The following is a 136,204-nucleotide window of genomic DNA, read 5'->3' as shown; positions in this document are numbered from 1 at the left end:
GTATATTTATATTTATATTATATAAAATCATAATTTTAATTATGATATGGTGATCACACATCATAACATGTCATAATTTTTTTATTACAATGAGAAAATATTGCAAATCAATTCTTTTTATCTCGACCAATTATGTAGTCAAGATATCACTTCAACGTAAATTAATTAAGATTGGATTTATCTCATTGTGACAGATTGTTGACTTTGAAGCCATGAAATTTCATGCAAGGTAAAGAGGGTTAGAGAGGAGTATTCTCCATCTTTGCTATTCAAGAGAGAGAGAGAGAGAGAGAGAATTGTTTATCTCCTACAAATTCTAGACAACCTGACAATTGGAGGGAAAGGAGAAATCAAGGGGACTAATTATACTATTCATAGTTTCCTTTACTAATTTAGCTTCTAATCCTCAACCCCAAATTCTTAATCTCTTTCTTAATTTGTCTAACATTTTTTTATGTCCTTTTATGGTATCCTCATCTGATCATATAAACTATTCTTTACTTTGAATAATTTAGAGAATTAATAATACTGCTAAATTGAGGAAAATAATTAAAAGAAAAGCATGCAGTAAAGGGTCATTTTCAAGTAATAAAATAGTAGCAATTTTTTATACTATTTCTTTTGTTTGAAAGTTCTAAATATTTTAATTAAAACCTTGATAGAGTAATCAATATATTGTAATTTCTTTGTACCTAGCTTATTTTGTTTGGTAAAATTGGCATTGGAAATTAATTTCATTTAATAAAATTCACTACCAAAAATAGGTTCTGATCGTCTATTTTCTGTCACAGAAACCTTCAATGACAGATATTTTATGGATTTTATCCTCATCGGTAATTTTTACGATGCAATTTTTTCCGCTGTCGCTATTTACACTTGCATTCTAATTTTCTATGAAGATTTTAAGCCTTTTGAAGAGAATGTTATAATATATACACAATCAATTGAATTTTATTAGAGTGAATTTAGGTAATTCTTTTAAATGAATTTAAGTATAGTTTGATTTAAAAAAATAAATTCGTCACGAATTCGGATAAGATTGGAGTTTGTTTTCTAGATATCCACTTTTTAATCCATTTAGCTAATAGAATTTGAGTATTAAATACTCGATTTATTAGTGTGGAAATAAAATTGTGAAGAGAATATGATCAGCTTATAGGTTTTGGAAATTGCGGAGAGAATATGATTGACTGTATTGCAAATTTTACGTTAAAGTATTAAAATAAAAATATCTTGTCGCATATTATTAATATTTTTTAGTATTATTTAAATTGTGATAAATTAAAACAAGTAAAATTTATAAATAACTTCTGTAAATTTATGTTAAGTGTATAGATTAACAAGTACAATATCATATAAACTAAGTTATTTTTAACATAATGAAAAGTTTATATATACTATATGTTATAGTAAGCTCAAGTTATATATAAAAATTCAACACTATAACATATAAAACTTATTATTAGTCACCAAATTTTGCAAAACTTTTATTAGTTAGGTTTATGCAAATCTCATATAACATTTCTTATCAGTCTATTTAATATTATATGTATTTTTTTAGCAGGAAAAAAGCCATTAGATGCTTTGTCATTTCTATAAATGGTGTATACTTGTTCAATTGCATTTCTAACAAAAAAAAATACAAAATTAATTAGGTTACCTTAGATGCATGGTTGGTCCAAGTTGTTATTACGATCCAATCTCATGTAGATTATTACTAGGACTCGAGCTAATATAAGGACCCAAAATTCGTAGTAGGTCTGACCATTCCAAACCTATATAATTAAGCCCAATAGAAAATCCAATATCAAAAAATTAAACAAATAGAATCCATGAATATACCTATAAGAAGATTCCCATACCACGCCTATATTAATAACTTGAAAGTTTTGAAAGCTCATTAAGAATGTTCTAGGTCTAAGAGATTTTTCAATGATAAAAACTGTTCTAGTTGGTTTCTATCAAAGCTCTTGCTACAAGGATTGTTGCGATGACCTTGGATATTAGTAGGAATAGCCGTTTCACCCTTAATCAAGCCAAATGATTCATAGAGCAAAATCTTCAAAAGATCGATTAACCCAATAACTCAAAATGATTTCTAACACGTTTCAATCCACTAAAAACTCAAATGATTCAGAAAATTAATAATTAACCTGTAATACCCCTCACCCGTCTACAGTGTAGTCGAGCAAGGTGTGCTACATTCGGTGTCGGAGCACCCTATCATGTCTTGTCATGTATAATATTAATTTAATTGTCTATTTAACATATTATCTTACATATAAATTTTTTTCTTTATCACATCTTATTTTTGTGGAGACCCAGACAGAGTCTCCTCTGTTTTATTAATGCATGGCGGGTTTACTTATTTTACCTGTTAAAAATACACATCCATATCATTTTCCATAAATCGTGTCATGTCATCATAATGCTTATACTCATTTCAAGTAAATAAAATATTACATTTCATTCATTTAAAGTTAAGTACAATATTTACAATTTATATAAAATCCAAAAATTTAATTACATTCAATACCGAAATGCCAAATCTACTTATACATGAGCCCTACCAAAATGACGACAATCTACGCTGTAGCAGATCTGCGCAAGTACTGTCTAGGCTATACTGCTGCTGCTCTCCAGTACCTACGTGTGGTAAGAACCAACGCGCTAAGTATAACGCTTAATGATGTATAAATAAAGAAAAATAACTAAACAATTTAAAATAATTATTTTAAGTATAACCTTATAAAGTAACATACAATTATATGAATTTACAATCCTTTTTTTTTTCATGCTTATCAAACTTTGGAAGCAATTAAATTAATCGGGATCTTTTTATTCATGTAATTTATATTCGGTTTTATATAATTTATATTAATGGTTCTCTCATGTACTTGTTTAAATTTAAAATTTTATTTCTCATAACTGTGCCCAAGTAACCTATGACAGACTATAAAGACTAGATACACAGGAGTATACTAGTTAGACATCCGTATGTCTACCCAGTATACAACAGTCATATCAGACACAAGGCCAGCGGGCAGGCATAAGCCAGTAATAATGAAAATTGGCACTATAATCATCGGGCAGACATAAAGCCAATAGAACAATCATCTTAGACATATGTTATCTATTAATGATTATCCCTGGGGGCAGTACTATAATATATAGTCCCTAATTGGTATACCAATCGACACATGCTATATAAGTAAGTCTAGGTACACTTTAGGCTAATTAATATTATTAAGTATTTATTAACATTTTCATGTTACTATGATGGGAAACATATGTCCCACATGCATATTCATGTCACTTTATATTTAACAATTCATTTTGATTAACTTCATATCATATAACAAGTAATTTTTATGAACCTTTCATTTGATGTCTCAACTTTACCTAACAATTTAGTCAAGATGTGGCCACTGTTTGGTCATACATCCTCCATGGGAGTTGTTCCTCTATGTATTATCTTTTTTTTCCTTTTTGAATCATGCCATTTGGAGTTTTAGAACTCAAGTTATGGTCAAATAACCATAACTGATTCACTGTCTCTTTCTAGGTCCAGAATTAGGCAAATTCTGAAGTCTATTTTGATCTAATTAATTGGACCTGTTACAGTCATTTTTGGGCTTAAGGTTCTTCATAGAAATTGTTACCCTATGTCTTATAGTCACTCAAAAATTTTAATTACAATTTTTCAAGGTTTGTAGAATTAATTATAGCCAAATCACTGGCCTAGACTCATGTGTCATGTGTCTTCAGGGTCCATGTTCAAGTCAATAGCTTTGACCTCCATTTTAGGGTTCTTATGTTCATAGTTTGAAGACCATGTCTAAAATAAAGTTGGAGCCCTGTTTCTTAGGATTCTGAATCAGTATGGCTCACCCCAATTAGAGTTTCCTAGTGGAAGCTATACTATATACACTATTCTAGGGTCAAGAGTAATTTGGTCAAACTCCATATTTTGATGCGTTAACTTCTTCTAACCATTTGACCTAGTTCCTTTAGGTTCTGGGTTCTTGTCAAAAAACCAATATGGTAGATCTATGTCTTATAAAAATTTTAGCATTGGTTTCATTGCATTTGCAATTTTGTAGACCAAGTTATGGCATTTTTGCCAAAACTGGTCGGGCAGGCCTATGTCCAACAAATTCTGGGCTGATTGGTTCTAGACAGTTTTATTGATCTAATTTGTGCTAACAATTTGACTTAGTTAGAGGCAGATTTGAGTTCTTTGTTCTTCATAAAAAATGTGCTCCTATGTTTACCCTTTCCAATGGTTTAAGAATCAGGTCATTCTAACCTTCCTAGTGTGAGTTATGGCCATTTGAATATTTACTGTTCATTTGGTCATTTTTCCAGGTCCAGATTAGGATTACCCAGATTCAAGCCAATTTTAGGCCAGGTTAGGGACAGTTTTTAGGCATGGTTCCTTCATGAAAAATGTGGCAAATTGTCATAGGTTTCATCTCTAATTAGCCTCACACCAATTAGACTAACACAATATAACTTATGGCTTAAAAATCACACTGGACTCATAGGTTTGAAAATCCTGCATGAAAATCAACACTTCCAAATTCAATTCCTCCTTACTCCCAAACTACAATTTGTCATTCATAGCACTTCAATTAGTCAAAAATCAATCTCAACAAGTCAATCTCTAACAATTACACAAAAACCCTAAATTTATGATCAAACCCTAATTCAATATTTCCAAATCAAGCATACACCCATGCAAGTCAATTCCCAACACATTAAACTTCATTAATCAACTTCCCTAAGCAATTTAAAACTATCAAAACCATCAATTTCATTCTTATTCTAGGGCTACTGAAATTTAGTAACTTTATATCCTTATGAATCTCTTTTGATTTCATGTCAATTTAACTTAATTTAGCATGTTTTTCATGCTTATGAAAGGAAGAAGAATGGTTTAGTGCACTAACCTCTTGTTGATCTCTCCTTGACTTGTGAAAACTCTAAGATTTTTCAATTTCTTGGCAGCCAAAGTCTTCCTAATGGTATGGGGAAAATTTTTAGTGAAGGTGTATTAGGGTTTTATGGTAGAACAAAGGGAGAATCAAGCTTGAGAAAAGAAAAAAAAAATGGAAGAAGAGAGGTTATGAGGTTCGGTCATGACTCCCAAAAAAGAAGAAGAAGACTCTTTTTTAATTAATTTTATCTCTTCCTTATCTCTTATAAATGGGATGTTGAATTCCCATTGGTTGCCACTTTTTTATGATGTCATTATGACATCATATATATATATATATATATATATATATATATATATATATATATATATATATATATTAAGCTTATTTCTTTTCTTTTCTTTTCTTTTCTTTTACTTTTTCTACCATCATTCATCATTTTAATTTATTTTATATATTTTTAATTTCTCTCATTTTAATTGACATTTAGGTCAAAATTCAACTCTTGGGTTGAAATGATCAAAATGCCCTTCATTAGGCTTACTGGGTTATTTTTGGTCTGTACCGATAAATAAATTTTCCTGAATTTTCTTTGGCATTTTTAATGTCATTTAGACCTCAATTACTATTCATTGGAGTCCCAAAAATTATTTTCCTAGGGTTCCTCGTGGGTCTGGGATCATCAACTGTCTTCACAGTCGTTTCCCCGTATGGTCACCCATCGCTATGATCCTGGCTCGTTTAACTCATTTGCAATTCATTTCTTTTATTTTTTTTCTTAATTTTTCTTTGTCTTTATTCAATCAATTTATGCCTCCTCACTCTAGTTTGAGTGTAGTTCCAGCGACTCTGACTATCCGGACAGACGTTAGTTACCGAAACAGTAGAATATATGGACTACCTAAAGTGAAGACGTTACATAACCCAATAATTTATATGACTCGGTTCTAAATTAACTATTTGACTTAACTCAATTAATTTGAAATTTGACCTAAAAATTACTTTCTAAATAAAATTAATATTTTAACTTGAAACAATATGTAACCAGCAAACAGATTTGAATTTGATATGATTTTTTTTTTAAATGGTAAATTAATGGATAATCTAGATTCATAAAGCCAACTGATCTCATCCAAACCTATCCAAAAAAATGAAAGCCAAAAAAACTTACAATTTCATATGATAATGGGCCAAATATTTTTCAAGTACTCAATCTGACCGAACCTATTAGCATAGATTTTGATAATATATAATCGAATTTAAGAAATAATATCCATACCGCATTTGGGTTGGGTTAATTTAGATTTTATGTGCTAGGCACACATTACTCCAATCCATTTATAAAATTAATTAATTAATTAATATTAATTTTATGTTTTTATAATAATATTATATAAATTTTTTATATTTTATATTTTAGAAAAATAGAATTTAAATGTTTTATAAAATTATTAAACTTTGAAAACATAAATTATTAATAAAAATATTTTTTTATATAAATTATTAATTAAAATATATAAAGTTAAATAAGTTCGAGTATCATTTAAGTAATAATAATTAGATTTGACACATATTCGAATAGTTTATGATGAATTTTAATTAGGTTTAGATATTGAAAATATTAATTGAATTTAAATTCAAATAAGATAATTTTTGTAGATACCCTCTTTGTTACCATCTCCGCATCTCTATCAACAATATAATATAAACCTAAACCTAACAGACAACATCTGGACACGTTTAACAAGGAGTTACTTTGTAATTCATTTTTAATTTTTCTGTAACTCTTTTAAATGGTTCTTTTTCTAAGTTGTTGGATGATGTCTTACGAGAATTCTCATAAAATTTTGTTAATGCTTATGCATGTTTACAACTTTTTACATATTTTACGTTGTTGTTGCCTCTGTGCAGAAACATAAGAAAGTTCATCCAATTTATTTTTGTGGTGTAATTTTTATTGGTTTTGATTGAATGCTAGCATTCTTAACTTATCTTATCTTTTTTATGATTGTGAGATGCTTTAGACATGGATTAGGCCTTTTGCATGAGGTATTGGACCTATTGGTGAATCATGGCATCACTACTGAAAAAACAAAGCTTTAGTGATGAAATTTTTGATGGATTTAGATCCATCAGAAATTATTTCAATTAGTGACAAAACTTTTAATGGGTTAGCAACGAAAAATTAATTAACATAAATAGCGACGGGTGAGTTTGTATCAGTGATCGAAAAGTTACAGATTTTCCAACGGCTTAATTCTATCAGTAATCGGTCAAACAATAGGTATTAAAAGTTAAAATCCCAAAGAGCACAGCCACATTTAACCCAAATTCCTCCTAAATTCCTCCAGTTCTCTTTCTCTCTCTCTCTCTCCCAGCACTCTCCTATCCTTGCTCCTTGATCTGTTCCTTTTACCGTTTGTGACACCACAGCCACCGCCGCTAACCCTATTCCTCTTTAGACTACAGCATCTTTCCCAACCTTCCTCCCTGCTCGCTAGTCCTTTTTGCTTTGTGCTTTTCTAAGCTCAGGTAAATTTTTTTTCTAGGTTTAAGGTAAAGGCAATATTTTAATCTTAGACTTGTTTTCCATTTTCTCCTATTCTATTTCCTACCCATATATTTGTATTTTGTTTGGAGAATTCAAATTTCAAAAGCAACATAATGCCTACTACTTCTTCTCGAACTTAGATACATCTATTTGCATTTTCATTCTGCAGGTTCAATGAATTTAGGGCTTTTGCTTGGATCTAATGAAACAAAATTCTCTAGCAACTAATTTATGGCTTTTTCTTGAATTCACAAGAAGCTAGAAAACCTAGTTTGATAGCCTCCTCCTTAGCAACCTTTTTGCATAAGATTTGAGCAACCCACTAGTGTTTGTTCTGTGGTATGTGCCTAGAAACCCAATACTGGTTCAAATTTAATTCCTTGCTTAATTAGTTGATGCCTAATGATTATGAATTTGATTTCTTATATATATATATATATATATATATCTTGCATATTAGATGTAAAGCCATAAGTGGAGGCCAAGCTCTGTAATTCACTATCACAGAAGCAATGAAGTTAGGAAGAGAGGCCGTTGAATATATCAGCGGAAATTTCAGAAAGTAGGTTTATTTATTTTCATACTCTTTGATTTAGAATTAATTGTTTGATAAAGTCTATGGAAATTCATGTTTACTTAAATCAGGCCAACATAGATAATGCAAAATATTTGAAATATAACAACTATAATAAGCTTTGAATGGTGAGAGAATGGAATTGTTTCTAAGCATTGATTTTGAAAGAATGGATCAAAAATTTTTAACATAGACTACTCTATAAATTGGATGGGATTTCAATGTTTTAACAAAAGACCAATAGCTATAATTATCAAAAGAAATCTTGCATTTATCAATGACGGTAACTAATTCAATGTGGGCATCCTCTCAATTGAATTGTCGATTACTTCTTTTTTTATTTTTTTTCCTATTATTTCTTTCAGAGGTATAAATTCTAATTTTCCTTCACTCAAGTAAATATCATTTATGGTAGTTTGCTTGATCCATGTAGTCAATTTAATAATATGAGAGTTTTGTTCTAAAGATATATTGATTTATCAGTCCACCCACTCAGAATGAAATGCTTTAAGAAGTTTAGAGTAAAAGCTTTTTAAAGCTTCATCTTGTTATTCTTGTTGTGATATGTTATTTACATAATTGTTTATTTTTTCCAAGAAAATTTTGTTTGCGATCTATTAATGATACTATCTCTTTGCCTGGTGATGTAGGATTGGATAAAAAGGATGCAACACAAATTGATGGTGCTCAGTTTACAAAATTAGTTCCATTTTCTTAATAGAAATCCAGTTCATAACGAGATCTTGACATATTAGGCACTAAGAGATGTTATGATGTGTAGAATAATAGTACTTTTTATGGATGTGATCTTGATTTAATTTAGTTATAAATATATGGTACTTTGTAAAGAATATTTAATTTTAATAAAATATACATTTTAATTATGTTGAACAAAGATTATTGTGATTGATCTATTGCATTTAATTATGGATTTTTGTGATAAATTTATAGGAATAATAGAGGAAATTTTAAAAAAATAAATTTAGTGACAAAAATGCCAAATTAGCAACGAATTACCGAAGGATTTGTAATGGAAATTTAGTTGATGGTTATTGAGATTTAGTGAAGGTATTACTGACGGCATATAGCCGTCAAAAATATTAGCGACAGCAGTAAGGCATTAGTAATTTCGTTTCTAAATTTACTGAAGGTATCAAATTTCGATCACAAAAATTAGTGACAAGGATATCAAAGACGAATTGTTGTCTATCAGAAATCCATCGGTAAAACCTTTAGCAATGGGAAAAAGGAGCATTAGTGATGGATTTTTCTGTTGTTGATACCCTATTTTTTTTCTAATGCATAAATGGAAACTCTAAGGCCTCTTGTATAAGGTATTGGGCCTAATGGGGCCTGTAATAAGGTTAGATGTGTTATTTTAAATTTTTACCATTTCAATTATGGGACTTGTAATTCTTTCTCCTCCCCTCATTCTTTACTTGTAGGATTAAAGGGTTGTACTTCTTTTCTTCGCCCTCCTTTCTATGGATGTTTGCCTTATTATTTAGTTTAGTTATCACCTAAAGGCATGTAAATTAACCTAGTAACTAATTTAGGAATATTTGATAAAAAAAAAAAAAAGCATGTTAGAAACATGGTATGCAATACTGAGGGGATGCAATTGATCTTGATTGTTTTCCTTATGTGCAAGTGAACTCAAGGCATGCAAATGGACGTAGATACATGCTAATTAAGGCAATAAGGTAATCATGGTAATAGCTTATAAATAGTAATGAAGCATGATTTAGGGCTACAAGATGCACATTTCATGGTTGATTAAACTTGAGTGATCAAGGTGCGTGTCTCTGTGCGTGTATGTGTGTGTGTGTCTATGTGTGTGTAATTCAGAATTGCTTATTGTATGACCAAGGATCTCAATAAGGACATAATATGACAAGTTTTAGGAAACACAAGTGGAGGTTGGCCTTTGTTCTAAGGTAAGCCCAAGCAGAGAGAGTGCCTGACACCTTCCCTCTTCCATACCCATTATCTCGAACCTAAGCTATTGGGCTTATAGAAAAAAAAAGGGTAGTGGACCTTTATGAGGGGTAAAGTTATTGCCTATGTTCCTTTTGATTTTGTCCCGATTCTCATCCAAGTGGTAACTCCAGTCAATCCTACACCATTTAAGCATTTATACAAGCTCTATAGAAGTGTTATGGGAAAATAGAGCTAAATTAGTCCAAGGAGCAAAACCATTGCCCATAATGGTGACTCCACTAGCGATTGAGTATAGTTACTCTGTCCAGATCCTTTAGCCTATTATTTTCTTTTTATTAGTGTTCTTTTCATTACATGACACATATACACAAAATAAAATCGTAACCAACCATAACGTGATGCAACCTTGCCGAGCTAAGCTAAGGAAGCTCTACTTCCATTTGAGCTAGAGCAAATTGGCTTCTCTTTGCACCCCACAGTACATTCCCTTGGGTATAAAAGGGCATGAACATAGTTGCTTACACCTTTGGCTTTCTTAAGGTTAATGGGAGACATAATGTTTAAATTTTGTGGGAGCCTATTGACCCTAAATGGAGGTATATGGATGGATTCAAGTCATGCTAGCCCTAAAAACAAGCAGCCCTAGGTACCCCTTTTGCATGTGATGTGCTGAATTTGTAAACCTATGTGTTAGAAATATAAGGGTTAGTGGAGTGGATTTGGGCCAAGAACGAGTCCCTTGATTGCCTATTTGGAAAATTAGGCCCAAAATCATTCCATTCTCCCATGGAGGCAAGTGGATGCCCATTTATATGTTGGACTTAAAATTTCATGAATTTTAAACTTGTAGTTTATGAGATATGAATTTATTTCCACAAGTTGTCTGGTTAAGAACAAATTATGGATAATTTAGAAATCTGAAGGCCTTTGAAAGATCTTTAGATATATCATTATGTAGACATAATTAGATGCTTAAATTTTTGTTGACAGCACATATGGACATTTAGAATATGTGATTAAAATTTGGGAATGATCTAGCGACTATAATATTAGATGAAAATTTGGATGTATTGTCTGCCATGTTAAGAATTTATGAAGAGATGCTTGTTAATCCCCGAAAATATTTTTTTTTTTGGGTGTCTGTAATTTTTATTTTGACATAGAAATCGTTATACATGATATTTGATATGTATTAAAAAGGAAAAACGGGATTAATTTGAGTGTTTAGAAATTTTTAATAAAAGTTTGTACATATGATGCCAAAATTGATATTAAGGGTTTAGAGTAGTTTTGTTTATGAAATTGACCAAATTTATTAGAGCTTGAGATTAGGTGAGAATGATTGTGGTTTGATTTAAGGATTGAAATGAAAACATTGAGTGGTCTCTATTATGAATGTGAAATAATGGTCTTAAATTATATGAGTAATGTGGAGGAAATGTAAAGGATGAACCAAATGTTATATTGATGGGATTACACAAATTCTTTAAGGTATAAGGTATGGGAGAGAGGATTTTTAAACTCATGGGAACCCCAATTGATACTGGTTTTTTAACCATTTAGGTCATCTGTAAGTAATGAAATTTTAAAGCATGAATTAGTGAGTTATAAAATTTGAAATATTAAACTCGAAATCTCTTACCAAAGTTTTTGTTGTTAACTGAAAATTAATTAACCCATTGTTATTTGGTAGACTAAACTAGATTTTAGTTTGCTATCAAATTATGGGATATTGGAATTTAGTTGCATACAATAAGTGATATTGAACTTAGTATTAACACATTGTGTATATGAAACAAGAGATGACTTGAATCATGAACCTTAACCATAAAATATAAATTGTTGGTATGACCACGTGAATATCTTTTGAATATAAATATTATGAACGGATTTAAGTCGTAAGAGTATTAACCACCAAATAAAGTTGAGAAAAAGATTTTTATTGCATTGTTTAGAGTTGAGGGGAAAATTTTCTGAATTAAGTGACCTAGCCACTTCTCTTATCTGATTCTGATAGCTTTGCCACTATTATTTTGATTTTGGTGGCTTTGCCACAATTTTTCTATTTCTGGTGGCTTCAATGCAATTATTCTGATTATGATAGCTTTGCCACAATTATTCTGTTTCGGCTGGGCCTGCAACAATTGATCTGATTCTGATGGTCTATCCACAACTGCTTTGTTTCTGATAGCTTTGCCACAAGTGAATTTTCCCCTCAACTCTAAATTTATGTATCTAGTTATTTTACTGTAAATAATTAGTAAGATTAATAATATTAATTAATAATTCAAACTGAGTTTGGAAAAATAATTATAGCTCATGGAATGTCCGTTGAATGTGACTTATCATTGCAAATACAATGAAAGGGTATATATGTGCATAACTATATGGCATGGTTGGACCGAAGATGAAAATGAAAGTATGTAACCTTCTGGAATAAGAAAAAAGAAAAACGAGAGTATTCAAGAAGTCAGTTACCATTTTTTTATTTCACTAAACTATAAAATTAACTGGGTTCAGGTTTTCTGTAGGTTTTGATAAGTAAAGTGTAGCATCAAAGTGGTTTGGGATCTTGGCATCATCAAAGACAAGAATGGTAAATCTACAAAACACAAAGACAACTGAAAGGATCAGAGTTTGGGTCATGTGTTGAATCATTTGCACCCATTATTAAGTTCACGTCCCTAAATATGTTAAATGAATTTTCTAATGTATTAAGATAGAAGTTTTAAATCACTTAAAATATTTTGATGTGGATTGTCAGTAAACTATTTGTTATAATACCATATAAAAGGATCTGACAAGATTTCTATAATTCGCTCGATATATGTATAAATTGTGAATTTTTTTTCTTTGGTGGATTAGATTAGAATTATGGAGGAACTCCACTGGATTTTTAATAGAATTTAACATTTTTGCTAAAACAGTGAATTAATAGTATTAAATGCAAAATTTGTAGTTTAAATAGATTTTATTGAATTGTTGAATGTTTAATCTGAACAGTAATTATTCCGAATGGTAGATTATGGGATATGAGCATTATAGATAGAGAGAGAAATGGAGGAAGAAGAAGAAAATTGGAGGGACTTTTGCAAGGGACAGTTGGTTAATGATTTTGTCGCTTTGGTCATGGGCGCTAAGGTAAGAAGAAGAAATGGGATTTGAAATAAATATTATTATTATCATTATTATTGTTATTATTATTATTATTATTAACTTTAAAATAATCTGTGTGTATTTAAGAGATCTAAAATTTTTCTATCCCCTTTGACTCATTGACCTAACAAAATCATGACATATATTTTGAGTTGGACCAATTAAAAACTTAGGAATGAAAGTGCTGACTTTTAAAAATAAAAAGACATATATATTAATTATGACATAACTCAAGAACTAAAAATTAAATTTAACCAATATTCTATCTTTTTTTTATACTAATCTTATTTAAAAATAAAAGAAAAATATTAGACTGAATTACTAAATAAATATTCATACTTAATATTATTTAACAAATTTTAAAAACTATTCCAATTTAAATTTAGTAAGTATTGTCTAATTTTATGTTTTCTTTTGGTATTTGATTTTAATCCTATTTTAATTTGAATTTAATCAAGTCAGTAATAAATGACCCTCTAATGTTTCGATACTAATTTTATCATTAAATATCAAAGAATGCAAAACAAATAGTTTACTGACAATCCATATATATATATATATATAAGTTTTTTAAATAAAATTATTACTATTATTTTTAAGTACTATCTTTAAAAAATTAAAGAAAAAAAAATAGAGGTTTATTATATTATAAAATGATTTTTGGATGATGGATGCCAATTCCTTCTTAGACGATGATGCCGTTTTTCATTCTTTTATCAAAAAGTAATGTTATCAGAGTTTCTATTATTATTAAGATTTGGGCTCTTTTATTCAATAGATATAAAAATTCATTAAAATTCACTAAAAATTAAACTCTTAGTATCATTTAAATATTAACAGATTTAATAATAAAAGAGATAAATGTAAAAAAAAAAAATTGTGATGATTCATTTTCTTATCTACATATTCGGCCTTATTGACATATAAATAATTTTAGAAGTATAATTAAAATAGGAATAAATTAAAATTTAAAGAAAAAAATTACAATATTAACTAAAATAATATAATGAGTAAATTCACTAATAAAATTCACACAAGCTCCATATGCATTGCATATGCACCTATCATTTATTATTAATTTATAAATATTTAATACCTATTAAAAATATAAATAGCTAATCGTTATCATAATTTTTTATACTTTAAAATATATTAAACTATAATTATTTTTTTTCTCATTCATTATTTTTCATTCATCAATGCATCTTTGTTTTTTTAAAATATTTATGTAGAAAATATCTTTCATATTTTTTAATATTTGAAGCAGTCAAAAATTTATCAATGAAAAAGAGAAAGTAATTTTATAGATTTTTATAATCTTTTTAAAATATAAAAAATATTTATATAAGCATAATATAAACACTTGTTTAATATTGTATCAAAAATAAAAATAATATTTTTCTAAAAAATATCTATATAAAATATATATATATATATATATATATATATATATATATATATATATATATATATATATAAAGGTGGATTGTATTGCGTTGGACTAATATTTTCGAGGAGAGATTTGCGATGTTTAATTAAAGAAAATGAATATAAAAATGAAAAGAAAACATTTTAAAAATGATTTAAAAAACTAAAGGTAGATTCAATGAAGAAACTAAAAAAAAATCGCCTCCAAGTTAGGTAAGGTTCCATTATATGGGATAATTTACTTGAAAAATCAATTTCCTTTTCTTTAACTTTCACATTTATTTTATTTTAAATTATACATTTTCAATTCATACGAAATTTTACATAAAATAAATGCCCATTTGATTTAATTACTGGAAGCTAATTTTCAGTTGGCTAGATGATTTGAATCTTGTACTTGCGAAAAATTCAATGGATGGACAATAATTTTCCACGAACTTATCTTAAATAGTAATCAAGCATTTCCGCTATTGTCATTTTTTCCTCTAAACAATAAAATAAATCTTTGCATTAAAGCCTTTTGGTAATATTAACTATTTTAATAATTATTAATTATTTTAATAGCAGTAAACTATTAGAGATTATATATTTATTAAAAAAGAAATATTCAATAAAATAATCATTAGATTAGCTGTTAAATATAAAAATAATGATATAATCTTGTTAACTCTAGTAAAAGTACTCTCCCAATCTCTAAAAATAAAGAGGGATAATTTTTCATAAATCACTCTTCTCAATCTCTAAATATAAATTTAAATACTATGTCAGTAAATAGTATAAATAAGAGAAGTGATGTTTTGACTCTAGTTAAAAAATTTAACGTTACCTTAAAAATTGTTAACAAACAGAACATAAAGATTAACAATTTAATCTCTCTTTTTAATTTTATTTTTAATAATAATTTAATCTTTATAATTTTAATATTTATAATTATTTAGTATTTCTAAATTTAAACTAACTGCTTCAATTTATGATTGATTAAAAGTAAATTATAATAAAATGACTATTCCATTAAAATAAATATACCTTGAAGGCTAACTTATTTTTTTCTTGAAAATAAATACTTAGGTAGTAAGGTTTGTCATATTTTAAAAATTAAATTATAAATTATTTAAATAAATGTATGCCTATAAATACCCGCATGCATTTTTCTTCTATTCAATAACAACCTCAAGATTATTTTTCCTTTGCCCCTATAGACCAACAAAAATGTTGATTAGAAAACTTTCCCAAGCAATAACCATTTGCCTCATAGGCTTAGCGATGGTGCATATTTCCCATGCTCAAAATTCCCCACAAGACTACCTCAATGCTCATAATGCTGCTCGTGCAAGGGTGGGTGTTGGACCTATTAGATGGGACAACAAAGTTGCTGCTTATGCACAAAACTATGCCAATAAACGCAAGGGAGATTGCCGGCTTGTGCACTCCGTTGGACCTTACGGTGAGAATCTCGCATGGAGCAGTGGCGACCTCACCGGCTCGGCTGCGGTGAAAATGTGGGTAGATGAGAGGCCACACTATGACTATAACTCTAATTCTTGTGTTGGTGGAGAATGCCGGCACTATACTCAGGTAGTTTGGCAAAACTCGGTTCGCTTAGGCTGTGCTAAAGTGAGTTGCAACAGTGGAGGCACAATCATCTCTTGTAACTATGATCCTCCGGGGAACTATGTTACTCAACGTCCTTATGATCTTGTATCCATCTTTTAGATTTTTTCCCCCTTGATTAAGCTATCATTAAAGCATAATTATTGATGTTGTATAATTAAGGCTTAATTGTTGTTGTTGTATAATTAATCAATGATGTGTGGAAAATATCATGAATAAGTTTATTAATTCATCATGGAGATTACGTAATTTTTGTTAAACTCCTTTTCTCGTAATTAGAAATTAATAATTTTGCTTTATGAATACTTCTTAAATTGGAGTGTTTTAATTTTTAATTACTATGGGGAATAATCCATATTTTGGAGAATATTTAACATTAAATGGAGAAAACCATATATCATTATATCCTCCAATAAAAATAATAAAAGCAGAGATAAAAATTTCCTTTCCTTATCATGATTTTACTCTAATTCGTTTAATCCTGCTGGAAATTAAACTTGGTTTAATTAAAAAAAAAATGGGGAATGTTTTTGAAAACAATAATAAATGTTTAATTTGTATTGAATAGCCAAGGGAAAATTTTATATATTAAAAAAAACAAAGAATTTACCAATAAATTTTAGTTGGTGATATTGTAATATTTTTAAGGTTATGAAATTTCAAATTAGTATATTAGTTCAAATTAACTATATAAAAAAAATTAATTCATAAAATGGAAAAAATTCTAAAAATTGAATTTTTTTTTTTACAATTGGTTTTAATTAAAACTTAAACTCAAGATTTCACAATTGGAGATCATTTTAGTACCATTAAATTAAAGCTCATTTGTGATTAATATCGAGTTTATCATCTAAAATTATGAAATTTTAAGTTTAATTTTAATTTTAATTTTAATTTTAATTTTAATTATAATTTAATTAAAAATATGGGATTAAATAAATTTTTTAATAATTACTTAAATGCAATGAAATAGAATTGATTTTCTAAAACAAGAAATAGAACTGATAAATTCAGTTATCTAAAATAGAATGAAAACAACTCATTGAAAAAAAAAATTGAATAAATTCAATTTTTCTAAAAATGTTTCAAGCATTTTGTAAAGCTTTTGTTTTATTGCCCAACCTAATTAAATATACTGTTTGTCCTCTGATTTCAAAGAGAAAGAAAATAATAAAACTAATACTAATATATACAAAAATATTTTCCATTTTAATTTGTATTCAATCTGTTTATTGAATTATATTTTCTGAAGAATTTTTTTTGAATGGTCTCAATTTTTTTAATAATATTAACTTCTTCATGTAACGTTGGTGGCGGCAACCCACAGTGATCGCACACATATGACCATTTCTTCGTTCATCCACCAGCAACCCATTAGAAATGTCAAAATTTATAGCTGTGTCTCGCATCTTTATCTTATTAATTGATAAAATCCAAAATTAGTGAATTGAATGGCTCCATTTTTTGATTGGGTCTTAATTAATTGTTTGTGGTTGTTGTTTTTCTAGTAATTTGCTGCTTAAAGCCATGGTTTATCATCAATCTGTTTTTAATTTTAATTATAATCTGTATCACTATGCATTGTATATAAAATTTCATGATAAATATGTTGTAAAACGTGAGATATTTCGAGGGCTATACCATTGAAAAACTACCTAACCCGCATTCTTCTCAACAAGCCATTTTCTCACTTTATATTGAGAGAGATGTTCATAAATTGTAAAAAACTAAAAAAAAAAAAAGTGGATTAAAAAAAAGTGAAAATTAATGAGTACTACAAATTCCTTGGGGCAGAGAAAATTTTGGTGCAAGATAAAGGTAACAATAGCATTATGTTTGGAGGAGATTTTTTAGGGTAAAGTTTTTTAAATTAATAAACTTGTTTACGAAGAAGGTAACATTTTTTGTAGATTTAAAAACCTCACTTTTTTAATGGTCAAAGGTTAATTTCATCCTTGTACTTTTTAGGCAAGTCCAATTTAGCCTAAAATTAAGATTTTGTCCAAACATATCTATAGGTTTCATTTTTTACTCAAAAAATTCCCACCTTTTGACAAATCTAAAATGCGTGAGTACCACAAGTGATTGAAGTGCGTGAGTTAATTTTAATTGAATAAAAATTTTTTGAAGCAATTAAAAAAAGAAAAGCATCTTCTAGACACTAATTAAAGATGATCTACTCAGGACCTCACATAAACCCAATACCCTCTATTCAACCTTCCACAAATAGAGACCTCCATCATGATGCTATCTCCTTAACCAATCTAACTACTCTCCATTTAACCCAGCAAGCTGTTGGTTTAATCAGAATGTGGGAAATTGCTTTTACGAAGTGATAATCTCAACAAGTTGCTTCTCACCCAAATACACCTACAATCAGATGAGCCTTCCTTTTGGAGATAATTATGGCAACCAAGTTTGCTTTTAATTACCTTCCATTTCATATTTTTGCTTCGATTAATTGAATACTTTTATTTAAAAATTAAATAATTATTTTAGAGAAACATACAATAGAAATAAAATTGCATGTTTGATAGCAATAGAGAGATTAACACAGGGTTTAGGGTTCAATGGTTGTTTTGACTTGTGGTTTGATTTGAATAGGGTTTAAAAAGAGAAAAAAAAATGCAATCCGATGGTATTGTTGGTTTAGTTTTGGTGCTTTTCATTAGGTTTAATCTTTAGTCAAAACCAGAAACTAAACTAAGTATGTCAAATCAAGTGTTACCGAATGTCTTAACTTAAAGAAAATTTAGCAAGCAATATCAATATAACACTTGTCAACTGAGCTAAATTAAAATGGAAGTTATTGTCCTGTGAAATCTAACATCTTCAACCTCCTATGGGCTTACTATAGCTAGGACTTGGGATTAGTAATTGTATCCCATCTTTTAAGTGAAACTACACAAATATACCAATCACAAGAGCATAATAGGGTAATTTGATTGGGGTTTTTTTTGGCGAACCAGATTCCAAGTTAGAAAAGTACATAGTTCTAGTTTTTCTTTTAAAGTATCACAGTTAATGCCTTTTTTTTCTACTTTCAACAAACATTTATATTTTAAAGCAACAGGTATTATACGTGACTACTGAGAGAAATTCAAAATTGTAATAGATGGATCCAACTTTGTGGTATGTGATTGGGAAAAGTAAAGTGTTCAATGTGAATGATATAGATAGGTTGCATTACCTGTAGCTTAGGAAAATGATTGAAAAGTTGATTTACCATAATAGACCTATAGTTTATTATGCGAAACCTGACTAAGCTTTAAATAAAGGACTAAAAGTTGTTTATAATGACAAGGTGATGTTTGAAATATTATCTTTGGTTGATGATAATGACTATGTTAATTTTTATCTTGAGCATGCCATAGATGATGTTGAGGTACTAGGGGATGGTTACTCTAATAAAGTTCTTTTACTTGAAAATTCTTCGCATAATCCTACTTTGGAGTAAAAAAAAAATGATAATTTGAATGTGGGTGGGAGTGATGATGTTTTTGGTGGAGTAAATGTGTAAAGAAGTGACGCTATAGACTTTAAGGGTAATAATGATTATTATGTAATTTAATCAAAATTTGATACTAATTTAGAAGATGAAGAATTCATGAATGGATGAAGAATTGATGAATGCTAGAGAAAAAAAGAAAAGAACTAAATGCAAGACAACATGCATGAAGTAATGCAGATTTTGATAAACATGTAGTAGGTCATGAGAATGTTAGAGAAATTAATGACAAAGAAGTAAGAAATGATGAACCTCATGTAGAGACTGAGGTCATAGGCAGTAAGGATGAGGTTTCCAGTGATACAGAATATTATGACTCACCAAATAAAGTTAGCTTAAAGGAGAGTGAAAATGAGGATGGTGAGATTGAAATTAGGAGGAGGAAATCATGTAGAATGGCTTATGACCCTAATTGTGAGAGGCCTTCCTTTGTACTAGGCATGGTTTTTTCAAATGCAAGAGAATTTAAGGAAGCATGCAGAAAGTATGGAATAATGAGGGTTGTAGAGATTCATTTTGAGAAGAATGAGCTACAGACACCATATTTTGGCCGATCAATAACTTCATCATTTGGTAAAAATGACAATTCTAGTTTAATTAATATGCGATTGGTTTTCATTTGTTAAAGTTTTAATGTTCATCAATTACATGTAGTCAGTTTCTGAATGGGGGTTCGATCCCAACATTATCTAATCTCAATAAAGGTTACAATTCTGCTGTAGTCCAACCTTGGGATTGCCCGAACTCAATAATAATGATTTTAAGTTTCATTAAGCTCAATCCTATATATTTGATCAAGTTTCAATTTATCGGAAGTTTGAGTGCTGATTATCTGATCTCCAAGCTCATTCTTGTTTTAGTTTTAATTGAAGTTTGATTTCCTGGTTTAGGTCCAATTTTCATCTACAAGTAACCTGATCTCAATAATTGTTTTTATTTTATTCTATAGTCTCGTCCTCAGACCAACTGATCTCAATAAAGTTCAATTTTATATACTTGCTTAAATTTCAATTTTATTCTCGATTGAAGTTCAGTTTTATGTTTTATTTCCAATTTCTATGATGTTAGTTCTATCTCTAAAGCTCATTGCATATAATTAAGCTTGTAATTTAATGCTAGTCAAGTGATTATCCGATCTCAATAAAAAATTGAGAAAGATCGATCTTAAAGAAATCTTTAATTAAACATATTTGATATTACATCACTCCGTGGGCCGATCCTCCTCAGCCCGCTCATCAGTTAAATTAGTTACATCCTCTCCCTCTGACTCGTTCTCGCTCTCAGCTTCAACAGCCGGAGCGAGCTTCTAGAGCCAGGTGAAGTCCTTTTCAGGATAGCGATTGATGAGCTCAACTAAGAGATCATCATGGGCCTGCACATAGGCGCCAGCTTCCCTCTCTAAGGCTTCTTTCTCCTTTGCATTTATCTCCTCAGCAAACTTAGCCAGGTCGGTAGCTCGACTAGCCTAGGTAGCTTCTAGTTTCTTTCATAACCGATATGTTAGCTCTTTAGAAGACTTTGCCTATTGCTTTAATTCTATAATCTAGGCATTTGCAATTGAGAGCTGGCTCTTAGAAGCCATGGCCAGCTGAACTGCCTTAGAGATCTCTCCCCTCAGAAAGTTGACCTTCTAATTGACCATGTGCTAGGTAGCGACGGCCTCCAAGCTCAGCCTCATTGAATGGTTGAGGAGTTCATCGATGCTCTCGAAGGCCATTTAAGCTCGATCTTCAGGAAAGCAAATTGAAGCACCAATGACTCAAGCTAGGTCTGTGTTACCTCACATGGTGTAATTTCTCTCTAATGAGCTAATTAGTATTTGAGCACCTCAGGAGAGTGGTCACCCGGACAGGACTACTTGCCCTGAGGATTCACCTTCTGAAGCAGTAAAGACCGAAGGTTGAGTAGTGGGTTATTCCAGGGTAGAGACTGACCCCTCAGTAGCAGGTTTCACTTGAGATTAGGCTAAGGAGCTCATCCCTTCCACTCAAGCTTGTTTTTAGGCCTCGAGCTCAGCCCTTGTGGCAGTAGCAGTAGCCTCCTTTTTCTTTAGAACCTTTCTAGCAAGCTCTCTTTTTCTCTTCCGAGCTGCCTTATCACCATCACCTCCTGCCATATCTGCATATAAAAAGAAGTCAATTAGTTCATAATAATCATAGGACTTAACACGAGAAGCTTTACCCTTCCTGGGCCTGAGATTAGAGAACTGGAGCGGGACGTCTTCTTGGGCGATCATGTTCATCATCCACCATTTAAGCTCAGCCCCAATAAAGTCCGAGCATAGGTATCTGCGAGTGTTTACCTGAATCTTGAGCCCCTTCACCATAGCCTTCTCAACCTCATTGAGATCGATCTTGTTTTTTGGCCTCTCAGCGAAGTAATTCTAGCTCCGTGGAATGCCTTTGAAGCCACGAGGATCTCGGCTCCACAGAATAAAAAATCGATCTTTTTAGTTCTTCAGCGAGGAGGGGAGATTAGCTAAGAGCCCATAGTTGGACTTTGCCTAGAAGAACCAATATTCATCATTCTTTCATCGGACAAGTCGATATAATTCGGCAAAGACTTTCACCATGGTTCCAAGCCTTTAGCTCTACATAAACCATAGAAGGCCACTAGAGTTTGCCATGATTTCAGATGCAGTTGAGCCACGGAGATTCGATGGTATCTTAAGACATCCTTATAAAACTAATCCAAGGGAAATCACAGGCCGGCTTTGAACTGCTCTTCATAAACCATAATCTGATCTTGCTCCTCAAAAAAGTAATATGCTCGGAGATCTCCATGACATTTAATAAGCTCAAAAGCATCGATCGAGAGATTATATTCCTTATTGATCTATGCCAGCTTGGATCATTTAAGAAGTGATGCTACCTTATTCACCAGGAGATCTTCTTTCCTCAGATCGAAGCTTATTCCTGGCTTGGCCTGGTAGATTGGTTAGAGATTGGATGAACTACTACTTCAATCTCAGGTCGCCCACTTGGTTCAACCTCTTCACCCTCATCGAAGGTCCATGAAACGTGTACTGATGGTAGGCTCGCTACTTTCTGACCATCAGTGCTACTCATTTTCTAGTGAAGAAAGAGAATGTGCGATGAAAAAATATCAAATACTATACCTTAGATGAAAAATGTTGCTAAAGATCAAGAACTAAGGAGAGAACTCGCCAGAGATTTGAAAAAAGAGAGAGAAATCAAAAATGCAAAATGTAAGAGTGATAGCCTCCCCCCCCCCCCTCCCCCTCCCCCTACATATATAGCCTTAGGCATTTAATGCTTGTGTGACCCAAAGTGATATCTCAGTTAAGAAAAATATTTAATGTTTTCTCGATATTCAATGCACACTAGAAAAGACCAGATAAGGATAGATCGGATAAAGGGGTTTTGAGCGACCACAGAGATTGGATCAAAAGAATTCGAATAAAGGGTGATGTGGAGAGACTACAAGTTCTTAAAAGATCGAAGAAAGTGACTTCATAAAGGGAGACATAGGACAAATCAAGAGGGATCAGATGAGGATGTTTCAGATGACTAAAAATCAGTTCAGATGGAGGGACCTGATAAAGAGATTGGAAACCTCTAGATCAGAAGGATGTCAAACTAAGATCGGGATAGAAAGGTTATGTGAGGATTTCAGAGACATCACTTTGAATCCTAGCCCTTGATTTGTAAGATCAATTTTTCAGCATCAGATTTGAGTTAGTTAAAGCGATTGGGGTATGATTCAATATTCACCATTAATCCTACTTATAAGGATGAATCCGAGCTATTTATTCAAAGCAGTTAAAGCATTTTAGTACGCTTCAATCTCCACCGTTGATTTTATTTGTAAGGACAAATCTCAAGCCCTCGAATTAAAGCGATAAATGCAAATTTGGTACCTTCAATCCTAACCCTTAATTTGATTTGTAAGGCATAACTCCCAACTATTGGATCAAAGAAGAAAAGGATGGAGGAGTGCTAGATTGATCGATGCCTTTTAATCCTTAGTCAATTTTAATTCTTGACCCTCGAATCTTGCCCTTTTAAATCCAGACCCTTCCTTTTTTTCCATCTTGAATCCTAGCTTTCCATTTAAGGCCTCCATTCCCTATAAATACACAAAATTTCCACTGTTGAAGGGGTCCTTTTTTGCAAAAAAGAGCTTAGAGAATATAGGAGAGAGGCTTTAGAAACGTTAGTTTTCTAAAGAATCTCCCTCATAGCGTTAAAAAGCTCACATTACTCTTCTCAAATTACCCTAGCTTGCTGTCTCAAAAGATTGATTTGATAATCCTAGGGATCCATTTCAAAGCATCAAGCATCAAAACCTACTCCTCCCATTACCATTAGAGCCTATTACAGGTAAAATTTTTGTGGATGTCTACGTCATGTTTCTTTTAATGTGAGTATAGTTGGGTTATATCCAAATGCTATATAAGCTAGAATCCAGATTTAGTGGATATTTAGTCATGCCGAACCTTTAGGGAAATAAGGCTTAAATTGACCCACACGTGTCTTGCAAATATTTTTATTTTAACTTTATTGTGGTGCTGTAGAAAAATAATTATTTTTGTCTTCGTTTTATATTGAAAAGCATCATATTTCTAGCTCTGAAGCAGTGATTAGATTTTGGATAAATTAATAGGAATAAAGAGTTCAGGAATAGTGATGGGAGTATGGAGAGAGTTCGGACACAATAATAGGAGATCAGAAATAATAACAGGGGACCAGGTATAATGAGATGAGTTCAAAAATTGTGTGGTGTTAGCAAACCCAGTAGTGATGTACCTTGTGAAGGAGAGAATGAAATTGATTAGTTATGAAAGATAAGAAATTCTATTGGAATGAATCAAGGGATAAGAATAAGTCAAAATTAATCAATGTAACACCCAAATCAACTTTAACAGAAAAAAAGAAAGGATTTCTTTTTGGTATTTTATGATTTAAGATGCAATAGTGATAAAAGACAAAATTAAGATGATAACTAAGGAATGTAAACTTTGATAAGAATAATCTCGCCATAAAGAATACAATCCTAATGAAGATGTCACACAAGGAACTCTTGTGATAAGTCAAAACTTTGCCACAAACAAATAATGTTTGATAAGAAAGAAAAAGCAACACTTACTATTATGATTAAAATTCAGAATGCTTTGAGCTTACAAGAGTTACCTTTATATAGGCTGATTACAAGTACTATAAAGGAGAATAGCAAGGTTACTAAATAGGAAGTTTGAATAGTCTTCTAAATAAGAAATAATATTGAATTTTTTAGGAAAAACACTTCAAAAATTTGCCCATAGAGTGATGCACGAATTTAAGGAGATTTTATGACTTTTCAACCTTATTTCCTTCCTTATTTGAAAAATATTTCAATCTCCTTCTCATTTCTTTGACTTGGTCAATTCCAAATAGCAAATAAGAGCCTTTTACACACATATGGGCTTATTTTCTTCATAATCAACCCATTATCTTTATTTTAACTTAAACTCAAACATTTTAGTATGCAACCATCTCACATGCCTCATGGACTTGCCAAGTAAAGCCCAACTTCTTTAATTCTGAATATAAGCAAGCAAAGTGATAAGCTTGCTTTTGGACCTGGTCAATGGGCCCTCGTATGTCATGTCATTATGTGGCACATCATCTCCCCCTTGTTGATTAGGATTTGCCCTTAAATCTAATTCTTCCCCATCCTCAAAATCATCTTCCAAGTAAGGAGAAAGATCCCTCATATTGAAAGTAGAAGAAACATTATACTCACCAGGCAAATCCACCTTATAGGCATTGTCATTGATCCTTACTACCACACGGAATGGACCATTAGCTCTTAATAACAGCTTGGACTTCCTCTGATTTGGAAATCTCTCTTTCCTCAAGTAAAGCCACACTAGATCACTGGGTTCAAATAGCATTTGTTTCCTCTTCTTATTAACAGTTTTCCTGTATTGTTCATTTTTTGCCTCAATGAGCTTTTTAACTTGATCATGCATAGACTTCACCATCTTTGCCTTCTTCTTCCCATCAACATTGGATCTTTCTTGAATAGGAATTGGCATCAAAACCATTGGTGTCATTGGATTGAAGCCATATACTACTTCAAAAGGAGAGTGCTTAGTTTAACTGTGCACACTTCAATTATAGGCAAATTCAACATAGGCCAAGCATTCATCCCAACCTTCAAATTCTTCTTGATGATAATTCTTAGTAAGGTAGAGAGAGTCATATTCACCACTTTCATTTGCCCATCTATTTGAGGATGACAAGCTATGCTAAAGAGGAGGTGAGTTCCAAGCATCTTCCACAAAGTCTTCCAAAAATAGCTTAGGAACTTGGCATCATGATCTGAAACAATGCTCCTTGGAATGCCATGCAACCTAACAATTTCCTTAAAGAAAAGGTTAGCAATAAGAGAAGCATCATCAGTTTTATGGCAATGAACAAAATGAGCCATTTTAGAAAACTGATCAATAATAACTAATATGGAATCTTTGCCCCTTTGAGTTCTAGGCAAGCTAAACACAAAATCCATGCTCACATATTCCCATGGGTGATTAGGAATTGGAAGAGGCAAATACAGCCCTTGCGCCATCTCCTTGCTTTTAGTCTTCTTCATGCCACACATTTCTCCAATACCTTATGCACATCTTTCATTATACTTGGCCAATAGAAATGCTCCTTTAAAACTTCCTAAGTCTTCTTTTCATCGAAATGGCCAGTAAGACCCCCTCCATATGCCTCCCTTATCAATAATTCTCTGATAAAATAGTTAGAAATACACAACTTTCCCATTTTAAAGAGGTAGCCATCATGTTGGTAGAATCCCTGAAAGGCTTTCTTTTTGCCAGAATCATAGATAGAAGAAAAGTCTCTATCTGACTTATATTGCTCAATCATCAATTTAAATCCTAACAACTTAGTATTTAGCAAGAGATTAAGGCATACCTCTTGGATAATGCATCAGCCACAATGTTGGAGTGTCCCTTCTTATACTTGATCACATATGGGAATGATTCAAGAAACTGCACCCATTTGGCATGTCACTTGTTCAGTTTACTTTGTCCTTTTAAGTGCTTCAAGGACTCATGGTCTGTGTGGATAACAAACTCTCTTAGCAAGAGGTAGTATTGCCAAGTCTCCAAGGCACGAACAAGAGCATAAAACTCTTTATCATAGGTTGAGTAGTTCAAACTAGCTTCATTCAACTTTTCACTGAAATAAGCATTGGGACGTCCTTTTTATATTAGAACAGCCTCGATTCCCACTCCAAAAGCATTGCATTCTACCTCAAAGGTCTTTAAAAAATCCGATAATGCAAGTATTAGAGTAGAGGTCAGTTTTGCTTTAATGAGTTCAAAGCTCTTTTAGGCAGCTTCACTCTAATTAAATTTCCCTTCCTTCTTTAAACATTTAGTGGGGGCCATGATGGTGCTGAAATTATTTACAAACCTCCTGTAGAAAGGCCATGAAAGCTTCTCACCTCTGAGACTATAGTTAGTACTAGCCATTCTTGTATTACTTGCACCTTCTCTTTATCCACCTCCACACCATGTTTGGATACCACAAAGCCAAGGAATGTGACTTGATCATGGCAAAAAGTACACTTCTTGATGTTCACATACAACTTTTCTTGGCATAGAACTTCAAAAATAGCCCTTAGATGCTTGAGATGATCTTCAAAACTCCTGTTATAAATCAAAATATCATCAAAATAAATAACCACAAATTTGCTAATGAAGTGGCAAAGTACATGATTCATGAGTCTCATAAAAGTGCTAGGAGTATTAGAAAGGCCAAAAGGCATGACCATCCACTCATACAACCCAAACTTTGTTTTAAAGGTTGTTTTCCATTCATCCTCCTCCTTCATTCAAACTAATGGTAACCACTTTTCAAATCAACTTCTGAAAAGACAATAGCACCATGTAATTCATCAAGCATATCATTAAGTCTAAGAATGGCATAGCGATACTTTATAGTAATTTTGTTGATGGGCCTGCTGTCAACACACATGAGCATGGAACCATCCTTTTTGGGCACCAATAAAGCTGGAACAGAACATGGGCTCATGGATTCACGAACATAGCCCTTTTTTAATAGCTCCATAACTTACTTATGCAACTCCTTAGCCTCTTCGAGATTGCTTCTATAGGCTGGTCTATTTGGTAATGCTGCTCCAAGAATGAAATCAATCTGATGCTCAATGCCACGGAGGGCAGCTAGTCCCTTTAGCATCTCTTTAGGAAAAACATCTCCAAATTCTTCTAATAGTTTGGCCACCGTGGGAGGAACTACAATGTGGTTAGATTCTAGCAATTCTTTAACAATAACCACAAAAACAAAATTGTGGTTAGTGATAGCCTTCAAAACGTCCCCCTTGTTGAGGAACAGACTCTCCTTCTTTTATTTGTTACTAATCAACTACTCTTGATGTATTTGTTAGAGATTAAGAAGGGCTAATACAATTCTTTTCCCATCCTTGATAAAAGAATAAGTATTTTTAAAACCATCATGCACAGCCCTTCTATCAAATTGTCATGGCCTCCCTAACAACAAATGGCTAGCATTCATGGGCACAATGTCACACACAACTTCATCTTTATACTTGCCTATGGAAAAAGGAATAACTACTTGCTTATTCACCTTAACATCACCATCATCATTCAGCCATTGCAATTTATAAGGATGAGGATGCAATGAGGTGGGCAGATTAAGTTTCTCAACTAAGGTAGTAGAAGCAACATTAGTACAGCTACCACTATCAATAATGACATTACATACCTTGTTGAGAATAGTGCATCTGATATGGAAGATGTTCTCTCTTTGCTCTTCCTCTTTTGTTGCATGTGCACTTAAGGTTATTCTGACCACTAACATCTCCCCAATATCAGCATACTCTACTTCTTTATCACCATATGCTTCATGATTCTCTTCCTCACAAGTCTCATATTCACTCTTTAACTCACATTGGGCTTCCCTTAACTCCATTACTCTCTTGTTAGAACATTTTGAAGTAATGTTTCCATGGCCAAAGCACTAGAAGCATTTTATGTCTTTACTTCTTTTGGGAGGGGCTAGATTTACTTCTTTCTCCTTGCCCTTGCTCACACTAACTAGTGCTTTGATAGAGCTCTCCCCTTTGTCACGCCTCTTCATGCCACCTTTATCACTAATAAGTGGAGTGCTAGTGTTAGAAGGTTTTATGAATGTTTTGGTAGTAGTGCCCTTGTATCCACCTTTCATTCTTTGCCTTTCAACCTTAATGGCAAGTTTGATCACATCCTGTCAAAACACATAAGGTTGCAATTTAACAGTATTGGCAATTTCATAATTCAAACCACCAAGAAAATGGGCAATGGTTTGTTCTTGTGGTTCCCTCACATCACATCTCAACATCAGCATCTCAAATTCTTTAACATAGTTTTCCATACACATTCCACCTTGGCACAAATTTTGGAGTTTGATATACAACTCCTGTTTGTAATATTTAGGTACAAATCGCTTCTCCGTGATTCTTTTCATCTCATGCTAAGTTTGTACATTATCAAGCCCATCCCTATGTCTTTGAGCCTTTACGTCCTCCCACCATAAGTTTGCATAATCAATAAACTCAATGGTAGCAAATTTGCACTTTTTTGCTTCTATGTACTCCTGATACTCAAAGATTTTACCAACTTTTTGTACCCATTCTAGGTACTCTTCAGGTGAGCTGGTACCTCAAAAGGTTGGAATCTTCATCTTGATGTTGTTTCTTTAGACATGTGGAGCCTAGGCAGGTGTTGATCATAAGTACCTTCTTCAACTCTAGGTTTTTCATCATCATCATCACCACGCATTTGTTGCCTTAGACCATTGCACTCTTTTGTGGCTGGAGTGCAACTAGTCTTCCTAAAGCTTGTGTGATTTGAGCAATTTGCTCTTGCATTGCTTTTTGCTGTCTTTTAAGTCTCAACAAATGTGCTTGATCCAATGTGAGACCTCTTAAAACTAGTGGAGGCACCTCTCCTTCATCAGACATGTTGTTACCATAATTAATCTCACTAAATGTTTCACTTGATTAAAGGACAGGTTGGTTCACTCCCTCACATGTTTGCACTCCAAAGGCTTCAAAGTGCTGCTTAACCAAGGCTCTGATACCAAACTGATGTGCCTTGTAAAGGAGAGAATGAAATTAATTAGTTATAAAAAATTCTGCTGGAATGAATCAAGGAATAAGAATAAGCCAAAATTAAGCAATATAACACCCAAATCAACTTCAATAGAAAAAAAGAAAGGATTTCTTTTTGGTATTTTATGATTTAAGATGTAATAGTAATAAAAGACAAAATTAAGAAGATAACTAAGGAATGTAAACTTTGAAAAGAGTAATCTCGCCACAAAGAATATAATCCCAATGAAGACACTACACAAGGAACTCTTGTGATAAGTCAAAACTTCACCATAAATAAATAATGTTTGATAAAAAAGAAGAAGCATCACTTGCTATTGTGATTAAAATTCAGAATGATTTGAGCTTACAAGAGTTGGCCTTTATATAGGCTGATTATAAGCACTATAAAGGAGAATAGCAAGGTTACTAAATAAGAAGTTTGAATAGTCTTCTAAATAGGAAATAATATTGAATTTTTGAGAAAAAAAAAAAACACTTAAGAAATATGCCTATGGAGTGATGTACAAATTTGAGGAGATTTTGTGACTTTTCAACCTTATTTCCTTCCTTATTTGAAAGATATTTCAATCTCCTTCTGATTTCTTTGACTTAGTCAATTCCAAATAGCAAATAGGGGTCTTTTATACATATATGGGCTTATTTTCTTTATAATCAACCCATTATCTTTATTTTAACTTAAGCCCAAACATTTTAGTATGCACCCATCTCACATGCCCTATGGACTTGCCAAGTCAAGCCCAACTTCTTTAAGTCTGAATACAAGCAAGCAAAGTGATGAGCTTGCTTTTGGACTTGGTCAATGGGCCCTCATATGTTATGTCATTTTTATAGGGAGATCAGGAATAATGGGTACACATTCACAATGGCAAATTAACTCATCTCTTCTTTATATTTCGATCTGTATTGAGTGAGAGTGAGTGTTAAAACATTAAATTGCATTCAAGAGAGGTTGTACAAGCACCTATTGAAGCTTAAGAGTGTGAGTGCTTGAGATAGCACTTGTTAAGGGTTCAAGCTACCTTGGTAAAAGCTTAGTGTTGAAAAAATTGTAAAAGGCTTTCAGTCTCTTACCTTTAAAAGAGCAAATAGTGGAGAGAAGACTCAAAGAGGGTTCTTTGAGAGAGTGGATGTAGGCTAGTTAAGCCGAACCACTATAAAAATCATTGTGTTTGATCTCTCTAACTTTAATTTGTTTACTTTTATGTAATTTAATTTCTATGCATGATATTGAATAATTGATTGAATAGATTGAGTTGATGTACTTGAAGATATATTGAGTAGGTTGAGAAATTGGTTGAATATCTTGTGATGCATGTTATGTCAAAAATAGCTATAAATATTGATTGAAGCTTGAACTGAAATTTAGGAACACATTATTCAAACACATATCTCTTTCACAATATATAAAAGAGCACCTAGTTGAACAAAGCCACAATTTTTCATTAGGCTACAAGCAAGGGCCGAAAAATTGTAAAGTCCAATTCACCCTCCCCCCCTCTTGGACTATTTTGGGACAACAAATTGGTATCAGAGCCTGTCTCTCTTGCTTAAGGTGTCACAACCTTAGAGTGATCTCCAATGGCTGGTTCATCTAGCAACACTACCGGTATACCCGCACCACTAACTAAAGGCTACTCAATTACTAGACCACCACTCTTCAATGGCACTAATTACTCATTTTGAAAAGTAAGAATGAGAAATTTCATACAATCTGTAGATATTGATACATGGAGAATTATTAAAAATTGTCCACATGTTCCTCAAAAGAATGGTCAAGGAAATACTAAAGTTCCTAAAAATGAAGATGAATATGATGACAATGATTGGAAGAAAATTTATGTAAATACTAAAGCTATTAATATTTTGCATTGCGCACTTGACCTTAATGGATACAATCGTGTTTCAGGATGTCAATCTGCTAAGGAAATTTGGGAAAAGCTTGAGGTGACTTATGAAGGAACGAATGTCGTCAAGGAGTCCAAAGCAAACCTCCTTATCCGAGATTATGAGCTATTTGAAATGAAGCCAGGAGAATCAATTGCGGATATGAGTACAAGGTTTACCAATCTTGTCAATCTTGTCAAAGCACTTGGTAAAAGATTTGAGGAAGCCGAACTTGTGAAGAAAATTCTTAGATCACTTCCAAAATCTTGAGAAGCAAAGAATACAGTTATCCAAAATACCAAGGATTTTAAAACTTTCACCTATGATGAACTCATTGGATCTCTCATTGCACATGAGATGGTATACAAGAAAGATGAAGTTGAAAATGAGCAAAAGAAGAAGAAAAGCATTGCTCTCAAGTCAAATAAGGATGAAGATAAGAAAAAAGGAGTTGTATTTAAAGTTGACTCAAGTGACAACTCAAGTGCTTCAAGTGATGATGATGATGAAATGACTATGCTTGCAAGAAAATTCAAAAGAGCTTTCAAGAAGGGAGGTAGTATACTCCCAAGGATAAATGTTTCAAAGATTCAAAAGAAGAAGTTGTATGTTATGAGTGTCACAAACTAGGACGTATCAAGCCCAAATGTCCATTGCCCAAAAAGAAGAAAGGAAAAGAAAACAGGAGCAAGAAAGCTATGAAAGTAGTATGGAGCAACAGTGAAGAATCTTCAAATGATAAATCAAGTGACAAGGGGACTGCTCACCTCTGTATGATGGCATTCGAAGAGAAAGTCAAAAGTTCATAAAAGGAAGAAGAAAGTGATAATCAGGTAAACTGTTCTGAATCTCCTAATGTAGAGGAACTTGAACTTGCATTTGCTAAAGTATATGATGAGTATAGAAACTACAAGAGAAAGTGCACTAAAATGAATTTAGAAATTGAATCATTGAGATCACAAAATATTGCCATGTCCAATGTGTATAAAGAAAATGAATTTTACAAAGGACAAATTGCCTTGTTTAAAGAGCTATTTAGAGTTGAAAATCTCAAAAGAAACTTGTGAAAAGCTCATTGAGAAAAATAAAGTTCTTGAAGCTAAAATAGAATCTTTGACAAATTATTTGGCAAAATTTACAAAAGAAAAAGAAACTCTAGATGTACTTCTTGGAAACAAAAGAATTTCAAATGAAAAATATGGAATTGGTTTTGATGGTTTCATGAACTATGGTAAATAAAAGGATCCTTTCATTAAAGCATCTACATCCTCCTTGCCTAATGTCACATGTTATTATTGCAATAAAAGAGGTTATATGATTAGTTCTTGTGCACTTAGGAAGGGTCTTCTTAAGGTAATAAGGTATGGGTGCCAAAGGGAACCTTACCTAAGGTCACTAACCCCCAAGGACCCAATGTTGCTTGGGTACCTAAAGCTAAATGATTAAATTTTAGGTTTGTTTCAAAGGGATGAAGGAAAGTGAAAAATGGTATATAGATAGTGGTTGTTCAAAGCACATGACCGGTGAAAAGGACAAGTTTTCAAAAATCACAATGGTAGATGGAGGACATGTGAAATTTAGAGATAAAGGAAAAGGAAAAATAATTGGAAATGGCACAATTGGAACCAAACCTTGTATTGAAGATGTGTCACTTGTTGAAGGTTTAAAATACAACTTGCTAAGTATAAGCCAACTTTGTGATAAAGGTTTTGAGGTAAAGTTCACTTCTTCTCTTTGTACAATCAACAACTTAGATAATGACACATTGTTCATTGCAAATAGATCTAATAATGTTTACTTGCTTGATATGAATAACTTTGAAACTAATAATGGTACATGTCTAGTATCTTTTGATAATTCTAGTTATTTATGGCATAGAAGATTAGGACATGCAAGCATGCATACACTCTCAAAATTGTCCAAGAAAGAACTTGTTAAAGGTCTTCCTAAGATTAATTATGAAAATGAATTTCAATGTAGGGCATGTGCACTAGGAAAGCATACAAGAGCATTTTTTAAATCTAAAAATATTGTTTCTACCACTAGGCCATTAGAATTGCTTCATCTTGATTTATTTGGACCCGTGTCTCCTGCTAGTCTTGGTGGGAAGACATATGCTTTAGTTATTGTTGATGACTATTCAAGATATACATGGACATTCTTCCTTGCTCACAAAGATGAAACTTTTGAAAAATTCATCTCTTTTAGTAAAATGGTTCAAAATGAAAAAGGTTTTTGCATCACATCTATAAGAAGTGATCATGGAACTGAATTTGAAAATCATTTATTTGAGAAATATTATGATAAACATGGAATTAACCATAATTTTTCAGCTCCTAGAACACCACAACAAAATGGGGTTGTAGAAAGGAAAAATAGAACTCTGCAAGAAATGACTAGAACCATGTTGAATGAAAATAATTTGCCAAAGTATTTTTAGGCTGAATCTATTAATACTTCTTATTATGTGTTGAATAGAATTTTGATTAGACTAATTTTGAAAAAGACCCCCTATGAGCTTTGGAAAGGAAGACAACCAAATATTTCATATTTCAAAGCATTTGGATGTAAGTGCTATATTTTAAATAACAAGAAGGATAAGTTGAAGAAATTTGATGCTAAATCCGATGAAGGAATCTTTCTTGGATATTCAACAAAGAGTAAAGCATATAGGGTGTTTAATAGAAGAACGTTAGTTATTGAGGAAACTATTCATGTTTTGTTTGATGAGGTTAACCCTTCTATTAGAAGGAAAAATATTTTGATAATAATGATGAGCAGGTGTTTGGAAAAGAAAATGTAATATCAAGTCAAGAAATGGAACAAATTGATGACAAAGATGAAGAAACTCAAGGAGATACCACAATAGACGTCCATAATGCCAACAATGATCAAATCAATGAAGAAATGCCAAATTTATAAGAATTACAAGTAAATGAGCCCCAACATGAAGATTTACCTAAAGAATGAAGATTTCATAGAAATCATCCCCAAGAAGACATCATTTATGATCCATCTCAAAGGATGATGACTAGAGCTCAATTGAAAAAATATTTTGGTAATGTTGCCTTTGTTTCACAAATTGAACCTAAATGTTTTGAAGAAGCTCAAAATGATGAAAGTTGGATTCTTGCCATGCAAGAAGAACTCAATCAATTTAAGAGAAACAAAGTTTGGAATTTGGTGCCTAAACCGAAAAATCATTCAATTATTAGTACTAAATGGGTTTTTAAAAACAAAATGGATAAAAAAAAGGCAATGTTGTTAGAAACAAAGCTAGACTAGTGGCTCAATGCTACAACTAAGAGGAAGGGATTGATTTTGATGAAACCTTTGCTCCGATTGCTAGAATTAAAGCTATTAGAATGTTGTGTGCCTTTGCATGTTACAAGGATTTTATGCTTTATCAAATGGATGTCAAGAGTGCATTTTTAAATGGCTATATTGATGAGGAAGTGTATGTTGCATAACTTCCGGGCTTTGAAAATCATGAGCTTCCAAATCATGTTTATAAACTTACTAAAACTTTATATGGTTTAAAACAAGCTCCTAGAGCATGGTATGAAAGGCTTAGTAAATTCCTTTTACAAAATGATTTCCAAAGAGGCAAAGTGGACACAATATTTTTTGTTAAGAAGCATCATAATGATATGCTCATTGTGCAAATATATGTTGATGATATAAATTTTGGTGCTACTAACGAATCTCTTTGCAAGAAATTTTCTAAGATTATGCAGAATGAATTTGAGATGAGCATGATGGGGGAGCTCACATTCTTCCTTAGACTTTAAATTAACCAAATGAAAGATGGCATCTTCATAAATCAATCAAAATACATCAAGGATATGTTGAAGAAATTTAAAATGGAAGATTTGAAGAGCATGGGCACTCCTATGAGTTCAACAATTAAAATGGACAATGATGAAAAAGGTAAAAAAGTAGATACAAAGCTTTATAGATGTATGATTGGCTCTTTTTTGTATCTTACTGCATCTAGACCAGACATACATTTCAGTGTTTGCTTGTGTGCAAGATTTCAATCATGTCCAAAAGAATCCCATCTAAGTATAGTTAAAAGAATCTTCAAATATCTCATTGGCACACACTCAATTGGTTTATGGTATCCAAAATGTGAATCATTTAATCTTGTTGGTTATACTGATTCAGATTTTGCTAGAAGTAGATTGGATAGAAAAAGTACTTTAGGTACTTGTCAATTTCTTGGTCTTGCACTAGTTTCTTGGCACAGTAAGAAACAAACTTCAATGGCTCTGTCTATAGCTGAGGCTGAATATATAGCTGCTGGTAGTTGTGTTGCTCAATTTTATGGGTGAAACAACAATTGGAAGATTTTGGTTTAAAATATAATGATGTACCAATTAGGTGTGACAACACAAGTACCATAAACTTGATCAAAAATCCAGTCTAACATTCAAGAACAAAACATATTGATATTAAACATCATTTTATTAGAGATCATGTTCAAAATGGAGATATCAAAATTGAGTTTGTTACTTCTGAAAATCAACTTGCATATATTTTTACAAAACCACTCAATGAGGAAACTTTTTGCAAAATTAGAAGGGAAATTGGCATGAGTGAACCACTTACTTGAAATTCAATTCATATTGATTTAATTTATCTGCATATTATCCAATGTGTGAGTAATTTGCTGTGATATAAATTTACTGAGAAAACTCTAAACAACATTAGCTAACTTATTTGTGTACTCGTGAAATTAGTTTACTAAGTTGTATGTTCATGTAGCGTGCCTAAAATTAGTTTGCTCTATTGTGTACTGTTCAAATTTCAAACTAAAAAGTGATTGTGCTTTGAATTTTCTGCACTCCAATCAATGCTCTTACCCATTCACATTTTCTTTGTTGTGTGCGATATATATATATGTATATATATATATATATATATATATATATATATATATAAAATTCAAATAAGGTACATTAGAAGAGGGAAAGCGCGGGACTCAAGAAATCTTACCCACTGCTTTACGAAACCGTCACTTATCACCACTCTATTTTTTTTCTCTCTCTCGCCATACCCGACTCTCTCTCTCCTCTGCATTGGTTTATGGTATTACTGTTACCATTTTTTTTTTTTGTCATTAACACTAACTCATACTCATCAGAGCGTCTATTTCACTCTCTAATCCCTCACTCATTTTCGTTGCGTGCGAACCCATCTTTCCCGATACCTCACTGTTTCAAATTTGCCATTCATGGCTCGCACCAAGAGAAAAACCCCAGCCGCAACCTCGCCGTCCTCGTCGTCATCTGAAGAACTCCCTGTTGCCGCATTAAAGAAGAAATTCAAGGAAAAGAAGAAAACACCAGAAACTGAATCGACCAATCTATCCTCCGACCCATCTAAGGAAGTCGAACATGCTATGACGGCACCGGAAAAGAAAAAGGGGAGGAAAATGCACGGGATTGATACTCAAAGCAAAAAGGGTGCTGTAAAATCTTCGGGCTCTGTTGTTGACAAAGCGCTTCTCGATTGTAAGTTCATTAAATGGGATAATTTTGATCAGGTAAATTTCCAATTCAAGGAACTCTTTAAATTTCAAGAATGGATGACTGTTTATGAATGCACTGATGTTTACTACCCTAGACTAGTCCAAGAATTTTATAGAACTTTAAAAATAGTTGATGAAGAAGACAGAATTGAGGTCTCTTTGAATAACAGAGCATATGACATTTCTGTTGCGTTGATTGCTAAAGCCTTAAAATTGCGATATGATGGAAATAAAATCTCTACTCATAAAGATGTTGCTAGAGTTCCAGGCTTTAACTTGGCTAAATTTGAAAATGAAGTCTTTCCTGCCAACACTGCCACTAGTGAAAAGTCCACTAGCACAAAAGCTTTTCAGCACATTAAGATTATTCACAGTATGGTGAATTATATTTTTTGTCCTAAATCTGGCAGCTATGGATATTTGAGTTACTTGGATATGTGCATCATGTGGCATATTGTTAACAGAGCAAGAATGAATTTGACATATATGATTTTCAAGAATATGTGTAAAGCTTATGGGTTTGGTAAATTACCTTATGCACATCTCTTTACTGCCTTGTTTAGAGAGTTGGATATAAATGTCTCTAAGAAGAGTTCTATGGCAGATTTAATTGTGCTTAGAGAAATTCATTCTGATACTGATGGAAGAAAGAAAAATTTTGAAAAAGGTGGATCTTCTACAGCTAAATTTGATTCAGATTCTCAAAGTGAGATTATGAGTGAGCTTCAAGGGCTAAGAGCTTTCATTAATGAGAAATTCAGTACAACAAATCAATCTATTGAACTTCTGAGAAAATTTATGAATGTGGTTGATTACAAAGTAAGTCATTTGCTTACTCAAAATGAGGAGTTAAAGAAACAAATTGCAGTTCTTAAGCAGGGACAGGAAACTGGTTTCGCAACCAAAGTTGAGACTGATGTACCTGCAGGTGGCCCCTCTACTCATGATACTCATGTCTTTGATCATGGTAATGTTGACTGTGGAGGTACTGGGCTTGGTAAGTCTACTGCTACTGTAGAACATGAGAGTGAACAGGTTGTAGAACCTGCAGTTGAACCTGTTGTTGAGCATGTTAGTGAACAGGTTGTAGAACCTGTAGTTGAGCCTATTGTAGAACCTGTAGTTGAGCCCATTGTCGAACCTATAGTTGAGTCTCCACAGAGGAAGGAAGACTCTCTAAAGGCTCAGCAAGAGAGTGCTCCATCTAAACCTTCTGCAACTGAAACACCTCAGACCAAGAAAAGTAGAAAAAGAGTTAAGTCTACGGTGTCCAATCCATACCAAACTCTGGCTGCTGCCCTTCAAACTCCATCTGATGAGGATGAGCCCCAGGAGCATGAGCCTTTGGGTGACCAAGTTTCTCAGCCACCTGTTGCTAAACCTTCTAGGAAGAAGATGGTGCCTTCCAAAGCTATTCGAAGGAGCAAAAGACTTAATGATTAGAAAACAATCTGCATTTTTAGTTTCCTATCTGCATTTTTAGTTTACTAGTATGTTTACTACTGTTGTTGAATGCTCTGTCAGTTTGCTACTATTTACTTTACTGATTTTAAGTTTGTGCTAACTTGATTCTTTTTGGATTAATATCTCCTGTTTCCTTTTTGGATAATGACAAAAAGGGGGAGAATGGAATGGATGTGTGCTTTTGTTTTGGGAAAATGGATATGTGCTTATACTTTGAAAATGGAATTATGTTTATGTGCAAATTATTAAGTTTAACATTTTGCATATTGAAATTGTAAATATCTTATAAACATGCTTTGTAGCATAAATTCAAGGGGAGTTTTGTATAGCTGACAACATTTTTTTGAACTTGTGTGCATATATTTAGGGGGAGTATTTTCCGCATAATAACTTGCTTGGATATACATAAACTTACGCATACTTTTATTTATTCTTGATTGATGATTCAATTGAGTTTTGTCATCATCAAAAAGGGGGAGATTGTTGACCCCGTGTAGCTCAAAATGAGCATTGATTTTGATGATAAAAAAACTCAAATAGAATCTATCTAACTCAATTTTAAGTGATGTGTAGATTCTTTCTCTTATTCATGAAAAATCTTTGAAGTTACATATAAGGAAGAAGAACACTCAAAGGCATCTCAAGATGAATCCAAGTTGAAAAAGAACAAGATTATGAAAGCCAAGATTCAAAGTAAAGGTATGAAAGTCATAGAGTTAGAAATTGAGTCTTAGGACTTGTATAAAAAGAATAGATGAAAGTTTAATCAAATGGAGCTCAAAATTTATTTTTTCTTTCAATTATTTTATAAAATTTTCTGTCATCATGACCTTGGATATTGCTATTGAAATACATATTTTTCTTAAGGTCTAAATTAGATTTTTTTTTAAAAAATTACAATTTGAAACAAGCATCTGGTAAATTAGTTTGCTAACCTGTTTGTTAAAATATTAGTTTGCTAATGTATTTTGTAACACCCTCACTGTAACAATTCCGCACATTCTACTATTTCGGAGATCGGTGTCGGTCCGGACTGCTAGAACGTTTGGAAAAATAATTAGACTAGAGTGAGGAGTCATAAATAACTCAAATATTAATAAGAAAAATTTAGGAAAAATTTTATAAATAAAATAAAACCAAGTTAAATGAGCTGGTGCCCTAGCGATGGGTAACCCAGTGAGAAGTTGCGGTTCTCGCAACTAGGAGCCCTAGACTCAGGGAAAAAATTATAAAATAATTTTTGGGACTCCAGAGAAGGGTCATTGAGGTTCTTATGGCATTAGAATGCCAAAGAAATGCTTAAAAAAAATTTTCAATTGGTACAGATAATTTTAGTATGTTAAGCCAAACGGAGGGCATTTTGGTCATTTCACCTTCAGAAGTGATTTTTGACCGACTTGTCCAATTAAGTAAATAATTATTATGATCTAAAATGTGAATAAATATTGTTAAAAATTTAATTGAAAATGAGTAGAAAAGAAAATGAAATAAAATATAAATTATGGCATCATTATTGTGTCATTAAAGGCCCTCCACCAATCATATTGTAACACACACCTTATAAACTAATTAAAAAGGGATAAAATGAGTTAAAATGAAAAACAACAATCTGCTGCCCTTCTTCTTCAACCAGCCGAAACTCTCTCCCACTCTATTCTCCATGGATGCTTTTACTTCTCTCTAAAAGTTCCTTGTAAACACACCATAAAATCACTTGTTAATTTCACAAAAATTGCTCCTTGCAACTAGAACAAGCCTAAGGCAGCAAAAGAAAATGAGAGAAAGATTTTTCTTCAAGCTTGGGTTGACACACACAAAGGTTAGTGCTTTAACTTATAGTTATTTCTATGTTTTATGAAAGAAATTAGTAAATCCTACAACTAGGTGCCATAGGAAATTATAGATGAGTGAAAATCTGGAATCTGTACAGTATATGCGTGAACAGTAAATTTTAAAAATTCATAACTAGAGTTAGGGATCTCAAATCAGGGTGATTTTTATGTCAAAAGAAACCTTAAGGAATTTTCTAAAACTTTGTAGTTTTATGGCAGACCTGATTCTAATGTTAGGTTAGGTTTTGAGGACAAAACATTTTATTGCTCAGATGTGGACTCTGTTCTGCTGATTTCCTGCAACAGGACAGCCACCTTCAATAAATCATAACTAGAGCCACAAAACTCGAAATGATGTGATTCTTGAGTTCTTGAAACGCTTATTGAATGCTCTAAAACCTTGTAGTTATGGCCAAGAGCTAATTGTGGTAGCTGCTGGTTGATATTTTTGCATTTCCTTACTGCTATCCTGCATGTACTGGATTCTGGACAGGTTGCACCTTTTTAATTAGTTCTGCAATTTCCGATCTGATTTTGATGTGATTCCAATTGGAGATTGAGTTAAACATATGAAGGTTGATTTCTGGAAAATATGGTCTTGAAATCTTGTTTCTATAAATTATGGTGATTATTTTTGCACCCTGTTTCTGCATGCTGATTGTGCACTGAGTGCACTATTCATTCTAGTAATATGTATATTGCATGAGCTAGAAATTTTAGAGGAAAAATGATTAAGCATGCTTTGATTTAATGAAGTTACATGTAGAAATTAATAAGGTGGAGGCCCATTTCTGGTCTAGAAATGAGTGACATGAGGAAATTGAGTGAATGGGCTGCCCTTGGTGACCTGCAGGACTGGGCATGAGTCCAGCAGGTTTGGGCAGCAATAACTTGAATTATAGAGGTTCAATTTGTGCAAAGCCAATTGGATATGAAACTATACACATAATGGCACAACTTTGGTGAAGAAACTATGCCCATAAAACCAAACCAAGTGGATCAAAAGTTTGCCCTAATCCGGGTGACCTGCAATCTGCCTGGGCAAATTGACCAAATGAACAGTGTTTGGTCATTTGGCCATAACTCAATGTAGAAAGGTCCAATTGACCTGAAATTTTACCAGCAACAAGCTGAGATATAGACCAACAACTTTTAGGAAGAAACCTGACCCAAATTATGACCATAACCTAGTCAAATTGCCAACCAAACTTAGGTCACCAAATCTGGCAGAACCAAATTGCCCAGAAAATCTGGGTACAGGTCACTCCGACCAGTTATGGTAAAATGACCATAACTTGAGCAACAAAACTCTAAATGGAGTGATTCAAAAAGGAAATTAAAGAAGACACAATAAGGAACAACTTTGATGAAGAAAGGTTAGCCCAATTTCCACTCTAAAATTGTCCAATGGAACAGTAAACTTAGGTAGTAAAAACTGAAAATTTAGAAATGCATCTAGGGGACTTTAAATTGCAATTGGTAATTAATACTAGCAAATGTAAAACTCAAAATGTGGGATCTTGATGTAATTAGAATTAATATATCCATTAAGTATAAAAAAAATTCAACATTTTGGTTGACTAGTAAGGTGAATAGTAATCAAAATAATTAGTAAATTAAGATGAAAACCTAGAACCAATTCTAAGCTTAAATGCTTAGAATTGTATGACAAATGTGGACTATGCATCCTAGTCAAAATTGTTAAAAAGAAATTAAGGCCATAAATTTGAAATCCATGAAATATTCATGGATTACTTGAAACATGAAAAATAAGTCACCTAATTGATGTGAATAGATAGTTAGGGCTTATATGCCCATCACAAATGGAATTCATAAAATATTAGTTACTCAACTTGAAATATAAAATTTGTAATTACATAAGTAGATTCTTGAATGTATAAATGAGAAAGGAAAAATGTTTTGAATACAATGGTACATGTGAACCATTGTTTATAATTGTGATCAATATGAATAACATAATGAATGAATAAATAAACCATATTAATGTATGAATGAGACATTAGTTCTCATTATTGTAGAGAGGAGAAGTATTTTGAGTACAATGGTATAAAAGGATAATTGATGTGAATTGTGATCATATAAATGATCAAATGAATGTATGAATTATAATTGAAATTTATCATGAAATAATGAAGTCATAAACACAATATATTAATATTTAATAATATTATGTGCCCTTGTATTGCCTAGACATGTGTGTCAGATTGGATAGTTTGGCATGCCAGTAGGGTATTGTTTTAGCAGTACTGCGAAAGGCTTTATGCCTGTATTCATGGCTTTTATGCCCGTATTCATGGCTTTTATGCCCGATTATGTGATATCATGGCTTTTTAGCCATACTGACTGCATACGTGGTTGACGTTCTGCGTCCCATGGTATGACGGCCCGAGGCACCGCGGTGTCCAGTGCCAACGACCCGTTATCGATTTAGTCGATCATCCGTAGATTACTTGGGCAGTGTAATTTATTGAAATAAATTAAGACTATTAGTAATTAAAAATATTAGAAATCAAATAAATGAGTTAATAAGACTTCAAAAGAATTAGCTAGAATTATGAAATGATCCAAACCACATAAAAATTGTTAAGTAAAATGATAAAAGAGTTGCAAAAATAGGTATAACTTAACTAAATATTTTAAATGTACCTTCTATTGCCATATGAATATAAACTGAGTATTTTTATTAATTCTGTATATTGTACATTATCTCTGTGAATTTAGGAATTAAACGCTTCTAAAGCGGAACAAATTAGAACAAAAGATAATTAATATTAGACACATTGTATTAAATTAAATTGATTTTTAAATATTCAAATTATGCTTCGTTCTTTCTTTATTTGTATATTTTATTTTCTTGTTATATTATTGCACCACTAAGCAGCAATGCTTAGCGCGATGGAATTGTTTCCTCGCGCAGGTACTGAAGGTAAAGCCCAGATAAAAATATTAAACAGAGATTTTGGAGTTCTGATCTGCAGAAGTGTCTGAAGTATTCAAGGTTGTCACCTCCACAGCAATGCATGTAGATAGGGCCCATATAGATTATATTTTATATTTTGTATAAAATGCTTAGATATTGTATTGTAATGTATATTATGAATAGGTAATTAATAGGAATGCGATGTAAATTAATTAATTAGCTTTTTCATATGTAATTAATTTATATGTCATGTAAATTATGAAATTATGTAAACTAATGAAATTTGAAAATTTTACTTATGTGATTTGAGCATGAATGAGATTGTATGGATTTGAAGACTGATTTAAAATATATAGATAATGCATGGAACTGAATATGAAATTGAGATATATGAATGAGATGTGAATTATGAGATGGTTATGAAAATAATTGATGGGATTTTTATTATAAAATATTATTGAAATTTTCAAACAGGTGAATAGTAAAACACGTCAAACGATAATAAAATAGGAAAAACTCCGTTAGTTTTTCCGTCGAAACATAATCGATATTAAATATAACGAGAACAAATTTTTTATAGAAATAAAGTAAGGTAAGTTAGGGTGCTCCAGCACCGAATGTAGCACACCTTGCTCGGCTACACTGTAGTCGGGTGAGGGGTGTTACATGTTTGCTAAAACATTACTTTACTAACTAATTTACTACTGTCGCCAAAATTTTATTAGTTTGCTAAATGATCAGAGTTGCTTAACTTCGCACAAAAAGACAAAATAACGGCTATTTTGCCTAGAACAGAGTGTATAATGTTCCAAAATGGTTTCAAACGGTTTAAAATGATTTAGAACTATAAATACACCTTCTTTACTTCATTTTACACTTGATGAAAGCTTACATTTGCACTTCAAGCTTGATTTTTTATTTATTGCTTTCATTCAAGAGCTTTAAAGTCTTTGAGCTACTATTGGCAAATCAACTCATCTCTTCTCTATATTTTGATTTGTATTGAGTGAGAGTGAGTGTTAAAACATTAAATTGCATTCAAGAGAGGTTATACAAGCACCTATTGAAGCTTGAGAGTGTGAGTGCTTAAGATAGCACTTGTCAAGGGTTCAAGCTACCTTGGTAAAAGCTTGGTGTTGAAAAAGTTGTAAAGGGCTTTCGGTTTCTTGCCTTTAAAAGAGCAAATAGTAGAGAGAAGACTCAAAGAGGGTTAATTGAGAGAGTAGATGTATGCTAATTAAGCCGAACCACTATAAAAATCATTGTGTTTGATCTCTCTAACCTTAATCTCTTTACTTTTATGTAATTTAATTTCTATGCATGATATTGAATGATTGATTGAATAGATTGAGTTGATATACTTGAAGATATATTGAGTAGGTTGAGAAATTGGTTGAATATTGTGATGCATGTTATGTCAAAAATAGCAATAAATATTGATTGAAACTTGAACTGAAATTTAGGGACACATTATTGAAACACATATCTCCTTCACAATATATAAAAGAGCACCTAGTTGAACAAAGCCACAATTTTTCGTTAGGCTACAAGCAAGGGCCTAAAAATTGTAAAGTCCAATTCCCTATGCATGATATTGAATGATTGATTGAATAGATTGAGTTGATATACTTGAAGATATATTGAGTAGGTTGAGAAATTGGTTGAATATCTTATGATGCATGTTATGTCAAAAATAGCAATAAATATTGATTGAAACTTGAACTGAAATTTAAAGACACATTATTGAAACACATATCTCCTTCACAATATATAAAAGAGCACCTAGTTGAACAAAGCCACAATTTTTCGTTAGGCTACAAGCAAGGGCCTAAAAATTGTAAAGTCCAATTCCCCCCTCCCCCCTGGACTATTTTGGGATAACAGTTAGTGAAAAGAGCAATAATGAACCCACATCCTCCCCTTCGAGTTATTTTTATAGTGAATTGATTATCCCTTGCTAGTATTTGATATGAAAGATAAGTCAATAATAACTAGTAAGTAAACTAATTCAGTTATAAAAGAAAAAAATTATAAATTAATTAATTTTTTATACATCTATTATTATGTAGTTATTATTTGAGAGGACTACTTTTATAAATATATTTATATTATATTAATTTATCATTTTATGTAGACATGGAATAGCAGGGCAATATATAACAATAAAAGTTAGGCAAAAAAATCCTTTTTAAGTCTGATAAATAAATCATTAGTTACTTAAGCTCCATTCAAACTAAATAGAATAACTTTTAATATATATTTTAATAAATAAATAAAATAATTTTATAAGTTTTATAAAATTATAAAAATAGATAAAGTATTATTAAAAATTTATAAATAATTAATTTAAAATTTAATTTAGAAAAAAAAATAAAAGAATTCAAATTTTTCTCTTTTCTCATTAACCAAATAATAAACTTTAACCTTAAAATTCTCTTTAAAAAATTTCTAAAGTATATTAAAAAATATATATGGATATTATTTTACATGTGAGATAAATAACAAAATCCATAAAAATATAGTATATTAAAAAATATATATGAATATTATTTTATATGTAAGATAAACAACAAAATCCATAAAAATATAGATTTATTTTTATCTTACATATAGAATAACATTATAGCTCTTGTTATTTATCTTCCATACAGAATAATATTCATATATTTTTAATGGTACTTTAAAAATTTGTTCATGAGTTTTTGAGGTTGAAATTTAGTGTTTGATTGATGAGAAAAGAATAAAAAATCTGAATTCTTTCTGATATTTGGTTGAAGTTAAAAGATATGCTTATAAATTTTTAATACATTTTAATTTAATTATTTATAAATTTTTAATATTATTTTATAAAATCATTTTATTTATTTATAAACTTAGTTATTAAAATATTAAAATTAAATTTATTTGTTGAATTAGACATAATTTTTGCATTTTTTAAAATTGAAGGCTTTTTTGGCTTATGTAATTTATGGACTAGAGCTTATGTAATTATTAACTTATTTATCAAGGATTTAAAAGGCTTTTTGCCTAAAATTTAAGAACTAAACAATAAATCACCTTAAAATTTAAACGTCAATACATTCAGCCATTACAAACTAGATGTTATAAACTAGCTGAGAACGATAAATTCTTTCGTCGAGTACGAAGACCAGCATCGCATGTTGAGGAAGATGTGCTAAGCAAAGATTTGAACGCACAGACAAGTATAAACTATTTTTGAAAACTCTTACCAATAATGATAAAGAATGCGATTTAGGATGAGTCATGCTTAGAACTTAGAAGAACGCAATTTCAATTCTCTGTCATTTCCTCTGCATTCTGCGGACACAGCTTCCGCTTTGTTTTGCACAATAAAAAAATGTCACCAACGTGCGCAGCAGGCATTTGAATGCCATCGATCTCTGATCTCATGTTTCTAGTGATTCCAAGCAAAAACAAAGCTTTGGAAGGCATCATCAGAGCAAAAAAGCCTATTTTTCAACTACTTCCTCTCCTTTGCAGATGCAACATAGTGCCGTGGTAAAGGAAATGGGCCACGGGAGATGAACAAACGCACAAGTAGAGAATAAAAATTTTGAGTAAGGGTAATTTGATCTTTTCATAAAGATTAACAGCAAAAACATAAGATAAAAGGATCAAGTTATAACTACAAAAGCTACAACTTCAAAAACATAGGAAGCATATAAAATAGCACAAAAATTCCTCTTTCTTAAGCGGCAGCAGCATTACCGTCCTCTGCAGCAGCTTCAAATGTCTGCCCTTCCACAAGCTCTGGGACCTCATCATCATCCTCCTCATGTGCTGCAGTTGCCACAGCACCAGCACTCGGTGCCTGCTTCTGGATCTGCTCTGCCAACTTCTTCAGGTTGTCCAAATTATCAGGACCTATAAATCAGCATTTTAAAAAATATAGTTAGTAGAAGAAAGAATAACAAATCCCAAATTTAAGAAAAATAACAGTAGTAAAAATTGGAATAAGCATACCTAAATGGCCGAGAACTTGAGGGAGAATGTCTTGCAATTCTGAAGAAAAAGGAATTGAATACTCTTTAGATCTCAAGCAATGTAAGCTCAATTGTACACAACATGGGACTGAGAGAGAAGGTTTTTTTTCCTTTTTTGAAAATCAAAATATATTAATGAACTCAGGAAAACTTAACAAAGCTAGTCCAAACCAACCCAGGTCAGCAGACCCACCCAAATACACCCAACCTAGAACCCGAGATGTTAAGTGAAAAAACCTTGGAAAAAACATCAGAAGAGAGAACATTGGAGACAGAACTGGGTGAAACTACCCAATGAGTACGCCTAGCATATAACAAAGCTGTTTTCGCTAAGGAATGGGTAGCAAGGTTAGCATGATGAGGGATCCAACTAACTAAAATATTCAGCCCTTGAGATAACAAAAAACGACACTCTGCTATAATCTGACCAAATTCAGACCTGATAAATTTAAAATATTCATCTAGATTTCATAATGGTTATCAGGGACACCATACAGAATTTGGTTCTTTGTTTCTGCAATTTTAGGATTCAGAGATGTTAAATAATTTCTAGATTTTTGGAAATAGACAAAAACATGTGATAAATTTCTTTGTCAGGATTTGAATATGTTAATAGTCTTCAATAAGATTCAAGAAGAAAACTGGATGACACATACCTTCAAACTAAGAAGGCATGCTTTCAAACTAATTCCATCATCAAGCATAAAAAGTAACAAAACTAACTAAAATATTCAGCCCTTGAGATAACAAAAAACGACACTCTGCTATAATCTGACCAAATTCAGACCTGATAAATTTAAAATATTCATCTAGATTTCATAATGGTTATCAGGGACACCATACAGAATTTGGTTCTTTGTTTCTGCAATTTTAGGATTCAGAGATGTTAAATAATTTCTAGATTTTTGGAAATAGACAAAAACATGTGATAAATTTCTTTGTCAGGATTTGAATATGTTAATAGTCTTCAATAAGATTCAAGAAGAAAACTGGATGACACATACCTTCAAACTAAGAAGGCATGCTTTCAAACTAATTCCATCATCAAGCATAAAAAGTAACAAAGTTGTGAAAAGTAGACTCAAATTATATGAAGTTATAAACCATTGGATCATGCACACCAAATTGAAATTTAAAAAAATAAATAAATACTTGCACAACAGGTATTTTCTATTTTTCTTCTATAAAATTTGCTAAATCTATCCTATTCTTTCACTCACTTCTCTTTCTTCCGTCTGCCTCTGCTGCCTAAGTTTGTCCTTTTTCCCCCTCCTTTTTCTCATCTATGCTACTCCTCACTTCCTTTTCTTCATTCTACCTTCTTTTCTTCATTCTACCTCAGCTGCCTATTCATCCCCTAAATTGCCTTTTTTCTCACCATTTTTTTTAGAAGAATCTGCTGCCCATTAAACTAACTTGCACGAATTTATGATCACTGATTATGCTATAATGTCTATTAGAACTCAGTTTTATATAGTTGGTTTAACTAAAAAAGTATGATTAATTCCAAATGTTTTATGCAATTAATATGAACAGTTCTTTATTTAGGGTGTCTTATTTTATATCAAGGGAAAAGTACAAAAAAAGAATCACGTGACTTTGCATGGACACTTTGGAGTCTCTAGTTCAACTTTTGACATTTTTGCACCTTGAGATTTACTCTGCCAGCAATTTTACGCCAAATCATCAAAACATAATTAGAAAAAAAAAATAGTTGTGTAGAAGACATTGAACTCAATATAAATTATAAATTATAATTAATTATGACAATTAAAAACAATTTTAGAAAAATTGAAAAATGTAAATTTATAACACTGATCTAAAATTTTTACTCATTCACTTTCTTAGAAACCAAATACAAATCAATTCTCCCACCAAACCAAATACAAATCAATTCTCTTGCCGCACTCGCTCAATCCACTTATACCTACTTATTGATGAATCGATCCCAACCATAGTTATCAAGAACATGATACTCCCGAGTCGTGGTATGGGTGCGTGGTGCGCAGTACCCCACTAAACGAAATATAGAATTCATAGGGGGTAGTCTTAACTAGTACACTAATTCGATTCATAATTCGTTTAGTCGATACATCAATTCAATTTGAGATATACTAATTATATTTATTTAATAAATAACTTATTTTTTAATTTTATTTAACATATTATATTTATAAATTAAAATATTAATTTAATATGATAATTTTTTAATATAATATACATTTTTATAAATTTCAAAGTTATTTAATTATTTTTTTAAGAAAAGTTGTTTAATTATTATTATATTAAAATAATATGATTTTAAATAATTAATATAATAAATAGTTAATAATGATTATTTATCTAAATAATTTTAATTTTTTCTCAATAAACAATTCATTTGCACTCCAAAAATCAGGAATATACTACCACCTAACATACCCAACCCACTAACAAGTCTTCCACCTACAAAATTTAGTCTTTCAAAACGTATCTCCTTTTTCCTCCTCCTCCTCCTTCTTCATCATTTCTGCGACTTATCTTCTTCTTCTTCTTCTTGTGCCTATTGCTTACACATGTGCATGCCTTATGATTTTTCTTCTTTCTTTCTCTCTTCCTTCCTTTCTTTTTATTCTCGCTGGAACCTCCATTTTGGAGAACCAAATCGCGTCCCCTAGCGTTTTGGAATGCAGATGACTCGCGATTCAGAACTCACGAACCAGATCGCAGTTCCTAGGGGGTTTGAGCGAATATGGTAACTATGATCCCAACCTAGCATATTCCCAAATACAGCTCTTGGCACATAAACCATTAAAGCCAAGCCGAGCAAGCAACAAAAACTTCTACACACACGCAATTAGAAGGGGAGAGATTCATGTTTCTGCCACTATAGAGAAGATCTACTTCAGTGGAAAGGTTCGATTTTGCTTGCCTAATCTATCTGGATTTTTTTTCCCAGTTGCATTGAAAAAACTTTTTAAATTTTGGTTGCTGATAAGTTGAGATTGCTGCCAAAAAGAGTTGATTCATTACTTGGCATTCTTGGATGGAAATTTATATTCCTGGAAGTTACAACAATTACCCTATTGAACCTATTGAGTTTTTTTGTTCTTTCCTTCTCTTTTGAAAGAATTTTTCCATTCATTTGATTTTGCTAGATTGAAATGTGGCAATAACTTGATCATCAGATCCATGCATTTATTTATTTGTTAAATATGCTTCTGGTTTCTTATAGTTCTAAACATTCATGCTTTTCATTTTAAAATTAAATTGTTCCCACTTACTATGGAAATCTGGGTCAATTAATGTCTTTCTAGGCTTTTATGAATTTTTCTCAGGCATGGGGCATTGGGATGGCCATTGAGAATTGAAGAAGAAGATGCTAACAGTTTTACTTTAGATTTTAATATTTTACTTTTTTGCTTTTATTATCAATTTTTAATTTGTTTTTTAATTTTGTTAAAAATTCTGTTATATTTTTTTAATCACAATTCATTTTTGTTTTGAACATAAATTAATAAATTAATTTTAATTTGAAGAAAGACCCATAATAATTAAAAATATTATTTTATGAATTTAACATCGCCACATCAACAAAAATTAACAGTATTGAGAGGATTTGACCTAAAATTGCTAACAGTAAACCGCAAGGCAATAAAATGCCAAAAGTTGAACTATAGGCCCCAATGTCGAAACGGAAATCACATTATATTTTTTTATACTTCCTCCTTTTATTAATTGTGCATCTCACCTCCCATGCATCTCACCTCCCATGTGACTAGGTTATAGTACCCTGACATTACTAGGATGCAGATATGTATAAGACCTTATTGATCAATTAAATTTTGCCTAAACTTTTTTCCTATACTGTGTGTGACATCATTACAATGCAGATATATACAACTATAAAACAGCCATAAAACACTCAACCAAGAGTTTGTCCATCTAGTTTTTGAGTCTTAATCATGCCAATGATGATCCCTAAAGTGTGAAATTCATTATTCTTCCTTTTATCACTTATTCTATAATATATAGCTGTTAAATCCATATAAACCCCTTTATACAAACTTTTCAGATATTTCACTCATTAGTTTGTGACCTCCACCCATAGTTATTAAAGGCGCGCCTCAGGCTCCAGGCTCACAAGGCTCCAGTCCTAGCGCCTCTACAGGAGAAAGGCGGGCAACATTCACCAGGCCCATCGCCTTATGCGCCTAGGCGTGCGCCTTGTTCCAGGCGCAAGGCTAGAAAGGCACCCCTTTTTCTTGTCTACATTCAACGAGTACTTCCATTGACAAAAAGCACAACCACCCAACTCAAAATTTGTTGATCTAGAAGTTTTCAAAATTAGTATCGTTGGTGATAACTAGTCACCAAAATCTCATCAAACTAACATACTCAGTATTGCAAACCTCTCATATTTTCATTATCAACATTACCACTTATTATCTTTTTCAAAAAAAAAAAAAAAGTTAATACTCCTTTAGTTCGTAAGGAAAATAATAAAGATATTGATTTTGAAGATGAATATTAAGAAGATGAAGCTGTAGAAAAAGATGAAGAAGATATGGTTATTTTATAATTTCTTAACTTTAGTTATGAAAGATTAAAAGACTATTAAAGTTTTAATAATTTAGTACTTGAATGCTTATTGGTTATTATTATTTTTAGTTTTATGTTATTTGAAGTTTGATGGAATATTCATATTTATTTTACTCTTTTTTTTTTTTTTTTGCGCCTCATCTCGCTCATGCGTGCACATTTGCCTTGCGCCTAGGGCTCTAGGACCCCTTGGCGCCTTAGTGCGCCTTGAGCCTTTAATAACTATGCCTCCACCCAACCCTTCTTATCTGTCCTACTTCAATTATTAAAACCCTCCAATACCATTTAGAAACCAGTTTTTAACATATCACCTTCGATAACATTCTTATTATAATTTTTATTCCTTCATCTTGGCCTCTCAAATAATTCTTCATAGAATACTGTCCTAGCCTCAGGGGCAGGTCACAACCACAAGCACGTCTTGAGAAAAAATTTCATAGCAAATCCAAGCAAAGGAAATAAAAATCATGTATGTCTACAGGTGATGCAAGTGTTTAGAGCCATACTCTTAGTCTGTGGAGAGCCGCTAACAACCCATGTATTGGCAGCAATGGATGCTTGAACTGAAACAAAAATTTAAAAGATAGTTTACTAAGAGCATCATGAAAGATGTGAATAAATCAATTCATGAGCAGAAGGCTTCACCTTTGGGGTTTACAAACTGGATAACTATGTCATCCTTGAATATGTTGACTTCCTCAATTGCAGGAATAGCATTCACTCCTATTCTCTTCAGTGTGCTCTGAAGCCTTTTATCATCCATAGTCGTAGTCTTGTGTACAGCCTTCTTCTTTCTGTGGTAAGGAGCAAAGATTAAGAAAATTTACAACCCCGAGCTACCAGAAACTCAATGTAGCCAGAGCCAACCAATTCACAATAACATTTAAACAATACACAAATGGTAAAATTAATGTCAGGAAAGTTCAGAAGCAACCATATAGAAACCCAATACAGGGAAACCACGCATTATCACATTCATCTGAATAGTCCGAATAAAAGGACATCTTCCCTGGCTAAACTTCACAGTTATTATCTTTCTTTACTTTTAAGGTACTTGATGCTGCATACATTATGAGATAAATTTTATTCTAAGAAGTTGGAATACACTTCCCACCTTCTCATGCTGCCCTTCCCACCAGTGCGAACAGCACCAGCCATCTTCATAAGTTTCTCCCTATTCATCTGCATAAAAGAAAAGGGGAAAAAAATAAGAAGAACTTCACATCCCATTAACCAATTAAAACTATAAAATCAAGAAATGAATACAGAGAATCACGGGGAAAAATAGGTAAAAATAACTAAAACCCAGAACAGAAAAGGGGCATATAAAACTGATTAACAAAGAAAACAGCCCAAAATCGAAGGCCTAACATCATCTGCTCGCAGCAGTTCATTAGTATACTTTGAATACCCATAATTTCTTGGACTCACGTATGGACATGACACTTTAAATCAGTGTAAGTACGAAGAAATCTGTGAGATTTATTAAAATTATCAAGTCCAACCTTCTAGCATGTAAGACAGGACAGTCGTCTGAGTTCGACAGAGGGTTGAGGGGCGTGAGTATGTGAGAGAAAACGGAATGGGGCGTTAAACGGAAAATGGATCGAGAAAGGGAGGGAGAGCGAGAGACACAAATGATGGAGGCGGCTGCACATCCGGACAAGTGCAAGAGATGCGTTTTTAGGGTTAGATTGTAACCCTACATACAAACGACGTAGTTTATACCAAAACATGCTTTTGAAGCAAAATAGTTTTTGATTATTTTTTAACTAGCAGAATGCTCATATTATTTTTTAACTATGCACTGATAGTTTATAATTTTTATTTTTTAATTTAATTTTTAATTATATTTTAAATAAAATAAATTATTATTATTATTTAATTAATTTTAAATTAAAATTTTTTTATTTAATTAAATTGAAATAAATTTTTATCAATTATAATAATAAATTTTTAATTAATTTATAATGTAATTAATTAAAATATCTATTTAATTCTTTATATATATATATATATATATATATATATATATAATAGTTTCCTAATTATTTTATTTAAAATAAAATAAAAATACTTTATTTAAAAAATAATTTAAATTTCATTAAATTTTTATATTTTATTTTATAATTTATATAAATTAATATTTATTTTTTTATAAATTACAGAAAATACATTAAATTAATAAAAAATAATATTATTTTAAAAATATATAAATATAATATTTTTATTATTAATATAATAAAAAAAAATTAAATTACTAATTAAATTATATAATTTTAATAATAATAAATATATATAACATTATTATTACTTAAAAATAACATTTTATTATATTATTTTTAAAAATATCATATCTAAGTTTAAATTTTTTTATTAAAATGATATATTTTTTGTAAAATAATTTTTTGATAAAAATAATTATCACTTTACATAAATTTATAATATAAAATAATTATATTTTTTAAAAAATTAAAATTTTAAAATATCATCATTTTCTGTTGGTATTATAAATATTAAAAATATATATTATTTTTTGAAAGATAAATTTTATAGTTTTAATGTTGTAATTTTAATTATTTTTAATTATTTTTATTTATAATTAAATTTTTGATGTAATTATATTTAATTTATATTTGAAATTCTACATCTATATAAAATTATAGTTGAGAGATAATTTATGTATAAAAATATAGATATTTAATTAAAATTTAAAAATAATTCTATTAAAAATTAATAATAATAATAAAATATAAATAATTAAAATATTAGTTATTATTGTATTTGATAGATAATTATAATAAAATAAAATATTCAAAAGTTTAAGAAATATTAAATATGAAATTTATAAAAAAAAATAATACTTAAATAAATATTAAATAAATATTAATTAAATATATTTAAAAAAATAAATTTTGAGAGTAATAACTAACAACTTTTAACATAAATAATAAAAAAAATAATGCAAATAAAAAAAATTGAGAGTATTTAGGTGAAATGAAAATACTTAATGAGAAAAAAGTGCTTAATATGTATCAAATGTCTCATATGATATACTATATATAGACAAATAAATTTATAATTAAATATTATTAAATCAAGAAATGGTAATAAAAGCATTCAAGTTCAATTAAATCATGATCATAATGATAATTATAATAATAATTAATTAACTTTAAAAAAGTGAAATAAAAAATATTAAATTATTAATATAAAAATTAACATATATTAATTATAAATAAGTCAAATATTTATATTTTATTTTTATAACTTTTTATATAAATTATATTTTTTATCTCTCAAAATTTTTTACAAAGATTTTATAGTAAAAATAATAGAAAATATACAATGTAATAAAAATATTTATTAAAAATATGAAATAATTTAAGATTGATTAAAGTATATGATAGTTGATTATGAGATCACAAATTAATGGTCAATTTTCTTTAAACCGATGACCATCAATGATTTATTATTATTATTATTATTATTATTATTATTATTATTATTATTATTATTATGCAGAGTAATATGTGAGAAAAAAAATTTTGTATAAATAAATTTATAAAAAAATTATAAATAAATTTAAATATTGCATGTAATCATAAAATATATTAATTTTTAAAAATTTAAATTTTAAAGAAAATAATAATTTAAATAATAAATATTAAAGTAGTATCGTAAATAATAATGATAATTAAAATAAAAATAAAATAATTAAATAATAATTAATATTTATAAAATAATATAAATAATTTTTAAATATTATATTTAATTACAAATATTTTAATTTTTAAAAATTAAATTTTTAAAAAAATAATAATTTAAATTATAAATGCTAAAGTAATATTGTAAGCAACAAGAAATAAAAAATTAAATAATAACTAGTATGAAAAAAAATATTTATGATTAATTAACAAGTCGCAAATAAATAATTAATTTTTTTTAAGCTTATCAATAGCCTTTAATCATCATCATCATCATCATCATCATCATCATCATCATCATCATCATCATCATCATCATCATCATCATCAGGGAATGTAACATTTGGTAAATAATACTTTTCTATAAATAAATTTATAAAAAAATAGAAGTAATTTTTAAATATTAAATTTAATCATCAAACCATCTTAGTTTCTAAAAAATTAAATTTTAAATAAAATAATAATTTAAATAATAAATATTAAAATAGTATTATAAATAATAATGATAATTAAAAGATAAATAATAATTAAATAATATTTAGTATTTATAAAATAATATAAATAATTTTTAAATATTTCATTTATTTACAAAATTCTTAATTTTTGAAAATTAAATTTAAAAATAATAATAATTTAAATCATAAGTATTAAGGTAATATTTTAAATAATAATAATAATTAAAAAAATTAAAAAATTAAATAATAATTACTATAAAGTAAAGTATTTATAGAATGTGACATATGACAAGTTTTTTAAGAAAAGTGTCACATGTCATATTATTGAAAATACACTTTACATAAATTTATAATATAAAATAAACTAACATAATGTCCATGCATGAATAATTTTTATTTTTCATTTTTTTAATTTAATTTTTAATTATATTTAAATAAATGAAATTATTATTGTCAAATTAATTTTAAATTAAAATTTTTTATTTAATTTAACTTAATAAATTTTTATTTATTACAATAATAAAATTTTAACTAATTAATGATATAATTAATTAAAATATTTATTTAATTCTTTTTATATATATATTAATATTCGTTTGCTTGATTATTTTGTTTAAAATATAATCAAAATACTTTATTCAAAAAATAATTTAAATTTTATAAAATTTTTATATTTTATCTCATAATTTATATAAATTAATATGTATTTTTTATAAATTATAGAAAATATATTAAATTAATAATAAAATAATATTATTTAAAAATATATAAATATAATATTTCTTATTATTAATATAATAAAAAATTAAATTACTAATAGTGAATTGAATTATTTAATTTTAATAATAATGAAAATATGCAACATTATTATTAATTAAAAATAATATTTTATTATATTATTTTTTAAAAATACTTTATCCAAGTATAAGTTATTTTTTATTAATTGGATATATTTTTCATAAAATAATTTTTTGACAAAAATTGTTATCATTTTACATAAATTTATAATATAAATTAAATACATATTCATAATAAATAAATTTTAAAATATTCTTATTTTCTATTAAAATAATAAATATCATTATTTGTTTTTAATCATCTTTATTTGTAACTAAATTTTTAATGTAATCATATTTGTAAATTGTTTTTAAAATTATATTTTTATATAAAAATATAGTTGAGAAATAATTTATGTATAAAAATATAGATATTTAATTAAAATTTAAAAATAATTATATTAAAAATTAATGATAATAAAGTGGATAATCAAAATATTAGTTATCTTTGCATTCGAATTATAATTATATTGAAATAAAATATTTAAAAGTTTAAAAATATTAAATAAGATATTTATAAAAAAAAATTAATAATTAAATAAATATTAATTAAATATATTTAAATAAATAAATTTTGATAATGATAATCAATAACTTTTAAAAGAAATAATAAAAAAATAATGTAAATAAAAAAAAGATTTAAAAGTATTTAGGTGAAAAAAAACACTTAGTGAGAAGAAAATATTTGATGTGTATCAAATGTCTCGTATGATATATTATATATAAACAAATAAATAAAAATTATTTAAATAAAAAATTAATTTATAATTAAATATTATTTAATTAAAAAATGAAAGAAACATTCAAATATAATTTTTATAACAGTAAAATATTTTTTATTTATTTGATCATTTCAATTAAATCGTCTTAAGTTTGCCATAATGATAATAATAATAATAAGTATTAATTAATATTAGAAAAGTGAAATAAAAGAAATATTAAATTATGAACATAAAAAATAATACATACTAATTATAAATAAGTCAAATCTATACATTTTATTTTTATATAAAATACACTTTTTGTCTCTTAAATTTTTTAATAAATATTTCATAATAAAAATAATATAAAATATAACAATACAATAAAAATATTTACTATAAATATGAAATAATTTAAATTTAATAAAATTATATAATAATTGATTATAAGATTACAAATTAATGATCAATTTTCTTTAAATTAATGGTCATCGATGATATTTTATTATTATTATTATTATTATTATTATATTTTAAATTATTTTTCTATTTTATTATTATTATTATTATTGTTGTTGTTGTTGAAGGTAACATATAGTAAATAATAGTTTTGTGTAGGTGAATTTTTTTAAAAAATAATATAAATAATTTTAAATATTACATTTAATCATAAGAGTTCCTAATTTTTCAAAAATTGAATTTTAAAAAAATAATAATTTAAATCATAAATATTAAGGTAGTATTATAAATAATAATGATAATTAAAAAAAATAAAAAAAATTAAATAATAATCAATATTTATAAAACAATATAATAATTTTTAAATATTATATATAATTACAAAATATATTAATTTTTAAAAATTAAATTTTAAAGACAATAATAATTTAAATCATAAATGTTAAAGTAGTATTATAAATAATACTAATAATTAAAAGAGAAATAAAAAAAATTAAATAATAATTAGTATAGAGAATAATATTTATTATTGATTATGAGATTACAAACTAATAGTCAATTTTTTTAAAACTAATAGCTATCAATGACTTTTATTACTATTACTATTAATAATGATAACATGTAGTAAATAATATTTTTGTATAAATAAATTTATACAAAAATAATATAAATAATTTTTAAATATTACATTTAATTATAAAATAACTTAATTTTTTAAAAAATTAAATTTTTAAAAAGTAATAATTTAATTATAAATGTTAAGTGCTATTGTAAATAATAATAATTAAAAAATAAATAATTAATTAAATAATAATTAGTATTTATAAAATAATATATAAAATTTTTAAATATTGCATTTAATTATAAAAAGTCTTAATTTTTAAAAATTAAATTTTTAAAGAAAATGATAATATAAATCATAAATTTTAAGTAATATTGTAAATAATAATGATAATTAAAAGAGAAATAAAAAATATAATAAAAATATATTAAATTATTAATAATGAATTGAATTATTTAATTTTAATAATAATGGAAATATATGATATTATTATTAATTAGAAATAATATTTTTATATATTTTTTAAAAATATTATATCTTTAAATTTCTATGTAGTATAAATTTTTTTATTAATCTGATATATTTTTTATAAAATAATTATTTCACAAAAATATTATCATTTTACATAAATTTATGGTATAGGATAAATATATTTCATAAAAAATAAAATTTTAAAATATCATTATTTTTATTAATACAATAAATATTGAGAACAAATAATTTTTTTCAAGAGACAGATTTCATAATTTTAATATTGTAATTTTATTTTTTTTAAATTATTTTTGCTTATAGTTAAACATTCGATGTAATCATATTTGCATTCTATCTTTTAAATTCTACTTCTATATTAAAATATAATTGAAATATAACTTATGCATAAAACTTTAAATATTTAATTAAAATTTGAAAATATTTCTAGTAAAAATTAATGATAATAAAATATAAATAATCAAAATATTAGTTATAATTGTATTATATATATAATTACAATGAAATAAAATATTAAAAAGTTTAAAAAATATTAAATAAGAATTTTATAAAAAATAGTAATTAAATAAATATTAATTAAATATCTTTAAATAAATAAATTTTAAGAATAATAACAAATAATTTTTGAAATAAATAATAAAAAAACAGAATAAATAAATAAAAAGTTGAGAGCGCTTGGGTAAAGTAAAAATATTTGGTAAAGAGAGAGTGATTGATATATATCAAATGTCTTATATGACATACTATATATGGACATACAAATAAAAATCATTTAAATAAAAATTTAATTTTATAATAGATATTATTTAATTAAAAAAAAAGTAATAAAAACATTTAAATTTAATTTTTATAATAGTAAAATATTTTTTATTTATTTAGCTGTTTCAATTTAATAGTCATAATAATAATAAGTATTAATTAATCATAGTAAACTGAAATTAAAAAATATTAAATTATTAACATAAAAATTAATATATATTAATTATAAATAAGTCAAATATCTATATTTGATTTCTATAACTTTTGATGTAAATTATATTTTGTCTTTTTAAATTTTTTAATAAAAATAATAGATAATATAACAATATAATAAAAGTATTTATTAAAGATATGAAATAATTTAATATTGATTAAATTATATAATAGTTGATTATGAGATCATAAATTAATAGTAAATTTTCTTCAAGTTAATGGCCATCACTAATATTTTATTGTTATTATTATTATTGTTATTGTTATTAAATTATTTTTTTAATTATTATTATTATTTAAGATAACATGTGATAAATAATACTTTAAATAATTTTTAAATATTACATTTAATCATAAAAGATTTTAATTTTTTAAAAATCTAATTTCAAAGAAAAAAATAATTTAAATCACAAATATTGAGATAAAATTGTAAATAATATTGATAATTAAAAGAAAAATAAATAATAAATGATTATTATTATTAAAGAAAATTATTAATGAAAAGTGTTACATGACAAGTTTTTCAAGAAAAGTAAAGTGTCATGTGACATTTTTTTTTTTTGGAAATATCACTTTGCTTTATATATAGAGATATATGTTCATAAAAATTAAAATTTTAAAATATCATAATTTTTTATTGATATAATAAATATTAAAAATATATATTATTTTTTGAAAGATAAATTTTATAATTTTAATATTGTAACTTTTAATCATATTTACTTATAGTTAAATTTTTTATGTAATAATATATTATACTTTATATTTGAAATTCTATATCTATATAAAATTATAGTGGAGAGATAATTTATAAATAAAAATATAGATATTTATTTAAAATTTAAAAATAATTTTATTAAAAATTAATGATAATAAAATATAGATAATTAAAATATTAATTATTATTGTATTCGATATATAATTATAATGAAATAAAATATTTAAAAATAAAAAAAATATTAAATAAGAAATTAAAAAAAAATTAATACTTAAAGAAATATTAATTAAATATATTTAAATAAATAAATTTTGATAATGATAATTAATAAATTTTTATAAAAATAATAAAAAAATAATATAAATAAAAAATTTAAAAATATTTATATAAATTTAAAAATATTTATATAAAATAAAAATATTTAATAAAAAATATTTAATATATATTAAATATTTCATATAACATATTATGTGCAAAACAAATAAACCTGAGATCACTGGGTTAAAAAAATGGGTTTTGGAAGTCCATTGGGAAACTTTTAAAATTAAATGTTGTTTAACTTTATTAGGTGAATTTTGAATAAAGACTAACAATACCATACAGCTGAGCCCTTTAAATCCTATACTGCGCTGCAATCAGGAACCTGCCTGTATGTCACAATTTTATTGGAGGCTTTCCATCATTCTCACATTGCCTCTTTGGGAGGGAAAGCAGGTTTTTGGAATTTTCTAGGAATCATGTGCAATGCAAGAGTTTTTTTTTTTTTTTTTTTCTTTTCTTTTATTTTTCTTTTCCAAATTATATATGTGTATATTATCCCTATTTTGATAAGGCAATATAATGATTCAAGTGAAGATAAAAACAACAAGCTTTAATTTCAAATTAATTGCGTTTGACTATAACTTTTTTGTTATTTAATTTTGTTAGATATTAACTTCATTTTAATATTTAAAACTTATAAATTCTGTAATATTACTTTTTTTATGTCATTTTAGATATATCATTTTTCTTTTTTATTATTTTTTATTAACTTATTACACTTTTATGACGAAGTATTTGATCATTTTATTGTACGTGACAAAATCATCTTTATCTTCATTCATTTTATCTCTAATATGTACTATACATATTTTTTAGCAGATATGATTATTCATAATTTTATCTATTATCATATCATCAAACATTTATTTTAACATTTGTATTTCTATTAAATTCATTTTATGGGTACGTTGTACCTTAGATTTCTAATATTTACTCACAAATAATATAATTAGTCTGACTATAACACTATAAAAACTTAATTTTCACTTTGTTAGGAATTATTTGATTACATAATATAGACATCCCACTCCTCTATTTCATTTATCTTGTATTTATCCCATGAGCCATATATTGATTTAAAACCCTATTCTTTTATATGATAAGACTCATATGTTTAAGTTGATTATATCTTAATACCAAAAATTTATCCAAACGAATCTCACCTTCAATTATTTTATGTGATATATATATATAGTAAGATATTTTTTGATTTTAGTATTTATCTGAATTAATTTTTTTTATCATTATGTATGCAAGCACTTCATATAATTATACTGATTTATTGAAATTGAAAAGAAAATCAAATGGAAATTGTCGAAATAGAAGTTGAAGGGTGGAATATAGAATATGCTTGTTACTTAAAATTAATGCTTATGGGCTTCGACATATGTACAAGACAAAATATAGAAAAATGCATGACTTGTATACGTCTCAAAAGAAAATGTTCACTATGTAAGATTTCTTCATCACAAAAATATATAAATTTTATATATTTATATTTTAAATTATTAAATTTAGATAAAAATTTTCCCAACGTATATAGCTTGAAAACAACGTAGCACTCAACAAACAGAAGGGAAGGGTGGCAGTGGCAATTAAGCGAACCGACACTTATATTGTCTACACTCTCATTAATTATATTTTGCTTCGTTACTTCTTGTCCTTAAGCTTAAAAGGCCATTCCCATTCTTACATATTTTAATCTTTGAGTAATTAACATATATATGCTCGCTCACTTTATTGAGTCATTTTTATGATGGTAAGATTTTACATTTAATATCAATTAAAATTAATTATAAAAAAATATATTTTTTTAAAATTTTATATATATTTTTAGCTAAATATATAAATTAACTTATGTCTTTTATAAAAATATTTAATGACACCCTTAATTTTAAAAATGTTTCATCTTGTTACCCTTAAGTTTTATAATTTAATAAATTTAAGAAAGCTGAGGAGATAAATTAAATTTAACCTTTATTTAAAAAAAGGATAATGGCATTCTCAATTAGTTTGATCTCTTTTTTAATTTTGATATTAATTAAGATTGTAAGGTTCATTTATTTTATTCTGTAAAAATTGAGATGTGAAATAGAAAGTTTTTAAATATTATCCTTATTAAGAATGATAAAATTTTATAAAAATTTAATTTAATTAATTTTTTATTATTTTTTATTTTTTCAATGAAAAATTTTAATTTTTTAATTTAAAAATTTTTTCATTTAAAAAAAATAGAAATTAAATATAATTTTATGAAAATTTAATTAATTTTTTTATAAACAATTCATTTTAAGAAGTGATTATGATATTATTAAAATTTTTTAAATAAAAATCAAAAAATTAAAATATGTTTTTGGATTTTTTATTTTTTTCATCAAACACCATAATCATATTTGTCAATGATAAAGGTCTGGCTAAGGTACAGGTACGGCTATGGCATATGGGCATGCATAGATAGAGTCAGTATAAAGAGAAAAGGGTAGAATGGTAAAAGTGAAGTAGGGGGTTGAGTGGCTAATACTTGTCCTCAAATAGTTGTGGAAAAAACAAAAGTGGGCTCAAAAGAATCTCTTTGTTGGTTAAGCATGTTTACTTTAACCGTTGAACACAATTAATAATTATTATTATTAATTAATAATAATTAATTTATATTAAATATTTAATAAAATTATATTTAAATATTATATTTAATTATTATTATTAATATATAAAATAATTAATAAGATATATATTATATAATTTACTTTATTATTAAAATAATTATAAATTTATTATATTATATTATTTATATTATTAAATTAAATATATAATTATTAAATTAATATATTATATATTTATTATGTTATTAAAATAAATATATAATTATTTATTTATTATATTATATTTTTTATTTTGTTATTAAAATAAAAAAATAATTAATTTTTTTAAAAAATAATTAAATAACTTTAAAAATATAAATAAAATAATAAAATAATTATTATTGTTGATAAACAAAAAGCTTATAATTAATTTTAAGTTTTTTGGTATAAATAAATAATTTATATTTTATGTTATTAATAAAAAATATTTTAACAAAGTTGAAATGCGTTAATTAAAATGTTAAAATTATAAATAAAAATATAAAAATATTAATAATATTAATTTTTGAGATAAATAAAAAATAATAATATGGTTAAAATAAAAAATAAAATTAAATCAGTTATCAACTGATGAGAAACATCTCTAAAAATAGAGCCGCTACAAATTGCATCTCTAAAAATTAAATCAGTTATCAGCTGCCCATTAGCTATCAGCTTTATTTTTTTATGGGGCATTTGGTTCACATGTTGGGTGTAGCTGATAGACACCCACACAGATGAACTAGAATGTTTGGTAAATTTTAAAAAATAAAGCTATAGCTGATTAATAGCTGGTATAGTACTCATCAACTGCAGTTTGTATCAGTTCTATTTTTAGAGCTGTTTCTCATCAATTGATAGCTAATTTAATTTAATTTTTTATTTTGACTATATTATCTTTTTTTATTTAACTCAAAAATTAATATTATTAATACTTTTATATTTTTCATTTATAATTTTAACATTTTAATTAACACATTTCAACTTTGTTAAAATATTTTTATTAATAACATAAAATGTAAATATTTATTTATATCTAAAAACTTAAAATTAATTATAAGTTTTTTTCTTTATTAACAATAATAATTACTTTATTATTTTATCTATATTTTTTAAATTATTTAATTATTTTTTAAAAAATTTAATTATTTTTAATTTCAATAATAAAATAAATAATATAATATAATAGATTAATAATTATATTTTTATTTTAATAATATAATAAAATGATATAATATATTAATTTGATAACTGTATATTTAATTTAATAATAAAATAAATAATATAATATAATAAATTTATAATTTTATATTTATTTTAATAACAAAATAAATTATATAATATATACCCTTATTAGTCATTTCACATATCAACAGCAACAGCTAAATATAGTTTTATCAAACATTTAACATAAATCAGCTATCATCATCTATCAGCTATCAGCTAACAGTAACAATTATCAGCTAACAATTATCAGCTGTATTCAACAGTTAAACCAAACAAGCCCTTAAACTTATCAAATACGCTGATTTATCTGTTTGGGTGTCTATCAGCTATTAGCTGCACCCAACAAGTGAACCAAATACCTCTTCAGTGCTATCTATCTATGTCTCTTTGTCACGACCCAACCTATGGGCCGGACCGGCACTAAGACTTGGGCCGGCATAAAGCCCCCGAGGCCCGTAGTAAGCCTTACTGTTCTCAAATTCATAACCAGGCCCACAATTTAGGCTCAATATGCATATAAAATAATTTAAATTAAACTGTTATAATTTCATTTCGGGCCAACTTAATCCAGTAATTATCAGAACTGAAATTAGGAGAGCCCAGCTCAACCCTGTTACATCATTTACAAACTATTTAAAACTTATAAAAAATTTTCATTTATTAATACAAAAACTTAAATTCACGCAGTCCCTGACAATTAATACTACTACTAGTACATGTGGAGTCCTAAATTACAAATTTGGAGAATAATAATACAATTAATTAATATTTTCGTAACCTGAGAGAAAAGGGACAGGTTATTCTGAAAAATGTCTCCTCCTGTAGCCTGGAAAAAAAAATGGTGAACAGGAGTGAGTGTTCGACTCAGAGAGTAAAATATCAATTTTAATCATAATCTCTATAACTATCTAAAACTAATGCACCCTGTAGAGTGAAATACAACATCAGCAACAAGATCACATCATAACAGCAAAAAGGTAATTTGGAGCACTCACACACCTAGTAATATCAGTCATAATATATAGGAGCTGATCCCCTATACAGCTCTCTTAAATCCAACCTGGTGCCAGCGAATAACTCAAGCCAGACTTTCGCTTAATAAACCAAATCGGGGTCCCAGCGAAGAACTCAAGCCGTGACTACCCTCGAAGGATCGGGTCCCAGCGAAGATCTCAAGCCGTGACTACCCGACCTATCCATAGCCAACACCACATCACACGCACGCCAACGCACGCACACTGCTCCAAATTACCACAACAACATACATGGCACTTTCACAGTTATGAATGCAACATAAATCGTGCCTATAGTTTAACTACATAGATATATACATATAAGTGATGCATGGGCATGCTTGAACATATAATAATATCGAAATTACAATTAAAATTAATATTTTACTCACATTACACCGATGACTATTGTGGCTGCTGGATACAGAAAAATAGCTGACATCGATCACCTAATAATTAAATTATAAATTTATTAGTACTAAGTTAAGATAAAACTCTAAAGAGGCAATAGACAGCCTAATTCATGCCGGAAATCCGGTAGAGTTTCCCCTATACCTGCGACCTACCCAACCTGCAAAAAGGCTCAAATAATACTTCTAAATTCTCAATTTCCACAACCATATCTCATCAATATCACATGACCCCTCCTGGACCCTCCAAATCAGACAATACTCAAAATCTTAAAAATTACGTTTTAGTCCCTATAATTGACATTTTTCAAAAATCCACTCAAACAAGCTCTAAAAATTCTAAAATTTTGTCCCGCGGTCCTTAATAATATTATAAGGCTATTGCAAAATGAATTATAATTTTCTAATCACCCATGAATATTTTATTCAAGAATTTTACTTGATTCCATAAGTTTCCAATATTTAACATATTCTTAATTCAACCTAATTAAAAATTCACATATTTAAACCTCCATCCTCAAGCTTCAACCAATTATATAAAATTTAATTATCTTAATTTCAAATAATCTTATATGCCCATATGCTAAAAATCTAACTAAATTCCATCTATATTTTTTCAAAAATATTCTCCAATCACTCAAAAATTCAACAAACACCATAGAATATCTCCAAATAATTTTACTTTCATCATATATTTTTCTTAGAATTTTTTTCCAATTTTTCCTGTTTAAGAAACACTGTATTTATGCTCCACAGACAGAGAAATAATAAAAATTGTCTTACCCGAAGTTTATCTGTGTCTCAAAAATTTCAAAAATTTATGAGAAAGCCTCTGGAAGTTGAATCATCTCCATAGTCCACCGGAGCCACCGCTGGAACCACCGCGCACGGTGGCCGGCCGCCGGCCGCCGGAGACATTTGCCGGATCTGATCATACCACCATGTTACTCTCCTCTTCCTCAGTCCATAGGTGGCCTCGGATCGTCGATCCAACGGTCGGATCGTCCTAGATCTGACGAAAAAGCTTAAAAAACCCGAAACTTCTCTCCTCTATATCTCACTCATCCGACCTCCATTTGCTGCAAAATTGGTATCAAAAGAAAGCTCTCGGAACAAGCTTTCCAACGCCATCTAAATCGCCTCGATCGGACGTCGGATGAAGCCGGAATCACGCCGGAAAGTCGCTGCCCACTGTGCACGCGTTTTCTCTTTCTTCTCCCTCTCTTGCCGCCGTTTCTGGTGGTTCTAGCCGTCGCCAGAGGGTCGCCGGCCGGGTGGGGAGCCGCTTGGGAAGTCGCCGGCCGGTCACCGGAGAATGAAAGAAGAAGAAGAGAGGGGAGGAGAGGAGAGGAGAGAAGAGAAAATGAGGGGGGTTCCTCCTCCCATTTTTTATTTTTATTTTTTATTTTTTTTTCTGGATGTTACACTCTTTTTGCTTTGCTTCCCTCATTTCACAGCTGGACACGTGCCTCCCCTTTCACTCCTCACTTTTCATTTATCTATTTATTATTGCAATGCATAAATAATTTATATTTTTTATTTTAATTTTTAATTGTATTTTAAATAAAAATAAATTATTATTAAATTAATTTTTAATTAAAATTTTTTTCTTATGAATAAATTTTTATTTATTAAAATAATAAATTTTTAATTAATTTATGATATAATTAATTAAAATACTTATTTAATTCTTTTATACATATATTAATAATAGTTTATATGATTACTTTTATTAAAATGTAATAAAAATACTTCATTCAAAAATTAATTTAAATTTTATAAAATTTTTATATATTATCTCATAATTTTTGTAAATTGATTTTTTTATCTTATAAAAAATATATTAGATTAATGAGAAAATAATGTCATTTAAAAAATAAATAAATATAATTTTTTATTATTTATATAATAAAAAATATTAAAATACTAATAATGAATTTAATTATTTAATTTTAATAATAATAAAAATATATAACATTATTATTAATTAAAAATAACATTTTATTATATTATTTTTAAAAAATATTAAATATTAAAAATACATACTATTTTTTAAATGACATATTTTATAATTTTAATACTATAACTTTAATTATTTTTAATTATTTTTATTTATAGATAAATTTTTGATATAATCATATTTACAATTTATCTTTGAAATTTTACTTTTATGTAAATATATAATTGAGAAATAATTTATGCATAAAAATATAAATATTTAACTAAAATTTAAAAATAATTTTATTAAAAATTAATGATAATAAAATATGAATAATTAAAATATTAGTTATCATTGCATTCGATATATAATTATAATGAAATAAAATATTCAAAAATTTAAGAAATATTAAATAATAAATTTATAAAAAATTAATAATTAAATACATATTAATTAAATGTATTTAAATACACAAATTTTGAGAATGATAACCAATAACTTTTGAAAAAAATAATAAAAAATAGTGTAAATAAAAAAAAGATATTAGAGCATTTAAGTAAAATAAAAATACTCATTGAGAGGAGAGTGCTTGATGTGTATCAAATATATCATATGATATACTATATATAGAAAAAAAAATTAAAATTATATAAATAAAAAATAATTTATAATTAAATATTATTTAATTAAAAAATAATAACAAAAATATTTAAATTCAATTTTTATAATAGTAAAATATTTTCTATTTACTTGATCGTTTCAATTAAATCGTCATAAGTTGGTCATAATGATAATAATAATAAGTATTAATTAATTTTAGAAAGTGAAATAAAAAGAATATTAAATTATTAATATAAAAAATAATACATATTAATTATAAATAAGTTAAATATCTATATTTTATTTTTATAAATTTTTATGTAGACTATATTTTTTATCTCTCAAATTTTTTAATAAAGATTTCATAATAAAAATAACAAAAAATATAACAATGTAATAAAAACATTTAGTAAAGATATGGAATAATTTAAGATTGATTAAATTATATAATAGTTGATTGTAACATTACAAATTAATAGTTAATTTTATTTAAATTAATAATCATCAATAACCTATTATTATTATTTTTATTATTAAATATTACATTTGATCATAAAATGTCCTAATTTTTGGAAATCAAATTTTAAAGAAAATAATAATTTAAATAATAAATATTAAGGTAGTATTGTAAATAATAATGATAATTAAAAAAAAATAAAAAATTAAATAATAATTAAAATTTGTAAAATAATATGGATAATTTTTAAATATTACATTTAATTACAAAATATCTTAATTTTAAAAAATTTAATTTTAAAGAAAAATAATAATTTAAATGATAAATATTAAGATAGTATTGTAAATATCAATGATAGCTAGAAGAGAAATAAAAAAATTAAATAATAATTCATATGAAGGATAAAATATAATAAAAATATTTATTAAAAATGTAAAATAATTTAAGGTTGATTAAATTATATGATAGTTGATTATAAGATTACAAATTAATTATCAATTTTCTTTAAACTAATGGCCATCAATGATATTTTATTATTATTATTATTATTATTATTATTATTATTATTGTTATTATTATTATTTTAAACTATTATTATTATGGAGAGTAACTTGTAGAATTTTTTTTTCATAAATGCATTTATAAATAAATTTAAATATTACATTTAATCATAAAATATCTTAATTTTTAAAAAATCAAAATTTAAAGAAAATAATAATTTAAATAACAAATATTAATGTAGTATTATAAATAATAATGATAATTAAAAGATAAATAAAAAAAATTAAATAATAATTAGTATATATGAAATAATATAAATAATTTTTAAATATTACATTTAATTATAAAATGTTTTAATTTTTAAAAATTAAATTTTAAAGAAAATAATAATTTAAATCTTAAATTTTAAATAGTATTTAAATAACCAGAAATAAAGAAATTAAATAATAATTAATATAAAGGAGAATATTTATGATTGATTATGAGATCATAAATTAATAATTAATTTTCTTTAAATTAATAGTCATCTGTGACCTTTTATTATTATTATTATTATTGAAGATAACATATAGTAAATAATATTTTTTTATAAATAAATTTATAAAAAACAGAAATAATTTTTAAATATTATATTTAATCATAAAATGTCTTAATTTTAAAAAAATTAAATTTTTTAAAAAATAATAATTTAAATAATAAATATAAAGGTAGCATCGTAAATAATAATGATAATTAAAAGAGAAATAAAAGATTAAATAATAATTAGTATTTATAAAATAATATAAATAATTTTTAAATATTTCTTTTAATTATAAAATGTCTTAATTTTTAAAAATTAAATTTTAAAAAGATAATTAATTAAATCATAAATGTTAAGATATTATTGTAAATAATAATAATTAAAAAATAAATAAATAAATAAATAATAATTAATATAAAGGAGAGTATTTAGGTGATACGTGACAAGTTTTTATAGAAAGTTTCACGTGTTATTTTCTTGAGAGTATATATATATATATTTCTAATCAAATAAAAAATAAAAATATGTATATAAATTAAATTTAATAGACATTCCAAAAGATATGTCATTTTGAAAGTAAAATTTAACTAAATCAATTGAGAATAATTATGATATATCACTTATTATTTTTATACATGTTAACAGTCTTATATTACGTATTAATGTGTATTAATTGAGTCATTAAATTGTAATAAACTCTAGCCAATTTGTATCAAATGTGAAGGACAAGAGAGGAGGATAGATGTATAAGCTAATACTGTTGAAGGAAAAAGAGGGTAGACATCTAAATCAAGTACATTTAAAATGATAATTAACAAATTTTATTAGGAGATAGTGAGATCAAAGAGAGAGAGAGATATTACTTTGATTAGTTGTCTGAATCCTGCAAAGGAAGTGCATTCTTCCATTGGTATGATTCAATGCACAAACTGTGAGAATGAACTACTGACATTTTTGGTATGATAGAAAAATGATTTAAAGGAGAAAGTTGGAGGCTTAGAGAAGCTGAATAACATAATGATTGAGAAATGGATCTTTCTTAATGGTGGCAAAATTAAAGGTTTGTCAAAATCCAAAAAAAAAAAAATGCAAAATGAGATAAGTCAATCAAAGAAAGAGTTGGTTTTATATATATATATATAGTACTTCGAACATGGAATTAGCATGAAGGAATTAACAGTGCACATTGTGTTTTTTGGCTTATGCTTCACTTGGTTTTGAAAGTTTTTTTCTATTTCTTTATCTTTTTCTTCCTCCATTTCTTCCGTTTGCAAGGTTTCTTTTAGTTTCTTAGTAAAAATGGGGAGTTACGAAGGAAACTTCGAGCTCATATTGGTATTATATTGGATTTGAATCAGATTTAGGATCAATCACTCCGAATAGTCTTGACAAATGAAGATAAAGATGAGATTCAACATTTTTGAACCATGAATTGCTCCTCTTTTCTCATAGACTATAGATAGACTAATTATCTATTTTTTTCTTATTTTATATATTTTGTTTCTATATTTTTTTCTTTTTCTTATTAATGAATAAATCTTTTTTACTTATATAACTTTATGTCTTGTATTTCTCAAAAAAAGGATTCGATTGATGAGATTTGGTATGATACTTATGAGATCGATGATATTGATATTCCAACTCATGATATGCTTTTTGGGCTCTATGTATTAATAAGTGTGAATTGTCTAGGTATTTGTGCAAATAAGTAAAATCTATATAATCACAGAAGTTATCAAAATAAAAGAATTGACAGTAATAATGATAAATATACAAAAGAACCTCGAGAAGTAGAAATAATCATAATGCCCACCCCACCCAAAATTCTAGGAATTTTTTGATGGCTAGAATAAATTCATAGACCAGGTTGATTGATTAGACTAGTTCTGTAGAGTTCTTTCTGTAGGATCGAGGGCTTACTATCGTACAAAAAACTTAAGCTGTTAGCAGAGGCGTAATCCAATTTACTTATTACATAGCAGCTAGCGCCATGTTTTGAATGTGTCTCGGCTCACTTGGCCTCCGTCATGACTGTTAGTAGTATGCCCTAGAGCATATCATTTAGTATGTATCTTGTACATGTTTTAATTAATAAAAGGCATTTTCACTTTTCCGTTTACATAATATATTTATGTGCAATAGAAAAGGTCCATTGATATTTTGTTAGAAATTCTATTCTTAAGTTGTTAAGAATATGAGTGACAGTATTTCTAGCACAAAGCAGGTTCACAATCGATGATACTTCACAATAAGGACATGACTTATCCAGAAAGATTGTAATCATGTTTGTTCCCAAGTTATTTGTATGAAATGTAAATAAGATGGAATGGTGAGTCTCATGCCATATAAAAAACATGATAAGCACTTATACATGATAAATAGGCCGAACCAGTGACATTTATGATAAACACATGGAGTTTACTCTTGTCAATGTATTGTCATAAATCATATCAGTGCATATAATCTTTAGACCTGAGATAGCACAGTTATCTTGTATATAGGTGGTTTGAGTTTGATACTACTTTCATACTTGTACTGTGTATGGGTATATGGGCATGTGTTGGCTCCTACTAGTTATATATGGAGGTAGGTGTTGATCAAGATGGAATTTGTTCCTCTAAATAAATAGGGATAAAATCCTATGTTCATTTAATTGTTCTTGATGTTTCAAGTTCCTGGCCAGGACAGATAGATTTAATCAGAAAAGAGTTTCTGATGAGAAAATCTTTTTAATCAAGAACTGGATTAAAAGAGAACATAATATTCATAGCAAATGGGGTTTCACATAAACCATGACTCCAGCTCGAATTGGGATTTTGTAACAGAGAGATTCTAGTGCATGGTAATATATGATTATAGATTCATTTAAGGTAAACCTTATTACTGGTTGAGTGGCCATGGCATGCTATGCTAGGTATTAACCATGGTCTATGAGGTGCATAAAATGATTTAGAGAAATCATTTATGGTACGAAAGAGTTTTGATGATATTAAGAGTTGATATCATGTCTCATTGCTAATTAGTGATGAGCCTAGTAAGTCACATACATACACAAGTAATCATCAAATTGAATATGATTTAATTAATTAATTAAAGAGTTTAATTAATTAATTAAATATGTTTGGTTTACAATTAGATTACAAAGTCCCTAGCATGGCTTGAAACCAAATCTAGGTTATTAGATGTATAGTATAAGTTAAATTTGTATTTAAAGTGTTTAAATATGAATTTAATTAATGAGAAATTAATTAATAGAGATTAATTAATTAATTTATATTTGATATAAATTGATTAGAAGAAGAGAAATAATTATTTTGGGTTGAGAACTCAAAATTAAGACACAGGGATATTTTGGTCATTTCACAGGGTGACATACGGCACCATGAGATGGTGACACATGGCACTACACATAAGCTTGCCAAATGTCTTTTAATCATGTAAGATGATCAAAGTCAAGATTAAATATAGGTTTCACACTTGACACAATGTGATTGGGTCAATTAAACCTAGAACCAATCAGAGGGTGACATGTGGCAAGGGTTTTAAGTGGTGATTTAGCTATATAAGTGTAAGGATGAAAGAACAAAAAATACAAGCTGCCATTCATCTCTTTGTGCCGCCACCCTTGGCTGCCATCCTTTCTCTTCTTCTTCATCTCTTATCAATTCAAAGAGATTAGCAAAAAATCTCTTGAATTAAAAATACAAGAAATTGTTTCTAGTGTCCTGTTTACATCTGTAATCTCTCAAAAGGCAAAACTTGATTTTCTAATTCATAGAAAAAGCTTTAGAAGCTGTTCAAGGGCTGCCATAGATGATCTTGGTGTGGACAAGCTAGAGGGACAATATCTGGTGTCCTAAGGCGCATCCCAAATGTGTCAAACACACTGCAGTACATCAAAAGGTTAGTGCACTTATTCTTGATCTAATATAGGGTTCTAATAAATTAATTTGATTAATTATAAAATCTTAAATGGCAAATCTAGATCCAAAACATATTAAAAGAGTTTTAATATGCTGTTTATTATTGAAATCAAATAGATAAAAATGAATCTTGCATGATGTATGTGACCCTAGGTAAAAAATTTTGAATTCAATGATATAAACTTGTGTTTTTCATGCTTCCGCTCCTTCAATGACAGAAATGCTAGACACTCACAACAATCCCTCCCTCAGCACACTGCCGGGATTCGAACACATGACCTGCTCTTATACCAATTGTAGGAGTGAGTGCTTACTGCCATGCCAAAAGTTTAAACTGTTGCCAGAGGCGCAACTCTATTTACTTATTGCATAGCAATCAGCTCCACATTTCGAATGTGACTCAGCCCACCTGGCCTCTGCCACGGCAGAGATGCTGGACACTCCTAACACTTTCCTCTTCCTTCTAGTACAGCTAGCTTGTTGTGACTTTATTCCAGTCATTAGCCCTGCCTTTGGCATCCCTCTCCTTGCAGTTAATGTAATGACTTCGGGCATGGCAAGCTCCTATAGTGTGACGGGGGTGTGTACAAAGCCTGAGAATGAATTCACCATTGTATGGCTGACTGGTGATTACAAGCCATTTCGGCTTCATGCAAGTGAGTTGTAGCTTGCAATCCAAATTGAGAACAGGTTCATTTGATTTACTCACTTTAAAATGAGTACACATTTCTCTCCTTTTTCTGCTAGGATTAGAAATCTAGTATTTTACATATCCATACGATTGAGTCCTTAGGTTTTTGAAATAGCATAAAAAGTAGTGCTTTGAATCATTGCTATGGTTTCTTGGTCACAACTAACTAAAGATAAAGTTCCATTAAAGAGTGTTTCCATGTGGTAGAACCTCCTTAGGGAATATAAGATTTTCATGAGTCTAATCTTGAGCCACCATCCAAGCATGAATACCTTTGTTTAAGAGAATATTTTTAGTGAAGCAAGTTTCAAATTCAGGATCTTCCACTACACAAATTTCTTGAGAAACGAAGCCATAGCCATGTATGTTTAGAGCTAAACTGACCACTCTAAGAGTACTCATTCATAAATTGGTTACTAGTACAAATAACATGAAGAAATGTAACCAATGTTTATGGAAAAAGCAACCCAAAATATTTGAGACCAAAAGCGGTTTGCGGTAACCATTGAATAAGCTTTTTTAGTTTGAGTTGGATTTAAAGACACATAATTTATTTGCACCATCGCCATCTTCAAATAAAATATTTTTCTATAGTAGCATTATGAATTAGGGCTGAGCATTCGGTTCGAACCGAACCGAACCAAAAAAACTGAATAAACCAAATTACATAATATTATGAATCGAACCGAACCGAAAAATTTTGGTTCGGTTCAGTTCGGTTCAATCAGTTTGGGCTCTAAATGGGCTTATGTTTTGGACCCGATTTCACCTTACTTGAACTTGATTTTTGCTTTTTTGATTTGATTTTTACCCCTTACTTGAACTTGATTTTTGCTTTTTTGATTTTATTTTTACCCTACTTAGACCTGATTTCACATTAATTAATAAAATTAAACATATAGTACTCAAAATCTCTATAAAAATAAAATAATTTAAAAAAAAATCATCATAAAGCAAATGGATAAGTCCTTGACAATCTAAATACATAAAATGAAAGCCATCCAAACCAATAAAATAAAAGTTCTTATACAGTCCACATTAAACAAACTCCATAAAATACATCAAACACGAAAGCAAATAAGCAAGTGTCCAACATACAAAATCATACAATTACAAATTAAAATATTACAATAGTTCCATCACTTTGTCTCCAACTAGCAAGCCTGAATGCTTCAAATACCAATTGATGGATATGCAAACATGAAAAGGATTAGAATTGGTAAAAAAAATTTAAAAAAATAAACAAAATAAACAATTATAGCCATATTTACCTGTAATATCAACTATCCAGGTTCACAGTGTTATCATTGATGCTACTTATTTCACAAAGTGAAAATGCTGAAAAATAAATAAAAAATAATTTAGCAAATAAATTAGAAACAAATAAAAGCAAATTAATCGAAACACATACCCTCTTCAAGCCTTTCAAGGTCAACAATTTGCTCTTCAATGGATTTGCAGCAATGGGACTTCCGCAACCAATCTTGTGCACATATTAATGCTTCAACAATTTTAGGAGTTAAAGAACTTCTAAAAGGATCAAGTACTCTACCTCCAGTACTAAAGGCTGATTCCGAAGCAACTGTAGATATAGGCATTGCCAATATATCTCTTACCATGATTGAAAGGATGGGAAACCTACCAGAATTAAGTTGCCACCACTTTAATATATCAAATTCTTCTTTTTCATCCACCACTTTAATGCCCTCATTCAAATAGCAATCTAAGTCAGACTTGCTATTAGCTTCTCCAGTCTCTATTTTATGTTTCAAGAATTGATCCCCCAAATTCAACCGTGATTTCTATTTTGCTCCTTCACTTTCATTGTTTTCACCTGTATTCCCAGCTACATTGCTACCATGTTCATGTTCAGCTTGATATGTTTTCTTGTATTTATCAAACAACTCATATACAGTCAATTTAATTTTCTTTGCCAATTCCATACCCTTTTCTTTCCCATACACAGTTGAAAGAGCAAATTCCATAAATTCCAACTTATATCGAGGATCAACCACCACTGCAATATAAACTATTTTATTCATCTTATCAGGATCCCCCCAATATTTATCAAATTTTACCTTCATCCTATCATCCATACATGCCAATTCTATGTCATTACTCCCTTGCCACTCTTGCAATAAACAATCAACTGAACTGATCTCATTAAAAAATATATTAGAAGTGACATATCAAGATCCTGATATTCTCAAGGTAAGATCATAAAAGTGGCCCAAAAAATCTACAAGTCTCCTAACATTTTCCCAATCCAAACTATCTGGCAAACCATCACTTGACTGAAGATCAAATTTAAAGCATGGATCTATAGTAGCATATCTATCAAATGCATTTTCAAACTTTTGTGCAACATTTAACATCAAATAAGTAGAATTCCACCTAGTGCACACGTCTAAGCATAAAGAACTTTTACTTTCAATCCCCTCCATCTCACAACATGATTTAAACTTTTGCAACCTAGCAGGAGATTGCCTAATATATCTCACTGCTTCCTTAACCCTTTTCACTGAAACATTAGTTTCCTTCAATCGATCAACAACAACCAAGTTAATTATGTGTGCAATGCATCTCATGTGAATGTACTTGCAATTTAAAATGCTAAACCCCCAACCAACTATTTTCTTTTTCAAGTAGGCAATAGCAACATCATTTGAACTTGCATTATCAACAGTTACTGTAAACACTCTCTTAATTCCCCAATTTAGCAAACAACTCTCAACTGCCATGCCAATATCATCACCCTTGTGACTAGTAATTGGACAAAAATTAAGAATTTTTTTATGCAATGTCCAATTATCATCAACATAATGCATAGTGATACACATATAATTGATTCTTTGAAATGAAGTCCATGTATCTGTGGTAATGCAAACCCTTTGATTAGAATTTTGAAAGTAATTCTTCAATTTTTTTCTCTCTTCCATGTACAAGTCATAACAATCCCTTGAAACTGTCCAACGAGATGGAATTCGAAACCTAGGTTGTGTAACTTCCATAAATTCCTTAAACCCTTCCCCTTCCACAAACATAAATGGGAGCTCATCAACAATTATCATTTTAGCTAGGTTCCGCCTTGACCTCTCTTGATTAAAATTCTAAGTATTTAGTGTACCACAATGACTTCCCCCTCCCTCTTGTATACTAGAAGATAGTTGTAAATACAATTGTGATTGCCTAGTAGTCATACCATGTGGGTTCTTTATGCATGCAAACATGTGATTTCTAAGTGCAGTAGTTTCATTTTTTTTGGGGTCACAGAAAAATTCTTTATAGCAGTAATTGCACTTGCCTTTTTGTATGCCACTACCATCAACAAACTTTGAAAAGTGATCCCAAATAGCTGATCTTGGCTTCATGCCCTTCCTTTTCATTTTAGAAGTTGCTTCGTCGACTTCAGTTTGACTTGAAGCAACTGGAGGTGGATGAGAAGGTTCCACAAGAAGATCATTTGTTGTTTCTTATTGTGCCATCTTTGAAATTTAAAAATTAACCTGCATATGAAATCAAAATATATAATTACATATAATATACAATTACATATCATTTAATATGTTTTATGAAGGAATGAAACTTAAACATAATACATCTATATATATATATATATATATATATATATATATATATATATATATATATATATATATATATATATCAGCTCATTAATCTAATCAAAGACAAATAATTAATTGAATTTCAGCATTCCTACTCCATAGATTAAACATAGAAGTGGCATGAGTTTTGGCTTGTATGCATTCTTTACTTGCCTGTGGAGTTATTTCATTTCTTCAGATTATTCTTTTTAGAAGATTGTAATATGGTTCATAAAAAATAGCACGATAAATGAATTACAAACTATGAACAGATTGTGAGAAATAAGTGGGGGAAAAAGATTATGTAAACGGATACCATTAACAAGAAATTATACAAGCATGTATTACAATAAATGAAAAATGGGATCTCACTTATGAATGGAAGTATGGAACATGATTTATAAAGTAAAAAACAAAAGCAACATTCTCTATATCAATCTTCAAAATAGCAGAAACTATAATAAAGATCATGTATCTGAAAATAATAATAATAATTAAGATCATGTACAAATTCACTTTTTGCCTCCATATTTTGTCCAAATGCATAACTTCCAATGATTCTAAATCCATTTCAAGATCACTATCTTGCATAAGGACTACAATAAGACCTATAGCCTCAGCACTACTAATTGACAAAAAAAAAATCCACAAAAATACTTGTGTATCAACAAGTACTCATCATCTGGCTCATCTTGCATGCCAATATATCACATACCATAGAAAATAGTAGGAAAAACAATGGCATTTATCATCCCATTTTCTGCACTATATTAATGCAATTATATGGTTTGTTGCTACAATGCAAATGAAATCAGATTATCCTCGCCTCTTACAAAGAGCAAGAATGAAATCACTTTCCCTGCCAAGACCACCTTCTACTAAGAAACCTATAGACATAAGATTGTTCAATGCAAATAAAAAGGCAAGCACAAATAGTACCTAAACTGAATTCCACCTGAGACACAAATTTTATCATAATCACCAAAAATTTAAGCCAAATAATGTAATAGCAACAAAATGCCAGGAAAAACTAAATAAACAAACACCTACACATGCTAATAAATGTTCCCAAATGAAATTGACCCATATAACCAAAATTCAAGCATGTTCAGCAATTATTCGAGGCCATTTCAGAAACTGGAGCTCTAAAATACCTTACAAGCCCAAAAACAACCAAAAACAATAATATTCCTAATGGTTCTCTATAATTCAAGATGTTAAAAGGTAGGGGGAAAATTAATTAAAAATTAACGCTTAACATGAACCTTAAACGATAATTTCCAGCAAAAAAAGATCCACAAAAGCAACAAATCAGCTAAAATTATCAATTTGAAGTTCATTAAGATAATGAAAACGACCAATTAAATCAATTCAACAAACCCTAACTGATGGATGGATAGAGATCTTTAGTTACCAGACAATAGATGAACTGTTTGGATTTTGCAAAGACCAATTGAAGCCGGTAGCTGGATTTTGCAAAGACCAATTGGACAGCGACGACAGCCTCAAGTTGCAAGAACTGTGCCATTAAGCGAGTATATTTGAAAGATGACAGAAAGGAATGGGAATGGAGCCATTGGCAACAACACTGAAGAAGCAAGCTTCTATGATGGAGCTAGCTTTATACCTCTCTCCCTTGCAATATCACACAATTTCACCCTTTTGCTATTCCTATTCCAGAGACCTATTCACAAGAAGTAATCAATTTCGATTTCAAGCCAAGATCAGTAATAGTACAAGGGATAAGAACCTTATTTTCTCCATGTCAAAGAAGCAGCAGCAGCAGCTTTGGATTAGCGAACCAGAATTCGATGACGACTATTACTTAAAAGAGGAGGAGGAGGAAGAAGAAGAAGAAGAAGAGTCGAATATTTTTTCACTGAGTGAAAAGCCAGAGAGGAACATGGCGCTGCTCGACGACTACGAGATGGAAGAACTTGACTACGCTTCTGACCCTAATCATCGAAGCAGACGACTGAGTGAGAATCGAATGACTGGCTATGGAGAATCAGGAATCGGGCGGCGAGCGAAGGGACTGAAGAAGTTAACAAGAGATATTTACTTAACCCTAAATCTCAAGGCCAAAACGATGTGTTTTAATAAATTTTGGTTCGGTTCGGTTCAACCGAACTTTTTGGTCAGTAAAACCAAACCGAACCGAAATAACTGAAATTTTTAAAAAAATAAAACCGAACCGAATTGAACCACTCCTAAAACCGAACCGAAATAGGACTATTCGGTTCAGTTAATTCAGTTTGAACCGAATAGTGCTCAGCCTTATCATGAATAGCTCATAGCAAAGTAGTGCCTAATAAGTAAAATCATTTTTTATTATCTTAATTGAAGTAAAGAGCCTCCCAATATTGGAAGGCTCTTTACTTCAACTAGTCCCTGTGTTCTAATAAATAACTGTTCTGTAGAGTTCATTAATATCTGAACTCATTAATTGACTCCCATCTATCTGAATGCTCAGTGTTAACTCGGGAGGAAAAATTAGTTATAGACATAAAATCATCCAAAACACGAGATAACAAATATAGTCTTTCACTATCATCTTGACGTCCACTTATTTTTTTGATGAAAATTAGATTATGGGAGAGCAATACAAGTATTGTGTTGCTAAGCGAAATGGAGTGATTGCACCCTAGATGGCGAGAGTCTAATAGCCAAAAGCATCATTAGCTTATATTCTGATCTGAGTAGCATAGGGCATGCCATGTGAATCTCTAGAAACATGTAAAGTTTATAACTGTGAAAATGCATTGGTAAAGGAGCATTTCACCTTGGAGGAAAGCAAAAGCAAGAATGTTGGCTTGAGTAATGCAAACATTTGTGAGAATCCAATACTTCAAAAACCTAAAGGTTCCTCTATCAATCAAAACCTCTTCCCAAACTGTACAAATCGCATAGCTTTGTAATAATTTTATAAAGCTTCTGCATAATTTTTTTTAGATTGAGCAGACATTTGTTACAATTATCATTAGATTTAAAGAATCTTCGTTTTAGAGCCCCTCCCCTACATTATTTTCACCATAGTGGAGTTTAACCACCAAGTTTGGAATGGGTTGGCGTGATCGTTTTTTTTTTTATTGTATCGTTTATTCCTATAAAATATTAAATAAAAAAGGAACGATCTTAAAAGTGGTATAATGAAATTCGTGAAATTTTTTTATGGTTCTTCTCAAAGAAATGAGCTAACAAACTATCTTTTTTCTAAAGAGATTCAATTCAAAATTATTATATGTCCAAGGTTTAATACTTAAATAATATATATATATATATATATATTTGATGAAAATGTGTATTCAGATTGGGATCTAAATGGTATGTTATGTTGGCTTGAATTTGATAAGTTGCTTTGCTTTACTTATGGGTCTGTTTGTCATAAGAAATTATTACCTTAATTAATATTAATTAAATAATATTAAAATTATTTTAAGTTAAATTTAATACATTTTATTATTATAAAAATTTAAACAATTAAACAATAATTTGAATTATTTTTATTATAAACAAAAAAAATTTAGAACTATATGATTTTGATTTTGTCTATAGCTCATTAAAACATATTCAAAAAAATTTTTTCGGTTTCAATTTGAAATAAATACCAATAAATTAAGCTTAACACTAAAATATTCAATTTAGATGAAACTAGTAGCTTGCTCGTGCGTTGTGCGAGTTTACATTATTAGTAATTTAATTTATTTTTAATACACAAATAATTATATTGACATATATATTTAAATTACATATATAAATATATATTGCACAATAGATATATTATGCTAATTTAATAATTATGGGACATATATATATTTGGATGTAAATAGTTAAACATATGTGGTGGTAACTTTAATATTTATAAATAATTTAAAAAAATTATATGTTAATTAGTCTAAGTAAAATAAAAAAACTCAAAATTTCTAAAAAATAAAAAAATATAATTATAATTCATAAGAATTGCTACTTAAGAGTGAAAAATATGGATTGTTCTTTGTTTTTTAAAAAATAGAAAAATATATTTACAATTCATAAGAATTGCCATGTAGTATTTAGAAATATAAATCATCCTTTACTTTTATATATTTATATAGATAGATTGACATAGATAGAGATAGATAGATAGACTTAATTACAATTCTTTTTAAATAGAAACTTTTAAAGTATTATTATATTTCTTATTAAGTAATTAATGATAAAATTATAGTTAAAAAAATACTATTTTTTCTTTCTTATTTCAAAAATTATATTTTTATGGTATTAAACTTTTTAATATTATAACTAATATAAAAATTAAGCATATTTTTATCAATTTACGAGTTAATCTACTCATTTAAATTTATTATAATATAATTATATGATATTATTTTAATATTTAATTAACTCTTTGCAACATATAATTATTTAATATGTATTTTTATGAAATAAAGAATAATTAATATAATTATATGCTTATAATATTATAAATATCAAATGATGATTTTAATGATAACTTGTTAATATTTATCTAAATAAAATGAAAATTAAATTAAAATATAATTATTAAGAATAATTTATTAAATTAAAATATAGTTTTTTAAGAATATTTATAAATTATAATTTAAATAATCTGTGTATGACGTATATTATCCACATAAAATTATATAAAAAAATGTTTTCTGGTATCACATTAATTTTTTTTATATAATTTTTTGTTTATAAAAAATTACCATTATAAACATTTAAAAAAAACTGTAGAGTTTAAGAATCTAAAATTATATTATTTATTAATTAATTATTTTTAACTATTTAGAAAACATATTATTTCTAATTATTTTTTTAGTATTTTTAATTCAAATAATTAGATATTATAAATAATATTTATATACTTTTATAAAGTGAATAATTATTTATATATACAATAAATAATTATTCAGATATAAAATTTAGTTGGAACCATTTTATTAATAAAATAAATTTTATAACATAATTGTTTATTTCTACAAAAACAACATAATTGTTTTAAATTATAAAAAATAAAATTCTATTATTCAAATTAAAATTTTAAATTAATTTTTTTATTCATATAACTTCATTCTTTTTTATTTACTTCATTTAGATATAATCTCAATCTTTTTCATTTGTTGTATTTAAATTTTACATGATAATAATAAAAAATTAAATAATTTTATTTTTCTAAAAATATAATAATAATTAATTAAATTACTATTTATCTCCCTTCTAAAATTATATAGATATTTATAATATTTAATAAAGAAAAATAATAAAATTAAAAAAATTTAACTCTTTTAATTTTATGAATGTGATGAATAATTTTAAATAAAAATATTAAATGCGACAAATAATAGGATGTACAGAGATAATAATGTAGTTAAAAAAGTTACGGCTTGCGGAAGACACGGAACGGCAAGTGCAAAGTACTCTTATCACGTGAGTTGTTTGCTCCTCCAAGGATAATGAAGCATAATAATATATATCTCTCTCCCAAAAAAAAAAAAAAAAAACATAATAATATACGACACCTCCCCGAACAATCGTCACCGGCCGTGCATGTTGCCTTGTCATTTGCCAATCTTGGCCACCCATCACCTCTAAGAATGCAACCACAAACTACCAAATCAAGCAAAGAAAAGAGAAGCCAATCTGTATTTTCAGTTTCAAGAACAAACACTCTTTCGGGAAGCTCACATGCCCATATAAAGTTAGCCAGCTTAAACGCCGCCATTCAATACTCTCCAGAAGCTCCCATACCTTATATATATATATATATATATATATATATATACTCTTTTTCTCTCCATCTCCTCTACTCTGGTTGTTCTCTGTTTTGGTTTCTTTATTTTTTCCTACTTCTAGGCTGGTGTTAATGGCGGAGAAGGATAAAGAGAGAGAAGAAGCAGAGTTTTTCTTGGATGATGACGACGATGATGGTGAGTATAATATTGGAGACTTAGAAGGGAACAAGATAATTGAGATTGGTGGTAGGAGCAGCAGTACCAGTAGCAGCGGAGAAGCGGCTGATAATGGTGATGGTTGTGGAACTTTCTCTTCTCAGCAATGGCCTCAAAGCTACAGGTAATTTTGATTTTGGATTATAGGGATGCAATTTGTGTCTTACTCTGAATGGTATAATATTTGCTTGATGTAAGACTCGCTGTTCTATATCTATGGACAAGGAAACGCTAGACAGATGATGAAAAGGAAACATTAATTGATTAACAGATCCTGAGACTATTTAGTTGAAAAAGTATCATTCGTTTGGGAAAAAACTATTTATTTGTTTTGGAGCTATTATGATTAAAACTTGTTAAATTTAATATTAAATCAATTTTTAACACTTTAGCTAAGAGTTGTTTGAGCTCCAATTATAATGATCAACAGATCCTGAGACTAGTTTAAGAAATTAGAAGACTGAGTGAGACTGTAATATCTCTTTAGAGTATTAGTCTATTTATCTTGATCACTTGTTTTTTCAGAAAACTAGTAGATTGGCTGATGCATGGCTTTCTATGCTACAATTTCCCCCGATTGGAAATGCAAAGTCTGTGGATTGAATAATGTGTAGTTTGTGAAATGTGCGGTTGCTTTACAAGTTTCTTAGTTTAGAAGAGAGAGTCTTGCATTTGAACTGTTAAACTGCATAAATTTAGCATTCACCTGTTGGAGAGTTGGAGTGTAGTTCAATCTAATTGACTGCTAGAGATGAAATATTCTGACCCTTAGAGCCAAAGAATTTGATTGAATCACTAATATATATATATAGCGTAGAATTTCTTTTTTACATATTATACTTGAGGGCACATATATCTGAATGCACATTCTCTGAATTTGAATGACATGGTTTGCCATTTGTTGCGGCAGGGAAACGGTTGATTCTTACTCAATCTCAATGTCCCCAAGCTTTGGGTTGCTTCGACATGCACAAAGCTGCCATTATTCAAGTCTTGAAAGCTGTAGTAAGAGTTATTTAGAACAAGATGGAGAGTTTCCTTTACTGTCTGATCAAGAAAAGGGTTTTCAGAAGGAAGACTCGGATATGATTTCAGCAGCACAATTGTCATTCTCAAAAGGTTCCTTTGCCAGTGGTGAATTACCCATTGCTCATGGATGTAGCTTCACACAAACTGTCTTCAATTGTAAGCCATATTAGCATTTGAGTTTCTTTTGATGTCACTTGTGTAGAAAGTTTGAAATTGGTTGTGGAATAAGGTAAATCTTACATGTTGATCTCATTTAAGTTTTCTGACTTATATTTAGAACAAATTGCAAGGAAAAATAGAAAAATAAAGTAAATTGAAAGGTTGACCATTTTATTAGAGCTTCCTTTAGGCAATTTAATGATTAGAATACTTGTGTTTCTTGCAGTTATTCTGTAACCTGAAATTTTTTTTTATACCATTCATTGGATTAATTTTATGAAGTGGCATTATTTTGAAACAGCGGTTAATGTGATGGTTGGAGTTGGTCTTCTTTCAACACCTTATACGGTGAAAGAAGCAGGCTGGGCAAGTTTGGTAGTACTAGCTTGTTTCGCATTTGTGTGTTGTTACACAGCATATCTTATGAGACATTGCTTTGAAAGCAAAGAAGGTATCTTGACCTACCCAGATATAGGTGAAGCTGCTTTTGGGAAATATGGACGTCTTGCTATAGCTGTGAGTTTATTGCAACTTCAACTGTAGTATATTTGTTTATTACAGCAATGAAATATTGGTCAGACAAATTTGTGACCTGGATATTCTAATAAATGTATGTTGCACATATTGAATCGTGATTAACGAGACCAGTTGCTTTTTGCTCTTGGGTCGGTTCATTAAGCTTTGAGCATCTCTAAAACTGATGGATAATTTACTATCTTTATTCTTATCTATAGTCTATTTTTAGGAGTTTCAAAGAATTGGTGATCTTGAAAAATAAAAAATGGCACATTTCTAAATTATATAGTTTATCTATTTCTTTAATTTTTGCTGCTAACTGTTTTGTATTTTCATCTTTCTAATAGAATTTTATTCTTCGATCTCAATGCAGATCATTCTGTATATGGAGTTATATGTAAGTGAAAAACTGATTCTGATTTTACTTTTTATTTTTCCCACTCTAAGATTTTAATGAGAAGATTATTGGAATGTCTTTCCATCTGTGCAGTCATACTGTGTGGAATTTATTACTTTGGAGGGTGATAATCTTACTAGGCTATTTCCTGGAACGTCCTTGCATTGGGCTGGCTTTCATCTTGACTCCATGCACTTCTTTGGAATCCTAACTGCGCTTATTGTCCTGCCAACTGTTTGGCTAAGGGATCTTCGTGTCATATCATACCTTTCAGGTGCTGCAAACTTACTGTTGGAAGTTCCTTCACTGCATTGAAGTATTGAAAGTGTAAGCAACTCAATGCATTTTAACTAATTCTTTATTTCATTTCTTTTTTGCAGCTGGTGGAGTTGTAGCGACAATTTTGATTGTTCTTTGTGTGATTATCCTTGGTACAGCAGGGGGTGTTGGGTTTCATCAAACTAGTCCAGTGGTAAAATGGAGTGGCATTCCATTTGCAATTGGTGTTTACGGGTTCTGTTATTCTGGGCACTCAGTTTTTCCGAATATCTATCAATCAATGGCTGATAAAACAAAATTTACCAAGGCAGCAATAATATGGTACAAAACTTTGTTTCTGCTTTTGGTGCATACATTTTAGCTGCCATTCTGACGCCTCATAACTTTCTTTTTGTTTTTAAGCTTCATCTTGTGCTTACTGCTTTATGGGGGCATTGCGGTAATGGGATTTCTCATGTTCGGTGAAGATACACTATCTCAAATAACATTGAATATGCCACCACATGCCTTCACTTCAAAAATCGCCTTGTGGACTACAGTGAGTATGAGATTTGGTTTCTTTTTTGGAGTTACTATAATAGGTTGTTCATGTAAGGATTATTGAATAAAAATTATATGGTTTCTGAGCTTACATTTTGTTGTTTGTTTGCAGGTTATCAACCCACTTACCAAATATCCTTTTGAAACTAATTGTTGACTTACAATACAATCAGCAGTTATGATTATCTGATATGCCTATGATGTTTGAACTTAAATTGAATTTTTTGTGCCATTTTGTTGTTTCTAAAAGGAAGACAAAAAAATCAATAACAGAACTGAATTACATAATAAGAGATGTCCTGTTTGGACTTTGAATTGCCTCTCGTTTTCATTTATTCAATTATTTTTTTTTCCCTTAATAATGAACAAGTATGCTTTGTTGATGAATCCATTGGCCAGGAGTATAGAGGAGCTACTGCCAGTTGGAGTATCGAGTAGTTTGTGGTGCTTCGCTTTTCTAAGAACAGGATTGGTCTTCTCATCTGTTTGTGTGGCTTTTCTTCTTCCTTTTTTTGGTAAATCCCAAAAATTTGCTTCAGTGAAATGTCTACTTTCTGCTGTGACAATTCCATAAACACACTAATAATTCAGGAATGCCAGCCTTTTCCTAAGAAAACAGTTTTAGATCTATATAATTAGAAAAGGGAGTTTGGGTTTGGGAAGAAATTGAAACCCAGGTCCATGAGGGATTGTGTAAGGTTAACTCTAGTTGACTCGACTATGGAGTATGGAGTACTACTACATCTTTGTGGCCTTCTCTATTTTAAATTATCTACTGTGATTGGCTCACTGCATTAATCTACATTCTTTAGCTTCTAAACATATGCATATGCATTTTGTTTCCTCAGCTTGTAGAACATATTATGGGTTTTAAGGAGGTTGTGCAGTTGTAACTATGTGCAATTATAACTATAAATTTATCTGTTGTTGAGCATCTTCTTCACTAACTTCTCATGCTGTTGAAAATGTACTGAACTATGATGAAATCATGTTTTTGATTGCAGGTCTCGTGATGGCTTTAATTGGTTCTGTCCTCAGTCTGCTCGTGGTAAGCAAAAACATCTAGCAAAAACTTTATTGTGTGTAGTAAATGAAAGGCTAAACCACGCATGGAAGCATGGTTCAAATCACTAATCAAGATTCTACTATTATAATTTTCTTTTCTGATAAGTGATTTGCTAATTCAAAATCATTATTCATGCACATGCTTGTTTAGCAACAGTATCACATTGGTGCATGCTGCATTTCCTAGCAGATTCTGTGAATGAGTGTAGTGTGTGATATGGTCCTCTTACAAATGCCATTGATCCATGGTACAGAAGTAGTAAACTCCCTTGCTCTGTACTTTGCATTTGATAGCAGGGTGTGTACTGATATTGTCAAGTGTGTACTGATATTGTCAATTGGCGTTTTGAATCTAGATCATACAATAATTGGTAGGCCACCAGGGAATCAACTGTCAGTTTCCTTAAAAGAAGATTAGCTAGATAGTTCTGAAACTGATAGTACCTGAATCATGACTTATCCCAAATGGATTAAGATAAATGCTGAAGGTTGATTAGAGGTGAGACTAAGATTAGAATGTTTTGATATTAATCTATTTTGTGGCAACTACTATTTGACGTAAAAGCGGTTTGCACTCCCATTTGCTCAATATCCATTTCAAGTTGGTATTGTCTATGCTGTCTTGTTGGAGTATTGTGCAGGTGCAGCATATTTTGTTGATGAATGAATTTTATGTTTGACCATTTTGGGAGCAAAGTAATATTCTTCTCAATGAGTATTAAGTGGTGAGGATGCAAAAAGACCATGTTCCATGAATATTTGAGATTAATATTTCTCAATGGTCTGCATTTCTTAAGTGAACAAAATTTCAGATTCAAACCTTTATATATGAAAACTGACCTGGTTTTTGGTACATGGCATGCATCATTTCCCTATGACATTGTTGCATTTTCTTTTCTCTTTATGTGCTGTTTCATACATATATGGTGTTATCCAAGAAAACTGATATGCTTCCTTTTTTCCAATTTGGCTCTGATTCAGGCAGTAATAATGCCATCATTATGTTTTCTAAAGATCAAGGGGAAGAAAGCAACAAGAACACAGGCAAGTAGACATTAATTTAATATCATTTATATTCAAACTTTTTATGCCATATCTTCTATGCTTGGTGGGCAGAATAAAAAGAATAGGGAAAAAAAAAAAGAAGAAAATCTAATACCATATAACATTGAATAACCAGCCACATGAAATTTGTTATGTTGTTACTAATCCTGGATTGCAATCAATGCCATCTAATGGGAAGACAAGAGAAACCCAATGAAACACAATACGTACTTGGTGAAAGCAAAAAATGACACCAAGAATGATTGAAGAATATATCCATCAAGATACCGAAAATCTCTTGCAATGAGTTAAGAGAGGAATGTTTTTGTTAATCAACTGAAGCACTGATAAGTTTTTAAACTAATGATTGCTAAATAGTAAAGATAGTTCAGTTCACCAGATTGATTAGTTGATACCATTATGTGTTTTATATACAGCACTAGTAAGAGTTTCCTTATGCTTATTTTCTGCTTTTGCTGACAACTTTAGCAAGATTGACTTAAGAAAAATAAGAATGAGAATGCAAATGGTAATCATTTTATCAACATATACATTTCTCACTAAGCAATTTTCCTCATTCTTTGTTTGCACAACAATTAATCTTTGAGCAGATTATTTTGAGCTCTACAATTGCTGCATTGGGCATCATTTGTGCAATCCTTGGAGCATACTCTTCGTTGTGGGATATTGTGAAGCAATTCTGAAGTATCAGATAGTTTTAACAAGCAAAGTATTATGATTAATAGATGTGTTATCTCACTGCAGCAATTTATATTTGACTGGGAAATTTTAGATCTATAAACTTGGAAGCTCATTACTTTCTTTTCATAACTAGTTCTTCAGGAGTTGTATTCAGCATATTGATATGATAAACTCTAATCAAGTACAAGTTATACAACAATAGTTGCATCAAAACAATATTGGGATTTTGTTTTTTGATGTATTTTTATTTGTTTATTTATTTTTCTGTTTAGCCTGCAACTTTTGCAGATTGTTTTAGGCAGCATTTTGGTGCATAATATTAATTTATTTAGAACAAGAATAAGGAGAAGGGAAGGGAGAGGGTAAAACCAAAAGGGCTACATCATTGGAAGATAGGTCATGTTTTGTGGTGGGACCACCATGTTTTGTAATAGGGTCCACAATGATTTTAAGATATGTTAGTTATTCATTGAATGAGTATATACACCTTGGTGTAGGCAAGAAGTTCCCTACATAGTATATATATATTTATAATGAAAAACCACCTGATATAGATCCTTAAATTAAGGGAGACTATTCTCTATAAGGAGACATATCCCTTCAATTAAGTAGACAATAATCTTTTCTTTAAATTAAGGAAAATCTTATCAATTGCAACAATTTCCCTTGATGAGATTCTTATTGAAACCAAAGACCTCATAGATAACACAAGCAGTAGAACCAACAGCACAAAAGTTACCAAAATCATCCTCAGAATACTACAATAGATCCAACAGTTAAGCAGGTTCACCAACACCTTCAAGGGGTATGTGGAATGAGGCAGAAACTCTTGTGTAAGCTCCCCCTCACCAAAAGCTAGGGTTTAAAAAAATGATTTTTAGGGATAAAATAATGTTATAATGCATGTAATCAATTATATAATACAATTAAAGTCGTAATGTAATGTAATTATCATTACATTCTTATAGTTAGTTGTAAAATAAAAATACAAGTAATGTAATGCTAAATTTTATTTTAATATTTAATTTATTTAATAATATTAACAATAAATGATAATAGTTGTAGTAATTAGTAGTTGAGTGGTAGTAGTGACTAAATGGTGGTGGCGACTACAATAGATGGTGGTTGTGGTGGTATTGGTGATAGGGTAGAAATTGTCACACCTTACCCTTCTGTAAGGCATAACATGATCCCGTAAAACACTTAATGAATTACCGAACTTCACCTACCGATAACTCATTAAGTAACCTACAAGGGATTTTAAAACGATTTTCTTACATTTTGGAAGTGGTGAGCATTTTAGTGAGAATTAAAAACCATTTATTCAGAGTTTAAATACAAATAAAAAATTTTGTCCATTTTAATTTTTACCGCAAATTTTATAAAAATTTTGACAGAGTTCCGTTTGTAATTAGGGAAAACAGTTCTTCAAATACCTGCGAAAAACACTTCCAAAAATTTTTCACAACTCCCAACCTCCAATAAAACTCAAATCAACTCAATTCAAAACACTTCAAAGTAATTCCACAATCCAAATTAAAATTCATTATCTCGAAATATTTAATATTTCATTCACAAGGCATAAAGCATGAAATTCATATGTACAATATTAAATTTACAGAAGAAAATCCAAAATAATATTATTACAATTTATTTACAACTGCTCAACTTTACATTGATACATAAAGCGTTATAATATTTACATCAAAATTAACTACAAGGGTATAAAATAATACCCGTACAAAAAAATCGATGTGGTCCACAATTCGATAGCTGCTCACTCTGCTGCTTTCTCCTTGCTCTTATCTGCGACAGCAAAATAAGCTATCGCTGAGTATAAAAATATTCAGTGGTACACAATAAAAATTTAAAATGCAATACATAAATCATTCATTGATGAAATACAATTTAAATATTTCTCAATCACATTTCATAAATTATCAAAGCTCATAATAACACAATTTAGTCAAATAATTTAATAAACACAGTGTTGCCAAAATCATACACAACTTAAGCCATGACACAAAATTTCCGATCAATGCCGTGTTGTACGCCACGACAAAGCAATCTACAACCCCATTAGTCGAAATCAATGAGAGAGGTGGCTGGCTAGCTAGCTAATGAGTACTCATCCGATCTCAACCTCAACTGGCAGGTCAGAGAGAGAGGAAAATAAATGATCTCAACCCCATAAATGGAGGAGGAAATAATGTGATACTGTCATGCTAAGTGTGAATATAAAATCAATTCAAAACAATTTATTCAAATAATTTATTGGAAATCTGGTAAATTTTCAAAGTCATATTCACAATCATAAATGGCAACACAATTCGTAATTAACTCAAGAAAAATCAAATTTACAAGAATCATATATTTAAACAAAAATTACTGTGCACAGACCTGACGTGAGTCGCCTCTAGGCCTTGACTCAGTCTCTCCGAGTTTCCAAGTCTTTTTCAGCTGAAAAACACAATTTCACAGTATTTCAGTACCATAACTTAGCAGAAATTCAAAAATAAATTTCACTCAATTTTTACCTAGCTTTAATGTGCTAATTTCGACGTTCTGGAAATTTTTGTGTTTCGGGTTACTATTCACTACACTATTCAAGTCAAATTGTTGACTTTTTAAGGCTTAATAAGTATGGGAACTTCAACTTCACCCACATACCACATTTTGGTCATTAAATTTGTTGGTTTTGGTCATTTTCTCAGAGCTTAAGTCCTTTTAGCAAAATTCTCAAATTTTCAGTTTTGGTGTCCCTAATTACACTATTCCATTGGTCAATCTACTGTTAGAATTTGACAAAACTTCCTTCATAGAAAATGTTCCTTATTGTCTTAAGTTTATTCTCATTTTTGAATCACCCAAATTGGAGTTTTGTAACTCAAGTTATGACCCTTTGAATCAGGGCTGCCGGATGGAAAATAACCTAGATTTTCCGGGCAAATTTTGGTGCTGGCAGATTTGAGTCACCAACTTGGGGTGGCCAAATGGCTTGGTTGCTGGTAGAATTTGGACTTGTGTTCTCCATGAAAGTTTTAGGTCTATATCCCATCTAACCACTGGTAAAATTTCAGGTCAATTTGACCTGCCTAACTCGAGTTATGACCAAATGAACAAACACTGTTCATTTGGTCGGTTCTCTGATGTGTTGCTCTTATTCAACTTTGGTCAATTTGTTCACTAGGTTTTGGTCAGTTTTTGGGCATGGTTTCTAAATGAAAATTGTGTCATTTTATGTCTATTTTCATCCCCAATTGGTACCATATCAATTGGACTTGTAAATGGTCCTTCAAAATTGACTTGGTCATGCTGCTACAACTTCCGAATTTAACTTAATTTCCTACCATTCCCACACAACTCATTTGGTCACAATTGACCATTTTTCACTTCACAATAGGTCAAACATGCAATTTACTCATTTCTCCAAATTTTTGCCTCAAAACCCTAGGCCTCCAAACCCTAATCACACTAAATTGTTGCATTTCATCACATTTAAGCATTTCAATCTTACTACCATTCTCATACAAGTTTACTAACACATTTAATTCATTCAAAACATATCATACCCTCATACGTCCATGGCTGGCCAAAATTTCAGTTTGGTCCTCCTCACATATTTTTATTTCATTTCATTAATTTCTAAGTTAAATTAACTTAATACATGTGCATCAAAACTAAAATTTCAAAGCAAATTACTTACCTTCACTTGAATTCCAATTCTTCAATTTCACTCCCTTTTTCCTTTTTTTTTCTTCAAGTTTTTCTTCTCCTTTTTACTCCCAAGTGATGTATCTAGGTCTAAGAGTGTGATTTTGTGTTGGAGTTTAAGAAATTTATAGGAAGAAACTAGAGAAAAGCAAGCTTTCTAAGTCCAAAAATGGTGGAAATGAAGAGAAAATGAGAGAGAGAAATGGGAGAGAGGGAGTGACGGGTGAAGAAGAAAAAATTTGAGTTTTAACTTTCTTTTTTTTTATCCTTTAATTTTAATTGGTCCCTTTTGTATTGTATTTATCCATAATTTCCTAAATTTTAATTATAGCTTTATGATGTCATTAATCCTTATTTTCTTTTCTTTTTTTTTTATGTCTTTTGTCTTATGGAAGACCAAAAATCAATTTAATTAATTTATTAATTATATGACTTATGCCATCATGCATGATATCATGCATGATGTCATCTTCCTACACCTTTTTAACTTTTTCATTTTCTCTTCTTTTTTTTTCTATTTTTCTATTAGTTCTTTAATTTAATTCTCGATTCCGAAATTTTCTTTTTTCCGATTTTATTTGACAGTCAGGAGTCAGCTCTCGGGGTCAATTGACCAAATTGCCCCTCACCGGTTCATCCCGGTTTGCAAATAATTCCATATTTCTTAGGCTCACGACCTAATTATTTGGTAGCTTATGATTCTTTTCGTGATTTTCTCTTTTCCACTGTGTTCATAAGGGTCCTAAGGACCGCAGCGTCACATTTTACGGTTCAAAATTTGAGTTTAAAACAACTTCGCAGTCGTTCCCGAATAGGTCACCCATCGCTGTGACTCTCGGCTCGTTTAACTTCTTATGTTCTGTTTTTCTTATTTATACTTAACTAATTGAACATTACTAATTATTTGTGTTTATGGTTTCTCTAGTTGTCTTAAGTATGGTTCTAATCCCCTTAATTGTCCGGACCGACACCGGTCATCGGAACAGTGAAATATACCAGGCTATACAAATAGGGGTGTTACAATTCTCCCCCCCTTAAATAAATTTCGTCTCAAAATTTTACCTGGTTTCAATCTCTGAACAGCTGTGGGTGTTGTCTCCTCATGTCCTCCTCTCGTTCCCAAGTAGCTTCTTGGCCCGAATGATGGTTCCACAGCACTTTTACCAATGGTATATGCTTTTTTCGTAGCTGCTTCACCTCATAAGTCAGAATCTTTATGGGTTCTTCTTCACATGTGAGGTTTGGATTCACTTCAATTTCTTTTACTAGTAGTACATGAGATGGGTCTGATCGATACCTCCTCAACATAGACACATGGAAGACGTTATGTATCTTCTCCAACTCTGGAGGTAGTGCCAAACGATATGCCAAAGGACCCACTCTTTTCAGAACCTCATATGGCCCAATAAAACAAGGACTTAGTTTCCCCTTCCTGCCGAATCTCATAATGCTCTTCCAAGGAGAAACCTTGAGGAAAACTTTCTCACCCACTGCATACTCAATATCCCTTCTTTTCAAATCAACATAGGACTTCTGACGGTCTGATGCAGCTTTAAGTCGATCTTTGATCACCCTAATTTTCTCTTCAGTCTGTTGAACAATTTCGGGTCCAATCATTTTTCTTTCACCCACGTCATCCCAACACAACGGAGTTCTACATTTTCTGCCATACAAAGCTTCATATGGAGGCATCCCAATGCTTGATTGGTAGCTGTTGTTGTAAGCAAACTCAATCAAAGGCAAGTGTGTATCCCAACTACCCTCAAACTCAATCACACAAGCCCGTAGCATGTCCTCCAAAATCTGAATTACCCTCTCAGACTGGCCATCTGTCTGTGGGTGGAATGCAGTACTGAAGTTCAATCTAGTTCCTAGGGCTCTCTGAAGACTACCCTAGAATCTAGAAGTGAACCTAGGATCTCTGTCTGATACAATGGATACTGGCACTCCATGAAGTCTCACAATCTCATCAATGTACAACCTGGCCAATCTGTCTAAACTGTAGTCCATTCGAACTGGCAGAAAATGAGCAGACTTAGTCAGTCTGTCGACAATGACCCATACTGCATCATGACTCTTTTGTGTCCTCGGAAGTCCCATTACAAAATCCATAGTTATTCTTTCCCATTTCCATTCCGGCACTGGTAGTGGATGTAACAACCCAGTTGGTACTTGATGTTCTGCCTTTACTTGCTTACAAGTTAGGCATTTGGATACAAACTCTGCCACATCTCTTTTTAAACCCATCCACCAGTAATGCTCCTTTAGCCCTCTATACATTTTTGTACCACCAGGGTGCATGGCAAAAGGTGACTCATGTGCTTTCTTCAAAATGATCTGCCTCAAATCAACATCATTAGGAACACACATTCTGCCCTGGTGTAGTAGTAAACCATCATCTCTGATTGAGAACTCTGGTTTCTTGCCCTGCCGGACTTCTTCCAACAGCTTCTGATACTTTTCATCATTCTGAGCAGCCATTCTGATATGATCAATCAACACTGGCTGTACATGCCATGCAACTGCTATCTGCCCTTCATCATTAATCTCTAAACTGGCATGTAATGATCTCAACTCATGTACCAAAGATAAAGGGGTAACCTGTAGACTTGCCATAGTCTTGCGACTTAGGGCGTCAGCCACAACATTAGCTTTCCCTGGCTGATAGTCTATTAGACAATCATAGTCTTTTATCAACTCTAACCATCTTCTCTGTCTCAAATTCAACTCTTTCTGGGTGCCCAAATACTTCAAACTCTTATGATTTGTGTAGATGTAACACTTCTCCCCATGCAAATAATGTCTCCAGATCTTAAGAGCAAACACAATAGCTGCAAGCTCCAAGTCATGTGTCGGATAATTTCTCTCATGCGGTTTCAGCTGGCGTGATGCATAGGCAATGACATTTCGATCTTGCATCAACACACAACCTAACCCATTGTGAGAAGCATCGTTGTAAACTGTATATTCTTTATCCGGTGTAGGTAAAGTCAGGACTGGAGCCTCTGTCAAACATCTCTTCAATTCATCAAAACTTTGCTGGCATTTGTCCGTCCATTGAAATTTCACATCCTTTCTAAGTAGCTTGGTCAATGGAGATGCCAACATGGAGAATCCCTTCACAAATCAACGATAGTATCCAGCTAACCCCAGAAAACTGCGAATCTCTGTGACATTTCTGGGTGGCTTCCAATGGGGCATGACTTCAATCTTGCTAGGATCTACCTTAATACCCTCTGCTGATACTATGTGCCCCAAAAAGGATATCTCCTTCAGCCAAAATTCACATTTCGACAATTTGGCGGATAACTGTTTCTCCCTCAAAGTTTGTAGTACAATCCGCAGATGTATATCATGCTTTTCTGCATTCCTCGAATAGACCAATATATCATCGATAAATACCACAACAAACTGGTCGAGGTATGGTCTGAAGATAGTGTTCATCAGATCCATAAAAGCAGCCGAAGCATTAGTTAACCCGAATTGCATAACCAAGAACTCATAATGACCATAGCGGGTTTTGAAGGCAGTTTTAGGTATACTCTGCTCTTGTACTTTCAACTGATAATAACCTGATCTCAGGTCAATTTTGAAGAACATAGTTGCACCTCTCAACTGATCAAACAAGTCATCAATACGGGGCAATGGGTATCTGTTCTTTATTGTCACCTTATTCAACTGCCGATAGTCAATGCATAACCGGAGAGTGCCATCCTTCTTCTTTACAAACAACACCAGCGCTCCCCAAGGTGACACACTAAGGCGGATAAAGCCCTTGTCAAGCAATTCTTGCAACTGTACTTTCAATTCTTTTAGTTCTGCTGGTGCCATTCTGTATGGTGTTATGGAGATTGGGTGCACACCAGGCATAACATCAATTTCAAACTGTACTTCTCTTTCTAGAGGTAATCCTGGCAATTCATCAGGAAACACATCTGGAAAGTCACATACAGTAGGAATGTCCCTCAGTGCTGGACTCCCCACTTGGGTGTCTATCACATCTGCCAGGTATGCCTCACACCCTTTCCTAATCATTTTTCGCGGTCTGGTGAAATGATGTTTGAAGGCAATAACTGTCTCTCCCCATGTATTACTACATTACCATACTGAGGAAGACCAAAAGTGACTGTCTTCAGTTTACAGTCAATCATCGCATGATGCCTGGCTAACCAATCCATGCCCAAGATAATGTCATAATCTCTGAAGGGCATTTCAATTAAATCAGATAGAAAAATATGTCCTTGGATCACCAAAGGATAGTCCCTATATAGCCTATTTACTCTGACCTCTTGGCCTAATGGACTAGTTACTAGCACATCATAGTCCATTGGTACACACTGAATAGCAGTAGAGCACATCACACTAGCATTAACATATGAGTGTGTGGAGCCAGGATCAAATAACACATATACATCTTGGTCAAGGATGGAGAAAATACCAGCTACTACATCTGATGTTTCAGCTTCCTCCCTCTGATGCATGGTATACACTCTGACTGGTGCGCCACTGGGTACTGGCTGGTTAACAGTGCTTTGACTTCCAGGAGTGTTACCAGGACCCCTACCTCTTCCTCTGCCTCTAGCAGCTGACTGTGGTCCTCTAGGTGCAGAGACTTGGGCTGATCCCTCAGATGTAGCAGAAGGTCCAAACCGGCGCGGACTAGTGCAATCTTTAGCAAAATGTCCGCTCCCTCCATAGTTAAAACATGCACCGGTGGCCTTGAAACAAACCCCACCATGAGTTTTACCACAAGTTTCACACTGCTGGACAGATAGAGCTCCTCGGGGTGTCTGTTGGGTCTGCTGACCAGACCGGGGTGGTCCTTGGCCAGAAAATCTGCCTCTGCCAGATCTACAGGAGCTGGATCCCCCCAAACTGTTTCCTCTTTCCAGAACCGCTTTCAGATGCTTGTCCCGTAGTCTTTTCAGTCTTATCTTTTTCTTGTGTACCTTTCTTCACTGCCCCTTCTGATTCTATCCTTTCCAGTTCCAGGGCCTGTGAGATCAATTCAGCAAAATTCTGATGTCAAAAACCCACAACTTGCATTCTCAGATTCGACCTTAACCCGGACTCAAACCTCTTACATCTATCTCTGGGGGTGGAGACTAAGCTTCCAGCATAGTGGCTTAGCCTTGAGAAGTCTCTCTCATACTCTGCTATGGTTCTGTCTCCTTGTTTCAAACTCAAGAATTCTTGTAGTTTCATATTTACATATGTATCGGGGACCCATTTCTGTCGGAACTCCCTCAAGAAGTCTGTCCATGTCAGCACAGGTGGCTCAACCAGGCTGTGGGGGATGGTCTTCCACCATTCATAGGCATCCTCTTGTAATAAGGAAACAGAATACTCAAACCTCATCTCTTCCGTACACTGCAGTTTTCTGTAAACTCGTTTCATTCTTTCCAACCACTGTTCTGCCTCCAGTGGATCCACAGTGCCTTTAAACTCGGTGGCCCCAAATTTCATCAACTTTTCATATTGCTGAGCTGAGGGCTGTGGTTGTGCTACAGGTATTGGCATTTGAGCTTGGGGTGGCACATTACCCGCCATTTGCTGGAAGAACATAGCCATATGCTGTACAAATTGAGCAGGAAACTGCGGTGCTGGAGCAGGAGCTGGAGTGGCTGACCCACTCACGTTCTGGAGTGCTGAGGCTTCCCCTTGAACCTCAGCCTCAACAGATTGTTCTTATGAATGATCTCCTCCTTCCATTCCATTTCCCCAAATTTTCTACTTCCTGAGATCAAACACAAGGAGGTTGACCTCCGTTAGTGCATATTCATGATGTAAATATGTCATATGTATCAATTAAAGACACTTGAGTAGTTGTACTTATCAATAAAATGTTCATACACATAGTCAAAATTTATTGAAAAACCATGCTCTGATACCACTAAAACATGTCACACCTTACCCCTCTGTAAGGCATAACATGATCCCGTAGAACACTTAATGAACTACCGAACTTCACCTACCGATAACTCATTAAATACCCTACAAGGGATTTTAAAATAATTTTCTTACATTTTGGAAGTGGTGAGCATTTTAGTGAGAATTAAAAACCATTTATTCAGAGTTTAAATACAAATAAAAAATTTTATCCATTTTAATTTTTGCTGCAAATTTTATAAAAATTTTGACAGAGTTCCGTTTGTAATTAGGGAAAACAGTTCTTCAAATACCTGCGAAAAACACTTCCAAAATTTTTCACAACTCCCAACCTCCAATAAAACTCAAATCAACTTAATTCAAAACACTTCAAAGTAATTCCACAATCCAAATCAAAATTCATTATCTCGAAATATTTAATATTTCATTCACAAGGCATAAAGCATGAAATTCACATGTACAATATTAAATTTATAGAAGAAAATCCAAAATAATATTATTACAATTTATTTACAACTGTTCAACTTTATATTGATACATAAAAGTGTTATAATATTTACATCAAAATTAACTATAAGGGTATAAAATAATACCCGTACAAAAAGATCGATGTGGTCCACAATTCGATAGCAGCTCACTCTGCTCCTTTCTCCTTGCTCTTATCTGCGACAGCAAAATAAGCTATCGCTGAGTATAAAAATACTCAGTGGTGCACAATAAAAATTTAAAATGCAATACATAAATCATTCATTGATGAAATACAATTTAAATATTTCTCAATCACATTTCATAAATTATCAAAGCTCATAATAACACAATTTAGTCAAATAATTTAATAAACACAGTGTTGCCAAAATCATACACAACTTAAGCCATGACACAAAATTTTCGATCAATGCCGTGTTGTACACCACGACAAAACAATCTACAACCCCATTAATCGAAATCAATGAGGGAGGTGGCTAGCTAGCTAATTAGTACTCATCCGATCTCAACCTCAACTGGCAAGCCAGAGAGGGAGGAAAATAAACGATCTCAACCCCATAAATGGAGGAGGAAATAATGTGATACTGTCATGCTAAGTGTGAATATAAAATCAATTCAAAATAATTTATTCAAATAATTTATTGGAAATCTGGTAAATTTTCAAAGTCATATTCACAATCATAAATGGCAACACAATTCGTAATTAACTCAATAAAAATCAAATTTACAAGAATCATATATTTAAACAAAAATTACTATGCACAGACCTGACGTGAGTCGCCTCTAGGCCTTGACTCAGTCTCTCCGAGTTTCCAAGTCTTTTTCAGCTGAAACACACAATTTCACAGTATTTCAGTACCATAACTTAGCAGAAATCTAAAAATAAATTTCACTCAATTTTTACCTAGCTTTAATGTGCTAATTTCAACGTTCTCGAATTTTTTGTGTTTCGGGTTACTATTCACTACACTATTCAAGTCAAATTGTTGACTTTTTAAGGCTTAATAGGTATGGGAACTTCAACTTCACCCACATACCACATTTTGGTCATTAAATTTGTTGGTTTTGGTCATTTTCTCAAAGCTTAAGTCCTTTTAGCAAAATTGTCAAATTTTCAGTTTTGGTGTCCCTAATTGCACTATTCTATTGGTCAATCTACTGTTAGAATTTGACAAAACTTCATTCATAGAAAATGTTCCTTATTGTCTTAAGTTTATTCTCATTTTTGAATCACCCAAATTGGAGTTTTGTAGCTCAAGTTATGGCCCTTTGAATCAGGGCTGCCGGATGGAAAATAACCTAGATTTTCTGGGCAAATTTTGGTGCTGGCAGATTTGAGTCACCAACTTGGGGTGGCCAAATGGCTTGGTTGCTGGTAGAATTTGGACTTGTGTTCTTCATGAAAGTTTTAGGTCTATATCCCATCTAACCACTGGTAAAATTTCAGGTCAATTTGACCTGCCTAGCTCGAGTTATGACCAAATGAACAAACACTGTTCATTTGGTCGGTTCTCTGATGTGCATCGCTCTTATTCAACTTTGGTCAATTTGTTCACTAGGTTTTGGTCAGTTTTTGGGCATAGTTCCTAAATGAAAATTGTGTCATTTTATGTCTATTTTCATCCCCAATTGGTACCATATCAATTGGACTTGTAAATGGTCCTTCAAAGTTGACTTGGTCATGTTGCTATAACCTCCGAATTTAACTGAATTTCCTACCATTCCCACACAACTCATTAGGTCACAATTGACCATTTTTCACTTCACAATAGGTCAAACATGCCATTTACTCATTTCTCCAAAATTTTGCCTCAAAACCCTAGGCCTCCAAACCCTAATCACACTAAATTGTTGCATTTCATCACATTTAAGCATTTCAATCTTACTACCATTCTCATACAAGTTTACTAACACATTTAATTCATTCAAAACACATCATACCCTCATACATCCATGGCTAGCCAAAATTTCAGTTTTGTCCTCCCCACATATTTTTATTTCATTTCATTAATTTCTAAGTTAAATTAACTTAATACATGTGCATCAAAACTAAAATTTCAAAGTAAATTACTTACCTTCACTTGAATTCCAATTCTTCAATTTCACTCCCTTTTTCCTTTTTTTTTCTTCAAGTTTTTCTTCTCCTTTTTACTCCCAAGTGATGTATCTAGGTCTAAGAGTGTGATTTTGTGTTGGAGTTTAAGAAATTTATGGGAAAAAACTAGAGAAAAGCAAGCTTTCTAAGTCCAAAAATGGTGGAAATGAAGAGAAAATGAGAGAGAGAAATGGGAGAGAGGGAGTGACGGGTGAAGAAGAAAAAATTTGAGTTTTAACTTTCTTTTTTTTTTATCCTTTAATTTTAATTGGTCCCTTTTGTATTGTATTTATCCATAATTTCCTAAATTTTAATTATAGCTTTATGATGTCATTAATCCTTATTTTCTTTTTTTTTATGTCTTTTGTCTTATGGAAGACCAAAAATCAATTTAATTAATTTATTAATTATATGACTTATGGCATCATGCATGATATCATGCATGATGTCATCTTCCTACACCTTTTTAACTTTTTCATTTTCTCTTCTTTTTTTTTTTCTATTTTTCTATTAGTTCTTTAATTTAATTCTCGATTCCGAAATTTTCTTTTCTCCGATTTTATTTGACAGTTAGGTCAGGAGTCAGCTCTCGGGGTCAATTGACCAAATTGTCCCTCACCGGTTCATCCCGGTTTGCAAATAATTTCATATTTCTTCCGGCTCCCTGACCTAATTATTTGGTAGCTTAATGATTCTTTTTCGTGATTTTCTCTTTTCCACTGTGTTCATAAGGGTCCTAAGGACCGCAGCGTCACATTTTACGGTTCGAAATTTGAGTTTAAAACGACTTCGTAGTCGTTCCCGAGGAGGTCACCCATCGCTGTGACTCTCGGCTCGTTTAACTTCTTATGTTCTGTTTTTTTTATTTATACTTAACTAATTGAACATTACTAATTATTTGTATTTATGGTTTCTCTAGTTGTCTTAAGTATGGTTCTAATCCCCTTAATTGTCCGGACCGACACCGGTCACCGGAACAGTAAAATATACCAGGCTATATAAATAGGGGTGTTACAGAAATAGTGGCTACTAGCAGTAGTGACTGAATAGTGGTTGTGGTGGTAGTATTGTTAATAAATAAAAAAAATAAAAATAAATAATTATGATTATATATAATCATCGTTGCGTTACTTTAAATGTAATTGATTACGTTATATAATTATTATTTCGTTACGTCATTTTTTTTGTATTATCGAACAATAATCAAATATGCAATATAATCACGATTATATTATAACTTTGATTACATCATACCAACCAAACATGACCTAAGAGCTTAGGGACTTAAAACTAAGAAAGAAAATAGCTTTTACGATTCAAACCCGTAATTTTTGAAAAGAAAACTAAGGTAGGATTTTAACCTGATAAAGAAGAAGAATAGAGTAGGGACTTGAACCACTAGCTTTCAAAAGTATGAAGAAGGAGAGGAGGATGAGGAGATAAATAAGTACCATTTTTTCAAAAACAGAAAGATGGCAACTTGAAAGAAGGAAAAAAATAAAAAAAAGAACAAATCTTTTAGACTATGATATCATGTTTAATTTATTGGGTAAACTATAATTTAATATCTGAAAATTGGTTAAAATATAACATAGACTTTATATTTTACAACCAAGAAATGTAGCTATTGACATTTTATAACTAAGTAATTTAGTTATTAACATTTTAATAAATTTATAAGTTAGTCCCTATTTTTAAAATTCTAATTAAGTTAATGTTAATTTTAATCTAAAAACAATTTGATCCCTAAGTTAATTTAGTCATTTAAATATTAACATTTTAATAAATTTATAAGTTAGTACCTACTATTAAAATTTTAATAAGTTAATGTTAATTTTAATCTAACAACGATTTGGTCCTTTAAGTTAATTTAGTCATTAAAATTTTAATTAAATTAATATTAAATTTAATTTAAAATAAAGTTAATTTCTACTATTAAAATTTTAATTAATGATAATTTAATTAAAATTTTAATAATTGAGATTAATTTATAAATTTATTAAAATATTAAAATTAAATTAATTTATTTTAAAATTATTAGAATTAAATTATAATTTACTCTAATTTACGTGGAAAGAGAATAAGGAAAGGGAGGAGATGGTAAAACCAACTGGGCTACATCATTACTAATTTTTGTTAGGTACATCTTTATAACGAAAAACTACAAGCCACAGACTATTACGTTAACAAAATGAGGTGCCAGGTTCTGCAAGATTCTCATGAAAAAAAACGAAAAAATATTATGACTGCCAGCTTGGGTGTTGCACCTCGATAACGAAGCTACAGAGCACCGACCTGGTTGGGATCTTCCTTAAAAACTACATATCTTTATTCTTAAATTTCATACGTAATTTTTTATAATATTATTTAATCAATTAAATTATGATATGCATAAAATATATTAATTTTAATTTTTATGATAATAGCAATTAAGTAATTATATTTTATATTGTAAACTTTTTAATTTGAAAATTTGAATTTTTTGAAATTATTTTAAATCTTAATAAAGGAAGTTTATTTTTAATATTTAAAGTATATTAAAATGTTAATTTTTATTTATAATATTAGAAAATAATTAAATTATAAAAATGTTGTTTTATATACTATTTATTATTAAATTGAGAAAAAAATAAAACTAGTTAATTGTGTATAGTTTTATCTTATAAATTTTAATAATTAAAATTATATAAAAAATATAAAATTATATAAATTTTAATGTTAGAAATGATTTTGATAATAAGTAAAATATTAAAATTTAAATTAAATATATTTTACAAATCACTGGCATTGAGCTAGAGAGCATGTGTTTGATGTCTTTCTAGCGAACTCCTCCGCGCACTTTCTGCCTCTAGAATCTGACGCTGAACCAACAGGGAAAATTTCAGGCTTTTATTTTTATTTTATTTTTGGTGTTGGCTGTTCACCGGCGATGGGGCTTCTACTTGCAGATAATGCACAACAATATCGAAGCGTTGAAACTATATTTTTAGATTTTCACTCTCTTTTCCGTTTCTCCGGTGTCTGAATTGTTGGCTCGCACTGGTCGCCACCTGCAGCGCTATGACGCCAGCTGCCGCCTCGTCGCCGGGTATTTTACACTTCTGCTGCCTTGTTTCTGTTTCTTTTGGATGGTTTCAGTGACCGCCATTTTCCTGCTTTGCATGAATTTTATATGGAATTGAATTCTATTCTAAATTTATTTTACTAGAGAAATGCAAATTGAGCCATTTATGAATGAATTCTACTACATAATAGCAAATTAATTCTAGTAAAAAATCAATTTCTATAGATTTCGTAGCTCTTGTTGTGTTTATTTTTGTTATTTGATTTTTCTCTCACATTTTCCCTATACATCTTTGTGCAGACAGAATTTTGAGGAATTGGGTCAAAATGAATGAGATTGGTGATCCTCTTCTGACAACTTTTAGCTTCGTTTGTTCGTGGAAATTGTTCAATTGTGGAATAATTGGTTGTTTTATGAAATTACAGAGTAAACAAACTGTCAGCTTCTGAATGTGCTATTACATAAAATGAATATTTCACAAATATGTGCGTTATAAATTTCATGGATAAGGGAGGAATAGCAATTCAATGATCTTTCCAACTCTGTTCCATTCAGCCTTAGTTTCTGATCCAATTTTCAAGGCTGAGCAAGCTCTTTTTTCACTCCTGCAGAATCATTTTACCTTCCATTCTGTCCTTGTTGATTCTGTGAATTTTGGCCTTGCAGTAATCATTGTACCTTTACATCTCACATTCATTAGACTTGTAATAATTGTGCATTTTCTGTGGCACAATTTGTTCTAGCATTCTGTAGAGATGCTGCATTAACAAATTATTAGGAGGTCAAGGTTGCAAAGCGTAAAATATTGGACTTTGATTAAATTCTTTTCTAACACCACCCCCCCGGCCCCCTGCAGCCGCCCGGCCCGGCCCCTCTCTCTCTCTATCAGATTTCACTAATATCTGAATTAAGTGAATTGTTAGGTATATTGCTTCAAAAGGCACATGCTAAATGCTAATGGATTTTTACTATGGCCAGGCCCTAAGTGTGCCAATTTCAATGCAAGTAATTTAGATGTGGAAGTTATATTGTAGAATCTTACTTGGATCACCACCTTGTTTTCACTAAGCTTGGCACAGAATTTGCATATTGATTGACTAAATATGAAAAGGAATTTTAGATTATCGTGAACATTGTACATTCTTATTGCTATTGATAGATTTTCAAGTGTAAATGGCCTTAAATGACAAATATTTTATAAACATTTTCTTTGTGAAAGTTGGTTGCATAGGTTTCTTTTGTTTTTGTTGTTGTTTGTTTGTTTTTCTTATTAACCTGTTCTAGTGATATTCATTGGCAGCTGTATTCCTTTTAAGTATAGTGGTTTTGCTGAAAATGATGATGGCATATCTGAGAAGGTTGTTGAGGTACTAATGATCAACTCAAATAGTGGATCTGGTCTTCTGTTCCCAAAGGTATATATATTTCGAACCTTCTTATATAAATACATTTAAACCTAGTTGTAATCCTTTTCTTTATTATACATTTTTCATTTAAGCTGAATAGTATCTTTTGTGAAGACCATACTAGAATACATTTGGGTGCGATCATACTAGCACTAATGCATCGGATCCCATTAGAACCCCGATGTTAGACGTGTTTGGGTGAGGGCAGTACTAAGATGGATGACGTCTTGGGAAGTGTTCGTGTTGCACCCATTTAAACTCTGCCTAAGTAGTTTGCGCTTAGCCAGTCCCAAGCCTGGATAAAGGAGGAGTGTTGCAGTAGGTGACAATCAACGTAAAAATTTCGTCACATCTTATGATATGGATTCAAATGATATAAACATTGGGGCGTTCTCTACTTACGATGCGCTACATCGGAGCCCGGGTGTAGTGAGAAATATGCAAGGATGTAGGGCGTTCATCGAAAGCGATGCTCTATGGCGGCACCCGGGTGTGGTGTTAAATGAGTGAGGGTTCCTATATCATGGACGGGTTTGAGTAAAGAAGTTAGTTCATAGGATAGATAGCAGAATAGATAGTAGAATAGAACATCAGATAGGCATAAAGAACAATAGAAGATGTCATAGAAGGAGATCAATTAGGAAGGAATATGATAGGAGGAGAATCAGGGTTGGTACTTGGAATATTGGATCACTTACAGGAAAATTAATGGGGCTTGTGAATACCTTGGAAAGGAGAAGGGTGAATATTGCTTGCATTCAAGAGACTAAATGGATGGGAGAGAAAAGTAAGGAAGTGGGCAATTCATGATACAAACTGTGGTTTACCGAAAAGGAGAGAAATAAGAACGGTGTGGGCATAATCATAGACAGGACGTTGAAAGATGCTATAATAGCTGTGAAAAGAGTAGGAGATAGAATTATATTAGTAAAGCTAGTACTAGAAGGGGAAATAATAAATATAATTAGTGCTTATGCCCCACAAATAGGACTAGATAGTGAGAGTAAATAAAGGTTTTGGGAAGATATGGATGATCTAATGCAAAGCATACCGAATGAAGAGAATATTTTCATCGGTGGAGATTTGAATGGACTTGTAGGAAGTGATAGGCAAGGCTATAAGAATGTTCATGGAGGTTTTGGATTTGGCAACCGAAATGAGGAGGGAAAAAACATTCTGAATTTTGCTATGGTATGCGATCTAATACTAGCAAATACTTACTTTATAAAAAGAGAGTCACATTTAGTGACTTTCAAAAGTGGGCAACATAGAAGCCAAATTGACTTCCTCTTAACTAGGAAGACAAATAGAGCTCCATGCAAGGATTGTAAGGTCATTCCGGGAGAGGCTTTAACAAGTCAACATCGGTTAGTGGTTTTGGATGTCAAGTTTAGGAACAATTTAAGTAAGGTTAGAAGAAATAGTGTAGCTCAAACAAAGTGGTGGGAGTTTAAAGGAGTAAAGCAAGTGAAGTTCAAGTGAAGTTCAAAAATGAGCTTCTCGAGTCTGAAGCATGGAAGCTGGATATGGAGGCCAATGATATGTGGATACAGATGGCATCAAAGATTAGAGAAGTAGTTAGAAAAGTACTTGGAGAGTCTAGGGGACATGAACCACCCTAAAAAAAGAGATGGTAATGGAATAAGGAAGTACAAAAGGCAGTGAAGAGAAAGAGAGAATGTTATAAGAAATTACCTAAGTGTGATAATAATGAGGCATATGAACAGTACAAGATAGCAAAGAAAGAAGCAAAAAAGGCAGTTAGTCAAGCAAGAGCGCAGGCCTTTGAAAAGTTATATGAGAAACTTGGAACTGAAAAAGGGGAGAAAGATATTTATAGATTAGCAAGGAGGAGAGAAAAGAAATGTCAAGATCTCAATCAAGTTAGGTGCATTAAGGATAAAGAAGGAAAAATGTCAGTGAAAGATGAGGACATTAAAGAAAGATGGAGAAATTATTTTGATGATCTCTTTAATAATAGTTAAAATGGTAATAGCGTGAATATAGACTACAAAGCAATAGAAAAGAATGTGAATTATATTAGAAGGATTAGATCTTTAGAAGTAAAGTAAGCATTTAAGAGAATGAAAGTGGGTAAAGCCTGTGGACCCGATGGAATACCAATTGAAGTGTGAAAGTGTTTGGGAGATATGGGAGTGGTATGGTTAACTAAATTGTTTAATAAGATTCTAAATTCAAAGAAAATGTCTGATGAATGTAGGAGGAGTATTTTAGTACTTATTTTTTAAAATAAGAGAGACATACAGAGTTGCTCAAATTGTAGGGGAATTAAACTCATAAGCCATACTATGAAGTTGTGGAGGAGTGTTGTGGAATATTGACTACGTCATGATATTTCTATCTCTCCTAATCAATTTGGCTTCATGCCTGGTCGTTCAACTATCGAAGCGATCTTTCTTATTAGAAGGTTGATGGAGAAATATAGAAATGCGATGAAAGATTTACACATGGTTTTTATCGATTTGAAGAAGGTTTATGATAGTGTTCCAAGAAATATCTTATGGAGAGTGTTAGAATAAAAGGGGGTATCTATTAGGTACATACAAATGTTGAAAGACATGTATGAAGGAGCAATTACTATTGTGCGCACAGTGGGAGGGGACACAAGAGATTTTTCTATTTCAGTTGGATTACACCAAGATTCAGCTGTAAGCCCTTACCTTTTACATTAGTTTTAGATGAATTAACGAAACATATACAAGAGAGTATCCCTTGGTGCATGACGTTTGCGGATGATATAGTTATGATAGATGAGACGCAAGAAGGAGTTAATAGAAAGCTAGAGCTTTGGAGAAGTACTCTAGAGTCAAAGGGCTTTAAGTTAAGTAGAACGAAGACAGAATACATGCATTGCAAGTTCAGTGAAGACCGAATTGATAGGGAAGGAGTTAGTTTGGATGGAGTGATATTGTCCCAAGGTAATCATTTTAAATATCTCGGCTCAGTCCTTCAAGTAGATGGGGGATGTGAGGAGGATGCTAGTCATAGGATTAAAGCCGGATGGTTGAAGTGGAGACGTGCTACGGGAGTTTTATGTGATCGCAAGATTCCTAACAAGTTGAAAGGAAAATTTTACCGTATAGTCATATGACTGGTCATGTTATATTATAGTGAGTATTGGGCACTGAAGGAGTCGTATGTGTCTAAGATAAGAGTTGCGGAGATGAGAATATTAAGGTGGATGAGTGGCCATACTAGACTAGATAAAGTCCGTAATGAGTATATTAGAGAAAAGGTAGGAGTGGTACCAATTGAGGATAAGTTGAGAGAAGGGAGATTGAGATGGTTTGGTTATGTGAAGCGTAGACATACGGAGGCTCCAGTTAGACAAGTAGAGCACATTAAATAGAGGATAGAAAGAAAAGAAGGGGTAGACCTAAACTGACTTGGAGGAGAGTAGTACAACATGACCTAGAAGCATTACAAATTTCCGAGGATTTAATCCAAAATTGTTTAGAGTGGAACAAGAGAATCCATATAGTTGACCCCAAGTTTTTGGGATAAAGGCTTAGTTGAGTTGAGTTGAGTTGAGTATCTTTTGTGATTTTTTTTTTTTTTTAAATTATTGAATGCCACAATGTTTCAATGTAAGGAATGGCACTCTAAATTCATTTAGTTCACTGATCATTTATGATACTAATCAAACTCCCAAAAATAAAGATAGGACAACACCCCATGCACATTCATTCTTGCACACGTAGCAGCTTGTTCTTTGTTGTAGCACATGGAAGTTGATGAACTTAAATTGTAGCGTTTACGAAAAGCCAGAAGAATTTGTGACAGCTAGGTTAAGCAATTACAAGCACTAATATGTTGCAATAAACACCAATAAATAAGCCGTGCTGTTATGCAGAAAGATAGAGGTCAAAGCTATGGCTTTCCCCTTTTGCATAAATGCACTATAGCTACGCAATTAATTAGCAATTTTTGACAGTATTATATTCTCATTCATTAGAAGCCTCATCTGGCACAACTAACTTAAAAATTAAAAGATACATTTTCTCTGTTACCCAATATAGCATTGCCACCTTCCATTTGTCTTAAATTTTCTAAGCCAGCCATTTTGCCTTTCCAAATTCATTTACGAGATAACCTTACATGATTATTTTGTATCCACAATTCTAGATGTCCATCTCGTTCCATTTATTCAAGAAGCAACTTCCTAATATGATTGGCTTATGAATCTCTCTCAACCACAAAACCCTCTCCCTTCCTCATCCCCGACACCCTCTCCCTTCCAGACCCCACAATTATATATATATATATATATATATATATATATATATATATATATATATATATATAGAGAGAGAGAGAGAGAGAGAGAGAGAGAGAGAGAGAGAGAGAGAGATGAAAGGCATATCACCTGTAAGGGATATTGAAGGAATGTGCATTGAAGAATGTGGAGTTAGAAATCTATATGGCCAAATACATCATCATACACCTAAACTATTTGAGTTTTGCCTATTGCATACTTGAATTAATTTCTTGACCTATTGAACACTTGAACTTTAAAAAATCATTACAATTAAACACAAAATTGCCACGTAAGCAATGATCTGTCAAAAATAGTAAAAAAATGGCCCCATTTTTTTCTGATTGTGCTATAATATTCCCATAAAATGACTAAAGTATCCATCTTCTTCCACCTCTCTCTCTCTCTCTCTCTCAACTGATTGCAAGATCAAACATTACCAATCATCCTTTTCAATGGAGCATAACTATAATAAACACCCTTTTTTAATCCCCTGTCAATCGCTTCTGTTTACATTTGTTCTAGTATTTCATTTACAACAAGAAAAGCCAAATAATTCATTATCCAATTCTCTTGCATTTCAACTAAATAGAAAGTTACTACAATTTGCAAGCCAAAACAACAGTTCTTTATTATTTTCATATGCTGTATTTGGCTCAAAGTTTTGTAATTGTTTTCAGCATCTCATTGGAGGAGAATATGATACCTTGTTTCTTCATTGGAAATTATTTATAGTCTGGAATTTCATTGTTCATCAGCATAAAGCTAGGCAATGCTTGTGTTAGTTTGCTGAAAACTATACTCCATAAAGTGAGATTAGAAGAGATAAATCAAAAACAATAACAATGAGTAGAATAATAATAATTAAAAAAAAGAACTAAGCCAAAATTCCAATGCTTTTGTCATTAAAAAGTGGGGTTGGAACGTTCCTCCCCATATGAGAAAAGGCTTTATTATTTTGAAGGAACTAATTCAACTATGTTATAGACTTAACAAGAAATAGAAGAAGAATCTAGAGAGAGAAGAGAAGATCTTGAGAGAGAAGAACACACAAGTCAAGTATTCTCTAATTCATCAATAACAGTCCTAATACATTCATTTATACTAACAGCTACCAGCTATACAACTGAACACGAGTTCCCTCACAGAGTGGTACACATAACCATTCTCGCCTTCTCCTTTTATTTCTTGAATCGCTTCATTGTACACCGTTTTAATAACTTCTTTATCTTTTTCCATGTTAAATCCATTACGCGTCATTTTAACCTTCTGGTTCATATCAATACTCCCCGCCTTTAGTTTCCTTGACCCTAAGGAAAAGGATGGAAAATGCAATTGCAGATCATTGACTAATTCCCATGTCGCATTGTAAAGTAATAGGTCTGAATCAATCTCAAGGAAGGGGATTGAAACAGAATTCTCAGAGAACTTAAGAGAAACAGTGAGATTAGGTGAGAAAAGAATAGAACAAGATGAGAAGAGAAGAGCATAGAGATGAGAGAAATTATTATTGAATAGCATTCTTTGAATGAGTTGATATAGGTATGACTTCTTCCTTTTATACACAGCAGTAACTGTTTCCTAACAACTCAACAATCTCCAGACAACCAGAACTACCTCTAACTACTTGAGGCCTTTCCCTCCAAAAGTTGTTATAGGAGTTTCCCTCCTATTCTAACCACCCGACCCCTGCCACTATCTATTCTTTTTCCTTCTTCTATAATATGTAACAATACCCTCCCCAAGAGAATCTTCTTGTCCCCAAGAAGATGAAAATTCTGTAAATTGAGCCAGGATGAATGATTGATCCACCAAGTAGCTTCTTCTGCTGGAAGTTGAAGCCACTTAGAAGGCCATGAAGAGCTTGCAAGTTATCCCTGGTAAATCAGTTCAAGCAAAAGTAGATGCAGCAAAATTGTGACCAGAACTACTACTGAACTGGGGAAGTTATACACAAATTATCTCTCATCCATTGACTGGATTGTATTTTCTTCCTTTGTCTCCTCCAAATTTCAAATTCCTTTTCTTTGAGCAGTAAATGATTGTAGTATCTTAAAAGACACATTTTCTTCCTCTGTCTACTCCAAATTTCAAATTCATTCTCTTTGAGGATTATATGACTACATGATGTCAACTCAATTTTACTATCCCAAAAATTGCGATGCTCCTTTCCACATATCTCTCCTTCATAATATCCAGCTGCATATTCCCCTAGAAAAATCTTGCTAGAACTAAAAGGGAATTGGTGGTCTGGCTTCACCACAGAGACATGTTCAAGAGATTCTGAATTTTTTTCTTCAAAATTCACTTCAGATTTACCTCCTATTTTCTCCACTGCAAACTCTGGTTGTCCGTCATCCTCTTCTCCATCATTTTCCTCCTTAGAATCTTCATTCATACCAAATATATCAGCAAGAAAATCCTAATCCTGCTCCTGCTCCTGCTCCTGCTCAGTGCCCTTGTCATTCTTATTGAAAACTTCACTGGAACCATTTTGGTCTTCATTTGATTTGTCATAATTTCCAAGAAGTTGATCTTCATCAATTATATGTTTATCTTCATTCTCAGCTGCTGATCCATTGCTAACAATTCCTCCTTGCTGCTGGTTGACTTTCTCCTTTGGATTAGGGAGAATATCCTTACTCCCAAGGACAGCAACAGAGTTTCCCACTTCTTCATTTACTCCAGAATCACTTCCTTTACTTTTATCAGGCAAAGAATCCCCAAAAATGGCTCGCAACTCCTCTCTGATCATCCTTCTAATCTCTATCGCACTCTGCAAGGTATGCTGCTTCATTTACTCCCTCAAATCATCCCTATCCTTCTTGGATTCTGCCTGCAAAACCCTAACTAATTCCTCCAACTTAGAGATCTTTGAGTCTTGAGTAACTATCCCAGATCTAGTCATTCTTGTGATACCAATGGAATGGATTGGAAGCAAAACTCACACGTGAAGAACTTCAAGAAGCAAAGAAAATCAGGAAAAGGTAGAAATTTGATTATAGGGAAACAGAATAAGAACTCAAGGAAAGGAAATTTTAAGGGAAAATAAAGAAAATAGGAAGAAGAAATTAGGGAAAAAGTGGAGGAAGAAACAGGTTTCTTAAAATGCAAGAAGTGAAAAATTAAAGAAGAAAAATAGAAGAAAGAACCAGAAATTAACAGAAGAGGAAAGAAATTTGATTCGAGAATTTCAAGAAAGAAAGAACAGAAAAGAAATCTGAATAGAGGAAAGAGGAGAAATAGAAGAAAGGAGGAGAGGAAGAAGAGGAAGAGAGAGAGAAGAAAATAGCATAAAGAAACCTGGAATTCTGGAATACTCCCATTGATCTGTTCAGGCTTGTGACTCCAGCAAGAAGGATTGGAAGCGAACCCAGCTCAGAATAGGGCTCTGATACCAAATGTGAAGTAATAGGTCTGAATCAATCTCAGGGAAGGGGATTGAAACAGAATTCTCAGAGAACTTAAGAAAAACAATGAGATTAGGTGAGAAAAGAATAGAACAAGATGAGAAGAGAAAAGAGCATAGAGATGAGAGAAATTATTATTGAATAGCATTCTTTGAATGAGTTGATATAGGTATGACTTCTTCCTTTTATACACAGCAGTAACTGTTTCCTAACAACTCCTTAACAATCTCTAGACAACCAGAACTACCTCTAACTACTTGAGGCCTTTCCCTCCAAAAGTTGTTACAGGAGTTTCCCTCCTATTCTAACCACCCGACCCTTGCCACTTTCTATTCTTTTTCCTTCTTCTATAATATGTAACACGCATCTGTTGGAGAAGTGCCTTTCCAAATGAACCAGAACTTGAGTGGCAGCCATATTTCGTCTCTTAACCATCCGACTATCCAACACAGGCTTGAGGTGCTGCTATAACAATACGAGATAAAGGGGGAGGATGTTGGGAAGCCAAAACCAAAGCAGATGCTGGCTTAAGTAAGGAAACATGAAAGACATTATGGATTAAAGCATCAGTCCGAAGTTGCAACTTTTAAGCGAATTGCCCAACCTTTTCAATGACTGGAAATGGCCCAAAGTACTTAGGTTGCAGCTTCGGATTACTTGTATGCATAGAACGCTGAACATAAGGAACTAGCTTAACAAACACCATATCACCAACATCAAAAGAATCTGTTCTATGACAAACTGCTTGTTGTTTCATGCGATTTATAGCTCGAGTAAGATGATGCTTCAACAAGGCTATAGAAGCTTCTCGACCTCTATAATATATATCAACAGCTTGCACCAATGAATCACCTGGAATATAAAGTATATGGATGGGCGGAGGGACCCCATGCAAAGCTTCAAAAAGGGACTAATTCAACTATGTTCCTCCCTGTTATGGAAAGTCAATCACTATGTTATGGAAAGTCAATCACTATATTATTTCTCTGTATATTTTGTATTCTGTATTCCTATTTAGGATTTCTTATTTAGGATTTCTTCCTAATTAGTAGAACACAATTATAGGAATCAATTGTATATATATACCCATGTACAGATTAATTGAAATCAATGAGAATCTCTTTCTACATGGTATTAGAGCGGGTCATCAATCTAGGGTGACTATTTGTTCTCACTACCCAGCTCAGGAGAGACCTTGGCCGCCGACCGGCCGTTTCAACCCCGATCAACATCGCCGGCGTCGTCTCAACCCCCTCATTCCACCACTGTGTGCTGTTGCCTGATCCAGTATAACCATTAAAGGACTTCTGAGGTTTGGCTCTCAGATCCTATTTTGGTATTTGCTTGATTTGTGATTTTGGGTTATTTTGCTGCTATAAGCACTTTGGATTAGCGTTTCGGTCAGCTTTCTTTGTCTCAACAAATGGCAAACAATAAGAATGTTATTTCTGATGTGATTCCGGTGATGACTAAGATCACGGAACACAAACTTAATGGTTCGAATTACCTGGAGTGGAGTAAGACTGTTAGGGTCTATTTGCGTAGCATTGATAAGGATGATCACCTTACTAAAGATCCACCCACTGATGATACATGACAAACTTGGCTAAGGGAGGATGCTCGGTTGTTTTTGCAGCTTCGAAACTCGATTCATAGTGAGGTAATTAGTTTAATTAATCACTGTGAATTTGTTAAGGAATTGATGGATTACTTAGATTTTCTCAGATTCTGTAAAGGGAATATCTCCGTATTTATGATGTTTGTAAGGCATTCTACCGTCTTTGAGAAAGAGGATAAGTCTCTCACGGCTTATTTTATGGATTTTAAGCGGATATATGAGGAACTTAATGTATTGTTGCCTTTTAGTCCTCGATGTGAAAGTTCAAGAGCCCAACGAGAGCAACCGATCATATGAGTTTTCTTGCAGCCTTCCTTCAGAGTATGAGATGCTAAATCTCGATCCTCTCGATTCGAGATTTCCTCTTTGCATGAAACGTTCACACGGGTCCTTCTGACAGAGTATTCAATCTTCACACTGCAAGAGTGCTCTTATTAGCGTAATCCAAATGGACAACAGGTAATAAAAGAGGAAGTAGAGGAGGAATTACAGAAATGTAATGTCAGTGTAATGGAGAGGCTAGTTCTAATCAGGACTCAAGAGGAGTCATTTGTTATTATTGCCATGAGCCTGGCCATACAAAATATAATTGTCCGTAACTTCAGAGAAAAAATCAGCGATCACAGATGGCAAATATGGCAGCAGAGAATTCTACATTATCTTCCTCTGAGAAAACTATTTTGGTATCTGCAGAGGATTTTGCACAATTTTCCCAGTATCAGGCATCTCTAAAGCCTACCAGCCTCACATCGCTGCGATCACGAGTCGGTAAATCCACTACATGCCTTGTGTCTTCTTCATCCAAATGGGTTATTGATTACAGTGCGATGGATCACATGACAGTAATTCTAGTCTTCTATCCGCTACCTAATCTCACTTCCTCATCATTACTTTAGCTGATGGTTCTACTTCTTGTGTCATGGGTTCTGGAACTGCGAACCCGACTTCGTCAATTTCTTTGTCTTCTGTTTTGTGTCTACCAAAATTCTCTTTTAATCTACTTTCTGTTAGTAAACTTACTCGTATCTTAAATTGTTCTGTTTTCTTTTTTCCTGACCAGTGTTTGTTTCAGGATCTTACGACGAAGCAGATTATTGGTAGAGGACGCGAGTCAGGTGGTCTCTACATTCTACCGCGGTCGCTTGTTTGCTCCAGTACCTTAACACCTCTTGAAGCTCATTGTAGATTGGGTCATCCTTCTTTGTCTACCATGAAGAAGCTGTGTCCTCAATTTCAGTCTTTATCAGTATTAGAATGTGAGTCGTGTCAGTTTGCAAAACATCATCGTTTGCCTTCTGTGTCTAGAGTCAATAAACGGGCTTCATTTCCTTTTGAGTTAGTTCATTCTGATGTTTGGGGTCCTTGTTCTGTTACATCTAAAACTGGATTTCGTTATTTTGTTACTTTTGTTGATGATTACTCTCGTGTTACCTGGTTATATTTAATGAAGAATTGTTCTGAGTTGTTTTCTATCTTTTGTGCCTTTTGTAATGAAATCAAAACTCAATTTAATATTTCTGTGCGCATATTAAGAAGTGACAATGCCAAAGAATACTTTTCAGCACAATTTCAGCCTTATATGACACAAAATGGCATTCTTGATCAGTCTTCCTGTGTGGATACCCCATCCCAAAATGGCGTGGCCGAAAGAAAAAATCGTCATCTTCTTGAGGTAACTCGTGCTCTTCTTTTTCAGATGAAAGTACCTAAACACTTTTGGGCGGATGCAGTTTCTACGGCATGTTTTTTGATCAATCGTATGCCGTCTTCTGTCCTTAATGGGGATATTCCTTATACTACTTTGTTTCCTACAATATCTTTGTTCCCTATTGAATCCCGTATTTTTGGTTGTACCTGTTTTGTGCGTGATATTCGTCCACAGGTTACTAAATTGGATCCAAAATCTCTCAAATGTGTCTTTCTTGGGTACTCTCGGCTCCAAAAAGGGTACCGTTGTTTCTCTCCTACTCTTAATCGTTATCTTGTTTCTGCAGATGTCACATTTTTTAAGTCCACTCCATTTTTTCCTCCATCATCTGTGTATGAGAGTCAGGGGGAGGAGGATGATCTCTTAATATATACTGTCCAACCAATGTCTAGTCCTCTCTCACAGCCTGTTCCTTCTGTCTCTAGACCTACTCGACCTCCCGTTGTTCATGTTTATTCCAGGAGATTGGAGATTCCTGACTCAGATCCTCCACCAGCTACTTCGTTGGGAGATCCTGTATCTCATACTGATCATGATTCTGATCTAGACTTACCCATTGCTCTTCGTAAAGGTAAACGTTCATGTACTTACCCTATCTCTTCTTTTGTTTCTTATAATCAATTGTCTTCTTGTTCTCGGTGTTTTGTTACTGCTTTAGACTCTGTTCCTATCCCTAATACTTTTGATGAGGCACTGTCTCATCCTGGCTAGTGTGATGCTATGAAAGAGGAAATGGAGGCTTTAGATGCTAATGGTACATGGGAACTATTGCCTTTGCCCACTGGTAAGAAAGCTATTGGTTGCAAATGGGTATATCTGATGAGTAAATCTGATGGTTCTGTGGCTAGGTTAAAAGCACGCCTTGTAGCAAAAGGATATGCTCAGACATATGGGGTTGATTACTCTGATACTTTTTCTCCTGTAGCTAAACTTACTTCTATTCGCTTGTTTATCTCTTTAGCAGCTGCAAATGATTGGCCCCTGCATCAATTGGATATCAAGAATGCTTTCCTTCATGGTGATCTTCAGGAGGAGGTGTATATGGAGCAACCACCTGGGTTTGTTGCTCAGGGGGAGTTGGGTAAAGTTTGTAGGCTTCGGAAGTCTCTTTATGGCTTGAAACAAAGTCCTAGGGCATGGTTTGGGAGATTCAGTGAAGCAGTACAGGAATTTGGTATGCAAAAGAGTAAGTGTGATCACTCAGTATTTTATAGGCAATTTGAGGCTGGTCTAATTCTCTTAGTAGTCTATGTGGATGACATTGTCATCACTGGGAGTGACTCTGCAGGTATTTCATCTCTTAAAACCTTCCTCCAAACTCAGTTTCAGACCAAAGACTTGGGATTGTTAAAGTATTTCTTGGGTATCGAAGTTATGAGAAGTAAGAAGGGTATTTTCTTGTCTCAAAGAAAATATGTCCTCGATCTATTGACAGAGACAGGAAAATTAGGTGCTAAGCCTTGTAGCGCACCAATGACTCCAACTTTACAACTGTTAGCAGGGGATAGTGAGTTGTTTGAAGATCCAGAGAGATACAGGAGATTGGTAGGAAAATTGAACTACCTTACAGTCACTCGTCCTGACATTGCTTATGCCGTTAGTGTGGTAAGTCAGTTTATGTCTTCCCCAACTGTTGCTCATTGGGAAGCCTTGGAACAAATCTTGTGTTATCTGAAGGGCGCTCCAGGAAGAGGTTTGCTATATGGTAATCATGGGCATTTGAATGTTGAATGTTTTTCAGATGCCGACTGGGCTGGATCTAAGGTTGACAGGAGGTCAACTACTGGATATTGTGTTTTTATTGGAGGAAATTTGGTGTCTTGGAGAAGCAAGAAGCAGAGTGTAGTTTCTCGATCTAGTGCTGAATCCGAATACAGAGCCATGGCACAATCAGTATGTGAGGTAATGTGGATACTTCAATTACTAGATGAGACAGGTTTTAAGACCTCCCTGCCTGCGAAATTGTGGTGTGATAATCAAGCTGCTCTTCATATTGCTTCTAATCCAGTGTTTCATGAGCGGACCAAACATATTGAGATTGATTGTCACTTTATTCGTGAAAAGATTCAACAACAGATCATCTCAACAGGACACATCAAAACTGGAGAGCAGTTAGGAGATATTTTCACAAAAGCTCTGAATGGAGCTAGGATTGACTACATTTGTAACAAGTTGGGCATGATTAACATCTATGCTCCAACTTGAGGGGGAGTGTTATGGAAAGTCAATCACTATGTTATGGAAAGTCAATCACTATATTATTTCTCTGTATATTTTGTATTCTGTATTCCTATTTATGATTTCTTATTTAGGATTTCTTCCTAATTAGTAGAACACAATTATAGGAATCAATTGTATATATATACTCATGTACAGATTAATTGAAATCAATGAGAATCATCTCTTTCTACACTCCCCATATGAGAAAAGGCTTTATTATTTTGAAGGAATAATTCAACTATGTTATAGACTTAACAAGAAATAGAAGAAGAATCTAGAGAGAGAAGAGAAGATCTTGAGAGAGAAGAACACACAAGTCAAGTATTCTCTTATTCATCAATAACAGTCCTAATGCATTCATTTATACTAACAGCTACCAGCTATACCAGTGTAGACGAGTTCCCTCCTAGAGTGGTTACACATAACCATTTCCGCCTTCTCCTTTTATTTCTTGAATCGCTTCATTGCACACCGTTTTAATAACTTCTTCTTTATCTTTTCCCACATTAAATCCTCTACTCGTCGTTTTAATCTTCTGGTTCATATCAATACTCCCTGCCTTAAGTTTCCTTGACTCCAAGGAAAAGGATGAAAAATGCAATTGCAGATCATCGACAAATTCCCCTGTCGCATCAGTTGGAGAAGTGCCTTTCCATTGAACCAAAACTTGAGTGGCAGCCATATTTCGTCTCTTAACCATCTGATGATCCAACACAGGCTTGAGGTGCTGCTATAACAATACGAGATAAAGGGGGAGAATGTTGGGAAGCCAAAACCGAAGCAGATGCTGGCTTAAGTAAGGAAACATGAAAGGCATTATGGATTAAAGCATCGGTCGAAAGTTGCAGCTTATAAGCAACTTGCCCAACCTTTTCAATGATTGGAAATGGCCCAAAGTATTTAGGTTGCAGCTTCGGATTACCTGTATGCATAGAACGCTGAACATAAGGAACTAGCTTAACAAACACCATATCACCGACATCAAAAGAGCAATCTGTTCTATGATGATCCGCTTGTTGTTTCATGCGATTTATAGCTCGAGTAAGATGATGGTTCAACAAGGCTATAGAAGCTTCCCGATCTCTATAATATCTATCAACAGCTTGCACCAAGGAATCACCTGGAATATAAGGTATGTGGATGGGCGGAGGGACCCCATACAAAGCTTCAAAAGGCGACTGTCGAATGGTGGTATGGTAACTTGTATTATACCAAAATTCAGCTAGTGGCAGCCAGTCATCCACAACACACCATAAATACGTTTTCAATGTTCGGTTAACAACCTCTGACTGACCATCCATTTGAGGATGATAAGCTGTAGAATATTTAAGTTCAACACCTTGCAAAGCAAGTAATTCTTTCCAAAATGCACTAAAAAACACAGAATCCCTGTCAAAGGTGATTGAATGGGGCATCCCATGCAATTTAAAAACCTCCTCCATAAACACGTTGGCAACCATAATAGTAGTGTAAGGATGGAACAATGGAAAGAAATGACTGTATTTTGTGAGCCTATCAACCACTACAAAGATAACAGATTTGCCATGGGACTTGGGCAGGCCATCTATAAAATCTATTGCCAAATCAGTAAACAAACTAGTAAGAACAGGCAATGGGTGAAGTAACCCAGGGGAAGCCACATTCTCATACTTGTAATGCTGGCATATTTCAATCTCCCTGACAAAATTAGGGACTATTTTCCAAAGTCCAGGCCAATACACCTCTGAAGCCAAACGTCAAACATTGCATGAGCACTTGAATGACCTCCAACAGAGGAGCTATGAAAATGAGCTATCAGCTGTTCTCGAAGGAATGAATCATTACCCACAACCAGCTTTCCTTTATGGAACAATTTATTACAGTAATAAGTAAAAGAAGGATGAGAATGGGAGTCAAGTTGAATCTCACCAATAATTTGCTGTAAAGAAGGATCAGATTCCCAACTCTTCTTGATTTAATCCATCAATTTAGGAGAAACAAAGGAAGTAGTGAGAGCACACAATTCAACAGTAGGACAACGAGAAAGTGCATCAGCTACGGTATTATCTTGGCCTTTCTTATACTAGATTTCATAGTCAAATTGAAGTAATTTCGCAAGCCAAGCTTGCTGTGTTGGAGGTTAATCTTTGCTCCAACAAATATTTCAATGGTTGATGGTCAGTTTTGATTATAAAATGTTTAGGCAAAAGATAAATCTCCCATTTCTTAATGGCTAGCAGTATGGCCAGCATTTTATGATCATAAGCAGACCATTGCTGATGTTTGGGCAATAAAGCTTTGCTAATATAGGCCAACGAATGGCTCTCTTGAATAAAAACAACAACTATGTCCCCATGGGATGCATCGGTTTCGACAATAAAGACTATCAAAGCCAGGAAGCGCCAAAATAGGAGTTGAAATCATGGCTTGTTTCAAAGCATCAACTTGAGTTGAAGTATTCCAAGAGAAAGAATCCCTTTTCAGCAAATTTGTTAATGGGTGTGCAATTTGCCCATAATTTTTCACAAATCTATGATAATACCCACTGAGTCCCAAAAAACCTTCTAATTGTTTAATTGTTTGTCGGCTCGGACAAACAGAGATGCACAAGAAACAATTGCCTAATTCATATTCAACTCTGCCTCCTTGTGCATCTCTGTTTGTCTCTATTCTAGACGTTATTTGAATTCCTTCAACGTAACACTCACTTCTCGTTTCCATTCTTGCCCACTCATACCTTCTGCCATCGTTGTGCCAAGATTGAGCTCTGATACCAATGTCACAGACTTAATAAGACACAAAAGAACAATAGAGAGAAAAGAGAATCCAGAGAGAAAAGAGAAGAAGAAGATCTTAAGAGAGAAGAACACACAAGTCGAGTATTCTCTTATTCATCAATAAAAATCCCAATACATTCATTTATACTAACAGCTACCAGCTATACAACTGAACATGAGTTCCCTCTCAAAAGTGGTTACACATAACCATTCCCGCTTTCTCCTTTTGTTTCTTGAATAGCTCCACTGCACACCTTTTCAATAACTTCTTCTTTATCTTTTCCCGCGTTAAATCCACTATGCATCGTTTTAACCTTCTAGTTCATATCAAACTAATGAATTTTTTTTTCTCAAAATTACAAAGCTAGAACCTACTTGAAATATGAAAGAGTCATGTTTCGTATGAGAGATGGATTCTTCACTATGAATTCCTTCCATTCTTCTTGATCAAGTTTCCATCTGCTTCAATCATTGTTTGTAAAGATAAAATAACAAACATTCATGTCTAGAAGGTCAAGTGAAATTTGAACTATTCAGTTGGGGGGAGAGAATGGTGTGGAAGAAGAGGGTAATTTAGTCATTTTATGGGAGAATAAGAGTATAGTCAGTATAAAGTAGGACCATTTTTTACTTTTTTGACAGTTCACTGCTTAGGTGGCAATTTTGTGTTTAATTGTAATGATTTTTTGAAGTTCAGGTGTTCAATAGGCAAAACTCAAATAGTTCAAGCGTGTGATGATGTATTTGGCTAAATCTATATTCTTTTTAAAATAGAAAAAAATTGTTTTTGCATTTAAATTGCTGTAATAGTAATTCATTTTCCTATAGAGGACACATTTATTCTATGTTAATATTTTTATTAATAATGTTTCTATTTGTCCACTTAAGGGTGGCTGGGAAAATGATGAAACTGTTGAGGAGGCAGCAGTGCGTGAAGCCCTGGAAGAAGCTGGTGTTCGAGGTGATTTAGTGGTAAATACAAGTCTGATTATTCTTTTGTTCTTTATGTGGATGGCTTAGGCTTTTGCAATCATTATCTGTTTCTCTCATTCAAATGGTTGCAAGAAATTTTGATTTATGAAGATGATCAATGTGTATCTGTTTGAAAACTTTGCATGCATGGACATTTATGAGTCATTTTGGTTTGTTGATTAGTTCACTCTAATGGTAATGGTGAAGTCGTACAGCCTATTCAAATGAATATGCAGCAAATAAATATGATTTCTTTTTTTAGTTCTCTTCCTTGTTTATGAGAGAAAAAAAAAACTAAATTCATGCATGCGTCCAAGAATTATAAATTAAACAATGCACTCATGTTATCATTTCAGGAAAATATGAACCAGAAGAGCCAAAGTTGAGGAATACAGATTATGAATAGATAGGGCAAAGTAAAACTAATTATCCCCATCACTTGCTACGGTTTGTGACAATGCTTCTCTTTGGCCTTATGTGGCCTTTGACAGAAAACAGGCACAAGAACTAAATGCCAGATACCTTACTATCTCTTATAGCCAATTCTTGTAAATCTAAATGTGTACGAGAGATACACACTTGACTATGCTAACTTTTTATATTACTGTTGGAACCAGTATTCAGGCTGAAGCATTAATGTCTGTTTGATGTGTAGATAAATGAAGTGAAAGCTTATAGTACCAGTGTTGTATAATTATTCCAAAAATTGTGGTGACATTCTGAAGGATACGACCAGTCGTGGTTTTCAACGCGTAGAATAGATTACCTCCTGAAAACTTGAAGAGTAAGGTATGTGCTGTATCCTATTCTTAAATGAAACAGATGTTAAAATCTACTAGATACAGAGTCTGTCACACCTTACCCCTCTGTAAGGCATAACATGATCCTGTAGAATACCTAATGAACTACCGAACTTCACTTACCGATAACTCATTAAGTACCCTACAAGGGATTTTAAAACAATTTTCTTATTTTTGATAAGTGGTGAGCATTTCCAATAAGTATTTAAAATATTTAATTAAGTTGAAAGTTAGTTGGAAATTTTGGCCCATTTTATTTTTCTGCAAATTTTATAAAAATTTTAACAGAGTTCTGTCTGTATTTTGAGAAAACAGTTCTTCAAATACCTGTAAAAAGCACTTCTAAAAATTTTTCTCAACCATTACTTCAATTTCACGATCAAACTCTATCAATTTCAACAATTGCACAATCATTTCAATCAATTTCTCAAGTTCAAAATTCAATACTCCTCAAAATACTAGCAATCCATTTCATTCAAATTAAATAAAATAGTTCTATTCATATTTCATTAGAAACAAAATAATTTAGATACATTATTACAAAATTTACATTAAGAGAATTTCAAACTACAATATATATTACAACTTTATATAATTTTTATACAAACTGCTCAAGACCCATTTTTACATGTCCATACATTTATATGCAATACATACATGAAAAGAAATATTTACAATTAGGGTATAAATTATACCCAAAGACTTTAAGCTGATAGCTCCTCACACCTCAGCAGCTCAGTCTGCTGCTCCTCTAGTCTCTGTATCTGCGACAGCAATAGAAGCCATCGCTGAGTACTAGGACTCAGTGGTGCACAACATACTAAAATAATCTTTATGCAAAACTTAAATCACATTTATTCAAAAATTTAACTAAACATGAGCATTAAACACAAAACACGAATTATGAAATTTTAATGCAAACCAAGTTCATTTCGAAGAATCAAAACACATTTCATAAAACCCATAGTTAAATCATGCCATTCGAAACAAATAGAATCTCAATAGCCAGAGGCTAAAGAGAAATCACATCACAAGGCTAGCTAGCTCAAATATGTGGATATCCATTCACATCCTCTTCTACTGGCACACCTTAACACTTCTCCAGAGAAGGAATTAAAATTCGAAACTAATTACCTCCACTAGTCGTGCTAGTGAGGTGTTCAAATATATGGTCATGACACTGTGGTTTCAAAACTTATCTTAACAATTTGCTAAACATTGTCATTTCAATATACATAATAACTTTCAACAATTTAAATCAAAACATCATAAGAATGCCATAATTCAATATTTCACATTATTCAAAACAGTATGCAAAAGATGATTATAAAAAGTATACGTTGTGCACAAACCTCAAACGAGTCGCCTGTTGGCCTTGACTCGACTCCTCGGGTTCTGTCCCGGTATTCTTTTCCACTGAAACACACAATTTCACATTGTTTCAGTACCATAACTTAGCATAAATCCAATAATAAATTTAACTTCACTTTTACCTAGCTCTAACGTGCTAAATTCGACGTTCTTGAAATTTTGTGTTTTGGGTTACTATTCACTGCACTATTCAAGTCAAATTATTGACTTTCTAAGGCTTAATAGGTATGAGAATTCCAACTTCACCCACATACCACATTTTGGTCACTAAACTTGTTGGTTTTGGTCATTTTCTCAAAACTTAGGTCTTTTAGGCAAAATTTTCAAATTTTCAGTTTTAGTGTTCTTAATTGTACTGTTTCATTGGTCAGTTTACTGTTGGAATTTGGCAAAACTTTCTTCATAGAAAATGTTCCTCATTGTCTTAAGTTTATTCTCCTTTTTGAATCACCCCAATTGGAGTTTTGTAGCTCAAGTTATAGCCAAAATACAATTACTGTTCACGTGCACTGTTCATGCTGCAATTTTGGTTCTGGCAGATTTTTTATCCAACTTCGTTCAATAATTTGATCAAGTTAAGTCCGTAATTTGGTCTAATTTCCTTCATACGAAATGTTCTACTATGTCTTAGGTTTCCATCGGTTCAAGATTCACCTAAATCGGAGTTTTCTAGAGAGAGTTATAGCCATTGAAACTTTACTGTTCAAATGGCAATCCTGCAGTTTTGCAGGTTCAGTAACTCAACTTTGCTCAATAATTTGATTAGGTTAATGGCATAATTTGGGTTGGTGTTCTTCATGAAAGTTTTAGATCTATATCTTATCTAATTACTGGTAAAATTTCAGGTCATTTTGACCTTCCTAGCTCGAGTTATGACCAAATGAACAATTACTGTTCATTTGGTCAGTTTGTGCAGTGGCAGACTGCTCTTAACCAACTTTGGTCAATTGGTTCACTAGGTTTTAGTCACTTTTTGGGCAGGCTTCCTAAATGAAAATTGTGTCATTTTATGTCTATTTTCATCCCCAATTGGTGGCATATCAATTGGACTTGTAAAATTTCCGTTTTGGTCATTCAAAATTGGCTTGGTCATGCTGCCAGCAGCATGACCATTTGCCCTACGAATTTAACTTCCATTCTCACAATTTTCACACGTCTCTTTTGGTCATTATTGACCATTTTTCAGTTCGCAATTGGTCAAAGATATCATTTATGCATTTCTCCAAAATTTGCCTCAAAACCCTAGGTCTCAAACCCTAACTTTCATATCTTACTCACTTGTTGAATTCTAAATGCATTTTTAGTACTCATACCCTCACTTACACTTAACCACTTCATTATTTGCATCAAAATTACCCATTTCAACATTAATTTGCTGCTGGCCAAAATTCCTAGGGTTCTAGATAGACGTGATTTTGCATGTTTTCATGTATTTCTAACCACTTTCATCTTACTTCTATACTTATAATTCAATCAACATTAAGGAAGAGAGCTTACCTCAAATGGAGCTTTCCAACTTCTTTCAATTTTTCTCTTTCCAATCTTCTTAACAAAACTCAACTACAAGTTTTAATTAAGAAACTTATAAATTTTATGGCTCAAATCTTGGGTTTAAGAAGCTTTTTAGTGAGCTTCAATGGAGGAGGTTAAGAAAATGAGAGAAATGAGAGAGGAGATGAGAGGTGACGGGAAAGGGGAGAAGAAATCATTTTTTTTTCTTTTCTTTTTGTTATTATATGTCTTAGGAAGACCATAATTCTAATTAAATAAAATTTTAATTAAATTACTTATGGCATCATGCATGTGTCACCACATGATGTCATTACCTTTTTAACTTTTTCATTTTTCTTTTTTTTATTTATTTATTTTTCTATTAGTTCTTTAATTTAATTCTCGATTCCGAAATTTTCTTTTCTCCGATTTTATTTGACAGTTAGGTCAGGAGTCAGCTCTCGGGGTCAATTGACCAAATTGCCCATCGCCGGTTCATCCCGGTTTGCAATTAATTCTATATTTCTTCCGGCTCCCTGACCTAATTATTTGACTGGCTTAACAGTTCTTTTTCGTGATTTTCTCTTTTCCACTGTGTTCATAAGGGTCCTATGGACCGCAGCGTCACATTTTTCGGTTCGAAATTTGAGTTTAAAATGACTTCGCAGTCGTTCCCGAGAAGGTCACCCATCGCTGTGACTCTCGGCTCGTTTAACTTCTTATGTTCTGTTTTTCTTATTTATACTTAACTACTTGAACATTACTAATTATTTGTGTTTATGGTTTATCTAGTTGTCTTAAGTGTGGTTCTAATCCCCTTAATTGTCCGGACCGACACCGATCACTGGAACAGTGAAATATACCAGGCTATACAAATAGGGGAGTTACAGAGTTGGTCACTTTTTAAAATTTCGTGAAGATAAACAGCATCAGAAATCTTCAAAGAATCAATTTGAATGCCGAGAATATGGCATTTGCTCAAAGCCAATGCTAAGATAAGAATGTAATTTGTGTACTGATAAGACTCAGGCATCAAATTTCTGACTGATCAATCAATGAAATAATGGTGAGAGCAGAAACCTACTAGCAATACATTGAAGAGAGGGTGTATCATTGAAACAGGAACGTGCTTGAAGAAATCATTATCTACTTCAATTCCATCCTCTGGTGGCAATGTGCTTGTTGCAGGCACATTTGTTTAGTCAACAAGACCAATTTCTTTCTTAAAGCTACCAAAAGCTGTTCAATCTCTCTATGCTTTTTATAATATCCACTCAAACTTGCCTGTATAGTTATTGTCCACATCCTCGGTTAAAAGAGTTACCTCCGATGAAATGCAAGCACTTACAGGGCCCATGGGGTTGGGCTGTTTGAAATTACACAACTTCATTGCCAAAATTGATTTTTATTAGATGAAAGAATAAAAGTAGATGTTTAACATGTTCGGACATAATGGATCTGATTATGGTCGTGACTACTATTGCTTGCAAAACATTTGGTGGTCTTTCTTATGCATCTAATTGCATTCAATATGATTATGGGGCAAGTTGTGGGATTATTTCAACTTGCATCATGGACAGTTGACGATCTTACGTGCTTTAGGTTACATTTGACATATATCTAAGTGGAGGCATGCTTTAGTTTACGTTTGACATATATCTAAGTGGAGGCATCCTGGTGAAACTGATCATCTTCTTTAGATGAATTTGTCTGATGATGCATGTAAATTTGAACTTTTGGTGCTTCTCTGATTTCTAAAGAAGCCAAAATTATGAGCTTGGTCATTTTTTCTTCTTACTTTTAATTTTCACATGTAATGTATTTTTTCCTCCTGTTGTTGGTTTTTTTTTTTTTTTTTTTTTTTTTTTTGGAGATCCCAAAGCTAACAGCAAACCATGTGAGGAGCAGCCACATGATACATGTGCTTGCTAATTTCTTTCTTTCTTCAACATTATTTTTGTCTTCTCTTCCTATCACTTTCCTGTATTATCCTCCTTCAGTGCTTAACTCTATCTTTTATTCCTCAATTTCCTAAATTTTAAAGTGGAGGGTTATACATGAAGAATAGGAAATCAGTAGGAGAATGGTTAGGGGAAGGAGACTTAAGCTCAACACATGAATATTCATGAATTTTAACAAGGAAAATATTTTTCCTGTTAGTTTGATGCAGTATTTGTTGAAGTCAGGCATTCATTGGATCCTAATAATTGTCTTGATTTTTGTGCAAATCTATCATTGTAAAGCAGATTTGCCCTATCATAGGACTCCTTGTAGTTGTACTAGGTGGAGGCAATGTCAGGATCTTTGTTGGTGACTTTTTCGAAATTGGCCAGCACCTTGTGTGTACTTTCTTGTTTTTTTAATTTTTTTTATTAATTTTTCTGTGACTGCTGGAAGGAAATTTTTAAATTGCCTTACTCATGTATTTAGTGTTGCTAATTACCAACAGAAAATGGGTATATCTAACATGTCTGCCAAACATTTGATGTCTGTTGCCTAGGAAGGATAAAGAAAGCTTGCAATAGATTTATTATTTTAAACAACTTCTCTCTCAAAGAGAATCACTTCTGTCCATGTTGCTACTGAGGTTTTGCATTTAGTTAGTGAAATGGTTTGCTTGGGCTGTGGTTCCATATTGTTAATATTTATGACATTGTGTATTTCAGCATTTTCTGGATTATTACAAATTCAAAAGCAAAACCCTTGAAGATGAGTTTTGTCCAAAATGTTTGTGTAAAGCTGCCATGTTTGTGTTACTTGTGACGGAAGAGCTAAAATCTTGGCCAGAACAGAACACACGCCAGAGAAGTTGGCTAACCATTCCTGAAGCTAGAGAGTGCTGCCGGTATGAATGGATGAAAGACGCCTTGGAGGAAGGTTTCACAAAGTGGCACAGCAGCCAAATGATAAGCAGCCCAAGAGAAGAGAACCATGTAAATTCAACTCCATGATCAGAGCAGGATTTATTAGTTTGCAGATGCTTGAGAGGCACCATTTTGAAGCTAATTCTGGTACTATTTGCCACCTCTGTGCTCTTTTTCCAAGGTTGGATATTAGCAGTAAAGAAAACTCGAGTACAGGACAGATATGTTTGTTCTAGGTGTGTACACTGTGGTGTTTGCTTGAAAACTCTGGATTATCTTTTGCTTTACCTTGTCTCTGTCTCATCGTTTGATCACTTATTTTATTAGCTTCATATTAGGGACAACAGAAAACTTTGCTTAATTCCTTTGAGAAGGCAAAAGAGTTTGGTTAATCAATTCACAAAGTCAGAAATATAGAATAACTTGTAGCTGCACATATCTTAGCGTCAGAATTCACTATTGTTAAAGAAAATTCATTCATTGCTCTGTAAATCAAGTATTTTCGTGCTACATTTTGTACTCGACTTGAATTTGAGACCATACATAATTTTTTTCTTCATCGAAATGGAAGGTGTACATTATCAGATCTGGATCTTTGTATACAAAAGCTCTCACTCTCTTCCTAGCTTATACCTTCCCCTGCTCAAACTCTATCTCATTGACGTGGCTTATGAAGTGGGACCAACATCAACCTTCCCTCTTCACCTTCTACTTTAATTTCCAAGAATGATGATACATGGTGTAGCGCATGATAGTGTGTACTGTCATTGGATTTTTTAGACTTGCGAATTTCTAGATCATTGCTTTTCAATTTCCTTTCTTAGTTAAGTTAAAATACCAAAAGGCATAAAACAATTTTTTGATCTATTCGAGTTTTTTAAACCTATTGATTCTATGTTTGTATCATGATGACTTGTTGATCCTTTTAATTTTTATTTTGGTTAATTATAGAATAACTTGTTTACATATTTTCGAGAATTTAACCCAAAATCGTTTAGAGTGGAGAAAGAGAATCCATATAGCCCATTCTAAATTTTTGAGTTAAAAACTTAGTTTAGTTTAGTTGAGTTGAGTATAGAACAACTCGTTGAGATTCTTTTATAATATACACTTTGATCTTTATTGCTTCAAAATTATCAATTTTAGTCTTTGAAATTTTTTAGGACTCAACAGTTAGAAAATTTTGAATATTTCACTGCCTTTTAGTCCAATGTTTTGAATTAAACTGTGGTTTTCTAAAGCTTCAAAATTTAATTGTGCATTAGTTTCTGAATTATTATACTATAAGATGCTTCTTTTTGAAAGAAGAAAGCATTCATTAACTAATGGAACTGAACATGGGCGGCAACTTTCTCCATAAGAACGCTTATCTATCTAATTCATGAGGAACTTGATTGTTTGACCGAGGAACATAACTGAAGGAAATGGAGGTGAAGGCACAACTGTCCTGAAGGATATCATTCACTACCAGCTGCGTTGGAGATAGATACAAAGTCTTAGTCTCAAACTAGTTGGAGTTGGTTATATAGATCATTTTATTGCTATTCAATTAGATACTAAGTTTGCATTAATATTTGAAACTCGTAAATTCTTTAATGTCTTTACTTCACATTATCTTAGGTCTTTTCTTTCCCTTTCTCATTTATTTATTTTTTTATTAATTACACTTTTCATGATGAGACATTTAATGCTCTATGTTAGATATAACCAAATAGACTCCTAACCGCTCCTCTTGTTATCAAAGAGCAAACTATTTCTATCCTTCCATTAGTGCTGCATCAAAATAATAACAAAGTTGAAGTACTCAATTGGGCCTTACCACAGACTGGTTAAGATTGTGAACTGGATCGGGATTAGTTCGGGTTAAACTGTCATGACCCGATCACACGAGTCGGACCGGTACTAGGACCTAGGTCGACATAAAGCTCGCGAGACCCATAGTAAGCCTTACTATTCTCAAACCCATAACCAATGCCCAAAAATTGAAACCTAACATGTAAATAAAATAAAAATAAAATATTTCATTTTAATTTGGGTCAACCCAATCCAATGAATATCAGCTACTAAAGTGAGGGGAGTCCAGCTAAACCTATTAACACTATTTATAAATTATTTATATACCATAAAAATTTTTATTCAGTAAAAACCAATAACTCAATTTGACACTGTCTCTAACAAGATCCATAATACTACTAACACATGCAGAGTTCTAGATTACAATTTAAGAAAAATAATATTATAAATAAATAACTGGTAATAAACTGCAAGGAAGAATGCAGGTTATTATGAAAAAGAACTCCTCCTGTATCTTGGAAAAATAGGGTGAACAGGAGTGAGTGTTCGACTCAGAGAGCAAATATTTATTTTACATACGATTTCTATAACTATCTAATTCTAATGCACCTTTAGAAATGAAATACATCATCTTCAGACAAGTTATACGAATCATATTAAGTCACATCAAAGATAATCTGGAGTACTCACGCACCTGTGTCAAATCCATACTCACACATATATATATATATATATAAGGAGCTGATCCTCTTTACCAGCTCTCTTAATACAAGGTCTGCCAGCGAGATCAATTTGAGCTAGACTTTCGCTTGATAATCCATATGCGGGGGTCATCGAGATCAATTCAAAGTTGTACTCACCCCGACTTTCTAAAAAAGGATCGAGCCCCAAACGAGACTAGTTCAAGCCGATTTGCTCGTCCTACCCATATCCATGCACACCACATACACGCCCACTCACACACGCAGCTCCAAATTATTGAAACACAGCAACCAAAATAATATTATCAAGTATAAATGCAAAGCAGGGCATGCCTAATATTTAACTACATAAATATAAGTATAAGTGATGTATGAGCATGCCAGAAATATAATAATATTGAAATTGTAAATAAAATAAATATCTACTCACAGTACACCGAAGACCATTGTGCCTGCTGTGTGGAGGAAAATAGCTGATCTCGATTACCTAAATAATTATATTATAAATTTATTAGTACTAATTCAAAATAAGACTTTAAAGAGACAACAGACAGTCTAATTCATGCTGAATATCTGACAGAATTTCCCTTATACCTAGAATCTACCTAACCTGTAAAGTAGTTCAAATCACACTTCTAAAATCAACTCATATCTCATCAACAACACATGACCCTTCCTGGGCCCTCTAGTCCAAGCAAAATCTCACAAAATCAGATAATTCAACTATAAGTCTTAATACTAATATTTTGCAAAAATCATCCAAACTAGTTCTAAAAATTCTAAAATTATGCCTTGCTGTCCCTGTCAATATTACCAAACTAATACAAAAGGAATTATAATTTTCTAACTACCCACGAATATTTTACGGATTTTATTCTAAACCCAGTGCGAGACAAAAAAATTAAGCAACTTAGAGTTCGGATTTATCTATGCCAATTCTGACATCTAGAACGCGTTTAGAATGTCTGAAAACGCTAGGATTGACTACAATATTGATCAAGTTTCGAGACAAGCCGTTGGACAGCAGGATTTGGCTAAAAATGCTGTTCTAGCGCCAGTGAGCTATTCTCGATCCAATATTAAGTCCAAAATTTATGAATAATTATTATAAAATTATTTTTTAATTTTCAAACGGTGTCCGATTGGAGTAGGGCTAGTTTCATTTCAAAGATTTCGTTGCCCTGACAGTGGTCTTGAATTTTCGATCTAACGGTCGGATTGTCGAAAAATTGACTGGAAAGTGGCTGCCACTCATTTTGTCTCTCCTCATTCTCTCTTTGTACCTTGCCGGAATCTCTCTCTTTTTCAGTGTTGTTGGCCGAAAATGCTTCCCTAGACTGTGCTAAGGTGAACAGTGGTGGCCCGATCGCCTGTAATGGCCAGAGAAACCCAACCCGATCAACCTTGCTTTGCGGGTCAAGGAAGATTCGATTGGTTCTCTCTCTGCTGCCGGCCATCGAAGTCACTGTAGGTGCCCACAAAGCTCATTGGAGAATGAGGAGGTGCTAGACGGTGGTCGGTTCCTAGGGTCATCGGCGATGGTGAGGGTGAGGCTGAGAGTAGTTGGGAGAGAGAGAGGGAGAGAGGGTGGGGGATGGGGGGGGGGGGGGGGGGGGAAGTGCCCGATAGAAATTTGGGTTTTTTTTTATTATCTTTTAATTACTTTTTAGTCCTTGAACTTTTTACACTTTACAATTAGATCCAACTTTCTTTCATTATGATTATATTTTATAAAGTTTAGTGATAGAATTAATTATACCCTAAAGAAACTTAATTATTTTTATTTTAATTTAATAAATAAACTTTAATTTATTTTTGATAAAAACAATATTAAAAATAACAACTTAAAATTATTGTAGTGATAATGCATATAAAAAAAATAACATTCATAAAATAAAATATCATTATTATGAAAATACTAATTTAGTACCTTAAATAAAATAGTATTATATTATAATCAAAATTTTAAATTATATATATATATATATATATATATATATATATATATATATATTACATGAACTTGGGACCAAACAGGACAAAGACTGTGGGGATGCGCTGGTTAAGGTTTCCCTTCCCGTGAACTAGAACTGAAACTAGTCGGTTTGGTTTAATTCTAGTTTGATTTAAAATTTTTCAAATTTTTTTTTTATATATTTCCTAGATTATATAAATTATTTTGAGCATCTTTAATTCATAAACCATTCTCATTAGCATATTTTATATTTTTAGGTTCAATTTAAATTTTTTAAAATTCTATTTTTTAATATTTTTCTAGATTATGTATATGATTGTGAGTATCTTTAATTCATAGACTATTTTCAAATAAGGTACGTAGTAATTTTTATGAAATTTTAAAATTAAATAACATATTTAGATTTTTGGGTTCAATTTGAAATTTTTAAAATTCTATTTTTTTAAATATTTTTTTTTAGATTATGTAGATGATTGTGAGCATTTTCAATTCTTGGACAATTTTGACAATTCTCAAATAAGGTGCATAATAATTTTTATGAATTTTAAAAATTAATTAGCATATTTTACATTTTTAATTTTATTAAAGTTTAATGAATTTAAAAATATACTCTGGTGTACTTAAGGTGTAAAAATACTAAAAAGAGATTTCTTTTTAATTGGTAAATTTTTATAAATTTTATTATTATTATTATTTTTATTATTAGAGAAAATAATTTATAGAAAAATGAGTTTTTTCCTTAAAGGAAATGAGTTTATTATTTATGAAAATGCCATATTAATATATGCATATTATATAAGTTGGTGTAAAAATTGAAATTTTTATAGATTTCTGAAATTATTGATGACAAATTATTTGTATTTTGAATTAAATGATATGGGGATTGAGATGGAAGGATATTATAACTAAATAAAAGAATTTATTTTGATCTCTTTTGATTGATTTAATTAGAATTTTATTGAAATATAATTGATGTGAATCGAGATATGAAGAAAGATTTATTAAATTTTTTGTAAATGAAATAATTTTATGAATTATGATTTGGATTAGTTAATGGATAGTTGGTTTAATTATTATTAGAGGTCCAA

The 136,204-nt window shown here is 31.1% G+C and overlaps 6 protein-coding genes and 1 pseudogene across 7 annotated transcripts; 6 read left to right on the top strand and 1 right to left on the bottom strand.

The window, feature by feature from the left end:
• Positions 1 to 15,737: 15,737 nt before the first annotated feature.
• Positions 15,738 to 16,433, top strand: LOC110662812 (pathogenesis-related protein 1). Its single transcript, XM_021821935.2, has one exon. It carries the CDS (start codon positions 15,800 to 15,802, stop codon positions 16,301 to 16,303), a length of 504 nt encoding a protein of 167 aa, XP_021677627.1. The 5' UTR covers positions 15,738 to 15,799; the 3' UTR covers positions 16,304 to 16,433.
• A 30,654-nt stretch (positions 16,434 to 47,087) lies between these two features.
• On the bottom strand, positions 47,088 to 53,781 carry LOC110662813 (nascent polypeptide-associated complex subunit beta). 2 transcript variants are annotated; one of them, XM_021821936.2, is made up of 6 exons: positions 53,606 to 53,781; positions 53,215 to 53,282; positions 52,746 to 52,894; positions 52,607 to 52,663; positions 47,500 to 47,538; positions 47,088 to 47,400 (listed from the first exon to the last, which is right to left on the bottom strand). In XM_021821936.2, exons 2-6 carry the CDS (start codon positions 53,280 to 53,282, stop codon positions 47,225 to 47,227), a joined length of 489 nt encoding a protein of 162 aa, XP_021677628.2. In that variant the 5' UTR covers positions 53,606 to 53,781; the 3' UTR covers positions 47,088 to 47,224. The 2 variants fall into 2 exon arrangements, with proteins under 2 accessions (XP_021677628.2, XP_058003216.1); XM_058147233.1 differs by lacking the exon at positions 53,606 to 53,781 and having other exon boundaries at positions 53,215 to 53,288.
• A 26,604-nt stretch (positions 53,782 to 80,385) lies between these two features.
• On the top strand, positions 80,386 to 81,641 carry LOC131180124 (GTPase ERA-like, chloroplastic). The gene is made up of 2 exons (XM_058147740.1): positions 80,386 to 80,867; positions 81,596 to 81,641. The coding sequence occupies exons 1-2, from the start codon at positions 80,386 to 80,388 to the stop codon at positions 81,639 to 81,641; spliced, it is 528 nt and encodes a 175-aa protein (XP_058003723.1).
• A 2,692-nt stretch (positions 81,642 to 84,333) lies between these two features.
• On the top strand, positions 84,334 to 90,740 carry LOC110641102 (amino acid transporter AVT1A). The gene is made up of 12 exons (XM_021792696.2): positions 84,334 to 84,899; positions 85,686 to 85,960; positions 86,265 to 86,479; positions 86,853 to 86,876; positions 86,970 to 87,150; positions 87,257 to 87,476; positions 87,558 to 87,693; positions 87,808 to 87,827; positions 88,065 to 88,210; positions 88,700 to 88,743; positions 89,742 to 89,804; positions 90,416 to 90,740. Exons 1-12 carry the CDS (start codon positions 84,691 to 84,693, stop codon positions 90,506 to 90,508), a joined length of 1,626 nt encoding a protein of 541 aa, XP_021648388.2. The 5' UTR covers positions 84,334 to 84,690; the 3' UTR covers positions 90,509 to 90,740.
• Positions 90,741 to 105,472: 14,732 nt separating this feature from the next.
• Positions 105,473 to 131,082, top strand: LOC110641099 (nudix hydrolase 16, mitochondrial). Its single transcript, XM_058147232.1, has 4 exons — positions 105,473 to 105,778; positions 107,055 to 107,169; positions 124,037 to 124,120; positions 130,449 to 131,082. Exons 2-4 carry the CDS (start codon positions 107,128 to 107,130, stop codon positions 130,731 to 130,733), a joined length of 411 nt encoding a protein of 136 aa, XP_058003215.1. The 5' UTR covers positions 105,473 to 105,778; positions 107,055 to 107,127; the 3' UTR covers positions 130,734 to 131,082.
• On the top strand, positions 107,294 to 107,412 carry LOC131180397 (5S ribosomal RNA; annotated as a pseudogene).
• On the top strand, positions 119,027 to 120,501 carry LOC131179942 (uncharacterized mitochondrial protein AtMg00810-like). The gene has a single exon (XM_058147231.1). It carries the CDS (start codon positions 119,214 to 119,216, stop codon positions 120,375 to 120,377), a length of 1,164 nt encoding a protein of 387 aa, XP_058003214.1. The 5' UTR covers positions 119,027 to 119,213; the 3' UTR covers positions 120,378 to 120,501.
• Positions 131,083 to 136,204: the final 5,122 nt, after the last annotated feature.

Source organism: Hevea brasiliensis, chromosome 5 (assembly GCF_030052815.1).
Source record: "Hevea brasiliensis isolate MT/VB/25A 57/8 chromosome 5, ASM3005281v1, whole genome shotgun sequence".
Classification (NCBI taxonomy): Eukaryota; Viridiplantae; Streptophyta; class Magnoliopsida; order Malpighiales; family Euphorbiaceae; genus Hevea; species Hevea brasiliensis.
The sequence above is the reverse complement of the archived record's forward strand: the minus strand, read 5'-3'. Positions and strand labels throughout refer to the sequence as shown.

Bases quoted from the DNA above. Each gene is read 5' to 3' on its own strand.
- LOC110662812 (XM_021821935.2), top strand. From the start codon at position 15,800: ATGTTGATTAGAAAACTTTCCCAAGCAATAACCATTTGCCTCATAGGC.
- LOC110662813 (XM_058147233.1), bottom strand. From the start codon at position 53,288: ATGCAGATGAATAGGGAGAAACTTATGAAGATGGCTGGTGCTGTTCGC. The intron at 52,895-53,214 runs GTGGGAAGTGTA...TCCTTACCACAG, and splicing joins GGGAAGGGCAGCATGAGAAG to AAAGAAGAAGGCTGTACACA. The intron at 47,539-52,606 runs GTATGGCTCTAA...CTTTTTCTTCAG, and splicing joins CGGCTCTCCACAGACTAAGA to AATTGCAAGACATTCTCCCT.
- LOC131180124 (XM_058147740.1), top strand. From the start codon at position 80,386: ATGGGAATGGAGCCATTGGCAACAACACTGAAGAAGCAAGCTTCTATG. The intron at 80,868-81,595 runs GTTAACAAGAGA...GCATTGGTAAAG, and splicing joins CGAGCGAAGGGACTGAAGAA to GAGCATTTCACCTTGGAGGA.
- LOC110641102 (XM_021792696.2), top strand. From the start codon at position 84,691: ATGGCGGAGAAGGATAAAGAGAGAGAAGAAGCAGAGTTTTTCTTGGAT. The intron at 87,477-87,557 runs GTACAAAACTTT...TTTGTTTTTAAG, and splicing joins ACCAAGGCAGCAATAATATG to CTTCATCTTGTGCTTACTGC. The intron at 87,828-88,064 runs ATATCCTTTTGA...AATAATGAACAA, and splicing joins GTTATCAACCCACTTACCAA to GTATGCTTTGTTGATGAATC.
- LOC110641099 (XM_058147232.1), top strand. From the start codon at position 107,128: ATGATCAACTCAAATAGTGGATCTGGTCTTCTGTTCCCAAAG. The intron at 107,170-124,036 runs GTATATATATTT...TGTCCACTTAAG, and splicing joins CTGGTCTTCTGTTCCCAAAG to GGTGGCTGGGAAAATGATGA. The intron at 124,121-130,448 runs GTAAATACAAGT...TGTGTATTTCAG, and splicing joins GTGTTCGAGGTGATTTAGTG to CATTTTCTGGATTATTACAA.
- LOC131179942 (XM_058147231.1), top strand. From the start codon at position 119,214: ATGGAGCAACCACCTGGGTTTGTTGCTCAGGGGGAGTTGGGTAAAGTT.